General features: G+C 53.8%; 3 protein-coding genes across 14 annotated transcripts; all 3 read right to left on the bottom strand.

Moving 5' to 3' along the window:
* Positions 1-39297: 39297 nt before the first annotated feature.
* Positions 39298-121343, bottom strand: BCOR (BCL6 corepressor). 12 transcript variants are annotated; one of them, XM_038129036.1, is made up of 16 exons: positions 97917-97976; positions 97309-97389; positions 78485-78614; positions 76910-76988; positions 73174-76005; positions 72423-72476; positions 71768-71951; positions 63631-63912; positions 62880-63233; positions 56924-57252; positions 56324-56593; positions 50174-50340; positions 43197-43342; positions 41982-42059; positions 41620-41770; positions 39298-40443 (listed from the first exon to the last, which is right to left on the bottom strand). In XM_038129036.1, the coding sequence occupies exons 3-16, from the start codon at positions 78568-78570 to the stop codon at positions 40149-40151; spliced, it is 5307 nt and encodes a 1768-aa protein (XP_037984964.1). In that variant the 5' UTR covers positions 78571-78614; positions 97309-97389; positions 97917-97976; the 3' UTR covers positions 39298-40148. The 12 variants fall into 12 exon arrangements, with proteins under 12 accessions (XP_037984964.1, XP_037984971.1, XP_037985003.1 ...); XM_038129043.1 differs by lacking the exons at positions 97309-97389; positions 97917-97976 and adding an exon at positions 121089-121343; XM_038129075.1 differs by lacking the exons at positions 97309-97389; positions 97917-97976 and adding an exon at positions 111479-111630.
* On the bottom strand, positions 105798-111228 carry LOC119698017 (translation initiation factor IF-2-like). Its single transcript, XM_038129467.1, has 4 exons — positions 111198-111228; positions 109948-111047; positions 107118-108495; positions 105798-106854 (listed from the first exon to the last, which is right to left on the bottom strand). Exons 1-3 carry the CDS (start codon positions 111226-111228, stop codon positions 108460-108462), a joined length of 1167 nt encoding a protein of 388 aa, XP_037985395.1. The 3' UTR covers positions 105798-106854; positions 107118-108459.
* A 4308-nt stretch (positions 121344-125651) lies between the features above and the next one.
* LOC119697825 (sensor histidine kinase AruS-like) lies at positions 125652-137714 on the bottom strand. The gene is made up of 2 exons (XM_038129137.1): positions 136922-137714; positions 125652-126938 (listed from the first exon to the last, which is right to left on the bottom strand). Exons 1-2 carry the CDS (start codon positions 137457-137459, stop codon positions 126907-126909), a joined length of 570 nt encoding a protein of 189 aa, XP_037985065.1. The 5' UTR covers positions 137460-137714; the 3' UTR covers positions 125652-126906.
* Between the last annotated feature and the right edge of the window lie 3264 nt (positions 137715-140978).

Here is a 140978-nt window from a genome sequence, read left to right as displayed (position 1 = left end):
TTGTTGGGTCACTTCTGGGTTTTTATGGGTACTTCCATCAAATAAATGGATGGATTATATGCACCATGAAGGAATAATTCTGGACAGGTGATGTTTTTTCCATAAAAGGGACACTTTCAAAGGACATGCAAAGCCCTCTAAACTTCCCAAGATTAGCACTGAGTGACCCAATATCTCCTCCCACCACTGGTGCCTAACACTTTAGAGAAATTTATGCACAGAATGTGACAACTTGTCATGAAATGCTCAACTTCATCTATCCCATTTTCCTGTAGAGTTCTCTGCATAATATATAAACAGAGGGGGGTGGGGGAAATCTCTCTGAAAGCTCCTGCCAACTCACATCTATTTCATTCTTTTCTTTTGAAAAGAAACCTATTCCAGATGGTTTATCATTAGAACTTTTTTTAATCTCTGACGTTATGAAAAAACAGGAAAGAAAAGAAATCTGTGTGGTCAGTTCTAGCACAGCCTGAAAATCTTTCACGCTGAGCCTGGGGCTGTGGATGAGTGTGCACTGCAGGGACCAGTGGACTGCCCCAGGTCAGTAGAACCAGCCGCTGGATATTGCTGACAGGGCAGGGTTTGGGCCAGCCTGTGACTGGGCAATCTGTTTCCCTGTCCTCAAAGGTCTCCCTCTTCCCAGGGCTTGGGCACCCACCATACCACAGAAGCAAACATGCCAGTGAGGTCGTTCCTGCAGTGACCTGGGCAAGTTGTCCTGTGTTTATATGGAGGCTCCCGTGGCACCCTACAATCAGTGCAGGGCACAGGAGCTGCAGTAGCTCCCCCCGAGCTGCACACCCTCCTGGGTGTCAGGACTGCAGCTGGGCAGACAGCCAGCACGCTGAGGGATGTTTGAAGCAAGGCCTCTGAGACAAACCTCTGCTTTCAATAAAGTGCCACAGGATTTTTAATGCCCATGCAGAGCAGGCAGCTGTTACCCAAAGGACATTCTCCACCCTAAAATTACATGGAAATTATTTGCCTCTGAAGCTATGTTTAGCCTACAGAGATTCAAACATATAATTCTAGGATATCTAGTTATTTGATTAAAATGCTAATATAGCCACCTCACAGCTAATGCTGCCAGCCAGCCGGCCTCCCCAGGGCAGCGCTGTGTGTTTGCTTTTCGTGTCTCTCTCTAAGCCAGAGTCTCACCCTAAATCGGGGATGGTGATCGCTGCTCTAAGCCCAGGGGTTCAGCCTCCCCAGCACGGTGACTCAGAAAAACAGCCAGCTCAGAGCTGGAGAGCATGCACAGGGATTTGCCCACTGCCTCATTCCAAGCAGTTTCCCTCTCCTGCTGGGAGCTGCCAGGCAGCAGCGGTGGTGGAAGGTTCCTGAGGAAGGTGTGCAAGCTGAGGAGGGGCACCCCTTCTACTGAGAAACTGATTTTTTTTTTAATCAAGTGAATAAAGTAATATTTTTTTAAATAAGTGAATGGGAGCCACAAGCTTTTCCCCAGAACTTTTCTTAATTGCCTTTTGCTCACTGTCACTACAAGGACTGGGAATTGTGCCGTCAACATTTTCCCTGTGAAGAACAGCTCCCATTTTATCCAAAATTACCTCTGTCCAACTTGATTTAAAATTTCTAGTTTGTCAAAGTTAATTATTTCCACTGGAAATCCAGGTGCCAAGATGCTCAAAACCAATATCATGTGCAAAGGAACTCACTGCACATCATTTTAAGCTCCTGTTATGAACAAACACCCCTTCATCCTTTTCCCACCTCAGGGTCTCAGTGAAGCACTGTGCCACAGCAGTACTACATGATTGTATGAGAAATAGACCTAGGTCCTTCTCCTAACGATTCCTGGGGTTTGTCAGAGCTGCCATTCCTTTTGCTGAGAGGGCACAGAAAGGATGACCATCCTGATGGTGCCAGCCCTAATGATCCAGCCTGAGTGCAGGGACTGAGCACAAGGCCAGGGATGCTCTGCACTTCACTGTCCGTGTCACTGTAAGCTGCCTCATTGCTGGCTCCACAGGCATCAGGAGAGAGTCGGAGGGGGCTCTTTTTTCAGAGGAACAAGGAGGGGAAGGATGAGTGTACATGCCTGATTAGTTACGGGCAATTAAACACATCTAGCTTCCCCTTGCCTCTCATCCCAAACCTCCAGCCACTGGAACAGAAATCCAGAGCAGCCATCTCCTGATGCATGATCCCTAGATCTCTTTGCCTTTATAACATGGTGCCTGCACTCTTTCAGCCCCTGGGCATCAAAACATCTGCACACAGGCAAGTGAAATGGCTCGGGCTGTCAGGAAGGAGACCGCCCCTTCCATGCAGGGATCATAGGGCAACACCTTCTAACACAGTTCCTGGGGCTGCCATTGCCCATCTTGAACCAGAGCAGAGGCAGCTTTCAGGGACACCAGATTGCAAGAAACTTCTGTCACCCTCTGGTTTGCCAGCCCTTGGGTTTCCCTGGCTTCACACAGATTGACCCAGCGTGCTTCCCTTACAGAAACATTCTGGCTCCATTTAATTTTAAAACTGCTTTTGCTCCAGCACCTGTCCTCCCTGCCAATCTTCTTGACCAAGAGCAGCACAGTCTCAGGGTTTTCCTAGAAAATCACTGCTATCCTAGGTAGGGAAGGATCAGAGTATTTGTCCCCTTCCTCCTGTCCTCCCCCAGGGACTGCCATGACCCCCCCTAGGACCCTGTCACCCCTTCTCTCACAGGGTTTCTACTGTTGCAGCTGAGTTCTCCAACAGAAGTCTCACCAGGGCTGGGTATCATCCTCACCCACGCTCCCCATCCTGCTTCTTCTGCCACTTCTGCCTCCAGGGAACAGGCTCTAGACTGCTCCTGCCAGCAAGGAACACAGCCTCTTGCTGTTTAAGGAAAGAGGTGGGTGGGGAGAGAATCCCTTGAGCTAAGTGGGGAGGCACAATCTGCAGTCAGAACTCCAAAAGCTCTTCCTCCCCAGTATACTCATCCCTGTCAGGCCACAGCCAAGGCCTTCCTTTCAGAGGGAGCTGGTGAGGACAGTGCTTATTTCATGACAGCCTGTACCTCTTCCAAGTAGGGTACAGGTACATGGGTGGAAAATACAGAAAAAAGAAGTGCATAGGATGAGTCTCACTACAGCACGTAACTGTGTTTAAACATGATCACCACCAAGACATCACTATGACTGAACAAATCTTGACTTCAGGTGCAGGCAAGAGCAAATTAGGATCAATTTTCACCCCTGTGCTGCTGTCTCATCATTTTACTGAGGACCTCGTGATACCCAATACTCTTTAAAGCCTGCGTTCCAAGATTTGGGTGTACAAGAATGACACCTTGAGCTCTTTTCCAGATACACTTCTTTGTGTCTTCTTGTCTCTCTCATAGATTCCTGATTTTGTGAACCTTAATGTTCCAAAAAATACAGGGACACCTTCGTCCTCACCAGGATTTTTTATCTCATGACCCAGGGAGCAACTGGACTTCTGATTTTATACTGGTTGGACTCAGCAGTACTATAAGCATTATAGTGCTATAGCACTATAATTCAAATACAGACAACAGGTAAACTACCAAAATGTCTTTTGCTTTCTGTCTGACCCAAAATCTGTGTCTGATGTCAAAAAACACAGCAAACACACTTGTGTTCAGATGTGAGAAAGTACCAAACTGAAGGCAGACCTTAGCACACAGAAGAGTTAAGAAGCTGAAAGCATCCTTACCTTTTCCTAAGGTCTGTCTTCATTTGCCAGCGCCTCACACCTTGGCCCATGTGTACTTCATGCAGCCCAAACCTTCTGTCCTGCTCTCCCTGCATGAATTTTTAGTAATATTCTGTAAGTTACTTTTACTCTAAACAAAACTGAGTCAATCCAAAGAATCAGCTCACTCTCATTAACTGTGGGCATGGGGAATATTAGGAATTATTTCCATAAAAGGGTGCTAGGCTGGTATTTTATAGAGGGGTCAGAGCAGAGGACGTGGTCTAGACTTGACCAAGACAGAATTTAAAAGTGGTCTGGATAAATGGACTTTCACTGTAGAGTAGACAGGGTTAGAGGTCAGCCTTTGCAGAGAAAGAACAAAAGAGTACTGATCCAACTAGGTAATTTCTGCAAAAAGCAGACTTATTTATCAAAAACTGAATTGATCTAGCTTGCACAACATTAAAGCCAAAGAATAAATAATAAACAGAACCTCCATTTGTCACATAGTAAAAAGAACAAAAGTGCACAACTGGGAAAATGTAATTTGGAGAAAAGTCCAATATGGAAAAAAAATAAGGCAGAGTTGCAGTAGCAAAATAAAACCAACCTGTGATTTATTAGCAACCATTGTGTGCTCTGTGCCATATTTCTTTATTCAAATAAAACCCTGTTCAGATTCCTCTGAGGTGACTTTTCAGCAACATTTAGCACATTGCAGGGCAGGGCCTGAGGGCCACGAGTTCAAGAAAGGGCTTGTGTTCCTCCAGCCACCTGATCTGAGCTAGAGACATGACTTTGCTCAGCTGTGGTGATGCTGCTGGTGGGAAGGAATCGTCTGCGCTGTGCATGAACGTCTCCTGTAAATTATCTTAGGAACGAGACTGATCCAGCTGCAGGCTGATGCAGCATTTCAGCTGTCCTAGGCTGGGGAGAAGATACAGCTGACAAGAAATGGAAAGGAGGAAGGAAGAGAGAAAAATGTAATTTTGGAGGGCTCAGTATGAAAATTTTGACTGCATTATTTGCACAGGCCAGACAGCAATAAAGCACAAACTTGTTGGAATAGCTTACTGTCCTCCGGCTTCAAGCAAGGCAGGGAGGATCTGCTGTTAGGTCTCCCAGTGCCACTTTCCCCCTCCCCTGTTTTATTATTAACCTCCTACATTTTCTCTGCCTTTACCAGTAAATTGCTTTCCAATCAGCGTGGCCTGGCAAGGCTAACCAGAGGCAGCCAGAGCCCTGCAGTGCAGGGCCAGCCAGGCAGTGACCACTCCTGCTCACAGCACTGACACCTCCCTGTTATTTTCCCCACCGCCCCTGACCCCTCGAGTTCAGGGGGCCCTGACCATAATGCTCAAGCAGTGAAAAATCACAAATCCTGCTGGACTTGCAGCTGGGGGAGAAACAACCTCAGGAGCTGGGAAAGGAGCTGTCAGCCTTCATTATTAATATCCAGCTGTTAATATTTAATGTCATAAAACCGCGTCTCCCTCCGCAGCCTAGTCATCAGACATGCAGGGGTCACAGCAGCCAAAATCCTTTAGACAGACAATTCAATGTCCCTGTGCTTTAGCTGCATGCCAGGACTGCTAAAGGTGTTCTAGATGTATCCGAGATGAAATGCTAGAAGCTTTAATAAAGCCTGAGATTAAAAAAAAAAAGAAAAAATATAGGAAATGGAAAAAACAGTGGTCACGTTCCTCCTGCCTTCCCAGCCAGCCCTGCTCACAACATTGACCCCATCCACGAAGCCAAAGGGCACCTGCAGCTGGAAGAAGATAAACAGGGCTGGCCAAAGCATTAGCACAGCACGGACATCGCCCACTGCAGCTGCAGGGCCAAGCCAATGCTGCTCTGGGCTTGGTGTCCAGACACAGAGGGGAGGTTTGAACACAAGGTAGGGAGAGGGCCAAGATTTAAATCCTTCAGACTAATAAAGCCAGATGATCCTGCAGTGGGAAAAAGGCCGTGTAGTTCACCCCAGCCTGTGTTCCCCGGCGCTGTGGCACACACTGAGGAGCGCCAGGCAAAGCACACCAGGAAATGCTGTTGAGTGTTTGATCTCACATCAGATGAGACTGAGAGAGGGCCTCTATCATGGTGGGCAGGCAAGGGACATTTCAGGGGTTATTTTCAGAGCCTTCACCCTCACAGCTTCACAGAAGGGTCAAACACCAGCATTGCTTGCAGGCAGTTTTCCCCTCAGCGGGTGCGAGAGTGTGTCACCTCTGCTGGCACCGAGCCACGGGTCCTGCTCCCTGCTGCAGATCCCGGGCTCTCCCTGCTAGCGATTCTGCTTGTGCTGCCAACGTTGCCACTAAAGCTGCCTCGCAGTATTAATTTTTAAAGACTCCTTCCTCCTCCCGGGCATAGATTCCGAGACAGCTCCAGAAGCCCACACATATATACCAGCGCGGCGGAGCAGCCAAATGCGTCAAACGAGATTTTAAGGGAGAATGGGGGAATAAAAAGCACAGCCAGAATGTTTTGGCATGCAGCGCAAAGAAAAGCGTGGCACCACATGCAACATCTGCTACCCTTTGGCCTTCCCTGCCTCTCCTGTTTCCACCTGTAAGCTCAAGATTGATTTCTTTCTTTTCTTTACAGAGCAGTGTAGTCAGAGGGGCTGGAGCACCCCAGGCAATGAAGAAATATAAGTAATGAGACTCCTCCGAATATGTTAGTCTGCATGACATGAAGACAGCTCAGACGGTCCTCAAAGAATTGGTCAGATCCAGCAGAGCTCATTAGCTCTGGCTTGGGGCTACTTCTCCAGACCGGGGTTAGCAGGAGCTCCCAGGTGTCTGCGAGCTGCGCTCTGGGCTCCAGGCCACCACACCAGCCCAGCAGTGGCCTTTGCTGGCACTGTGGCTCAATACAGCACAGTCCCTCAGCGAGGTGAAGTGCTGCAGAGCTCTGCAGAGCACCATGCAGAGGGATCCAAGTGACTGTCCAGAAAACAGCCTGGGCGCAGCTGTGCCCGCGCTGAGATGAAGCTATTTAACCTATCTGGGTTTGAGCTGGCTTTATGCAGTGCCTCTGTCCTCCAGCCCCAATTTGTGGGTTTAGGAACACAACACAGAGACACCCCAATAGCCCTGCCTACAAAACCATCTTGGGCTGGCAGGGATCAGTAGTACAGACTGAGCACTCTGGGGACACAAGGGGCCTGTGTCCCTTTTGGTCTGGAAGCAGACAGCTGTGTCCTCACAGCACAGGGACAGAGTCCAGCTCAGGCTGTTATGCACAAAGGCAGTTCCTACTTCTTGTGGATAATCCACAAACCAATTAGACTGCCTACTGTGAGGTACTGGCAGCAAATGGATACTAAAAGAGGGTGGTTATGACTGTGGTCAAGTGTGACAAGCAGGACGAGTCAAATCTTCCCTTCTGCCACACTCTGACATGGTAAGGTAAAAGTGACTCTTTAAAGGCAGTATCTCTCTGCCTATGGGTGGGTAACAGTAACTTCAGACAACTCTTGCAAACTAGGAACTAGTGAACTCCAGCAGTTAATTATAGTAAATATTTACATAACAGCTGGGCCCTTCAAATTTAGAAGGAATAGTCAATGCAAGGACATGCCCTTTAACCATCCCATTTTATTACACAAATCACCAGGGAGCCCAGCACGGTAAGATTTGCAAATGAAGTGTTTGATATCGGCTGAGACATTAAACTACTTACCTCGTGCTATAAAATGCATAGGTACAGTACATCATTCTTTTTGCAGAAATTTCAACCCCATTTACTTTAGTTAACTCTTCCTCGGCACTTAATATTTTGTGTGCTACAAAGGAACACAGTACATAACCCTGAATAGACCTGGTGCCACCTCTCTAGCGGAGCCTGACTTAAAATAAAAGTGTTTTCCCCTTTGCTGTTACTAAAATTGGCATCGCTTATGTAGATTCTATTGATGTGTCTAATCTACTTAACATCCTCAGTGTTCTCCTATTAGCTGGTTGCTTGGGAATTTGCCTTAGATGAAAGATTCTGCTTCTGTCCCATCCCGTGCCTTCTCCACACACACACTGGGTAATTAAACCAGGTTCTGTAAGAGGAGCAATATGTTGTCGTCCAAAATGACTTGGTACTCAGAGGCATTGCAGCAAATCCTGTCATAGTCAAAAGCTGTGGGTGCTGGGAGCTGTGGGTGCATGGTTTCCAGACAGAGCACACTTTTAAAAGGATCATGGTCTGGGTTTGGAAATCTGAGTCAGCCCCAAGCACCCTCGACTGGCAGGACTCAGATGTGCCTTGGGTAGGGTGTAATCTATACCAGGAGCAAGATGAGATGCTGACAACTCTCAGGAGCCCCCAGCTGTGGCCAGTGGCTGGAGTAACTCCAGAAATACCTGGGGACAAAGCATGATGAGCTGATCATCTTCAGGAGCTCAGTGTGGAGGAAAGGGGAAAGCAATGAAACACAAAAATCCCAGAAGATATTTCCTTCTCACCACTACAAAAAATTGCATTCCCAGATGCACAAATCAAATATGGGAAGGGGTTGACCATGGTCACATTAGGCATAGTTTGAGGTGGTCCATAAAAGAGTTTTTCTTACGGAAATGTTATCCCAGATAGTATTTACTGCTGTATGACTTCCTTTCTAGAGGATTTTTGTGTTACCTTAGGGAGGAAAATGCTGAAAGGTATCATAAGTCAAGGTGCAAAAGTGTGCAGTGTAAAATTAGCTGAGAAGAGAAGATGAAGCAGCCCAAGAAACGGTCAGGTTTAGCCAAGGGACAGCTGCTGCAAAATCAGGAACCCAAAGAACTTAATGGATGGGGGTTTTGCATGCATCAGAAACCTTCTGCCAGGCTGGCTGATTTATGTGGCTGAGAAGGCTCAGATGAACCCTCCCTCCTGAGCTTGCTCATAACATTATAGGGTAGGCTAAGAGGGTTACTCAATGTTATTACTGCTGTTGCTGTTGTTTATTTATTAATGCATCTGTATCAGAGACCGTGGCTGATCCTGGGAGTCTCGCTGTGCTACGTGCACGGGATGCAGAGCAAGAAGGAGCAGCCCCTGCCCAAGAGAACTCCAAGTGCTCCCTTTCCCCAGAGCCAGGGCTATTTTCCCAAAGCTATCCCAGGGACGCAGACCCCCCTCTTCGCTGCCATGTTAGCCGCTTATTATTTCCCAGCATAAATATGCTTTATAGAGAAATAAAGTCTGCAGTTCTGAAAAGGGAGTGCTTTCACACACCCGCTTCTCATCTATAAAGCCCCATGATTTGGCATCTCAGGTTAAAGTATGAAATTATGACACCAGAATTGACTTTAGAGTTTCTGATGCTTCCTTGGATGATTGCTTCTATAACTTATGGAGACAGGGGAGCGTTTGTATTCTACTGAACATATAAATTAATATCCATACGTGAAAACGATGTGTAGACAGAACAACAGGGGCAGGGATGAGTTTGCTACAGTGAAGAACACTGAAGGAAGGGCTCATCAGCAGAAGTTTCTGTTGTATTTGGAGTGTTGTGGTGAGAGTCTGCAAGAGTAATTAAGTAAAATAAAAGGGGTTTGTACTTGACTTGTTAAAGCAGCTGAGAAATTCATGGTATTTGCCATCATCATACCATTTCGGGGGGAGTTCTACTGAAAATAAATATACATTTTCATTTTTGCTGGTGGATATAAACCAGAATTCCCTATTTTCATGTTCTCTGTATATTTTATGCCATGAGCAGGGCAGGTTGTTTTGTGGCCTAAAGAACATATGTAAAGGTATTGGGCTCTGGTCTTATAATGCATAAGAGATAAGGTTGTCTTGCTCATGCTTGCTAAAAGCTTTATTTTAGTCTGCCGTGGCAGAGACAACATTATTTGATTTTGCTTCTTCCCTATGTTTCTAACAGTAGCAATATTATATGTGTTGAAAAGAAATTGGAGCAAAATAAGAAACAGAATACCCCAATCCCTGCACATCCCATGGATTTCAAAGCCATGTGTTAAGTTCACAGCAAAGTTTTAAAAGCAAAGGGGATGAAAATCATAGCCCCACTGAAGTCAATGGAAAGCTCTCAGTGAGGGACAGGAAGCAGGAGCTGGATTTCACCACATCCCGTGACACTGTCTTACATTAGAAACACCAACCAGGATGTTTCTGTGTCTCTCACCTCTGACCCAAACCTTTTTAAAAATTAAAATAAAATGTTAGAGATGCAGCATCAAAGGGCTGGAGGCACAAAGGAAACGTGGGCCTGCTGCTAGCCCTACCCACTGGCAAAGCTGTGATGCTGATGAGCCCAGGCAGCAGGTAAGACATTGCTGTCGGTGCCATCAGGAGCAGCAGAGGGGCTGTGTGACACACACCGGTGGCTGGGCCAGATGGAGGCTTTGGACTGCACTGCAACGTTCAAGTTGTCCCCAGATCCGATGGCAAAGCCATGTGCCAGTTTGTTAGTCTGGAGAGCTCGAAGCGATCCTGGGAGAAACCCTTATCCCACATAAATCGTCTGGAGTTGATGGATGGCAGGAGCCTCAACTATAAAAATCTCAGCCAGAAACATGATAAATAGTTGCATCCTGTTAAAAATAGGCAGCAGAGCAGCAGGCACATGCATTGGCTGAGGAGGATTGCCAGTCAGTGACTGAACTGCCAAGGCATTTTGGCGTTCTGTTTCAGAACAGGCTTTCAGGCTATTCTTGCAAGTGAACAGCCCCAGTAGTAACCTGGTTTTCAGTACACATCGAATTTCCTCTGAGTACCTCAAGAGCTGGCAGAAGAAAGCCCAGAAGAATGTTTTGGTTGACTCTGTTTTTTGTATATAGCAGGTACTGGAGCCAGCTTCTTTTGGCCAAAATCGAGTTTTTCCCGGTGGGCATCATTTAAATGTGTTTGCTTTACCACCAAATCCTTGTTTTGTATAAAGTACTCAAGGGAAAAAGTTGCCTCCTCCAGCAGAGTTCCTGCATTTACTGTAACAGTAGCGTATTTGCGTGGCGCCTGCTGCATTGGAGGCTCAGACTCCCATAGTGCAGGTAATAAACAAATATTACTGTGAGCTTTCTGGGGCAACTCTCTCTCCCTCATAAGAACTTCTATAAAACAGTTGTTAGATTACAGACGGGAAAGCAAACCTTTCAAAATAATTCTCTCAACACTTAAAACTACAAGCTAAGTGCGTCAGTCACATGTGGTTTGCTCTTATGCAGAACCAATAAAACCTTGCAAATTTCAGTTGTAGACCTCAAAACATCCTGTCTGTGACACTTGAAACTTTCTCTCACCAAGAAATTTCCACAATAACGTCCCAAATCCTTCCCTAGCCCATAGTCCCTAGGCTGTTCTAGCTTCAGTCTCTTCTATTTAAAGTGACTTTAAACACCCAAACCCAGTCTTAAACACTCCTCCTTAAACTCAAACCCAGTCTTATTTTCATCTCTGCAGTGCCCTCCCCCTGCCCTGCTTCTACCATCCTTCCATGTGCCCTTACATCACTTTTCCAGCCTTTCAGCTTGGCAAGAGACAGCACATGCTGTGACTCAACCAGAAGTATGTAGATTTGGTTGGGGGAGTTGTCAGATGCCGGTGAACATGGGCAGCATCTTCTCTCCAGCTGTTCTTTGGTGGAAGCACTAACTGGTGTCTTTCTTCCCCAAGTTCTGCCCTTGCCCCGGCCCTCTGCCAGATTTGATTCCATGCTGACCAGTGGGGCTCAAAAGCTCATCGTTGGGGACTAGCAGATAAACAGTGTGTTTGTGTAACGTTTGTGTGCCTAGGAAACAAGGCTGAAAACAGAAATATGAACTATGTCCGTGTTTACAGATATCTTTCTTGCTTATATTTCTGTTGAACTTGCCCTCGGGACTCGGAGCAGCTCTATGATAAACACTGCGTAAACAGATAGGGATGGTCTCTACTCCAGTTAAAGAAGACAAAGTATGAAAATCCATACCATTCAGCTACTAAAAAAAATTGTAAAACTTGCTCTTGTAAATAAGCAGTGAGGAATAAATTGCACACAAACATGACACACAAACACAGGGATAGTTTCAGAGTGGGATCATCCGTATCTGATCCACTGAAAACAAAGATAGATACAAACTTGTCCTGTCTGAACCCGACTTTAAAAACACAGTATTGTGCATTCACAGTAGCTCAAATGTTAAATATAAAGCCTTATTTATCTCAAGATGGAATGCTAATGAAAGGGGTGAGACTTAAACCACATGTCTTGTAGGGCATCAACTTCCCAACTTCAGACTTGCAGCAGCAGCTTATCCTCTCTAGAGATTCACTACTCCACTGGCTTGCCATTAACCATCTGTCATATTTTCCTCAATATCCACGGGTTCAAGACACTCATTGGTAGGGGGGCGCTTGTCTTAAAAATCCACTTGGCCCAGACTTGAATCTCTGTGGGTGCAACATCTCCAGTTGCTGCTGTTTCATTTCGCTTTTCCCTGGAGCAGTGACTGACACCTTGCTCAGCCATAGCTCAGGGAGATGCCTCAGAATTAGCAATCACCTCAGCTCTGGTGTCAGTTATACAGTCCTGAGCTTGATGGTCAGGTCACTTTGCTAGGAGAAATACATAGTTCTGCCCAAATTAGGCAGGGTGAGGCTTTGGAAAGAAACAGGTTTTCCATCTGTTGAAAGATTGCTCTAACCTATGGATGGTGGGTGGATCTTGCCCACAAGCTCAGGAAGTAGCTAACTGGGGAACATGGGCCTTTCAGCTTACCTAACGAGAAGCCTGAATTGCCTCAGCTGATTTGGGCCTTACCATAAAAATTTGGTACATGCATGGGCTGAATCAGACCAGACTTGTTCTCCATCAAGGCTCTGCAGAACACTCAATCACCTTTCTTTTTCTTCCTGCATCAGGAAGGAGTTAAGCAATTTAAAACTGTGCAGATCAGAATGTACAAAACAGACTGAGCGTTTCCCACCAAGACCCCTTTTGCCATCCCAGGGAGCTCTAACATGTATGATTGGCTCAGTGTCAAGCTCCTAAAAGAGCCCCTTTTTGGTTACCAACATTGGCAGGGCATGACTTGAGAGCTAGGAATCCTGGTTTGCAAAATACTGCCATACAAGCAGCTAGAAATTAACTACACAGATTGCAATGAAAATGGACATGTAGAGGTCCCCCTCATTGTTTAGTATGGTTTGGGTTTGGGATTTGAGAATTTATTTTTTTTTTAAGGAAAGAGGTTTTGGGTGGGTGTAGAAGCCTTGGCAGTGAAGCACCAGGACAGCCAGCCAAATAGACAAGCAGGATTTCCATTTTTACCTCTCTTGTCTTTAATCCCAGGTTTCATGCAGCTAAATCTATGGGTAGGGATGCAGGGAGGGAAATCTACACTTATTTATTTCTGGAAATTAGGATGAAGTCATTATGGCCTGCACAGTATGTTTGCTATTATGAAGTTGCAAACTGAGCTACAGAAAGAGCATTTAGTGGGAAATATTGTCAGCTGGCAGTCTCGGGCACTCGAGTACCCTCCATAACACGCGTAACGGAATCAATTTAAACCCACTGAAAGGGACATTGTCTGATAAAGTAATTCCTCTTTGAACACAAGATGGCAGCCTTAAATAAATGCAACCCTGCACAGCTTTTAATCTTACACATCATTAAATTCCTAATTTACACATTATGTTTTCATGGGCCAACCCATAACTCATTAGTGTTGAACTCTTGAGTTGTAAAGACCAACACACTAGACAAATGTGGGCTTCTTTATCTGCTTTTCTTTGGGTGGCAGTTCTCTTTTAATTTACCACAGAGGCAGACTTCAAATTCAACATTAAGCAAGCTTTCTGATCTTGTGTGCTTTGTGCATGCTCTACCCCAAAGAAAAACGTCTCTCATTACTGTTCTGTACCCACAGGTTTTACTGATAAAGTGTGGACTATGGAATGGGGAATACCATCTTTTTTCTGCTTGTTCAAGATACTGGAGTTCCTTGAAAGATAGGTCTTTCTGCAGGAGGATTTCAAACAGGCCTTGAAGTCAAAACTAAAACAGATTGCAAACATAGGGTTTGGAGTTGGTCTTCCCACTTTTCCACCAAACTTAACACATCAAATCATGTTTTGACCTCTCGTCTTTCCATTCTCTTGTCTGGCTGTTGTCTGAAAGAAGTCATAAATGCCATCTGAGCAGGAGGGTCTCCGCAGGGCTCCGGTACCATGACACTGGAAATAATTCTACCAGAATGGATGGAAATGGCAAGACAAAGGCTATAATCACTTTCCCTGCCTTGGGAACTACAAGTCGAAAATGTCAAGCGTAGAAGCAGCCTTTACAAACCTGGTACCACTGCTTTGGCATTGCATGTAAGAACATAAATGGCTCTTGGAGCAGGTCAGACCAAGGGCCCTTCCAAGCCAGCCCCTGGTCTCACATTCCCCATGCAGGCAGGGGCAGTGGGAAATGTCACTCATTATGTGGGGTCGAGGAGAGCAGAGCAGCAAGGCAAGGCTTCAGGCTGAGTTTGCTCCTCCTGGCTGGGCTGCAGTTTATCATGGCCATAGGGCCACTGCTCTGCAAGAGCTGCTGCTTTGAGAGAGCCAAACTCCAGCAGCATAAGGCCCTGCATGCCCTGATGGAAACTGGAATGAGGTTCACAGATGGCTGGAAAGGCTGCTTATGCAAAGGGGACGATCATTCCTTTCCACCAGAGTTGAGCAAGCTTCTAGGGAAAGTCAGTGTTCTTCAGGGGAATGTTTTGCTACACTAATGTTCAAGAAAAGCCACAAACCTAAGGAGAGATGAGGAATATTCATACCTCAAGTGTAAACAATTGCACAGTCTCCTCCTCATCCTCCACTAAGCCAAATGGAGGCCATCCACAGCACCAGCAGAAGAAATCTTTGTGAAAGTCCTCATCTATTCTTTTGCAGCTCACAATGATTGCCCCACTGGGCACCTTACAGACCCTTCAACTATTTTAGAGAATGGCAGTGCTGACCCAAGTCATCTGCCTGACCCCCATGGAGCTAACTTCTTATAGGATGGATGTCTTCACCCCCACCAAGTCCCTTTTTCTAATTGTTTTATTATATAGGCATTTATTTTTCTCTAGTTTTCTTCATCCCTCCTTTCTCTTCCTTTTGGAGGACAAGAACATACAATCTTGTTCATGGTGAGTTGGTATCCACCTAAAGAGGAAAGGTCAGCAGAGAAAGAGGTAACAACCAGTCAAAGTGTCATTCTACTGACATCACCTTCTTCTGGAACCTTCCAGAGAGCTTGTGGATGGTGAGGGACAGTGTGTAGCAGCAGGGGATGTTTTTGTGTGGCAAATAAAGGGACTCTGGCTCCTTCCTGAGACTAAACTATCTGGGGAGGGAGGTGGGCTTGTGACACCAACTGAACATCAGCCTCAGTGGGTTTTGCTTCAATTTCTGGCACAGATTTACAGATATGATTTAAAGCCAAAATGGGCTTCCCTATGCCTTACTTTACTCCTAGAGGAAATGAGTCTAGCATTTGGAGCATTTACAGGATTCCACTCCATGCTCCTGCAAACGCATTGAGACTTGGAGATGCAAGTTGCATTCTATCCTTTTCCCACATCTTGCCTATCAGAGATTGCTCTAGAGGCCTAATGCGACCTCCAGCAACATCTGCACAACCTCGTAAGGACACATTTTTAAAACAATGCATTGCACAAGCACACCAGGAAAGGATGGATTCCTTTTGTGGTTAAAGCACAGCAGGAGGCCCTCAAAGATTTAGGTTCCATTCTCAATTCTGCCCAATAGTTTGAACAGATCATTCAATCTTTTGGAGCTCCCACTTCCCCTTTATGAGAGGGGAACAGCTCTTGACGGGAATGCCTACCAGGATTAACGCACACAACACCAAAGAGGTGAGGCTGTATTGCTGAGCTGCATGACAGCGAGTGCTCTCCTTGCCTTGCCAAGTCTCCTACACTCCTGCCAGAGATGGGGCACAGCCTCCAGAGGTGGCAATTAGAGCCCTGCCAAGTATTACAGTGATGCGTGGCACACGGCACGGCCACCCCTCCTTGGCAGGGCGCCTCTCCAAACAGGGCTGAGCCACAGGACAGCTCCCGGGCAGGGCAGTGTCCCTGCAGGCAGCCCGACCCAGCCCACGCAGCTCCGGGTGGCTGCGAGGCCGGGACAAGCGGCAGGCTCAGTGCCTGATGTCCTGCTGCCACCTCTGCTGCCTGAGCACAGCGCTGGGACCTGCCTGCACCCTGCCTCTGCTGCGCACACCCTGCTGGCCTGCCTGTGCCACGCTGCCCACTGCCCGCCCTGCCATGCTGCCCCACTGCCCACCCTGCCACACTGCCCACTCTGCCCACGCTGCCATGCTGCCCCACTGTCCACCCTGCCATGCTGCCCCACTGTCCACCCTGCCACACTGCCCACCCTGCCCACTCTGCCCCACTGCCCACCCTGCCCACCCTACCCACTCTGCCCCACTGCCCACCCTGCCCAGGCTGCCCACGCCCAGCCCCCACCACCCTACCCGCAGTGCCCTGCCTGTGGCACTGCTCAGCCCGGCTGCTCCTCTGAGGCTCACAGTGTCCCCCACACCCTTCTGTTCCCCACAGCCCCTGGTTCTGCACAGCCCCTCTCCAGCCAGCCCCCAGCACTTCCCCAGTGCCTGCCCTGCTGCTGACACCCACACACGGAGCCTGGCACAACCCACCTGGCCATATGGACCAGCAGCCAAACACAATTTTCCCCTCATCCGCAGCCCCTCTGGAGTCTCCCATCTGCCCTCTTTGCTTTCACACAGGGCTCAGACAACCCTTTACATGAGGGCCAGCCTCTGCAAGCCTCACCAGAATACAGACGAGACATACCCTTCAGCTACACTGCCAGAGACAGCCCCTCACTCCACGCACAGGGTTCCCTCTGCTCCCTCTCTTTTGGCCTCCTGTGCATACCAGACTAACTCCACACCCTTCAGAGGCAGAGCCCTTCACTCCCAAATGCAGCCACAGACACCTGGAGCGTGCTCACACCTGTACATCCAGAGCTACAGAGGCACGAAGCATTGCTCTTGTACAGGCAGGAGACTGAGTGGAAAGGCAGCGAGGAGGTGTGATCAGACCATTAGTGGAAGGAGACCTTAAGGGCCCGTCACAAGCCAGTGTGCTGCCTTTTAGGAAATGCTGTTACCAAGTTTGCAACTGCATCCACCTCAGTGAGACGCCAGCTCCATTACCCACAACGTCACAAGGTCGTCATCTGTACTCACCACTTGCCTGTGCCCCACTGACATTTATCTTCCAGGCATTTCTCCAACACTGCTGTAATGGACAAACCCAATGGCAGAAGCAAATGCTCAGAATCACAAATACCTCTCCACCAGTCTGGCTCTGCACATGCACACACACAAGTCCTGGCTCCAGGGCTGTGCTGCATCTCTCCTGAGCACTCCCAACTCGTTCAATACCTGTGCACTTTACAGACAGAGCATTCTTCTGCAAGCATCCCAAATGCAACCCTTACACTCCCACAGGAGCAGCTCCCAAACTCTCCATGCAACTCAGCAGCACAAATACACCTACACATTCCATACGGATTTTCATGTTATCCAAGTCAACAGTGGTCTGCTGGCAGGGCAAGTTACATTGTGGTTGCCAAACCAAGAAACAGATCCTTCAGTTCATCATTGGAGGTAGATGAAGTCTGCTGGGAATGGAGACTGGGACTGCTTAGGGCTTTATTCAGCTGATTCATCTGTCCAAATTGGGGTTTTTTTTAATGTAATATTTATGTTTATTTTTGCAGCATTGTGTCTGATGTTGTATGAATATAGATCTATTTTAAACAGATCTATCACAGGCTGACCCTTGTACCAAACAGAATATATTCTGAGTAAGAAAACACCACAGCCTGTAAATAATAGAGATGAGATGATGGCAACATGCAGAGTTGTTCTGTTTTCTCCTCTTGCTGGATATACCCCATGATTTTACTTTCAGAATCTCTTCTCATGTTTAACACTGCAGTGGACTGCTTTATGCCTTCCTGCACTTTGGACACAAGGGAAAGAAACCCCAAACAGCAGGTTTTTTTCTCTCTGTCATACTGGTGGTGCAATCAGCTCTGCCTTGCTTTCCCCTGGCCTCTATCACCAGTTTCTGGCCGTAGGAGTGCCTTTGGTGAGATGTCACCCCATTTTATGCCCTTCCCATTGTCACAAGGTCGGGTCACTTCCTTAAAGTAACCTGCTGTGGTCAAGGTTGTTTTCCTTGACCTGGTTTATTGCCTTTTAAATGTTTTAGCGTTTTGTCTGTTTCTCAGGTTGAGTGCAGGATGTTTGTTGCACTGGTAAGAGGTTAGTACTGCGAAGCCTAGGGAGTGATATATGGACGGTTCATGCTTTCTTTTGGATTTAATTTTTCATCCTCTAGTGCTCTGTGGTGAAAGGAATGTTTGCTGCTTGCCTAGGGAGACACCTGACATTTAGACTTTATCTTCTGTAAAGGCTTGGGCCAAAATTCTCTTCTCTGACTTTGGGAATGGCAGTAAAGGGCACAGAGTTGAAGTGAAGGGGGGGACAAAGAGGGATATGTGTCTTGTGATACCAGGCCACAGTAAGGAACTGTGCAGCCCTCTGATAAAAGTCAGTTCCTCCAATATAAATGGGGTTTTCATCCCCAGGCACCACGCAGAAATTCCTCAGTCCCAGAGTACTCGTGGGCCTGGGGGTGGAGGAGAAGAAAAGAAGAGCAGCTTGGACTACAGCATCCTGCTCTAATGTTCTAACCAGGGGAGTGCTCAGGTTCTGGCTTTGGAGCTTTCACAGCCCCTGCACACCCAGGTAAAATACAAAGGCTGAAGAAAAGGTAAAGAATCTTTCCCTGGAATAGTTTTTACTCAAGCTCAAAGGAATGAGGGTTTCCTCTTTTTTTCTTTTTTTTTTCTTTTTTTTTTTTTATGAGTCCTAATTTTACATTGTCCTAACCAGATTTTGCTGCCCCTGCCTCTGGGTTTATCTCATGTCTGGAGTCAGTAATGTTGATTTAACAGAGACAGATCTGACAGAAGCAGAAAGAATGAGAACAGGATACCTTTCTGGAGATAACCTTCCAGTGTAAGATAGGTGTGTGACTCTTCCCATCTCCAGGGCATCAGGAGCCATGATGTCTCTCTCCCTCCAGAGTATTCACTTTCCCAGAGCTAAACACACTGGCTTCCAGAAACTCTCCTCTTAGGTGCTTACATCTGGTTTGCTACCTGGGTGGGAAACACCAAGAGATGCTGTGCTGGTCTTCCCCTAGCTCTTCATTCCTGGCTTTCCCTACCCCAGCCAGCCACAGCACCAGAGGACAGTTTTGAAAAGGAGAGAAGTTCTGTGAGAATATGGATGGTAAATCATAGGTCAAAGACGCCAGGAGAGGTTTCTTCTGTGAGTGAAAGGTTGAAAGTTTGTGTTCTCCACCTGTGTGTGCCCACACCTGCCCCTCCCAGTCATTCAGATATCTGAGCTGCAGGGACTGATGGTCCATTAATAGCAAAAAAAGCCTCATTGGCACAATTGCTAAAAGAGGAATGAACTTTCTGTAAATGACACTGGTTTATAGTCGCTGGAATAAATGCTACTTAGATGGTTTCCCAATTTTAAATGAGAATTTTGTGTCTTCCTCCATGTACTCAGTGTGAGGAAGGATTGGTATGGTTGCAAGCTGCATTTTTGCTGGCCTTCCTGTGAATAAGCTGTATCTGCTTTGCAGAACTGCAGGTGAAGGTCTTCTGCATGATTCTTTTCTTTCACCAAGTATGAGATAGACCTGCAGCAAGAAGGACTCAGTTATGCTCTGCCCAGTTCTTTTTTCCTCAGAAATTTCACTTGCAGGTTGTGTCTGTCAGGTGGATTCTCCACAGTACAGAAAGGCTGGGGAGCTTTCCCTGCCATGCTTTGAAAGGAGGCCTGAACTTCCTCAGTCTGGCAGAATTTAGAGTGTGTTTAATTTCCACCTCGCTGAAATGAAATAGTATTTGTTTTAGAGATTTTGTGCAACACTGTTGTTGTTTCCCCGGCTGACCTTTGGAGGCTCCGCATCGCCGTGGCAGCAGGTTGCTATGGGGATCACCTCACATGGGTGGGAGCAGGAACCAGACCTACAGACACCCTGGGTGCTCCGTGCTGCACCTGCACCACTGGAACTGCTCACAGCAGTCTGGTAGGCTGGTTCACTAACACACAGGAGATCAAGATCCAACTTAGATCCTTTTCTTTTCCTGTATTGTTTGGCAAAAGTAACTTTTTTCTAAGTTAGTTACTTATTTTCAGTGGTACCATAGGTTTGGTTTTCAATTAGCAGATATAACTTGGAGCAAACTGAGAATCAATCCTGAAGAGCTCAGGTTAAGCCAAGGGTTTAAACTACATATATTTATGATGTAATTACTCTCTTGTTTTTTTTTCCCTTGTTTTTTGTGGTTTTGTATCACCTGTAAGGTAAAAGTATGTCAGTGGTTAATTCCTCCTGGAGAAATCCAATACAAATTCAGCAACACTTTGCTGTTGGACAGATGGCTGAAAGGAAGTGATTAATCTACTAACCTTGGATTTAGGAGATATGGATTTGAGTATCTGCTTGCTGCAGGTTTTCCATGTGACACTGATGCGTGAATGTCCTCGAATATGGCCACTAGCCCCTGTGCTCGAGTCCACAGGCTGCAAAACAGCATCACCCTGTCTCTCAGGGCAAGGTGAGAAGAAAGAAGGCACATGGCCTCAGCTGGGTAATCCCAGCTTCTTTACAAGGGCATCTGCTGGCCCACAGCAACAGGGTAAGCAGAAGGTGGCTGGGAATGAGTGTGGAAGAGAAAGTGATGGCAAAATATTTTGTTACAGTTTTGGGGTTATGCAGACATTTGCTACAAACTGAGGCTGTTTGCAGGGATGGGTTCTGCACAAGTGTCTGGCAAAGGCAAGGCTATTTTCAGAAAACTAGACCATAATTTGCAACTGCTCATGCTGACACAGATTTTTCTATAGTTCCATGTCTCAAGCACACTTCTGTTTTGTATGGGCATAATTAGTGCCAGTGACTGTCTCCCGAGGGAGTGTCTGAACTGGAACTCAGCCATCCTGAAGATACACTATCAGGAGAAGGTTGTCTAAGAAAACAGGTACATCCTCCTAATCCCCATACTCCTTCCTCATATCCCATATGCAACCTCTTTTACACGGTCCCAAGTATTTATAATTTCCTCAGCTATTCCGAAGGACAGACCCAATATTTGCCACCCTACGTGCAGCATGAGACGCACCATAGGTTGACTACAAGCACCACATCCAATCTTCCAACACTTGTTTACATGCACTCCCCTTCCAAAACAGATCTTCTCTGCCTTTCTGGTGAAAAATCCATAATCAAAAATATTTATTTGTTTTAAGTGAATCCAGAAACCAAGTATTCCAACTGCTGTCTTTTGCAATTTCCTGAGCCAACCCCACTTCTCTGCACAATTCTTCGCTGCTTTCTTTGTGCTCTGCCTGCTCTTCCCCCAAGAAACATTCAAAGACATTGAGTACAGCCTCGAAAGCACACGTGCCTGCACACGGCTCTCTCTACACATCCTGAGGCTGTATGGGCTGAATTCCCCAGGATTTGGAGCTTGGGGGAGGAATGTATCCAGGAGACACGTCACAGGCAGGGGCCTCGAGAAGCATTGCCAGAGTTAAGTGTAAAAGTTGATGTGTTGGAGAGAAAAATCACAAACATTCCCCAGCAACTGTCATCGTGGTCCATCTCCAAGAAGGGCTTCACATCTGGGAAGAAACTGCCTGCGGGTAATTGGGTTTGCTAGAGTTGCCTCTCTAATTAATAAGTGATTTGACTTGGAGATTGGAAATAGTAGTTGAAATGATGGCATAAGCACGGGGGCATTGGGGCTGCTCTTGCTGTACTGTTCAGAAAGGACTTTCCTGCACAATCTAATGACACTGTATGGCAGTTTGAGGAATGTGAAGTTGTTTGCCCAGGAGACCAACAATGTGATAATATTGGCATATAACCTTCTAGTATTTGAGTAATTAGTTGCTTAGCTACTTTGGATAGGTCATTATTTTGCAAACTGGAAACATTTGCAAGTGGTGATATTTTCCTCGGTATGGTGAAAGAGCTAAACCTATTCTGGCAGTGTACAACTCCTAGAAATATATATGCATAAATTGTTTCTAATGAGACCATCTGCCTTTTATAGCCCCTTTGGAACTAAATAGTACCCAAAGACCACTCTGTCTTTTAGATATCCATGGTCAGGAAGGCTGCTCCTAGCAGTAACAGCATGTAGTTTTTTGCAGCTAGAGAAGCTTTTTGATTCCTACATTTCAAGATGTGTTTGTGTGTGTGCGCGTGCATGATACTGCTTATATTTGTTAAAGTTGTTAGAAATCACTGTCCCAAATCTCTTAAGAGATAGCATCTGGTAACTCATCTGTTAAATTAGTATTTTTAAAGATAACAGAAAGTTCAATCTTTCATTTACAGGGCTGGGGGCAGCTTGGCAAGGATTCTTTGCCATGTCAGGATCCTCCTGTACATGCAAAGAAACAGCACTGTTTTAAAGGAATACCCTCAATTTAAAAATCACGGCTGAGTTGCTCAGACTCAACATCTCATTTTGAGGCGCTCACATTTTGACACTGGTGTAAAAACTGTGTGACTTCCTGGGTGTTGTGTGCGCAGCTCCCACTGACCTCAGCACGTTGAGGACACAAAGAGGCTCAGCACCCCTCAGTCTCCAAGCAGCTGCTGTCCTGGTGCCCAAATCAGGCCTAAGCAACGAGTTTCTTCTTTTACTCATGTTTACAACCTCACATCAAGTACTACAAAAATAACAGGATTACCTGCAATTCAGCACTTGCCTGCTCCTTGCCTTCGCTGGGCTGGAGCCGACTGACTGAGAATAGTGGAGTCAGGTGCTTTTCTTTACGTCAAGTTTTCAGTCATATCCCCTCTCAAGTCCTTCTGTAGCAACACAGACCTTTAAAAAGCCTCCAGTGACTGTTTGTTTGTTTGTTTGTTGCTTTACTCTGCAACCACGTGGACGCATGAGCTGTAGTCTGAGGATTTGTAAAGTCACGCTCCATGCGGTTTCTCTTTAAATACTCCCTGCAGTTTCTGTCGGAGCAGACCTCAGGCATGTGCTGGGGGACAGCCTGTCTGGGAGGGAGATGTGCACGGGCAGGGCAGTGCTCGGGGTCACGTCCCCTGGCAGCTGCTGAGGCCAGCTGGAGGCCTGACCTCTGCTCCAGGCTGGCTGTGGCTGGGCACGCTGGCTGTGCTGGGTGGGCACGCTGGCTGTGCTGGGCAGGCTGGGTATACTGGGAACTCTGGGTATACTGGGAACTCTGGGTGTGCTGGGTGGGCACACTGGGTATACTGGGCAGGCTGGGTGTACTGGGAACTCTGGGTGTGCTGGGCATAATGGGTGTGCTGGGCACAATGGGTCAATGGGTGTACTGGGTAGACACAATGGGTGTACTGGGCACTCTGGGTGTACTGGGCACAATGGGTGTGCGGGGCAGGCTGGGTGTACTGGGTGTGCTGGGCACGCTGGGCACGCTGGGTGTACTGGGCACACTGGGTGTGCTGGGCAGGCTGGGTGTGCTGGGCACACTGGGTGGGCACACTGGGTGTACTGGGAAGGCTGGGCACACTGGGTGTGCTGGGTGTGCTGGGCACGCTGGGCAGGCTGGGTGTACTGGGCACACTGGGTGTGCTGGGCAGGCTGGGTGTACTGGGCACACTGGGTGTGCTGGGCAGGCTGGGTGTACTGGGCACACTGGGTGGGCACACTGGGTGGGCACACTGGGTGTACTGGGAAGGCTGGGCACATTGGGTGTACTGGGTGGGCACATTGGGTGTACTGGGTGGGCACAGTGGGTGTACTGGGTGGGCACACCAGGGAGTGAGCAGGGTTAGTGAAACTCCTGTGAAGGGGGAGGAGAGCTGTGCTTGCACGGAGGGAGGGGAGGCCAGGCACACAGGTCATGGAGCAGGGACACAGCGCTCCCACTGCAGAGGTGCCTGGCTGCTGAATGGAAAGATCACCCAGGAATGGGTTGTCTTGAGGCAGTTGCACAAACCTCTCCTTCCTGAGGAACCTCTTCCTCCCAGCGTGTGGCTTCAGCCCCCCCAGAGCCCTCAGAAGCCTGGTGTCAGCACAGCCTTTCACCCTGTTCTGGATCAGCTCAGCTGAAAGCCGTGGGTGCCCGTGGGACAGTGCACAGCAGGGCCTTGCAGGGTGTACCTGGGAGGTGACCAGCCCTGAGGCAGTCAGATGTTTCCATGATACTCTGTCTTGAATTAAATATTCTATGCCAGGTCACGTTAATTAACATTCCATCTGTCATAACACAGCAGGGTAGTGAGCTGAGGTGGGGGGAGGATAAACACTTTCCTATTCACTACCTGCTGTTAATTAGAAGAGAAATTAAATAATTATTTTTTTTTAAAGGCTGCACTCTTTTTAAGGGTTGGTGAATCAGTGCTTTGTGATAACTTAGCTGCTTTGGGTGAATCAAAGGTCTCAACTACAGCCAAGATTATTCCAGAACTTTAGTCAATGAGCTTAGTGCATATTCTCATCTTAATTACAGCCTGACAGTAGCCATGCTTCATACAGCTCAGGACAAATGCACATTCAGGAGGCTCAGGGCTGGAGGTTTTTTCAGTCATCATCTCACATGTGTCCCTTTGAAATCTCACTTGCCCTATTTCCTCTCAGAGAAAAGTTTTGCTGGGAAGTTTGATAAAACTCCTTTGGTGTTTTTAGAGCTGTAGCACTTTGAAATGTATCTGAACTTTCCTTTAGAGAACTTTTTCCTTTTTTTCCCTTTTTCTTTCTCAGCTCAAACACACTCCACAATTGCTTGGCCTTGTTGTGTACCTGTCTGAGGTAGGTTAACTAGCATAATAAAAATATTGATGAGTTAGCATCTCGCCCTATTTTTCTTTAATGCAGCAAAATCCCATTTTCTCTTCTCACACCATGTGTGTGGGAGTCACCACAGTTTGTTATTTTATCTTACTTTATAAATAAGCATTTGTACACACCATGGCAAGGAACAATACAACACCTGAGAGCTCTGGTAGTGGAGGTGGCTGTGCACCAGGTGTGTCTGCCACCCCAGCCATGCCAGTGGGAGTGTCACTGCGACCCTGCCTCCTGCAGGATCCCCCATCAGGCTGCCCAGGCACACTCAGCTTGGGGGCTGCTGCAGCTGCTTGCTGCTCTTTTTGGCAGGGCTCTTTCTGTACTTTTATCCAGCCAGCTTTGCTGCTACATCTGTATTCCACGTAGAAGCCTTTGCCGGTACAGAGCAGTGGTATTCCCCCACCCACAAAACACCCTGATGCAGAGGCCATGTGACTTATCTCTGAGAGGACAGCTCTGACACAGAGCTGGGGCCCCAATGGTCTTTGTTGCTGAGATAATGGGATTTCCAAGATATGGGGCTTGGGGAGAGAGTTTGCTTCTCTTTTGAATATAATAGCTGGAGTTAGGTTTGGTATTGTTTGGTGTTGTTTCCAGTGAAACACACTTTAAAGCAGGAGTTTGTTTTTATCTTGACAGGTTTGTTTGTTCGCAAATAAGGAGCCTCTATCATCAGGCCAGGTCTTCTGCAAATAAGTGTCTTAGTGTGGTTAGAAAAGGCCATACATACATAAAAGTTACCATCTGGTTTGTAAACCACAGCCCAGGGATCAGAGGGGGACTTCCCTTGCACTTTTGTCAGAGTTCCAAGATGCTTTCCTCAGGACTGGGCCACAGCTCTGAGCTGTGATGTTCTGTGTTTGTTTCAATAGAAATGAGCAAGAGATCACATCTCAGCCAGCAAATGCAAGGAGCTCTATAAAGTAAAAATTTTGAAAAGTAAAATTTACTTTAATAAGTAAATCAACGTGAGCAAATTGCTCCTGTTGCCGGTGTGGCCAACATCACTGCTACATACACAAATTAAATGTTATGTGCATGAAAGGACGTTCAACCACAGGCAGGAAAAATAAAAGTTCAAAAGGAAATCCATGAGGAAGGCAGACCAAGGCCCACAGGAGTGGATGGCCAGAGAGGGACAGGAGGGCAGGAGCAGGGATGGACGTGTGGGAAGTCCAAGAACACGCTGGGTTTAGTCCCTTTCATTGTAATTGTGATTTGCTTGTGTGACAGAACCCCTGGAGAAGAAGGGAAGTGACGGGACAAATGGCTACACTCATTTTCATAGGTTTGGGCACTGAGGGATGGAATCCAAACTGGCAGAGAGTTGCTGTTCAGTAGTATTTCAGTGGGTAGGAGCACCAGGAGGAACTTCTACTCCTCACCAACTCAAACATGGGGTGTACTCACCAGAAAATACTTACCGGGGTGTGACTAAAATCAGAAGTGGACAAACAGGGTCTTCCTTCAGCTGTTCTGCCCCAAGTACCACCCTCTGGACATGAAGAACACAATTGGAAGCTGAAGTCACCAGAGAAAGTGTCTGCAGTGGAGACAACACTGGCGCATGGCTAGAAATAGCAAGGCCTCCAAAAAGCTCTGGTGTTAAAAAAATCTTAAATTTTGTGTTACAATGTTACAAAACGTTACAAAGGTGTTAAAATTTGACCACAAGGATTGACAGGAGCCTCTCTTGTGTTCCCCTCGTGCCTTTTCTTCCTGGTCTTCAGTTTCAGCTCTATCTCCGTGGTGCTGCTCCAGCCCTTTCTGATTTTATTTTATCCTCTCTGCACAAAGACTCTTTTCTTTCAGGACTTGTCCCTGTTCCCCGAACTATTTTTACGAGTTCCACCTCAGTCTCCTTCCCCTCTGACTCACTGCTGGGAATCCTCCCCTGGATCATTCCTCCTTTTCTCACCCCCACAGCGTCACTCCTCCTCTGCCAGAGGTCAGAGCAGGAATCACTTCCCGATTCCTAGCTATAAAAAAAGTGATATCTTGGAAATCCAGTGCCTGAGGGCAGACTGGTGGCTGCTCCTTTCAAAGGCAGGGCAAACAGGCTTCTGTGGCTCTTGCAGAGTTTAGCCAAGGTGCATTCACTTGCGAGGTTTGTACACTGAAAGGGAAGGTGTCCTTCCTGTTCCTGGTTGGTCCCCCTGCCTTGTCCTTGGCATGTTCAACATCTGCCAAAAAGGACTGGGCACTGGGTGGGACCTGGAGTGCTTTTGATCCCTTTTGACCCCTTTCTGATCCCCTGGTCAGAGGCCAGCCACCAGCTCCCCCCTGGAGATGGCCACCTTCAAAGGCAAAATTCCATTTCTTGCTTCTGCCTCCCAACATTGCTCCTGCAGAAAGTTGTTCTCCTTGTCCTGTTAATAAATTTTTAAAGGCAATAAATTTTCACTTCCTTTAATAATTCATTTTCATCTGACCAGGTTCCAGGTGGGTGTTTAGGCTCTCACTTTCTCCTGAGGCTTTGAGGATGGCAAGGAGCCTGTAAGCCCCACAGTCGGGGAACAGGGGCACTCACAGCCCTGCCCTGAGCCTCCCTGGCTGCCTGGGAGCTGCTCCTTCGGCTGCCTCGCTCCTGCTGCCCCCAGCAGAGGCGTGCAGGGAAGCTGTGTCTTTAAGAGCAGCATCCCCTCCCAATGCCATGCCTTTGGGGTTGTGCTTTCCCTCCCCCAGACCTTAGATTTGCTCTCCACAGGATGTCGACTGTCCTCCTTGTCTCCTCCCTTCAGTGGGATGGCTTCCTCTGCTCTTGCTGTGATAAGAGTTTGTTTTCTTCTCCAACATACCCTGGGCTAATACCACTCTCTGCATTTTTCTGCTTTGATACCTGCATTTACGTTCTGATTTCCTTCTCTCTCCTGGGGCCATACTGCTTTTCTTTTCTCACCCAAAGCAGCTCTGCGGTGGAGACAGGTATAACTAATAGCACTGGGCTTCATCAATGAAGCAGAGTTCAGTTTACCCTTTGCAGAGATCGTACAGGCAAGAAACATCAGGCTAAGATTTATGTGGAACTGTTCGTCTAAATGGGCTTCCTACTTCCTTATTTCCATGGAGCGAGGAAGCCGCCAACATCTGCTCGGTGCCTGATACCACTTCCCATTCCACAAGCAGAAACTTTTCCCGAGAGACAAGGAGCAAGTAGCTTCCCAGGCTGGTGGGGATTTTGGATCAGGGGCTCTGTCTCTAGCAGGGAGGTGGATAGGTGCAGGCTGTGGGTGTGCTCTGCATCTCCTGACTGCACACAGCCTGCAGGAGCACTGGGGATCCTCTGCTTCAGGCAGCTCCAGCTCCGCCTGCTCTCCGAAGGGAAGGGGAGACAACCAGCTTGAAGTCAGTCTTCTCAGAGGCCATGAGGGCAGAGGAGCTCTTGTTTTGCTCGGGCATTGCTCATTTCCCATCCTCTCCAGAGAGAAACCCCTCTGTGGCCTCCATTGTTGCTGTTGTGCAGGGCTGATGTGCAGGGTGATGCTTCTCCTGCCCAAACCGTGGCATCCTTGTCTCCTGAGGGACAAAGTGCAGCTACTGGAGAACAAGCAGCATGTCCAGAGCAAGCTCTCTGCTGCTGGCCACTCCAGAGGTTTGGTGCTGAAGGAAGAGTCCAGTGAACCTCAGACCCACAGAGACTCTTTTACACCCAGGCTTCAACTAGAGAGAAATCCTGTTTTCTGCCTGAAAGTTATGTGGTTTATGGCTTTTAGAATGTGTTCTAAAGCTCTTATGTGTCACATGTGACCCCCTGCATGGCTGTTCAAGATTCTCAGTGTTTTACTGTGCAGATACTCCTGCCTTCAGATGGAAGGAGATGTTGAAACTACTGAAAAATAGTCTGATTTTATACTAGACCTGTAACAGTATAATTTGAGGGGAATGTGTTAACTTTTGTTTTATTTAGCTTTGCCAACTTTCAAGTCAGCTCTCAAGCAACCCAGAAGGTTTTAGAAAATGTTTAATCTAACTCAGACAATTTCCTGAACTCCCTAACTGGACCACCCCATTTTCTGAAAGGCTGCCAAAAGGCCTCGGTTACTCACAGGCTCCGGCGTGCTGCTCTTTCACAACTCCTCGCTGTCCTCTCACCCCTCTCCAGCCGTTGTGTGTGCCTTAATATAGCCCAGAAAGAGGAACCTCCCAGACCTCACTGACAGTGCCTGATGGAGCAAACAGTGCCAGCAGGGCTGGGTGAGCCCTGCCTCAGTCACTTCCAGGCTGCGCATGGTGTGAGCAGGGACTCCCAGCCTGCTTGTGTTAATCTGCTGCTCCAGGCGTGCCCTGCCCACCCTCCCAGCCCCCCTGCCTGTGGCACGAGCCTCTGTCCCCAGAGAGCCAAGGGACACTCCCTGGTGGATGGTGGTGCAGCCTTTCCTCACCCCGGCTCACACCCTGGCTTTGCTGCCCTGGTGCCCCTGACCCTCCCTGCCTGTTGCTTGCCAAAAAGCAGCAGGGGCAGCTCCTCGTGGTCTCAGGACAGAGGTGATGGTGAGCATCAGCTCTCCTCTCACCTCCCTCACTGCTGAACTCTGAGTCTGTGCAGCTGTAGTCATAGGGGCACATACAGCACAAAGATCCATCCTTTAGACCTTAGGAATTATTTATTTTTCCAGCAGAGCCACAGCGTAGCACAGTTTTAACAAAGCTGCAGCAAACTGGGGGTTTAGTCACTCCCTCACCAAGAGATGCTTGCTGTTTGGGGACTTATCATCATGTGATAAAAGTGTCCTCCTCGAACTTAGTTTCCTGCTCTTCTCCTGTGCTTCCCTCTGTTGCCCACCCACACTGCTGGCTCCAAATAAGGACAGTGAGCTCCCTAGAGCTCTCCACCACCTACTCATCCTTTCCTCCTTCCTTGCTTTCCTTCCTCCCCTGCCTACTTGCCCTGTCCCTTCCTGGTCACAGAGGAAGTGGGATGACAAGAAAAAACTGGCTCAACTTTTCCAGGGATTTCTGGAGGAATTTGTTCCCTGAACCTGGACCTCGACCTCGAGCTGGGCCTGACTGACTCGTCTTTAGGATTTTTACTGCAAAAGGAGTTAGGCACCCACAAATCCAAATGAAATAAAAACCTGGGGGGAAGAGGATAAAGACAGCAGTAAGAAAAGTGATTAATGCAGCTTCTAGGGTCTGCAGTGTCTTGCTGGTTAAAACTGTCGCAGACCTCACCAGAAGCCATCCGAAGTTTTGGGGTCAGAGCTCGCCTCGCAGCACAGTCCTGCCATGGGATGATCAATCCCAGCATGTGCAGGAAGCTGGTGGTGTTCCCAACTCCCCAGGCAGGGCTGCAAGAAGTGATGAAACCCCCAGGGTGCAGGGCTTTCCTCCCCTTTCTCACAGGAACCAACTTTGCTGCAGGAGGGACACTGCCAGGAGGAAACGGTGATTTTCTGAAGGTAAAATATTGCCAAGGGCGGGGGCTTTCCTGGAGACAGAACCATCTGGGAATGGCAGAGCTGGCTTCCACAGAATCAGGATGGATGGTTTTCCTTGGGTCTTGCAGGTGAGATGCATTTCTTGGGAGGTTGAACCTCGTGCTTGCAATCGCTGGAAGTCTCTGCTCTGATCAGGATGGCACACAGGGTTCCACAGCTCCAGAGTCAAGGAGTTATTGCTCAGATATCATTTCCCTATCCTTCACAGAATTATTGCAGCAGGGAGAGGATTAACAGGTATGCAAATCACAGTGGAGGTGGGGGGAGAGCTGTGCTAAAAAATTAATAAATGCCACGGTGGTATTGCTGTTCAAGCTCTCCGGTGCCTTTTTAGGAAAACTAATGTGTTTGCAGGGTGACTGCAAGCCTGATGGGAAGAGGGAGCCAAGGGCCAACCTCCCCCCTCCTGGATCCTGCTCTGGGTCAGGTAATAGGATCTCCTGCACAGCTGGGGCTGGGAACGAGCAGCCAGCACCCCCTGCACACACACAGACAGACACAGACACACACAGACACACACACACACAGACACACACACAGACACACAGACACACACACAGATACAGACACACACAGGCAGACACACAGACACACACACAGACACACAGACACACACACACACACACACACACAGACACACAGACACACAGTCACAAAGACACACACAGACAGACACACAGACACACAGACACAGACAGACGCACAGACACAAAGACACACACAGACAGACACACAGACACACACAGATACACACAGACAGACACAGACAGACACAGACAGACACACAGACACACAGACACAGACACAGACAGACACACAGACACACACAGACACACAGACAGACACAGACAGACACACAGACACAGACACACAGACACACAGACACACAGACACAGACACACAGACAAAGACACACACAGACACAGACACACAGACACAGACACAGACACACACACACACACAGAGACACAGACAGACACACAGACACACAGACACAGACACACAGACACAGACACACAAGCACAGACAGACACACACACTCTCACACACAGCGTGCCCCTCCGCAGATGCTCAGGAGCGCTGCACGCTGAGGAGCGCCGGTGGCGGATGCTGGCAGGAGCACGGACGATGCCAAAGCTGCCTGCCGAGCCAGGCGGGCGATGGAAGGCACTCACCGGTGTCTGTCTCTGCTGGGCCTGCCTGTGCTCCCTGGCACGCTGGGCTGTGCTGGGAGCTCCTGTCACCCTGCAGCCGCTCGGCACAGGCTGCTGCTGCCGGCCTGTCCTCATCTCTGTGTGGCCAGCCGGGCCAGGCAGCGGCCGGGCTGAGCAGGCAGCTGAGTCCCTCCTCCATCCTGGGCACCTCCCCAGCTGCCCTGTCCCAGCTCCCCACCCAGGGGGTTCAAACGGGAGGCAGCACATCTGCACCCCCAGCTCACCCACCCAAAGAGAGCACAGAGAGTTGCAGGGGGTGGCTAATGGCAAGACAGAGTGATTTGAGTAAGTCCCTCAGTGCCCAATCTCAATTTCTAAATAAGTCTGCTTTAAATTACATTGATTTATGATTCACATATTTTTATTTGATCAGTCAGTGGTGCTGCAAACCTTCAGGCGCTTTAGGTGTTTCTAATCTCTCCATCCTGCTGGATGGAGGCACCGCTTGCAAAAGGCTTTTTTTTAACCCCTGAATCCACCAGCCACTCAGCCAGGATGGACCAGAAACCTGTCTCCTGTCCTCTTACTGGGACTCTTCTCCTGGTGTGATCGTAGTGTAGACTATCCAGCATCTCTGGGGTCTCCTGCTGTCACACTGGGACACTGAACAAGGAACCAGGCTGAGGGTGTTTTGGACACTGGTTGTGACAGGCCACGTCTCTAGGAGTTTACATTTTAACATTTGTACCAGGAAATCAGGTCTCTCAGTGTCACGGGGTTAGACAAATACCTGATAAAGAAATAAACCTGTCAAATAAACTTACTTTATAAAGGACCAAGCCCCTCAGAAGTCTCTGCTTTCTGTTTTAAAAACTGACTCACACCTTCACAAAGAGACTGCCTGGGATACTGCATTCCTGTGCTCTTGGGAGCCACTGGCAGCAGAAGAGGGACCATCCTTGGGGCTGTCTTGCTGTGATTCAGCACCAGCTGCTGAGCAGACCTGCTCTGCTAATCCTCCACATCCTCATCCTCCAGCACTGGCTGGGTGAGGGATGGGGCTGGCTCACCTTGTTCTGCCTCTAAAGAAAAGCTGAGGGCCCACGGGGCACCAAGAGTCACCACGGGTGACGTGAAAGCAAACACTGAGCAGGAAAGGCTTTAGTTGTCGGAAACTTGGTGGGGCGTTTGAAGCCCTGGCAAGTCCAACGTGGGCTGAGCGTGAGGCCGTGTTTTTGAGGTGATCTGCAGCTGCAGAAATAAGCCTGGGCAAGAGCTTTCTTGATTCCCCCAGCCTGCACTGCCTGTGCCACAACTGCTGCGCTCACAAGACAGCCTGGGAGTGCCTGGGCGGCCGCGGGTTCCTTCCCTCCCGACAGCTCTTGTTTACTCTTAAATAACCTTGAAGACAGAGACGCTGCTTTGTGTCCATCCACAGAGCTGTGTGCTGGTCAGAGCCGCTGCTTTCTGGGCAATAACACACCCTCCCTTCTGCAGAGCTTCCCAGCGCACAGAGCTGCTGCTTCCCACCAGCCAGGCCCCGGCTCCCAGCCTCACAAAGCACCTCTTTGCTGCAGCCTATTTGCATCTCTTTGTTGATTTTGCTAATCAAGCTCACTCCTGAGCCTTTGAAAACAGCAGTACTCAAAGGCACTCCATCTCTTTGGGCACGGCAGCCATTTCAGGAGAGCTAACCCCTTGGAGACCAGGCGGGTTTGGTCAGCAGGCTGTTAAGGGCTGTGTTGGGAGCACCAGCTGGTGGATGGGCACAGCATCCGGGTTTCAGAGGCACGGGCTGACCCAACTTTCTGAGCCAAGGTAATGCCACACTGCCACCAAAAGGGCAACACTTCCCTGGCTCTCCCTGACCCCCTGCCCCGCTCCCAGGCCCAGGCAGCACTGCCTCCCTCCCTTGCAGGGGCATGGGTTGTCTCCCACCCTGTACCATCCCACCCTGAGTGGCTCCTGGTTTGGTGAGTGCGTCCAGCCCCTGTGGGGACATTCCCAAGCACTGCCACGTGCTGAGCTGGCCCTGCAGGGAGGTGACTCAAATCCCCAGATGCTCACAGCAGCCTGTGGGTAGCACAGATAGGGTCCCTGGGCTCGGGAAGCTGAATGGTGCAGGGCAGCCAGGCAAATACAAAGCCACCCACCCTCATGACATGGAGCTAAGGGACAGAAGGATGAACTCACTCTGGAAACCAAACTCCATCCCTTGCTTGACTGCCCATGGGCTGGGCCAGCTGAGGAAGAAGAGCTACATTTGTGTAGACTGGAAAGTCTCAAAGACACTTAAAAGTGATATTTACCCAAAAATGTCATGAAATGGGGAGACAAGTACCCAGCTTCAAACTACTTGTTCCCCTCAGCGCTTTGTGCCATCAGTTCCAGCAGCTCAGCAAGGGAGCCCAAGCCCGGCCCCACTGAGTGGTCAGACACCAAATGCCCACTAAATTCCTGTGGTGGTGGAGGAACTTCTCCCCAACAAGCACCCACAGACCACGGACAGGACACGTGGCAGTGGCAGCCCAGGGCTCCTCACTCCCAGGGCTGGGCTCTGTGGTTTCCAGCAGCAGTCTGAGAGCAGCCAGGCCAGGCTGTCACGGGAGAGTCCCTTTGGCACATGTTGGCTCCAGCTCTGAATTTGCATACTGTATTTGCCAAGGGTTATTAGTGTTGATCAGCTGTTAAATAATCTGCCCTTTTCATTTCAGGAGGCCTGTCAGGACTTGCCTTGACGTAGGCTTTACTTTAACAGCAGCTTCATGGCGTATTTGAAAAGGGTTTTCATTAGGTAGCCTTTTCCTTGAAATTTCGACAGCTACAAATACTAAACACTGCCTCTGACATCATGAGCATCTGCCACATGTGTTGCCTAACCCTCTACATGCTCAGTGTGTGGAAAAGCCTGCAGCCACAGAGCAGTGGAAATCGGGCTGCAGTCCCACTGGCACTCCTCGTTGTGCCAAGGAAAGACCCGAGCCAGGAGATGAAGATAAAAGCAGATCCCACATCAGAAAATGAAATTATCCCCGGCTGGAGAAGGGCACTCTGAGCTTGCTGTACACAGGTTTTCAAAACAGCCTCACCCTGCTCTGCACCTGCAGGGATAGAGTCTCTGGGGTTGCATTTCAGCATCCTTGGTTTTACCTGTGTCTCCTCAGGGCCGTGCACCCTTTGCAATTAGCCAGAAACAGGAGCTCCAGAGCCTGGGGAGGCTGGGAGCGCAGGCCAGTGGTTCAAAGGGGGTGGCTTGTGACTCACAAGGAAACAGCAGGATGGGGTGAGAACCACATTTGGTGGTTAGGCAACACCGTCAAAGGACTCTGGAAAGTCAGGTCAGGGAAAAAACCTCACTTCAGGACTGAGGGGAACTGCAATAACCAGCTGGTTTCCTCACATGTAATTATGCCCACTACCCTACAAATTTTTAAAAGAGCCAGAAAGGAAGGAAAAAATGGGTGTGGTAGCAGGGGTCTGAAGAGGGGGTTGCTGTGCATACTGGATAGTCTTGAATAGCCCAGCAGAAAAAAAGTTGTGCTACCTTGAGGGCAAAGGACCTTCTCTGTTACCAGCAAATGAATTAGAACGCCTGCCTGCAGGACAGCCCCACATTCCACACCTCCCATTCCTCTCACCTGCAGGTTTTGAGTGCCTGTTGAATTCCTAGGGCTTTTCACCATGGTTCCTTCAGCACAGGAGAAGAAACCCACAGTGCCAGGGGAGTTTGCTGCCCACTGCCCCCCTGCCATGCTGGAGGCAGAGCTCTGTCCTCCTGCTCACCAGGGCTGGGCCAAAGCTGGTGTCTAGGTGGTACATCCAGGTGGTGGCTGCCTGCTGGCAGAGAAAAGGGGGAGCAGGAAGGTCCCTGCAGAGCCGAGATGGCTGCGTTTTCCTCAGCCATGCCCAGCAGGACAGGAGGGTGGCAGTGGGCACCACAGCAAGCTCAGTCGTCACTTTCTCTCCCACCACTCCTCTGGGGAGAAGAAACAAAAGCGACTGTGAAAACCAACCAATTTGACTGTAATGAACCATAAAACATGGGATCAGCTCTCCACCTCTGGGTCACCTCGCCAGCAGAGTGCTTGGCTGTGCCTTGCTGGTGCTGCCTGTGTTACGGTCATCAGGCAACAAAGCCAGCATTTAGAATTGACTAATTGATTTGTACATTAAATAGGTATTTGTGCTCAATTATTGCCAGGTTTGTTAGTAGATTACTATTTAAACAATTGTGATATTTTAAATTACACGTTATTTTATAGATGCATATTTACTTGAAGAAAGAGCGCCCCTTGCATCTATTAACATATTAAAAAGAAAATAAAACATTCAGGCTGTTATAATGCACAATGTGGCATTACTCTGGTACTTTCCCTAAGCTAGGGAAATCTTATTTGTTTAATAATAAGTTAACCATGAATATGCAAATCTGCATCCATGCAGTACCTCACTGCTGTCACTATTAATGAGTTGCAAATTAATGTGACAACAAAAGGAAAATCTATTTAGTGACAGATTTGTGGTTCCTACCTGGCTCAAGAGAGCAACCGTCTACAGTCACAGTCACGTCAGTCTGCTGGAGGAAAATGCGCACATGGTGTGGATGAGGTGTTCTTCAGGACTGGCAAACCAGAAACAAGCAGTGGGTCTCTTCACCCCAAGGGTAGGAGGCAGTGCTGCTCCTCAGGATCCAGCACACTGCACTGCGCCATCAGGGGAACCCAAGCAAACCACACTTAGGGGTGAAATGCAGAACTAGCAAGGCTGATGCAGGTAGACATCATGGTGGGATGCTTAAAACTTTGTCTTCTTCAGATCTTTGTGGAGATTTCTGTCCCTGACCACCACTCCAAGTGAAACTTGGGTTCCCGTCACCTTCTTCTGCTCCTCCTTCTAGCAGAAATGCAATGGTGAATGAGCACACTGAGAAAAGATCTGTTTCTTTATAATTATGGCATTCAACTCTTCTCCATTGTGTGGTGGTGCCAAGCCCTCTCCTTCCACCACTGGCCTCATACTGAAATAAAAATATGTTCTGCAAAAAAAAAATTTTAACAGATAAAATGCCATTTTTTCCAGTTACCTTGGATCTGTGCAAGTTTAAAGCAATAATGTGTTGCCTTTTCCCTGTGCAAACTGATGATGCTGAATGTTTACCAGAATCCCCACAGAGCCTGGGAATGGCAGCTGCCTGCACTTACCACTCCCTGATACATTAATGCTCAAATGATGGGTCTCGTCTATAGTTTCATTATTTAGCACAGAAATGAAGGGAGGAGTCAGCTCCAAGCTCTTTTGATTCATGGAGTGAGCTTGGCTCCTGGGAGTAGCTTTTAAAATAATTTCCATTCTGCTCCTGCTAACTAAAACCTTAGAATCATTAAGGTTGGGAAAGACCTCCAAGATCATCAGGACCAAATGTCCACCACTGAGCCGTGTGCCTAAGCACCACATCTGCCCTTCCTCCGACCCTTGCTTGCCACTCACTGCCTCAGTGCCTCTGGCACAAAGCTCCAGCTCAGCCACCACAGCAAAGCAGGAGAAATGAGAAGAGTGGTGGCTGGAGGGAGAAATGACCCAAACAGGGAACTCCCAGGGCTGACCTCGCTCTGCAGAACTCTTGGGCAAGGCAAGAAGGCGAAGGAGGGATTCAATATTTTGGTCCTCAGCAGCATCACTTATCTCAGGGGAGCCCTCCCGGCATTGCCTGTGCTGTGGCTCCTCCTTAGCCTTCCTGCCAGGCAGCCAGCCTGGAGCTGGGTATTCCCTGGGATTTCCCAGCCAGCCACAAGTAAAAGTTTGACAAAGGAGCCTCTTTGAAGCCAGGCTCATCTGCCTGCTCTGGCTGGAAATAGGGTTTTCCCTATTGCACCACTGGCTGTCCAACACCTCCACAGGGCAGCACAGACTCCCAGCTGGGCAAATCCAAGTGGTAAGCAGGGGAAATTCAAGGAAACACCTTGGCTCTGTCTCCAACAGCATCAACAATGCGCTTTCACCTTGCAGAAGGCAAGTAACAGGATCAGCAGGGTTTTACCATCCCCAAAGGCTGCGTTTCCATTTCCTTATTTTTTTATTAACCTGGAGCAAAGCCAGCAGTGTGAAGCAAGCATGTTTGGCCCAAGCAGGATGCACAGGAAAGCGCTTTAAAGGAGAACAGTGTGAGATCAGAAACTGAACTGCTGAAAACAGCCCCCACGCTGGCTGGAGCTCTCCCAGCCCCAGCTCTGTGCCCTGCGACAGTCCCAGTGTGGCCAGTGTTTCACTCCTTTATTGTCACACATTCACGCCCTGCTGGCACACTGCCATCTCTCCTCTCCCAAGGTAACTCTCCCCTGGGCTTGCCTCCTGCAGAATTCCACCTGCATCCAGCCTCTCCTGTGACAATCTCTCCCAAAGCGCCCAGCACAGGGGCAGCCGAGCCAGGCTCCCGCCCCTCCTGCCTCACTGACCCCTCTCTGCTCCCTCAAGCACCCTCACATAGCGAGGTCCCTTTAAAAAAGTACATCCCAGAGTATAAAAGGGTTGTGCTATGTCAAGGGACAGCGCTGGGATCAGGTGTCCCCTGCCATGGCTTTATTTTTAGAGCACAGGCGCCTGGGGCTGGCACACTCACACATTACAGCGGCGTGAGGCTGTTCCCGTATTGAGCACCAGGCAGGAGCCAGCAGGGAGAAGTCCCAACTGTACCCGGGGGAGGAGGGGAAAGCTGACTAAGCAGAGATGCTCGGGAGCAGGAGCTCAGGATTCCTTGAAGAGGAGCTGGCCAGAAGAGGAAGCTGTGACCATCTTTTGTTTGCCCGAGGGGCTCGGGGAGACATGAGGTGTGTGCCGCACACCCCGGGAAGTGGCACGGAGCTGATTTATACCCAGCTCAAGCCATCCAAGCATCTGGATCACTCAGCTGATCAGATAAAGGTGTCTGTCTAAACTGCTTTTAGAGTTCTCCCTTGCCTTACATTTTCTGGCCCCTTCTTTCTGGGAAAATCAGGGGGTGCAAGCAGATGGCCTGGAGAGGAGGGGTGACTGTGTTTCAGTTCCTTGCAAAGCTGGAGACTGTTTGAAAAGGAAATCCAGCGTGCACGTAAAAGCTGTGCAGGAGAGACCATCATCCTCCTTACCCCAAGTCTGGAAAGAGGAGGTCGGCAGACGTGTTAGGACTAAAAATTCCCTGTCCTGAGCAGAAATAAGACTTCAGCATCCAGCGGCAGACAGCGTTTGGACCCTTCTCTCACCTCTTGGCTCAGCTACAGAACCACCTAACCCACAGGAACAGCCCCACTGTACAGCCACACAGAACAAAGGTTTGGCAAAAGACTCACAGGCAGCACACCAGCAGCTCAGTCTTCTCCTCCAGGGCACCTTCAGAAATGAGGCACAGTTCTCCCTTACCTTCAGCCTTCAGGACAATGCAGAAACTTCTTCCCAGATGCTTTTCCCAGACTGACCAGGTGCTCTCTCAAGACCCTTTGGGGGGGGTGGTGGCCGCCATCAGAAGAGCAGTGCAGTTTAAACAAACACCTCAGTGGCAACTGGCTGTCGTGAGACATACTACTCTTGATAACAGCCCCTGATTCAAACTCAGGAGCTGGAGTTCACAGCTAGAATTTCTTTCCACAACGGAAAGGCAGAGAAGGTCTGCCCAAGCCCAGGGAGCCCAGCCTCTTAGACAGAAGTTCCAGAGCTGCACAAGTGACATTCTGGTCCTCCTCCCTTTAAATCCTCCCCAAAATGTGCTCACAGGTTTAATGCTCCACATTAAAACCAAAGCAGTGCCCCTGGTACTATTAACTTCCTTCTGCAGACTCAACTGAAAAGAGAATTCAGCCAATTGAAATAAAAAGGATGTCAAAGGAGGGAAAACGATGGAACCTATTCACAATTCTTTAAAAGATGGTGCAGAGAGTATTGTGAACACCACTTTTAAACCCTCGTCCCACCAAAAGCACAAACCTGATGTTTTCTTGCATCATGGAATTTAGACAGCCAATAGAGAGGGTACCCCAGATTTCATCAGCTGCTTGCCTGCACCTCTACCAGCCCTTGCCCCACTTTGGAAACTACATCCTCCTGTAATGAACATGAATGAGATGAAGCTCATGTCACAACCAGGCACAGAGTTAATGGGAGTCACTTTAGCCTCTTCATTTCTCAACAGTTTTATTGCCTTTAAGAAAATTTTTGTAAAATATAAATACAAAGGCAGAAGATTTACTTACAAAGTTAAAACACAGATCTCAAACATAAACACACAATTCAGAAAATTTAGTTTATGTACAGTTTCAAGCAACTTCAACATATGTTAGTTTTTCAATATTTTACAAGGTACAGAAAAAATAGTTCAAAGTCTTCTTTAAATAAAGAGCATAAAATGTTTAAACATATATAAACAATCCGGTTTGATGTGTGAAAACTAAATTTCACAGCTTTTAAATTAGGATATAAAAGTTCTTACAATTAGTTGATGCGTATGGATATGGTTTAATTTATATTACAAACTATTGAATTATATTCAATAGTGCTTACCTGGCCAAAGCAGGTAATTCTGTAAACAAAAAAACCGAAAATAATATCACCAAGTGCCTTACCGAATTCTATCTCCCAAACAAGCCACATGACTTTGATCACATCACCTAGAAAAAGTATGTTCTGTGTAATCAGTGCTTTGCATGAAACAAAGTCAATGTGTGTGGGTGTGTTCTTTAAAAAAAAAAATGTGTTCAGAGTAATAACAAACTTATCCCAAAGCCTGTGTGCATTTAAAGAAACATTATATAACAATTTTTGTAAAAACTGATTGAAGTTAAAAAAAAATTCTTCCAAAATCCATCCAACTGGAATTCAGATCTCTTATATAAAGGAAAGATATTTTCATATTTAATAGTGTCCTTTCTTTACAGAAACAATTTCATTTGAACACATATACATAAAGAAGTAACTGTATAGAGCGCTGTACATTAAATGGCCTGATGGTTCACCAGAGGATGTCGAAGGGAGGGTCCTCGTGCGGATGCAACCAGTGAAGCTCGGAGCCGAGCAGAGTCTTGAGCTCGCTTGTGAACTCTACCAAGTCCAAGAGCTCTTTGCTCTCTGGGTTAAAAGCTTCAAGGTCCGTAGCACAAGAGAACAGCTGGCTGAGGGAAGTCTGTTTGTAAAACTCTGCCTCCGTGATGGTGACAACCTCCAGGTTGGGGAAGTTGCAGCGGAAGATGCGAGATGACATTTTCAGCCTCTTCACCACGTCCGAGAGCAGAAGCCAGTTCCGTGGTCTGTGGAAGCACAGGAGAAAGGCTCCAATAAGTGACATTAAGTCACAGGATTCCTGACTCTTCCCCACATCGCTGTGTGACAAACCCTCCCCGATCCCACGCCCACAAACAATCCCTCTGAAAGCAAGGCTGTTGCCCAGGGGTCAAAAATAACAGATGAGCAGGTGTGTATGTATTTATTCAGAGTACTGCTACCTGCAGTACTGCTTTGGGAAGGGAAGATCCAGGGTGCAGGGGCACTGGGACCTATAAAACCTGGGCTCCTCGGTGCCCACGTGGGCCAGCAGCCATCCCAACTCAGACACCTAAAGGTTAGCCCACCTGAATCCAACTTTCATTTCACAAATAAGGAGATGGCTTATAGTTACAACTACAAAATTCAGCACCCCTGACTTCCAGAGAGGCCAGTATTAAATAGAAGTCAACAGTAAGTTGGTTTTTGGTAAGCTAAACAACACGGTTTTAAAATTCCATCTTTGTACTTGTCCACTTCAGGGAATTAAGTCAGATCCATCACCCATGTAACAAAAACGTACTAAAACCCACACTCCTGCATGATCAATATTTAAAACTAGCTGTCATCAAAATTGGTGCAAATGGTAAACAACAGTCACTAGCAAATCTGATTTATATCTCGAATATAATAGATAATACAACTTTCCAGGCCTTTGCTTATTAGTAAGTATCACAGGATCTTCCCTAAGATACTTGTTTGTTCCAGTTCAGAGCTCTAAACCAGTTTTGCTACGAAGTCTACAAAAGCAGTCATGGTGTCGTTTTGTCATCCACAAAAGCATGTCCACTCAGCAGCAGAACAGAAAAACCCACGGAATAAAATTAACACTGTACAAACATCATACCCAAATTTAAGTGCTAGAAGCACTTCTATTTTGGGACGTTATAAACAAGATGCCTGTCTGGGATGAGGACTTTTTTGTGTTCAAACGTCACTTGTCCCACTGCAGAATATGGTAGTAAAAACTCAGCCCTGACAAACCAGCCTTTCCCCCTCTCACCTCTTATTATTTTATTTCCAAAAAACCACCAGCAGTTACAGTATTGATCTCTCATTTATGTTACAGAAATACAAACACTTTTCCCCGCTGACACAAACTGCCACCAGCCCAAGCAGATCATCCCAGCTGTTTTTACCCCAAAATCTGTATTTGTTCTTACCCCTGAGAGAGACACACTTGGATGTTGTAACACGGTAAGGGAGGCTCATCCAAAAATTCAAATTCAAACACATCGCTGAAGCCATCTTCATCTTCATCACCTGGGCCAGGAGGATTTGCCAAGACATCAAATCCAGATTCATCTTTTGGATCTAAATAAAATTGAATAAAGGTGCTAAGTCAGCAATGAAAAGACTGTTGCAGGTCTTGCTTTTTTCCCCCCAATAACGTGATCTGTAAACAAAATCAGTTTGCTTCCTTCCCAGCTTCCTCCACCACAAGAACAAAACAGCCCCCACCCCCACGTGCCCCGTGTTTTTAAAGTCTCTGCATACAAAGAAATAAAGGGCAACATTTGCTCACCGCACACAGAGCTGCCATAGAAATCCCAGTACAAACCAGGGTCATCAACACTTCGACCTTGCAGGTCAGTTAAATACTCTGGAGAGGAAAAAACAACAACAAAAACATACTGATGAGAACAAAAAGCTGGCAAGTCGGGAGACAGCACGTCACAGAGCCTCAGCACCTTCCATCAAAAAATCCCACACCGTCCTCCAGGCACACATGCTACAAACAGCAGCAAACAGACACCATTCCCCCACAACAAATAATGACCCACCACATCAAATAATCACCTAAGGCCTAACAGGGACAGACCCAACAGTAAGCTTCAGATACCGAGGGCAATATCTTATTTTTGTGAAGATAGGGTGTACCACATTTTTTTGGCCTTCACAATTATTCTGGACACCAAATTGAGGGTGAAACTGTGGCCCCAAATAAAGAGATGAAAAAGATTTTTCTACACAGGTATGTTCAGAAGATGCAGTTCTTTTCTACAGATATAATTTGGGAGATTTACAAGCTCCCAATTGGTGAAAAGATACTGGGATCCAGGATGCTAGGAAGTCAAAGATACTGGACTTTACTGAAGTCCTGAAAGATCTGTGTGCCTTCTATACTGCATCATTTAAACAGTAAACAGATGAGTGCTTAAACTCATGGACTATAAGCACTCAAACATGCTCAGAAGTAAGTTATTAGGGAATGCAAGTGTCTTCATCCAAAACTAAGAGGAAAAAGAACCCTAAAACCATGTTGGAACAGGGATATGTTTAAAGACAAGAGCCTTTAATGTATTTTTACAGTATTTCAGATATAAAACAAGGCAGAACTGGCAAAACCAAAAATAGTCTAAGATGAAAAGCAAGACCATGGGAAAACACGAGTACGTTTAACAAACAGCTATTTGAATTGGCAAGTTTCTTGTTTTCATTTCAAGCAGAAAACTGAAGGCACCGAAACAGCCCGCTGACCTCCTACCCACCTATCAAATCCGACAGTGGAATAATCCTTATGACTTATTAAGAGTTTCAATTAGAAGGAGCCCCCAAGCATGGCTGTGCTTCCCACCTGCAACCTCTGGGTTTTTGCAGGCAAAGAGGGAGCTACTGCAGCCCAGCCCGGCCCAGCCCACAGCTCCTTGGCATGAAGCCACCCCTGCCAGGCAGGAGGGACTTTTGGGGACAGGGAACAAGCTCCATCAGCCAGGACCAGAAAGCCCCAGGCACAGACCTGTGAGGAAGGTCTCCATGAGCTCACTGTGGGTCATTTTCACGATGGTCCTCCCAGAGTAGGTTGCAAGTGTTGGATCAGCACCGTAGGACAGTAACAGGCGGACGATTTCCAGGTGGTCGTTTTCGACCGCGTCGTGGATTGGTCTGGTGTGAAATAAAATAAAAACCACGGCGTTACATTTTGACTCAACAGTATTATGCAAATATTTTTGTCAAGAAACTTCTGACTGTAGATCAAAGCTATTTATAGAAAGTAACACTATTAATACAGCTGCCAATCATCTTATTGTCGGTTTTACTTGCACATCATCCCCCTCCCCTCAAGTCTTCAGTCAGACTGCTCAGGGCACATATTTCTGTCTACTCCTTGCTGTACACATTTTCGAGGGACAGTAAAATAATTACACTGCTGTAACAGAAAGCAGGAGTTTGTGTGAAGCCTCACAAACATCATTTTGCTGCAAGTCACTCTACCGTTCCAAATCTCTGCCACATAACAGCGTGTTGTGGAGCAAGGCTCATTCAGCCTGCCTCTGGGCAAGCACAGAAATCAGTTACCCGAAGCTCCTAAATTATGTACACAGAAATAAGTTATGAAAATTTGCTAGGAATTAAACTTCCGTGCAGAACATCCTCTTTAAACAGTACTTGTAAATATATTTGCAGCACAATTCAACCCTTCTAATCAGAGAATAGAAAAACATGTTATTTTAAGTGTAGTCCACCCAGAAATTAAAGCATTTCATGCGGTGTGAGCAATCTATACAAGCTCGACATAGATTTTGTGAGCCTTCAGAAGGATTATTCATTAATACACAGGCCTGCAATTCCAGGTTTAGAATTCCTTATCGCTAATTATAAATCGCATTAACTTCTGCCTTTAAAATTGATTATACGTAACGGGGAGTTGTCTGGAAGTAGAACATATTACCCTTCAGACTAATGAAGATGTGCTAAAATCCCATCTTTTCCTTAGACAGCAAGAGCAGGGAACTAAAAGCAGAGTCCAATACATGGACAGTGATCATGGCAGTCCAACTCAGCACAACGCTCCTCCTTTGGGCTGTCAACACTGCTGCCCCCAACACGGCTGTCAAGGGAGCTTGTATGAAAAGGCAAGGAAGGATTTTCACCAGGATCATGCACTGCCTTCCTGGAAAGCTCACACAGTGATGTTACCAGGGGAAGTCATTTGGAAGCACAGCCAAGTGACCCTCTCCGCGCCCTCTCCCGATCTGCCAAGCAGCACTCGGCTGACAACCAGGGCTTCAACTCCCTCCTGCCAAGAGGCCACATCCCACCACTCCTGCCTCTCAGGGCAATGTCCCCTCAAAGTCACCACTGCTTTGGCATGACCTGGCATACACGAAAGCTCAGGACAGAGGAGGGGAGGATCAAATCAGCCAGAAGAGGATGGCACACCACCATTTTCCCATCTATCACACAGCACTGCTGGTGGGAGAGGGAGGAGATGACTCTGGCAAGTCTCAAAAAGGTGTTCCAGATGTATTTACTCCAAGTACTTTCCAGTAGGCTGTGATTTAGGGTGACTAACATCTGCTCCATGTGAAGGGTTCTTGCTTGCATCCGTCTTGCTGGAAAGCTGCGTGTCATATCAGTTTTGACATGTGCACAATATACTGACTTGAGGAGGTGCACTTGGGGACTTGGGGGTTTGTTCCCTATGGAAACAGGGTTTATCCCATGCTGCCTGCCTCCCATACACCCCATGTCACCAACAGAGTGAGGAAGTAGGTGATCCTCGAGCTGCTGAGCACAGTCCTCAGCCCAGCCTGTGCCAATCCTCAGACGCTTGGCAGCAGAGAGCACAACAGGTGGACACCTTCAAAGGCCAACATCCCGCTCTTTATAAAGCCACCTTCACACTTTAAGACCACTGAGGTCCATGAGGATCACTGGCAAAGCATCAGGATATCCCTTACCAGTTTCTGAGGGAATGCCTCTAAAATAACACTGGAACTGATGCCTTTGAGACAGACAGTGCTGGAGAAGTCAACATTCCCAGGATTCCCCTGCAAGTCTCACCCTCCCACCTCCACCTACTGACTCAGTGCTTCCCCACAGGGAAGCATCACGTCCAGCATCTGGTCAGTGCTACACCACAGTGTCACATCCCAGGTGACACCAGGCAGGAGGCAACAAATAACAGAGGTGCCGACACGGAGGCTGCAGAAGGATCGAGTGTTTCTTGCTGTCAGCAAGCGTCTGAGGCCTGAGCTGCTGGGTCACGGCACTCTGAGCATCTACAGCAGGAAAGGTCAGCCTTGCTGCAAGCCCTCCTGTCCCCCACCGGGCATGAAGCATCCCTGGCTGAAAGTCTGGCGGCAGGCACCAGGAGCAGATCAGAGCTACAGCTGTTGCCAAGTGCTGGCACTGCTCTTTCTCCCCCACTCCCTCGCTTCACTGGAGTCTTTAATTTGGAGCTCTTTTTAAATCTGATTTCGGAATTACGATTTTCTGGTTTGGGGAGGGGGTTGAGGAGTGTTGTGGGATTATTGGTTTGTGGGTTTTCTTGTTTGCGTTTGGGTTTTTTTTTTAACTGACCTACCTAAGTGGCTTTTGAAGCAGTAATGAATTCAAGATGATGCCTTAACTTATTAAAAACAGCATCTAAATCACCGCCCAGTGTTTCAATTGATTTAACGACACTCAGACGAGTTTATTAAAGGGTGCCTGGGCATTCCCCAGGAAGGAAAAATTGCAGCACAGGGGCTGTAAGCCTGTGATGGAAGCTCCTTCTGCCTTTTTACAGGTCACCAAGCCCAACGTGGGGCTGCAGACAGAGGCAGCAGGGCGGGTAGCGGGGCAGGCAGAACCAGATTCATCATCCAAGAGTACACAGGGAGGCTGCCTGGGCATGAGAGGGGAATTTATAGAGGCATGGGGAAGGAAAGGCGTAGTAAGGCAGTGCGGAAGAAGGAAGAACAATAAATAGAAGGAAGCAAAGAAAACACTGGCGGGGATGAGGGGGGCGGGCGGGGAAGGAGATTCCCCATAGATAAGTTAAGGGAGAAAAGGCCAAAACAGAGCACCGACAGACTCTTTTACTGGCTAGAACAGCTTCTTGGCAAGCTCACGAGCGAGACCATGCAAAGGCACAGCTATTTGTTTGCTTCTCCCAGCAGAGCCAGCAGAGGAGGGAGTATTCTTCGCTCTTGGCAGAGTTTAACCATCCTCTTTGTAGGATGCAAAAGCAACTACTGGAATAGGCAACTTTTTCAGATGTGAAAATAAAAGAAGATCCCTGGGAGTCCTCTCCTAGGAGGCTTTGCCATACAATCTCTTCCACCCTGAGCATCGTGGAAATAAACACTCTCTATCCCTAATGGTACAGTTAACATAGCACAGCTCGTTTCTAAAACAAACCCTTCAAAAGGCCCCAGAAGGAGCTGGGGACATTCGAGAGCTGCAATATCCTACAAAAGACACACAACTCAACCCTCTCTTGTGTACTGCCGAATTCTTCCTACTATTTTTACTTCCACTAGAGTTAGGAAAAACATTTCACTGGGGGTTTATCATTCCACCACCAAAATTATAAACTATTTAGACCAGTCAGGGTTTGCTCTCAGCCTTTCAGGCACCACCAGAACTCTCCCCACTGCAGTAAGAGGTCTCACAACTGGCCGAGCGATGCCATATTTTGGCGTTTTGTTTGAATTCCCACCCGCTCTGTTACGCAAGGCTGCCCCACGGAAGAGGCAAGGCAGGAGTTGCAGGAGGGCAGCTAGGCAGGCTGCCTCTTCTTGAACACAATTAGCTGCTGGAAGGTACGGCTCTGCCAAGACCAGCTGAAAGGACACAGGAAGAGAGCCATCTTGGCACGGTCCTCGCAGGGAAAAAAAATAAAAAAAAGGCTGAGCTCATCAGCTGCCAGCGGGAAGGATACAGCAAAACTGGCTGCGGAGAGAGGATCTAGCGAGAGAACTCCGAAGCAACGCGGAGCCCTCGCTAAACAGGCAGGGGATGTCTGTATTTTTGGCATGTGGCTTCGTTTCGATAATGGCAAGGGTTCAGCTAGGGCATGCTGCAGAGGCAAGAGGAGAAGAACAGCGAGATAAGGCCAAATACGGGCGGCAGACAGCCTCGCTAATGTCAGCTCAACACCCCTGGTCGAGCTACTGCACTTACCGGGGTCCTGTCGGGGAAGGGAAGCTCTCACCTCTTAAGCACGGTCTATTATTATTTATAGGTAAGACGATTAAGAGCCCTTAGTGACTGCAGCACCTCGGAGACAGGTCTTAAAGATCTCCGGGTTCTACAATAATCTTTGATTAGGCACTAATTGAGCAGCAGAGTGCCTGTGTATTCAGGGTCTGCAGGCACCGCATGTGGTCTATCAGCATAGAGTTTAAGGGGGAAAACATCCAAGACCTACCACATTTAGCCTGGCCAGATGTGCCGTGAATAGGGCAGAGAGGGACATCCTGTGCCGAGCCGCGGTGAAGGGAAGGACTGCACCATTCCTACACCCCCAAACATTGTCTCCTCACTGCCCCTGCGCCAGTCTGGCGCTTTGCTTGTCTCTGGCTTCCCGGGATTTCCGATACCATCAGGAAGCAGAGGCTGAACGCCTGCCTCATCCCAAAACACACACACGCAGAGCCAGCAGATGATCAGAGCACCCGCAGCATTCCAGAGATGCACGGACTTGGCAGAACTTTTCCTGCATCCTTCACGTTCACACCGACACCCCGTACAGACCAAAGCCGTATCCTCACCGGCCACAACTTTTTTCAGAGTGCCCTCCAAAAAGCTGGTGGCGGAGGCAGCGAGGAGCAGAGCCCGGAGCTGCAGGTGACCCCCGAGCCGCCTCACCAGCACAGCTGCGCTCGCACGGCACCCGCAGCTGCACCGCAGCTACACCGCTGCTCTGCGCTGCTTCACATCACTGCTTCACACCACCGCTGCTCTGCCTGCTTCACACCACCGGGCTGAACAGAACCACGCACACCCACTGCCGCTGCCTGCAGCCTGGAGAGCTCCCACAGCACCACCGAAAGCGCCTTTGGATAAGTGAGGTGGCAGAGGGGAATATAAAAAGCCAATTCAGAGTCAGTAAAAAAGCAGGGGAGAAGGACAAGTCTCTGATGGTGCGCTTTTTGGGTTTGTTTTTGGGGCGTTTTGTTGTTATTTTTAAAACTTTAAGGGTTGAATATGTTCTAGATTTTGATTTTAAAAGCAACACAGATGAGGAAGCCATCTTTCCTCCTAAAAGTTAAAGGAGAAAAACCTTTGAGATAAACAGGACTTGTCTTATGAATGTCCTGACTTGCTCTACAGAGACAGAGAAGTCTGATCCCTCCAAAAGGCAGTGCATTGCACAGATCCAAAGTTCCCTACAGAAACTTCTGCTCTCTGTCCTGCCCAACTCAGACCATCTTTTCTCTGTGTATTAGTTGTGTTTTGGATTCTTGCTGTCTGTTGGGCAGCTTTCCAAATGAAGAGTAAGTCTGCCCTCAGAAAAGAGAGGCAACAGCACGCCGAGTTCTGACACTGCCATCTATGATCAGATCATCATTATGTTCATTTCTAAAATCCATTTTCCCAAAAACAACTTTTCAGGGTACACTGGCCAAGTTTCTTTCTTGAAAATCAGCTCTGTCTGTGACTAGAAATCAAAGGTGGACTCTGAACTGGCGGGTGATTAAGACTGCTCAGACGCTTCCCAGGGATAATTTTCTATTTAGGTTATTCCAGCGAGTGAGACAAAAATAATTTAGTATTCTTTTTACGGTAACTCGCCGCTGCTGCACAGGTCACATATTAAAGCTGAAGGCAGCAGAAAATGCGAGGCTGTTTGTCAGCCTGGAGAGCTCAGAACTCTTTACAAAGACGTGGGCGACAGAGGAGGAATCTGACAATCCAGTCGGGGTTTTAATGTTTCTCCAAAAAGCTTTCCTTTGGGCTGTGATGGGCTGGTGATGGGCCGGGAACAATGGACCATCATGAACTTTTAATGGACCATCCTAACCAGACCTCTTTTTGTTTTCCTGACTCCTCCCTTCCCAAGTTAATAAATAAAGAGCTTAAAAACAAAAGAAGCAGGCTCTTAGTTACGCTAATTTTACCTCCCTGGCTATTTGGATGGTGATAGGGAAGGCGATAAACCATTTAAGATAACAAGCTGCAGGAGATTCGCAGAATACAAAGACCTGTCCCCAAAATGCACAGACTGAATAACAGCTCTGCATATGCTCAGGACAAGTTACCCCAAGGTCAGCCTCGCAGAGGTGGTCAAAGAGGTGCTTTAGGAGATACACAAGAAGCTTAAAAAAAGGTCCAGAGCAGCATTTTTTTCCTCCACAAAGCTAAAAAGAAAAGCTCGCTATCTATTCTGCCAGCACAGGAACTAAGCACCCCTACTATTCTGTGAAAGAAACTAAAAAAAAGGCTAATTCGGGATTAAAAAAAAAGAAAAAAGAAAACGTAAATCCGAAATATCAAATGAGCAGATAATTTAACAGTTCAGCAAACAACATTTTTATACAGCATATACAGGACTCGCGCACACAACGGCCACAAAAGCCTGAAGTGCTCTCCAAAGTAACCCTGCTAACAAGGCTAACTCCACTCTTTTGGCACAACTCAAAGGACCTGCAGGGCACATGAGCAGGGCTGCAAGCTCAAGTATCACTCCTTCCTGCCCTGCAGCTGGCAATTCCACTGGCTGACAAAAACCAACCGAAGCACAACTTATTAAAATTCCCAGAATCAAAAAGAAATTACCCTGAACTCGAGTCACAACAGGAGCGTGTCCCCACCGCTTTATTAAGCAGAGAGCAGAGGAGGTCACGGAGCCCCGCGCGCCCCTGCCCAAGGACCAGCAGCAAGGCTGTGTGACCCGCTTCGGGCGTTCCAGGGTGGGGAGGCAGCACCAGGGGAGCACGAAGGAGAGGCACAGAGGGAAGGGAGGCAGAGATGAGAGGGTGCTGGGCCAGCGGGGCTGCTCACCTGGTTCCATCCTGGGCGCTGCAGTTGACGTCGGCGCCGTACTCGAGGAGATGCCGCACGATGCTCAGCCAGCCCCTGGCACAGGCCTCGTGCAGGGCACAGTAACCCGCGTTGTCACGATGGTTCACATCACACGCCTTGTTCTCCAAACAATACAGAACCACTTCCTGGAAACGGGAAGGAAAACGGATGAACATCGAGTTGTTTCTTGCTGGGTAAACGCGCAGATTTCTCGGCTTGAAGGAAAAGAGGGGGGAAAGGGGGTAAAGACAAAATCCCTATGATATGCTAAGTTATCCTCTATGAGATGGGTCAGTCAAAAGGAAAATAAAAGGGGGAGCTGTTGACAGTCCTGTCTGTTCAGGAGACACAGCAGAGACTTCCCTGAGCAGACTAATTTGGGCAAAGTGACACTGAGAGCTCCACGCCTTGCAGGACCCTGTAACCCCCAACATCAGCAACCGTCACAGAGGGAGAACACAAAAATTTCACAGACAAAACTCACAGTGTTCCACTTCTGAGAACTTCTACATGTAAAGCCGGTGGGAAGGTTGCTACTCTTACGTCTGCATTTTTTTAACAGAAAATTCTGCGAGTGTTAACAGCAGCACAGCCAACGTCAGTTTGATTTTAAAAGAAAAAGTGCATGACCCGAAACAAAACACATTTAAGACACACAAAGGATGGTTTGCTATCAGCAAACAAAAACCAGCCTGGCTCTATCGAGATTGGGGAAATCCCATTTTCACCCACCCCGGTTTTCTGCATGCAGAAGTAAAGCCAGGCGCCAGGTTCCAATAACGAGCCCGGCGCCGCAGGAAGCCGTGTGAATTTAACACAATTCATCTTGCAGTCAAATACACCACGCTCCAGAGCCTGGGCCAGGCTCAGCTCTGCGCTGCCGAGCAGCCTTGGAACAATGACTGCTCCATCACTCAACCTAAAATTTAGGATGCTGCGAGTCTTCCTCGACTTGTGCCGGATGCAAAAGAAGGCAAAACAAAACAAAACACATTTCTAAGAGATGTTCAACGCATAAAATAGCCCCCACGTTCCCAGATTAGTGGCAAACCATTAATTTTGCATTTGAGTGACATCCCTGCTAAGCCAGATACGGCACGGAGGGGGCGAGTGCTTGTTTTGCCAAACCAAGAGAATAAAGCGACGTCGGGCGCAGCGCATTTATTCTCCCCGTTTCAAAATAAACCGGAAAGCCCGCAATAATCTGTGCTCTGGGTACACCTGACTCAAGAGCTGGTATCCAGGATACAGCATGAAGCTGCTCTTTTAGCAGGCCCTCACCAGCCAGGCTAGAGCTGAGAGCTAATGAGCTGCCTGTCCCAGGTTCCAGAGCATCCCCTCCAGTGCCACGGGGGATGCACCCACCCGCCCCAATGCAGCCACCAGTTTAACCCAGGACCCCCACAGTCCCACCTTGCACCAAACAGGGGCTCTGAACACTCCTGCTAATCACTCCAAGGGCAAAAAATCAGTCCAGGACGGATGCTCTTTACACTGCACATGCTCAAGCCCATAAGAAAGGGCTGTGCAAAATTATACTCTGGAGGTATGAATTTTCCTTCAAAGCAGACCACCCTGCCAGGCAAATTAGCAGATGGATATAGGTAGCAGAAGCAGCTGCTGTATTCAGCGCCACTTTTAGCATGCAGTTACCATTTAAAATAGACTTTGCAACTCAAAATAAAAGATGTTTCATCTATTTTTGTAAAAAGGAAAGACTCATCCTAGGGTGGAATACCTACTACTGGACAAAAAAGCTAATTTTGTCGGGCAATTCTGTGTTAAGAGGCTATAAGAAGAATGTCATTAACCACAAAATGTAACCATAAAGACCATAAAACTCTACATTGTTAATTAATTAAATGCCTCATTAACTTTTTTTAACATGATTTATTCAATTTACCAAAAAATTAGCCACCATTGCCAAATACAGAACATGTGGTGCCACAAACACACTTTTGGTTTCACAAGCATTTCTCGCTAAGGTTTGGGGAAGGCTGTGAGAGTGCCACAGGGCAATTTAATGTCTGTTCAGGTGCTCTATTTAAATCAGCATTCTGAAAATCACTCACAGTTAATCCAAAGAGTCAAACTAGAACATAACCAGACACCTCCACCTCTGCTTCTTGCAGTTTCTTAGCCAAACTGCAAACAGCCACGTCAAAGTATGCACATATGCATGGTCCATCCATATGCAATGAGCTGCCGTTCTTATGTACTCCTTCTCCAGGGGAAGAGCTCAGCATCCCCAGGACCCAAGAAGCACTCTTCCCCCACACCCAGCCTCGAAACACAGCCCTTGGGTCAGGCATTATATGCTGAGCCTTAAAACTTCCCCCCAGCATCATACCAAACCCCTGAAGTGGTGTCCATTCCTGAGCAGGATGCAGGAGCCCTGCAGGAGCTGTGCAGGGGCAGGATGGTGCTCCGGAGCTCCTGCTCCTGTGGCAGTGACACCGGGAACTCCCCATGCCTGGATAAACCCTGCCTTCACCTCTGTTTAAATGGCCTATCACACACCACACACTTTGCTAATTTCTCTGCCTTCCCAGGAAGGATTTAATAACAAACTGACAGGGAACTTCCCAAATCCACGGTCACGGTTCCACCCCAGCCAGCAGCCGAGCCCCAGGCAGCCTCACTCACTGCCCCACCAGCAGGACCAGGGTGAGAATCAGAGAAGCACAAGGGTCAAAGGCAGAAAACTCATGGATTGGGATAAGGACAGCTTGACAGGGAAAGCAAAAGCCATGCACACAAGCAAAGCAAAACAAGGAATTCATTCACTGCTTCCCATGGTTGGGCAGGTGTTCAGCCATCTCCAGGAGAGCAGGGCCCCATCCCACTATGAGTGATTTGGGGAGGCAAACAACAGCACTCCAAACATCCCCCCCCTTCTCCCCCAACTTTATACTCTGATCCATGATGTCACAAGGTCTGGAATATCCCTTTGGTCAGTTTGGGTCACCTGTCCTGGCTGTGTCTCCTCCCAGCCTCCCATGCACACCGGTCTCCTCACCAGTGTGGCAGCAGGAAAAGCAGAAAAGGCCTTGGTTCTGTGTAAACCCTGCTCAGCAGTAACAAAAACATCCCTATATTATCATCACTGTGCTCAGCACAAATCCAAAACACTGCCCCATACCAGCCACTGAGAAGAAAATTAACCCTACCCCAGCCAAAACCAGCAAATCAGACACACACCAAAAAGCGACATGAGGCAGAAAGACAGCCAGTGTTTCCTCTCACATCAAATTCATTACAGAAGCCTTTTGTAATTTTTTTCCCAAAAAGACTCTATGCTCCCTGTAATTCCCTCTTCACAAAAAGTAAATTACAGTTTTAAGACTACCATTATCTCAAGTCATTTGTTTCAAATGGGGAAAACAGAAGGGATTCGAGAGTGGCCATACACTGGGATGAGTTGGCAACATCCTGCTGAAGCACAGCCTGGAAGGGAAAGGCAAAGCTTCCCACCGAGAGTGGCCATACATTGGGATGAGTTGGTAACATCCTGCTGAAGCACAGCCTGGACGGGAAAGGCAAAGCTTTCCACCGGCTTTATCAGGGATTTCCAGGGCTGAAGACCATTTGCTGCTCTGTCTTTAAGCAGCCTTGCTGGCTGCAGCCCTGCAGTTTATCTGACCAGACACGAGCCACGCTTCTCCGTGGACATTTCACACTCGGGTCAGCTTTACGCACAAAATCGTATCCGCTGTGTCGCGCTCCCTGCGGCGACCCGGGGCACATCTGCACCGTGGCACTGACAGCAGGACACCGGCTCGTGGCCTCGCAGCATTCGGGCTCCCCACGGGTCCAGCAGCGACACGCGCAGCTTGCCAGCACCTCTGCGCGCTGAAGGGTTTGGAGTGGGATCTCTGCACAGCCTCAGGGCATCCCTGCTGCAAAGGCAGGCAGGCTGCCAAGGGCAGGCACGAGCTCATCCGGTCTCAGGGCAATACAGCATTCCTGCCAGGGCTCGTGGTGCCCTGCGGTGCCAGCCGCTTCCAGCTCCCAGTCCTGAATCAGCACTCAGCTCCCTCTGCAAGCTGTGCCCTGATGATGCAAACTCATCTGCCTCCCCTGCCACGGAGCTGGCAAAGGGCTGCCAGCACAGCAGCCAGGGAAGCTCCCACGTGCCCACCAGAGGTTGCTGCCTTGCTAACAGGGGTGGCAGAAAAGTGACCTGTGTACTTGCCACAGGTCACAGACCAGCATGTTACCTTGACTCACCCAGATTTTTCTTCTTCTTTTTTTTTTTTTTGTTTTTTTTTTTTTTTAACATAGAGGAATTTCTTACTTCTTGACCATTCTCATTCTTTGTGCAGACAGAGGAAGTTCAACTCAACTTTCTACTAACTGCAGTAGTCCCATCACTGCTAAGAAAAAGCCCTCAGCTGTGGAGCTTCCATGGATGATAAAAGTATCGCAGCTCACCATGTGCCAAACATAGCTCCAAAAGGGTGACACAGACACCCGCCACTGAGCCTCAAAAAACACTAACATCAGATTCTGGCAGCAGTTTGGGTGCATGGACTGGGCTCTCTCCCTGCCCCGCATTCCACCAGCAACAGAACCAACTGCTGCACGGTCAACACCACCCGAATAATCAAATCAAATGAGCTGAATATTTAGGCCTATTAAAAACACGGTGTTCACTTGAACTTTTGGTGAATTCAATCCGGAAATTTAAATCCCCAACAGCTGATAATGGGAAGGCACGGTGGCACACAATGTTACAATGATACCTTGGTGAGCCTGGGTATCCCCAGCTTTCTGCATCCAGCCAATCTGACAGCAGAGAGCCCCTGCTATCAAAGCAAATGGAGAGCCCTGGGCCCCTGCTTGAGCAGGACGTCAGCCCATCACTAAGTTTGGGAGCTGCTCCCATTGAGCTGTGCTCAGAAGAGGCGCTGGGCACAGAAAGCCAAGTGCTGAAGCATGCTCACCCTGACAGACCCCATGCAGGAAGAAAACACACACGGATAGCTTGGAACACATGCTACAGCACATTTTGATTTTGGACCCACAGAAAATGAAACCATTTAAATTACGGAGAATTCCATAGCAACGTTGTAACAACCACCTCTCCCAGCTAGGGCTGAAGTGCCCTAGGTTAGAAGAAGTCTTTGTCTAAGGTAAACAAACCTTTCCAATAAACCCTGCTTTCCTGAGCGGGACAAGGCCTTGCTCTACACAAAGCTCTCTCCAGCTATACAAAGGACATTTCAAGGTTTCAGCAAATCCCCAAGGCTGGGCAGGCCCCACCCGGACCTGGGCTGATGCCACCTTCCCACGTGGGGCTCAAGCCCAGCCCCAAGGTCCAAGCAGCCCTCTCAGCAGCACAGCAAGCCCTGCAGCCACGCCAAGGGCAGCAGTCAGTCTCTGCAATGAAACACCTCTGCACCAGATCTGAAACCGAGCAGCAACGACGCTCATACCTACATGCCCATATTTCCCCAATAAAAGCGTGCTTCAAAACGGCCGAGCTAAGGGATTCATCGGTTTCTGATTTTTGTAGCAACAGGGGGCCCCTTTCATTAGAAAACATTGTTCCAGCTACACCAAGCAGCTCCAGACGCCGAGTATAAAGCATGCAGAGTGCTCCTATGATGTGTCTGATCATGCAAGAGGACACTCTAAGCGCTACATCCTGTGTCACATACCAGATACTCCTTGGAGAGAAGAACAAAAATAAAACCCTTCTCCTAAACTACACGCTCTTCACAAACAACAAAAGCAGAAAACATACAGCTCATTAAAGATCACCATAAAGATTACTTGGGAGGAAAAAAGAAAAAAAAAAAAGACATTCGTTCTGTTTGCAGATGGTTTATATCTAAAGGGAAGCGAGGGTTACCAATAAAACTTTACCCGTTGCTCATTCCTGCGGGATGCTGCTCATCCTGCACCCCTGCCAGCTGACCCAGCAGTGCTGGGGACTCACTCCTTCAGCAACCTGCCTCCAAACCCCCCGCACCAGGAAAGGGAAAGCAGCAGGGGAATGGGGGCTACAACTTTCAGCAACCCAGCCGAGAGCTGCTAGCTCACAGAATCTCCACCGATAGAACCGCGAAGAGGATTTTCACTTTTGAAATCAAAAGGAAAAGCCCATCCCACAGGGAGCCTTACCTCATAGCCCAGGCGTGCCGCCCGCTGCAGCAGCGTCTCCCCCGCGTTCTTGTTGACGATCAGGCGCCGCGCCTCGGGCGGCATGGGCCGGCTCGGGGTGGTCTCCGCGGTGGGGCTGGCGAGGGGCAGCTGCGCCGGCTGCGGGACGGGGAGCAGCGAGGGCGGCTGCGGCAGCCGCTCGTACGGCTTCTGCTCGTACGGCTTGGCTGGCGAGGAGTCGCAGTCTGAAGTCGGCTCCGGTCGCTTCCTGACTTTCCTCGTTACCGTTACCTGTCGAAACCATGATGGTGGGGGGGGGTTTATCTTTGTTTGCACAGTACATTGATGGGACTGTATTTTGTCATCAAGGAATTACACTTTTCTACTCGTATTTAATTTTTAAAGGAAGCCCCACTACAGCTTTCAAACATAAAATGCTTCACCCCTGCAACAGTGCCTTCAACTAAGGTTAAGAAAAGCAAACACAAAATGCGCAAAGCATCCACGGACAGATCCGAACGCAATCCCCGCTACCCTGCATGCACGACAGTGCGTTAGTTTTAAGCAAGCTGGCTCTGCCTTCTCAGAGGCTGGTGGACAATTAAGTCTAAATAAAGATACCTTATCTTCAGCATTTTCGATATCTGTGGTGTCATCCCCTGTCAGAGATGACCTCCTTCTCCTCTCCTGCAGTGCCAAGTGTTTTGTTTTACACTGACGTTTCCCTGATGGCTTCTCACACTCGCTGTATTTCGGCATCAGAGATGCATGTTGGAAATCCTCCTCTTCGTCTGTGTACAGCCCATCTGTCTTCCGGCTTTCTTTAATTTTCTGCTGTTTGGCAGCCAACCTCGAGGCTGGAGTACAGCTTGGCTGAGCCTGCCTTTTGCTGTTTGCATTGGTGGATGAAAGGCTCTTCATGTGCGGAGACACCGGGAATACGGGCAAGCCTAAATGGGAAGGAAAGGCATTACACATCGCATGGTGCGTTAAAAGGAAAATGCATTGCTAGCACTTAACACAAGCTCCTCCACTGCTTAAGAGATCTACAATTACATTTTCAAATCGTTAATATTTTAAGCGTTCCACATCCAAACTGTAAAATAGCATCTCGCCCGTTGACGCTACGCTAATAAAAATCCCTGAATGAAATGCCCCACGCAGGTGCCAGGCAGCGCCAGGGCCCTGGGGACGCGTGCCAGGCCGGCCTGGCAGTGCCACAGCCCGGCCACCACGGGCAGAGTGGAACAGCTGGAGGGAAGAACTCGCCTCCTTACCTAGGACTGCCTGATCTGAAGGGGAACCAACTCCTCCAGCAGCCCGGGCCCAGCCTGGCTTGTCTCAGTGGGGTGTAAGTGCAGACACAGGGATGGCGAGGGAAGCGGGGACAGGAAGAAAGGTGGGAGCATGGATCAGATTTTAGTGGGACAGTGTGCTGGTTCTGCGTCGTGGAAGTGATGTTTTGGGAGAGGTGGGAATGTTGAGCTTAGTCCCAAGACGGGGAACACCTCCTCAGCAGCATTTTGACTTCAAAAACAAGGCAAGAGAAGGAAGAAAGACTACTCAAGGAGCTGTCCCTACAGAAGCTCTATCAGAAAGCACAGGGATTTTGCAGGAAAAGCAATCAGACATTTTTTCCCCCAAGAACTACATTCAGAAGTGAGTCTTTCTGGGACACTGGGACAGTAAGGCCAGTGCTCTGCTGCCTGTGGCAGGATACTGGCAGGGCTGGGTTTTCTCTGGGGGTTAGCTCCAACAAGCTGGATCCCACAATCTGGGCCACATGCAAAAAGCATGGTTAGTTTTGGGGTTTTTTTTCTGAGTGCTAGCAGGCTTATAACAAAACAAGGACAGGAAAGTTGACTTTTTATAGTCTGAATTTCCCTTGGGAAGAGAATTGAGGTGACCTCAGAACCAACTGCTCTGCAGAAAAATTAAAGGTTGCTAGAAAGGAAGGGACACTTCAGCCAAACAATACCACACCACCAAGGGAAGGTGTGGAAAAAACTTTGAGAACTTGAAAGAGGCTCCCTTGCTCTGAGAAGTCTCTGAAGTGATGCTACTTTCAGAATAGAAGAGATGGCAGGAGCAAATAAGCAGGTGCTCAGGGGAGAGGCACCCTTACTTAAAGAGATTCGGTCCAGAACCAGTTGGTGAAAAAGAAAATAAAATCTAGAATTCTCTTGGTGGGCAGTTTCACACTTCAGTCTTCCTTTAAATAGATCTGTGAAAGCAACTCACAGAAGGCTTTCTAGATTAAGGATGAAAACAGAAATCCCTCCGTTCTTTTGAGCCACTTTCTAGAAAAAGACACATACCACGGCTTGCCAAGCAGATGTCAGGGAATTTATGGGACACATGATGTGCAGATTGTTCAGCAAAAATCATGTACGTTTTTCAGGCTTTGCAATACTGAAGGAAGGCACCTAGTCGTAGGCTGAGCCTGTGGATGCAAGGCTGTCTTTCCAACTCTGTAGACAGCACAAAGTAAGGAGTGTTTAATTCTCATGTTCCCAACTAACCTAATTGAGTAGTGTGTGAAAAGCCCAATTCCAATACAGAAGTACCATCATTACCTACTTAATCACTTACTAAAGAAAAAAAAAAAGATGGAAAGGATGGAAAGCAGCAGCGAGAAGCACAAACAGCTGCATGCGGAAAAACTACAATAGAATGAAACACTCACAGGTCTGGAGAAGGACAGAAATACTGAAAGGATGGAGGAAAAAAAACACACAGGAAGCTTATCTCAAAGAACTGCAGGCTTTCCCATGCAGACATGCCGAGGCATTGAAAGCAGAAGTTTAATCACCACAAAAAATGTGTGCTCCTGCCTGCAAACTCCACATCAACTCTGTGCTTCACTTTGACCCTCCACAGTGGTGACAGCAGGCACCCGGCTAAATGTGCACCGGAGCTGAGAGAGGGAGAGCAGCTAGGCTGAGCGTCCAGGAGCTTCAAGATCAAAAACATTGCAAGATGCCAGCACTACACAGGAAAAGCCAAGCATGAGCCTGGGAAATGCAAGACAACAGGGGCAGAAATGCAGCGAGTGACTGATCCTGGAATCCCACCCCATCTTCCTGAGCACGTGAAGAGAGAAGAAAAACAAGAGTGAGCAGGAATATACCTAAATATCCACGGAAAAAAAAGAAAACCCAAAGCAAAAACCCTAAAAAACTCAGGCCTCTGACTGATGTGGGTTGTGGCAAGTCTGACTCAGAGGAGGACCTTTCCCGCAGGAGCGGCCGCGGAGGGGTCCGCGCGGAAAAGCAGCTGCCGCCGCGTCACCTGAATGCTCGCTTGTTCAGCTCCCCCCAGCAGCTGCCTCCTCCTGCCTGCCAAGCCCGTGGCTGCCACACTGCCTGCAGCCCGAGGCAGCTCCCAGGGGCTGGCACATGCTTCCCAGTGGGCGAGATCCTCCTGGCTCCTCTCCTCAGGGCTTTTGTTTCCGCGCTGTTCCGGCTCTCTCCTCGCACCGGGTGAGCGGCTGCGGCTCCCGGGGGAGCATCAGGAGATGCTCCAGCAGCGCAGGGTTATTGCTCAGCTGGGACCCCCGCAGAGGCTGTGGCTTCTGCCTTGGTCGTGGGGCTGGGCAAGCAGCGTGACGCCCTGAGGCAGCAGCATCCCCACTGCACCCCGGAGACCCAGCACGGCAACGTCACTTTGCAACAGATCACAGAATCACAGAATGGGTTGGAAGGGAGATCATCCCCTAAAGATCATCCAGTTCCAACCCTTCTGCCATTGGCAGGGACACATTCCACTAGACCAGGTTGCTGAGAGCCCCATCCAACCTGACCCTAAACACTTCCATGGATGTGGCAGCCACAATTTCTCTGTGCAGCCTGTTCCAGTGCCTCACCACTCTCACAGTCAAGAATTTCTCTCTAATAACCTAATCTAAGCCTACCCCCTCTTAAATCCGTTACCACTTGTCCTATCACTGTATGTCCTTGTCCAAAGTCCCTCTCCAGCTCTCTTAGAGCCCTCTTTTAGGTATTGGAAGGTGCTATAAGGTCTCCCCAGAGCTTTCTCTTCTCTGGGCTGAACAACCCCAACCCCCTCAGCCTGTCTTCACAGCAGAGGTGACCCAGCCCCCTGATTATCTTTATGGCCTCCTCTGGACCTGCTCCCGTGCTGGGGGCCCAACCACTGGACACAGCGCTGCAGGTGGGGTCTCACAGGAGCAGAGCAGAGACAGAATCACCTCCCCCAACCTGCTGCGCACACTGCTCTGCATAAACACAACTGGAGCAACAAGCCCAGAAGTCAGAAACCTCCACATTCCCAGAAAGTTGCAGGCAGGAGCGGCAAATCATCCTGCTTATGTTAGACTGAGGCTTCAGAGGCACAGAGGCAACCCTCATGTCCTGTTACAGCCTGCTCCCTGGGATACAACCAGCTGCCCAGCAGCAGAGACTGCCACAACTGCAGGCAGTGCTTGAGCACAGAGAACAGCTGCTCCCAGCCCCAAAATAAAACAAAAGCTGCGAGTGACAGTGTACATTCTCATATTGACAGTCTCCGCTTGTTTAAGAAAAGTTTGAGGACTAGTCCTGAGCAAGACAGACAAGCTGGAAGTCTCCATCCCCATGAGACTGTCATGCAGAGGATGCTCTGTCATGCAATGGGGAAAAATGTCCTCATCCCAGTCAAGTGAGAACGAGGAGATTCAAAAGTTTACACTTCAACAGGGCTGGAGAAGCACCAGCAAAATTATCTGAATGATAACCAATGTCTTTGTACAACAAACAGCAAGGCACAATTTAGTCAAGTTTATGGTTTTACAGCAGCTTCCAAACCCAAGAGCTTTTTCATAGCCATAGGGCAACCAACCCCGAATGCCTCTGGGAATGGTGCATAAATTGGGAGCCACCTCTTTTTCCTTCCCAAGGCCATGAGCCTGTCACTGCCACAGGAGGGATTCTAAGGGAAAGTGAGAGCATCCTTACACAATACAGCTTCTTGTTAGTGACCCTGGTTTAATCTCTAGAGGGTCTCTCTCTCTGAAAATATTAAGGTGAGGGGCAGGGGTGTTTGAGCAGATACCACACTCGCCAAGGCAGCACACAAAGCAAGGAAGGTAAGAGTCAAAGCTCCTTTTTGTCCTTGATTTGTTCAAGTAAGTTTTCTTCTCCTGATGCACGAATCTTTTTGGATGGATCCTTCCCCATCAGTAAGCATCAAAGTTTGGGGGCTTCTGCCCTCAGATAATCCTACCAAGGAGAAGGACAGATGAGGAGCTTTAGGGCCGAAGGGAAGCTGATACTTTTGCCTGTGACTGTTTCAGAGAAACTACCAAGGAAGATCTTCACTGGCACAGGATGATCTGGACTTGATCCGTTCCATGGCGTGGGACATGAGGATCCACTCTCCTCATGCTTCTCTCTTTCAAGGGGATCTCAGCTGAGCTATAGGTTAGGCCAGCTGGAATGTGAATGTCTTCCAGTCAATGAAGCTCCCAGGTTTGTGAAGGAGGAAGGAGCCCAAGTGCCATACACGCAGCTCCCACTCCCAGAAATAGCCTCTCCTCAAAAACAAGCAGAACACTTGGAGAGGTAAGAGCAGGAAAAGAGAAAGAAAAGAAAAGAGGATTTGCCCTGTGCACTGTGTGATTCCATTCCCCATCAGTTCTCCAGCCAAGCTACAGCAGCAAAATATTGCAGGGAAGGAGAAAAGCATCATAGCAGAAAATGTGCCCAGGGGCTGAGGACACTGAGGACACTGAGGACAGGAGAGTGACCTGTCCATCCCAGTGAAAATTTGGCAGATTGTATCCACAGGCTCTCCCTCAGGACAGGGAATTGAGAGAAACGGGAGGGAGGATGGAGAAAGGAGGAAGTGGAGTGAGAGTTAAAGAAAAAGCCAAAAACAAGTCAAGGAAAGCTGATACACTTTGAGGAAGCAACCCCTTAGGAGAGAGCTGCTGGAAGACCTCTGCCAAGGGGCCTGGAAGTGGGGTGGAAGGGGTTCACAGGATGCGCTCAGGACAAACCAGCAAAGCATCCTTGTCAGGAGGAGGATGAGCTTTGCTCTTGAGCGTATGGCCCGGGAAAGGCAGGGGAAGCCAGCAGTGCTGAGGATGCTGGAGGTGTTGGGTTCCCGAGATCAAGAGCTGCTACAGCTGTGCTGACGCTGTTTCAGAAGCTCACAGCCCCTCAAACCCTACGTGTGGTTAAACACCCTTACACCAACCAGCAGCCCATTTGCTCCCTCTCTCACCCAAAAGCATGCCCACGTTTTATGCACTCCCCAGCTCTCCTCTAGAGATAAACTTCATCTTCACATCATCTATGAAAATATTTAAAGCCAAAACACACATGCACACACACACAAACACAGAGTTACACACACATACACAAACACATCTCCTTGTCTGACAAATATCAGCTACAGTGCAATTTGCAAAAGAGGAGGTGTCAGTCCTCATAAAAATGGACATCTACAGAAATATATATAGTTTTAAAAAAAAAGAAAGAAGAAAAAAAACTCTCGACAATTCCTTCGCATCGGTGGTAGCATGCGTCACTGTAAATGCTAAAGCCAGCTGGTTTCCCTAGTAGTCTCTGCATACCTTGTTCATTGTCACTTGTTTTGAGGGACTCTTCAGACCAACTTCTATTGCTTTTGGCCTCTGACCTTTTCTTGGTGTGCCTTTCTTCTGTGAAGTCTTTGACCTTTGCAGTGGCCTCTGGCTGAACAGCCTCAGCTAAATCTTTCCTGCTTTGCCGGCCCAACTTGCCGGACGGGGATCTCTCTGGTGACACCTGCTGCTCCCATAGTTCCCTAAGATGCTGCAGGTGACGCTGCTTTTTGGGATGGAGCCCTGTTAATTCAATGCACACCTTCAGGTTGGTCACCTCATTACAATTGGGCTCTTCTAAGTGGTTAGAGGAATTGTTTGTCATTTCCCTCTCAGGCCAGTCATCTAATGGAAAAATAACTAAAAATTAATCAAAAAGCCCCCTCAACTTAAAACAAAAGCTACATTTCACTTTCGGGGCATATAGTCTCAGCTTTACCACCACACTATGCATTTTAAAGCTTTGCTCATTATGGGTTACATGCACTACAGTAACTTGCACTGCTGTGGCTACAGTGGCCAATGACTAGTGCTTTATCCTTACATACCAAGTTTCTTTATATATACATATATATATACACATATATATACATACATATATATACATATATATAATTTAAAGTGAAATGACAGTGCTCACATTAGTAACTAGCAAGTTCAAAAATGGAAACACATTAAGCCAAAGGGACGTTCCTTTCACAAGACATTCCTTGAGAGAAACCAAAGCAAAATGCTGTCTTACCTTTGGAGTTCTTCTTCTTTTTTGCTTTTGATATAACTTCATCCTGCAGTTCATCCACAAAGCTTTCATTTTGGCTGCCATCATTTTGCACTCTCTCACCAGAGTGTTTACGTTTCCTGTCCAGACGTGGACATGAATGTTGGCCAAAATCTTCCGTTGGCTGGTCTTCTGCCTTTTCATATACAGAATGTCTCTCTAAATAACATTTCTCATTTGAGAGATCTTTTTCCTCTGGAGTGTCAAGAAAGTGACCTCGGTTGTTTTCTGTACTAGTAAAGTTACCTAAAAATAAAAAACAAACAAACACCACAAGACCTAATAAATACGACACAATCCACTGTGAGAAGGCTTTGCTCTCTGATCTCTTCAATGTCATCTCCATCATGAATTACGGCCCATGAGGCATGCAAATAAACACAAATTGTACTTGGGAACAAGTCTCTGCCCAGCCTAAGGCAGCAGTTTTCTCAACAGTTAAGCACAAAACTCCCAAATGCACACTACTTTGTGTTGTTTTTACATTAATTTAAGAAGCAAAATATTCACTATACTTGTATCCATAGAAACATCACAATATGTTTTTTTAAATAAAGAAATATCTCTAGATACTGAAAGCACAAACCCTTTTCAGAAAGCAACCTCACACCCCTAAACTGTGGCAAGTAACAATCCAGTTCAAAAATACCTTCTCATGACAACCAAGTATTAGTCCTCCCTTAATTCCTAATCTTTCACTAACTTCTCCCATCAAATTGCAGAGTCTGACTTAAAAGCATTCATCCCTTCTTCTGGAGATATAAATGGGATACAGAACACGCACACACGGACACAGAAATACCACTAAGAATAGCTGTGATATTTTGCAAAAAAGCACTACTTGAATCCAAGGTTATAAAAAGGCTTCCTCACTTCAAGTAACCAACCAGTCACTGTACCTCACATGATCTCTGTCACCTCCTTTTAAAACAGACCTCGCTTTTTTCAAGGAGTATTTCCAGCAACAGCAAGAGGGTGAGCTCTGAAAAGCTTACTAGAAACTAGTCTGACAAATTAGCCACAAAAACACCCATGCTGCCTCGCCCTCACCAACTTCAGCTTCCCTCCAATACTGTTTGCCCATATTCAGAGACAGCCTATGCAATTTTAAATGGATGCTTGATTTAAAATTACACTTAATCACCATCTTGAATAACGTTATTTTTTCGGGCTTAACCAAACTAGCAAAGGCAAGGTTAGGCAGAGATGCAGCACAGACTTCAACACAGATGATCAGCTCCTATTTACAATTCCCACAAACAAGTTGGGGCTCTCACATGTTTTAGCCCTCCTGGCCGACCAAGACTCCACACCTCTGCCACTGTTTGGCACACTGTATGTTCCAATCTACTTCCCCGCGGCTCACTGTCCCTTTTCTTCTTCCTCCTTCTTGCCCTTCCTCCTTCTCCCACATCCCCTCCTGCAGATACATTTGCTAGTTTCCTACCTGGACTCCTGACAGCTCTGTTGCCCTTCCCTCCCACAGATCCTTTCTCCCTTTTACTCAGTTTTTTACAGGTTGCCCTGTCCAGCCTGGCCTTCAACTTATCCCTCCCCTTTATCAAGGCTGACACTGCACCCCTGTGACCTCTTCTCCCTTCCTGTGCCCTCCAAGACCCACCACTGGCAGCGTCTGGAGGCAGCCAAACTCTGTCCCACTTTATCTTGACAGCACCTTCCTACAGCTCTGCCAACCTCTCCTGGTTTCATGACCGTCCTCAAAATACCTGTTGTCAGCAATGGAAGGCTGGGGGGGTGGCAAGGGGAAACTTCCCTGATGAGTTTTCTCTTCACCACAATCTGGAAATGGCTCCAAGTAGCACCAAGGGCTCTGGAAATGTTTGTCGGCATCAGAAGACACCCCAGCATAATTTTTACACTGCTTGGGAAGCTGCCTGCAGGGCTGCTTGTAAAACAGCACAAGATATCGGCCAAGAAAAATCAAAACAAAAGCTGATTTTCTGCAGGCGAGCGGGAGGCTCGGGCTGTTCCGCTGCTCAGCGATGCTCCTCTCCACAAGGCCGTCTGGCCAACACATGCTCCTTCCAAGACTTTAAAATGCACTTTGTCACACTTCTTCCAGCCAACAACGCTGAGATGTTCCAGAGAACAGGTATCGCAGCTCACTACGGCCGTGCCTCTGAATCGCAGAGTCCCCCCGGATCAGAATGAATCTGGCAGCACCCTGTGCTTGCACATCTGGCACGAGGACGCCGCCCCACAGCTGTACCCTATAACCACACCAAAAGCACCAGCAGTCCCGTTTCACACAGCATAAAAGCAGCTGGCCCAGCCACGTTTTAAGTATCACAATAGAAATAAATGCGTCAATCAGATTTCATTTTACATTTTTAACGCAATCTGCTGTTTTCTTCCTTTCGTAAGGAAACGTTACACTTCAGTTCCCCTGAAGAGATCAGGTAAGGGCACTCTCAGCCACACCCCTGCCACCTTAGAGCCCCTCTCATCTCCAGGAGCACCAACAGCTACACGCCATGGTCACGCTGAGAGTCGCTACACTGGGATAGATTCCCTGCTCCTAACACTGTCTGGCCTGAGAAAAGGCAGGCACATCCTGACCAATTCCCAGAGAAGCTCTTGCAGGGTCAAAGGAAGTAGCAGGCTGTAGGGGGGGGCAGGGGGGTGATGGTCTTAATCTTTACGGCTTGCAGGAAACAGCAAGCTAATTCCAGCCTGCCACCACCGAAAGCAACCTGCTGCAGATTAATTCCTTCTCTATCTGCGAGAGGACTCGGCACGGGGATGTCGAGCGCCGCTCACTCAGATCGTGCTGAAAAATAAAGAGGGGAGAGAGCTCGCTAACAGCTTGTCACTGTCAGCCTTCCTCCGGGGCTCCACGTGCTGGGGAAGAACAGCACACACCTATTGCGGCTCGTCCGAAAAGCCCTGGCTGCCAGCAGCTCCGTGACGCCTTGGCCTCCGCTGCCCGCTGACATCCCAGAGGGACCCTCGGGGGACCAGAGCTACATCTCGGCAGCCGCCGAGGCAGGAATCCCTCTCAAGGAAGGACCGCCCGCTGCACACGGGCTGCGCAATCCGTCCCGCTCCCGCAGTAAGGCCATTAGGGAAGCGGCGTCTCCGCACACTAATCCCGGTTGTGTAATCGCCCCGCGCCGAGCGGGAGCGTGGCCCGGGAGCCGCGGGACGTGTCCTTGCCTGTGCGCTCCCCAGCCGGATTTTCAGTGCCAAAGAACAAAGGTCGCTCGCTGCTGGGGACACGGCGCGGCCCGGGGGCTGCCAGGCTCTCCTCGCAGCCCGCACGGACGCGTCGCAAGCCCAGAGGTTGTTCCCCCTGGCACAGCTGCGGCTGCCTCACGGCGAGCAGGCTCTATTAATGTTTTACCACCGGATTCCACTCCGTCCTCAAACTGTTTTGCAAGCAACCGGGATCAGACGCAATGTCTCCCCAAATTAAGATACAAATGTCAACAAGAAGCACAGCAACATAAGCATAACGTGCGTACCCAACAAGGATGAGGAGAATTTATCTGCTTTTGTTCCCACCACCTCCCCTCCCGTGCCATGTATCTACAACATCCTTTTCCCTGCCTAAGGAAGAAAACAACAACAAAATACTTGGGAGTTCTCGTATCATCATTATTCAAACAGCGGCGAGGTAGCCAGAAACACAGGATAAATGCTGAGTTCTCATAGCAACACACCTCTATGAGCAAGGAGATTAAACTCTTAAACGTGTTCCTTCCTCAAGCCACCAGTATTTGCCAGTCTCACACCAGCTGTGACAACCAGCACCAACAATTCAAACCATTTCTCACTGTCCTACCAATCTAGAAACAAGGAAGAATTGAGAAGATGCTTCTTCACAGCTGGTTTCTGTCTGAAGCAGTGTCTTCCTAGCGCACGGGTTACAATCTCACAAGGAGCAGTTACAGACACGCACAAACACGCTACCCAAAAAACTTTCTTTCATTTTTCCATCTTCCTGTTGCTGTCAACTGCTGTCAACAAGACCAGACCCTCCCATTCGATGCAAACAAGGAAACACATCTGAGTGTTCAAGCTGCAGATTCTTTTGTTCAAATAACATGGCAGCTAAAAACAGCCTTTCCTCTTCTCTGGAGCAACCTCTCATTGCGCTCACTTAGATGCAAGGCACCCTTTATTCATCCAGGAACAGTAATGACTATCCAAATGCTAAAACCCAGTATTCAGCAGGGAGATCACTACAACAGTAAGAAATTCCCTAAGATATCCTCAGAATTCAACTCTGAGTATCCCATGGGGCAGAGGGAACCCATTTTTCCCTCCAAGTACCTCTTCCTGGGAGCTTTCTGCATTTGTTGAGTTCTGCCCAAGCCTACCACACTGCACAAACAAGCAACCACCACTCTCAGTGAACAGACTTCTTTTTTTTTCCTTCCACCATGCCCTGTGGCAGGAAGGTAATAACTGACCAGGGCAAAGGACATGTTTACTGCCTCCATCTTTCATTTGTTCCAGTGTACACACAGCCCAGCAAGAAAAAAGAAAAGCAGGGCATCATCATGCAAAGGGACACTGGAACCTCACTACAATGCTAAGATCAATTGTGCAATGTGTTTTGGCACATTGCACCATTTACCATCACACATATCAACTGCTTTAACTTCTTCCTCATGACCTCATGCCTTAAGATCAGGCTTCTAATATATTGGAGTAATTTTGCCCAGCTAAGGCTTAAACAAGCAGTGTCTTCCATCCTAAAAAATTAACTAAACAGGTGAAGTCATGCTCCCCAATCAAGAAATTCAGTTTGTAGAATTCATTCAATCTTTCACACTCGGATACGATTTTCAGAACCTCTGGAAGAGCTTTGTTATGAACCGACATGCGATCATCACATGCCCGTATTGATGTGTGTGTCCATGCCAATAGCTTAAATCACTTGATCTCTGAACAATCCTATGACTCATGACATATGCATCCCATAATTTATCATGTTTGTGCTATGAAAATGCACTGGAGCAGCATTGCCTCAGCAACATTTACAAGTCACCTTGGCAACAAAGCAGCTTTGCGGCTGCTCTCAGATGCCCGGTCTCAGATGCCCAGCATAACCTAGACGAGATGGGAGAGAAGTGAAGCACTTCTAATTTACTGATTGGCTTTAATTGCTCATTAATTAGCTAACATGGCTACCTGCCTTAAAAAAAAAAAAAAAGGCAAAACAAAAAGCTAAACAAAGTAAAAGCCCACCTTCTTTTACCCTTTTCCAGGAGCCTCGATGCTCAAACTTAAGGAGACTCCCAGTACAGAAAACCACACACTGCCAAGTCAGAGGAAAAGTTTAAGGAATCGGATATTGTGCCTTCGTGTGCTTCCAAAAAAGTCTATGCATGTGCAATGCAGCTAGGAAAAGCAGCAAGTCCTACGACAAGCTAAAAAAAAAAGCAGTTTCCATCCCATCAAATGCCTCTGTAAGCATCACCTGCCTGTGTTATTCAGCCTTTTGTTGCACTGGTAGGTTCGGAGGAGCCAAGGGGGCAGGCAGCTGCCAGGGCCCGATCGGCTCTGGCGCTCCGTGCCAAGCACGGCCGCGGCGGCAGCGGGGGAGCCCTGGGAGCTGGCTCCGTGCCACAATCACAGTTCGGATGCCGTTTCCTTCTTCCCTGCCGACATCAGGCAGGTGAAGTGCTGGCAGTGGGCACAGAACAGCCCGCCAGCTTCGCTCCTGAATTCCCTCCTCGCACAGGTAAAGGCGTGGCTGCTTCACTTTCAAGCTAGCACCAGACAAACACGAAACACAGGGAAAACAACAACTTTTCAAGCGGCGAGATCGCTCGCAGGAGGCAGAAAGGAAACACGAGAGGCTGCAAACCACCAGCTCATTCCCGTTCAGGAGCTTTAAAGCCGAACACACCAATAGCATGGTCAGAAACTGAAGGCAAAGGGAAGGCAAAAGATCAGCAGCCCTGGCTCCCACCGAAGGGGAAGGGAAGGCAGAGCTCATCACCCCTTTGCTCAGTGAGAGATGCTTTAAGGCTGCTGGTGGCTCAAGCCCCAACAGAGAGCCCAAGCCACCACAGTAGAGGCATTCAAGAGGTGTGAAAGTCGGCTTCCTGATTTATCAGCTGCTATCCCCAGGGCCAGGAGGTGAACCACCATGATAAAAAACTTTTACTGAGACCTGAATCTGTACTGGTAAGTATTTGCTGCTGCCCAGGCGGGCGTACAAAAAAAAAGGAGCTCCCTCAGCAGAACAGATCCGTGCTTTTAGGAGTTTAGACATTTGGCCAAAGTCTGAAATAGCCTGTTAAGTCAGAGCTAATTAGCAGAGGAGAGGAATGAACTAACATAAGACTGAACATACTTTCCCTGCTTCCAACAGTTATTTAACAGTCTCAAACAAATTTTAGCCAGCAGATTCAAGTGCCAGAGATCTCACTAAATGGTGAATTTACAGACAAACCATACCATCAGCCTTTTGCAAGGATGGGGGAGGGGTTTCAGCATACAATTATGCTCTAACACTCATCCTCTCCACAGCCCCCCACAAGCAGACCCATGTCCCTGAGCAAGCCTGCCTTCCCTCCCTCTGCCAATCCCCTGCACCCCCCCTCAACTCCACAGCCCATCATCCCCCCTCTGCTGAACCCTCCCTGCAGCCAGAACCAGCCAGCAGGACTGCTGCTGCTCTTTTAGCTTTCCTGCACACCCAGGGTGGAATGTAACAGAGGACATCACCAGGGCATCCCTGAGGGGCAAGGAAGGCTGCAAAGGGGACAGCCAGGGCAGCAGCCTGCCCAGCTCTCAGCTTTAGCACAGGGACTGCAAAGGCAGCTGTGCCTTCCTCCCCACAGCTACCTCGACATAGCTTGGAGAAGGAAAAGGCTGCCCAGATTCCAGAGGCTCAGCCTGCCTCTCCCCACCCTGCTACCCTCTCCACTTCCACAATTAAAACTTTCCCCTGCTATTTTGCCATGCCAATTTTTGTGGAGGCTGTCATTTCAGTGATAGCAATGCCACAGTAGCTTGAATTTAGGTGAGTAACCAAGCAAGTACGATTGACCAGCACGCTCTCTGCCAAAAGCATTAACCAAAGACCAGAACAATAATTCAAAGTTATTAAATTGCCTGAATGAAATTTTCTACTAGCCCTACTCATGAATCTCCTCCTACCAAAGAGCACACTTAACCACTGAGTTACACAGCCACACTCACAGAGTGCAGTCTGCAGTACAATTCCCCTTGTTTTGCAATGCTTTCAGCACAGATCTTTTTTTCTGAGTTGTTCAAAACAAAGTAGCAACAGAAGGAACTGATTCACTCCTTAAATACCTAGGTAAAACAACAACAAAAAAAAAAAGGTGGAAACTGACAGAAGCCATATGCTTACTGAGAGCACAAACAAAAAAAAGAGATCTTTCTTGCATATAGTAAAAAATCCTTAATACCATTTTTTAATTTTTATCTTACTTTTAGGACATTGCATTTTCCATAGTCCCCGGACACCCTGTAACAGCCTAGAGGGAACAGACAGCCCCACAGGGAGTTTCACAGACTCTGCCTACAAGAACCTGTGCCTCACACACCTCCCAGCCACTGCAGCAGAAGTCATCAGGAAAAGTAACTTCTTATCATCTGGAGTTGTTACTGCCAGCTTTTATGGATAAGCCTGGCAGATCACACCCTTCCCCACTTCCCTTCACTCTTCTGTCCTCCATCCTTGCTTTGAAGACTGCAATACTGACATATCTCAGCGCCACTGCAACTTCAGGAAACTGAACTCCTTCTTGCTTCCCTGTCTTCCCCCAGATCCTTTCTGTATTTAAAATATAACCTGGGACCTTTGCTCTCACTGGCTGATGCAGCACCCCATCAGTTAAAAGGAGGATCTCTCTAAGGCAGTGACAAACAGTTAACCATCTCCTGAAAAGCAGGTGCAATGGCAACCAGAAACTTGCAAGCCGCAAAGCAAGCACAGAGGGTACCAGCCGTGGCAACTCAGCACCTGCAGAGGATGAGGTCAGTGACTTTCACCAGCAACACAGGGAGAACACGAAGATTTGCTTGCTTTGCTGCAAGCTGCCATGGCAAAGAGACACATACACGCTTCAGAAAGCCATCTAAATTCGCTTACATCTGTCATTGTCATTTTGGTCAGCAATGGCATCTTCCAGAGCAACAGACTTTGGCTTCTTTTCACTGTTTCCTTTCAAGTTTTCCCAATCTGCCTGGCTGAATCTGCAGACCTCTGAGTCTTTGGTAGCTGTTTGGCCTTCTCTCTCTTTCATCTCCAACTCTGAGAAGCGCATCATTGCACGCTAGAAAGAGAATTGATATAAAAAAAAAGTCTTGCAATAAAAACTACTTCATTTACCTTACCTTAAATGAAAGCATTTCCAAAGAAAAAATGACTCAAAACCAGGGTTTCAGATAAACAGCTAAGGGTAGGATATTAACACACCTGACTTGTAAAACAGTGTTCTAGCATCTTATAAGCAAATAGCCACACAATTCTTTCATATATAAGTATATATATATATATATAAAAGATTATATATAAATGTATATTATATATAAAACAAAAACATTCCATTTTGGAGGTAAAAAGAGACAAAAACAAAAAGAAATAAAATTAAATTAAATTAAAAAGAAAAAAAAAACAACAACACAAAACCGTACAATGAATAAAAGACGACCATGGCCCACAAACTTCCCTTTGTGTATTTGGAAATGAAATTTAACTCAAAGGTTTATGTAAGAGTCTAGTAATAAAAATTTGAAGAACTGACCTCACAGTAAGCAGCAGGTAGACATAAAATACTGTCCTCTTGTAATCCTTCCATCTATGTAATTAAAATGGGCACTCAATGGATCATTTAGATAATTTCATCCATTTTTATAAGCATAAACCAATTCTTTTCTTAACAATGCAAAACAATTTGGCTTAACTCATCCCTTCATTAAAAGTAAAACACCCTAAGAATATTCCTACACAATATCTGTCTATCATCCCTCAGCATCGACCTCAATACCACTCCTACTCTTCCCTAGGCGCTCACTTGGAACCAACGTTGCCTGAGACCCACTAATGCATGACTGCAACTGCTCACCATCCAATGGCACGTTTGGCATACTAATCAAAACTTCTGGGTACTGTGCTGTGCTGGCTGGCACTACAGGCCAGCTCAGAAATTACAGCCAGCGCCAAGGTAACATGCATGCCTGTCCGACTCCCCTCGAAACTGCACAAACATTGCATTAACGTGCATTAACATTTTTATCAGATCTTAGTAAAAGCCCTTTAAAGCTGGCTAGCCCATACATACCTATAAGCCACACATACTATTCTTTACATCGCCTCACTCTCACTAGTAAACTTACTCTGCTATTTAAAACCATTTATGGCGAGTACGCCCCAACAAAAAAATGTCCTGGTCTCCCCACCTGCGTCGCTTCTCTCAACTTTAAAAACTCAACTGTGACTCGCAACAGAGAAATAACGACAAAAAGCGCGGCGGCTGCTGGGCCGCGCGGACTCACCTGCAACGCCCGCTGCTCCCGGCTCAGCTGGCTGGAGTCGGCGTACAGCTCGGTCGTCACACACTTGAATCGGTCACCTACATAACCGGCAGAGTTCGCGATCCTCTTGGCCAGTTTAGACGGCTTGGGTTTCAGTATTTTGCCATCAGCAGACTCCGTGTCGTCGGCTCCGTCTTTGGTATAGGTCTGGCTGGCATCGATGCTTGGCGGCGCGGTCCCCATGCTGAATGGCTTCGCGTCCTCCTGCACCTTGCCAAAAGCCAGAGCTGGAGCATCGCTCTCGTGCACGCTTTCCAAGAAAACAGGAGAAGGCTGGACCGCCACTCTCTCTTTAGGCTGGCTCACAGATAAATCTTCTTTCCTTAAGCCGAACACTGATGAACTCTGGGCTTGCTTGAAATTATAGGTTTCGTGAACATCATTATTTCTTCCAAACTCCTCTCTCATTACAATAAAATCTCTGTGCTGAGACGCCTGCTCTACCTTGTGCTTTGTAGGGTCATTAGTCTGATTACTGCTTTCTGTAGCAAAGCTGGCTTTCGTTACGTTTGCTTCGCTCTTAGCTTCTTGCTCGTCTCGCAGAAGATCCGGGAAAAGGTGTTTGTCGCTTTTTGCAGAGTTTTTGCTATGGCCAGAGTTCTGGTGCAATTTCACGCTCTTGTCACCGGGCATTTCAAAATGCATCTTCCCACCGCTCTCCAGGAGCTCTGGCAATCGGCCCCGCAGAGCCGGGTCCTCGTAGCGGGCCCTCTCATGAGACCGTGACCTCCGTTCCGTCTTCTCCTCCTTACTGATCTCCAAAGCCGAATGCTGCAATAGCATGGGGTGCACCATCCCCACTCCCAGCGCATCCTGGTAGGCCATGAACTCCCCCCTCCCTGCTGGCAGGCTGTAAGGGAGGCCGGGTTTGGGAGCCAGGTGGGTGGGGTAGAGGCTGCCGTTGGGCAGCAAGACAGGGTGAGGGTAGACATGTCCTTTCCCGTGGAGGGTGAGAGGGCTGATGGCGATCCCCTCCGGCACTGGATATGGGAGGTAGCTCCTGGGGTAGGGCAGAGGCGGGGAGCGAAACGCCTCATTGGGCGGCAGGAAGATGGGGCTGGAGGCCAGGGCAGTCTCTGTCGCCTTGAAGTTGGCTTCCTGACCACAGGACTTGGCCACCTTACCGCTGTGTTTCGCAGCAGGGGTGGCGACGGGCTGCCCGACGTGCTGTATAACGGAGGCGGTGCTCTCTGCAGAGCTCCGGGCCGTCTTGGCGCAATCCACGTTGGCATTGGGAGCTGGCGACGCTGACGCTGGCCGCCCCCCTGCTGACACGGTCCCCGAAACACTGCCAACCACTGCTTCCGTGCCACCCATCCTGGGGCAGGAGGAACTCCGCGGCTGTGGCATAACCCAGTCCAGTGCCTTGTTTTTCAGTTGGACATTCTTCCCAGCCTCCTCACTGGGGCTGGGACCAGGAACGATCCAGGAGGACGGCGCCGTGCTGATAATTTCGGGCCTGTAGATGGGGCAGCTGTTCCCAGGAGAGATGGTTTCTTTCTGAACGATGTCACCGCCTGGCAAGTGTGTCCCACCTCCTGCCCTTCCATGCACCAGCACCGTTGGCATAATTTTCTTACCGTGGTCCGTCTTGCCAGCGGTTTCCGCATCGACCACTTTTGCCGACAAGTCCAGCGGTTTGTCGGTGACGTCTTTGGTCGGGGTCTGCTTTTCCAGGAGTGGGGGAGACCTGCTGTCCTTCCGGTCGTGACCAGCTTTCCGTGCATGGGGGGCAGATGGCAGGGGTGCTTCCCCAGCATCACTGCCTTTGGGAAGCTTCCCATTGGAGAGGCGAGCAGGTGGAAATTCACTGCCGATGTTCACGTAGGGCTTTGGGAGCGTAACAGCAGAGGAGGGAGAGGTGGTGATCCTGGGGAAATGTTTGTGGAAATCAGCATAGGCATCCCCGACCTGGGCAGGCAGGGGGAGGCGGGGAGATGGCCGGGGCGAGTGCGGCAGCAGGAGTGCGGGATCTCCTGGCAAGTTGGCAGGGGCCGGCTTGGCGGTGGGGACCCGGGGCTGCTTGCTGCTCTGGATGTGGGGGTAGGCGTGCGTGTCGACGGGGGTGCCTGGGCTCACACCCATCTTCCACGACAAGCTCTTATCCGGACAGTGCACCAAAGGTGGGATTGCTGGTGAAGCTGAAGCAGTCGAGAGCCTCATGGGCGACGCCAGCGACGAAGGGATGTGAGGGGCAACGTAGTGGGAGGGAGGCAGGTATAAAAAACGTTCACCGTTCGTACATACGGGCGAGTAAGCCAGGTGCTGCGGTAAGCTGTAGGTGGACTGCTGAGGTAGCAATGCCTTGTACATGTTCAACGAATACTTATTTGGTGAGTCAAGGAAAGGGTATATGGTGGGTGTTGCACCCTCCATGTAGGGGTTTACCCAGGGGAGCCTTAGGTAACTAGCACCATTGACACCGAGGGGACTCTGCCTGTCACCCGCAGCTCGGTCCAAACCCAGCGTCTCCCCTGTCGGGACAGAGTTTTTTTGTATTCCAGGTGGCGTTTTGTATATAGCACTGAAGCCGTTCGGGGCTTTTCCAGAGACAGCTGCGCTTTCCACCGCTTCGGGGGGATTAGACTTAAACTGTATCTCTGGATTTCTTTCAGGAGTAAATCCCAGGCTGGCTATCGAACCCGTAGCATCCCGCGATTTTTCCGAGCCAAGTCCACACAAGCTGGAATAGACAATGCTACTGGGCACTCTGAGTCCTTCTCGCATGAGCCCAGACCTGTCCATACTCAGAGCTGCAAGACTGTCGATGCGATGTGCTGTAGTTGCATCCACCTTTACAGAACAAGAAGCACGTTACTTTCACATCTCGCCAACACAACTACCATTCAAGCTACACATAGATCAGCATTTTGGACGAGAAACAGTAACAATGCAAACATGCTGTTTGTTGTGAAAACTTACAGAGGCTGATTACACTGGAAAATGGGAGAACAGGAACCTACAGAGTAATATGTATAACACCACAAACATCAACACCAATCTCTCCAAATCCAAAATTCAAACAGCCAGGAACAAAGGTGTGAGGACTCAAGCAGCCAGGAGTGGCCCAGAGACAATGCTCAGAGGCACTGCTCCTGTGCAACTGGCTCTTCAGTCCCAGCCCTCCCAGAGCAAGAGAACATGGCCTGGAGACCAGAAAGAGAAGGACTGAGTGCCTCTCTTCCTCATCCTCATCCTCCTCCTCCTCCAGGACCTCTCCCTCCACCACAGCTCTACTCCGGGGCTCACCGCTGCCACATGATTCATGGGGCAAGGCATCTGAGGATGCAGCATGAAGAAAGGTCTGCCCTCAAATTCCCTTCCCACCTGCTGCTCCCCATGTAGACTCAAAGAAAGGAAAACCCCACCAACTTTGCTGGAACATAAATGTTCTTAATGCTTACATGAACTATTTTTGTCACACATGCTGGTATTGTTCGTAACAGCAAAACTAAGAATCTGAAGTCATACAACACATATCACAAAGCATCAAGAGATTAACAAGATAAATAAACAAAGCCCCAACTTCACTGTTTCACAGAAACAACCTGAATGTGCCCAATCCCACTAGGGCTGCAACAGGAAGGTGTTTTAATCATTTCTCCAAATGGACCACGTAATAACAGCCAGGGGCAGGAGTCATGGTGGGGAGAACAGGCACAAATTCATCTGCAGCATGAAGCTTGTAACTTCTTACCACACTGTGATTCAGGTGATTTTCCTCCCTCAACTCCAGTCTGCTTTTCGGTGCATCACCATCATTAACGGGAATTTTCCTATTGAAAAACAGAAGCTTACTATTTGAAAACATCCTGTGCATCTCAGATCAGTGCAATACCCTATCACTTCCATATTCTGATTCCCCTCGAGAAGTCCCATGAGATTACGTATTTATCCTTCCCTGTACCCATACATGCTGACTACTTTCAAAAGCAAGGACCATTTGAAAATAAGCATAAAGGATTCTGACAAAAAGAACACACCAAGTACATCTCAGAGCAGCCTCTTCCAAAGCAAGCAGTTTTTGTCAAGGTCTTCTCTTTTGCTCCTTGCCCTTTCCTTTTTCCAGGGGGAGAATATCCCATTTTAAACATACTCTGCTCATATACCATCCATAAACACTACTGAGGATAAAATTAAAACGCACACACTAATATCATATGAACATCAGCTCTTCCATGCTTAAGAGGGAGCTGCACATCTGTGCCACACCAGTGTTGTAGCTCTGGGACTTGTTATCACAGAAATCACCAATAAAGAATATACCTTAGTGCCAAATTTCAAATCCCAGGGATAAAAATCACTGACATGCAGCAGAAGGAAAGTTTCAGCATTACCCAAAAGAACTCCTTTCAATCGAAGTGCTTAAAGGCATATCATCACCATAAAGCAGAAATGCAATTTTAATCCATTTATTTTTAAAAGATTCACCTTCCCTGCAAGTAGCACATACAGTTATTATCCCTGAACAACTGGGAGGAAAGTGGGGAGGGAGGGTGAGAAAGCAAAGTGAGATGCTTGGCTGTTTTCCTTCAGCTTATGTTTGCAAACAGTATTCCCTGCAAAGACCAAAAACTTCCACCAGCTTTTTGGAGGCTTTTCACACAACAGTGAGGACAGAGAATGAGAAGAGAGAAAAGCACTAAAACCACACAAAACTGGCACAGAGAACTGGAGGCACATCTGCAGCTTCTGTCCAGCACCATTTTTGCTTTTTAAAGAGCTGGGATTTAAGGGAAGGGGACACCTGCCAATGCCTATGTCGTCCCATCGAACACTGTAATTTTGATCATCAACTGAATTATATTCAGCAGGAAAAAAGGTGGGGAGAAGGAGATATTCACTAGTGGGAAACAGACACTACTGATCCTGTTTCACATGACAAGCTGTTGGTCCAAAGGCAGAGAACACCAAACTGCAGGCACGAGCCCCTCTGCTGCAGAGAATCACCACAAGAAAACGTGCACTATTTGGCTGAATTCCCCTTCACAAATGCAAAATAATTAATTAATTGTAAAAGCACATTCAAAGGTTGCTCTGGGTGCGTCCCCACTTCACTGACCCAGGTTCCCTGTTCCATAGTAAATCAGCATCTGCTCTACTGCTCTCAGGCATGTCTTGACTTCTCTCCCTTTGCCCTCCCTCCAAGCTGGGCTGATCTCCATTCAAGGTGGCAGCTTTCTGCTCCAGTATTAGGGAAGCGAGCAAACTCCGAGACCTCGCTCTGCAGAATTACAGTGTGGTTTAACTTGCCAGAAGCTTAAATATTTACCTGTCTTCATTAATTCCACACATGCGGACCCTTTCATTGCTCATCCAGCTATGAACGTTGCCATACAGGGGAGTTGCAGAAAGCATGACGTCTTCTTAAAAATCAACGCTTTTCTTCACGGTTTTATATTCTATTACGAAAAAGAAAAGAAGAAGGAAAGAAGGAAAAAAAAAAGTTGAGCAGATTTGTCTAGGAGGAAGTGCAAACATCACAGCGGAGCAGCCAGCCTCCCTCCGGGTAATTAATAATGAATGCAGGATTGGTGCGGGGAGTGAGCTGCCTACGTTAACCGCTAAGGGAGATACCCGGCAATAAAGGAGCAAATTGAGGGCATTTATAGGTCAGAGGAGATGGATCTTTTCCCCAGCGCACATCCAGAAAATTAAGAATCATTCCAGACTATCGACAAATAAAAGTTTCTCCACAGCATTTCATTTCCACAAGAAATGACTCAGCTGGGCCAAGTACACACCAGTCCCCAGATCTTCATCTCGTAGACTGAGCCAAGGAGGGAGACCCCGTGAGCCTGGGGGGACACTCAAAACAACCCACAGGAGCTCACAAAAGCCTTGCATTACGAACACACAGGAGCAGGAGAGCATGGCAAGAACAACCACATACCGCGTGTATTAGCTACGCTGATTGCTGATAAGGCTTTTACACGAGGACTTAAAACTAAAGAGACACTGCTACAGAAGGCATCTAAATAAAACCCCCCCTTTTAGCGTCTGCACATGACTAACTTGGAGAAAGGGGTTAAAAATAGTAAGTGGGTTGGCGAGCTCCCCACCCCTTGATTTGATTAAGTGAGGAGCCCTGGTGGCTTCTGCATTGGAGCTGCTGTGCTGCTGCTGCTACTGCTGCTGCTGCTGCTGCTGCTGCTGCTACTGCGAGTGCTTTCAGTAATTCAATGATGCCTGCTCACTCCAGGGAAAGAAATCATTAGCGGGCTCACTGGAGAAGTATTAGCAGTCCAAGAGGATCGGCGCCGTGTGCAGCCAGAGAGGCAGGTGAAAGGTAACCACACTTTCACGTCCAGTGGCAGAGAGGGAAAGGCTTTTCCTCCCCTCTACCTTGCCTAATGCCACCTCTGCTCGCATTAAATTCTAGTTTGCTGCATGAGCGAAGTGTCAGGACAAGCTGCGTTTTATTAACAGGATTATCGCGGCGCATGATTTATTCCAGTGCAAGATTTTAATTGCTCTTCGGAGGTTGAGTCGTTTCTTTTGACTGAGCTTCAGCCTGCATCCTGCTGCTAAATGCTGGGTTAATAAGTAGGGGGAGCCTTTAATGCACAGGATATCCCTCAGCTCTTCCTCTCTCACAAAAATAGAAGCCTTTAAGCAGGAGGCATGATACTCCTTTTACACACACACAAGCCAGTAACGGGCGATTGACCACTGGGAGTTTAATGCCTAACGTCTCCCAAAGCATCCATGCTTCCCCAGCAAACTCATTTCCTTTGTCAGGCTACAAAATATGCAAATGATCACTTTGGCATTTAATAGGGAAGAAGCCCAGATTGGGCCTTTAACACAATACTTCACACACGTTCAGAGAGGTTTAAGAACTGAAACGGCAGGAAAGCCTTGTTCCCCAACACTTTTTTCTCCCCTCAGAGAGGCCTTTTGTGCAAAACTCCACGTCTGGAACAAATGTATATTAATGAAACGGCGCAGTGACCCTCCTTTCTCCACAACGGTTAGCTTTTCCTAATGAAGTCCGCACAAATCGCCGCGAGGAAACAAAAATCCACGGAGGTTAGTTACCGCGCTATCATTCAAAAGGAGTTATTTCACTGGAAAGACGTTTTCTGGACAGATTTACTGGTTTCCAGATGCGCCGCTCGTAATGTTTTCAATAGAGGCAGCAGCAGCATGGAGAGAGTGATTTAGGGTTTTACGTAAGGTTAGTAGCCACCCCGTGCGCTGCCTCATCTCTAGGGGACAGACAGCGGCTCAGGGAAGGGCCTCGACGGCACGGTCCCGCTTTCCATGCCCTGCTTCCCTTTGGGGCCAGGCTCCTCAGAGGGGCTGCCTGCGCCCGCCCGCTTTCCTGGCTGGAAATGTATCATTAAGATAAGGCGAGGTGCCTGAACTAGAGCCCATCAATCCCCTGACACGTGCAGATAGCGAAATGCTGAAGCTGCATAGGGGGAGTGAGAGCTTCCCCAGCCAAAAGCGGGTAATCTGGAGGCCCCGTGTCCCACAGCCACCACCACCCGAGCAAGGGCAAAACCCACCCGGTCGCAGGGACGTGGTGGGATGTCCCGGGGCCACCGGGCAGGTCAGAGCCCGTGCCCCCGACGGCTGCCAGCCCCTTCCCCAAAGCCACCCCTTCTCGCTGCGCGCCCCGGGTGCGCGCGTGTGCGCAGTTATAATCATCGCCGCCCTGATGAACTTCTTGTGAACTGTTTAAAAGTGGAGGTCTGCTGAACGAGCAGCGGCGCCACTGCCAGCCATAATTTCATTGCAACAAGCAGCAGACTTTTAACTCTTCGCACACCCTGTCCCTCCCCCTCCTCTCCCTCCCCACAAGCAGCTGCCGGTCGGGGGATACCGGCTCACCGAGGCTCGGCCAAACGCCGGCAGCGCCACAAGCGCTCTGCGCTGCGGGGACGGGGGGGACAGTGCAGGGGGGCGAGGGGTGCACCGCACCTATTTATACACCCGGCTTCCGCGGGGGTGGGCGCAGCCGGTCCCGTTATGCAACCCCGACGGCGGGCTGAGCGCCCCAGCGCACGGAGGAAACCGAGGACACGTCTCTTCCTCCCTCCTCCTGTCACCCACCGGGCCACCGTCAGCGCGCCCCGGGGCGCCGCAGCCCCCCCCGGCCGCCCCCGCTGCGCTGCGCGGCGGGGCGCGGAGCGGGGCTCGGCAGCCGGAGCGCGCACGGCATTTCCTCCGGGAGGTGTCTGGCCGATAAAGCCATTTGCGGCTAAATATAGACGGTGATGCACGGAGGAGGGAGGGAGGGAGGGAGGAAGGGAGGAAGAGAGGGAGGGAGGCGCGGGGTGGTGGGGGGGGCGGGGGGGGTGGAAGAGAGTGAGACGCGCAACGCACACGCGGTTCCGCAGCGATGCCGCCGTGTGAAACCAGTTGTGAAAAGCGCCTGCAAGCACTAACCTGCCTCCCGGCGTGCTGCCGAGCGGGGCCCCGGCGTGCCGAGCCGAGCCGTGCCGTGCCGTGCCGAGCCGAGCCGGGAACACCCACCCACCTCCCGCGCTGCCCGCGCCCCGCGCCGCAGAGGCAGGCACAGGCACACAGCGCACCGCTCGGGCAGCTGATTAAAAAGGGAAACGTTTGGGTCTCCCTCGCAACGTCAACAGACTTTTGGCAGCCATTGACGCCAGCAGCAGCAAAGTTTTGTTAACACGCTGCTGGCGTGGAAACGAGAAAAACCCGATGCCCGCGGGGAGAGGGAGAAGGAGGAAGAGGAAGACTCCACTTCTCCGTGCCTCCGGGGGAAAGAGGAGGCGATGGCAGCGCCAGCCGGGACAGGGCAGCCCGCTCTTCCCCCTCCCTCTCCGCCCCCATGACCCCGGGGTGCCTGCCGGCGAGTTTCGAGGTGAAAGTCTCAGCGAGGGGCGTGGAGGGGCGGGGGGTGGGGGGCGCCCGGAGGAAGCCCGGCGGGGCCGGCGGCTGCAGCGAGCCAGGAAGCGGGTCGGGAGGAGAATTGCAGCGGCGCACGAGTTCCCTTTTGGCGCCTTTACTCTTTTCCACCTCCGAGCTCCGCCTGGCAGCCTGCCAGTTTCCACTGCACAAGCCACGGAGCCGGCAGCGGCAGCGCAGCGGCAGCCGGCGGGGAGGGCTACGCGGGGTTTGAAAAAAAATAAAACCTCTGCGAGAGCTGATGGCACCGACGGAGCGCCGGGAGCTTCGGCAAATAACCCAGCCTTTCGGATATTAAAAGCGATGCAATAAATTACCGGCCTCTGATCCCTCCCCCACATCACCCCCCCCCCCCCCTCCCCGGGCCCCCTTTCCCCCCACCCCGTCGCCGCCCGGTTCCAGGCCACTGGAAGGATCATTCCTAGATTTGTGAAAATCCCTGAGAAAGAAGTGAAAAGCAATCGGGGACTCGTAGTGATCTACTTCGATTAGCCCTCAGCCCCGTTCATCTGGAGCTTGATTTAAAGGGCAGCGCTCGCACGGTATTTATAAGCTTAAATACGGGCTGATGCTTATGAATGTGTTTAGGTACCTCGTTTATCTTGTACCTCCGACTTATATATTTACGACTTATAGGAACAACGACCTGTGCCACGGCTAGAAAGGAGACTTCAGAGACACCGTATTGCTGTGCCGTTTACAATGCGCCGTATAAAGCTTGGCAGCAGCCAGCGATCTAATATTAGACAAGTGTTAAAAGAATAGGCTTGGCTGCTCTTTTTATATATATATATGTATAAAAAAATAAAATATACTGTGGGGTTTTTTTATGCAATCTCCACACGACATCACTGCTAGTGACACGTTTTGTAAACCAGAGGAGGAAGCTGCAGACTAAGTAGCCGCCGCACGGATCCGCGGATTAGAGAAGAAGTTTGACCTTTACCCGGGACGTGTGGCATTTCATTTAACCATAAAGCTAAGCACAATGCGCCAGCGAGATCGCTAAACCGATTTAAAATACATATAGAGTCATGCACGACAGTAGTGCATCTCGGTTTAGGCACCGTGCAGGCAGCACGAGGGGGTCGGCGACTATTTTAAGGCTCCTGCCGCAGCCACCCCCCCATCGTCCCCGTGTCCCCCGTGTTCCCCCCTCCCGCGGCTCCCACACCGTCACGTGTCGAACAGCGACCGGGACTTTCTGCCGTGTAAACACGGCGCGGCGGAGCCGACCGGGGACACCCGGGGCTGCCCAGCCAGCGCCAGCGCCCGCACCAGCGCCAGCGGGGCATCCTCCCCGCCCCGGGCACCGCCGCCCCGGGCCGCCCGCCGCTCTGCGCCCGGCTCCGGCCCCGGGGAGACACCTCCAGGGCGGCGGGGCTCCGGCGGGGTCGGCCCCCCCGGCACAGGCGGCCCGAGGGAGCGGCGGCCCCGCGCCCCCCCGCGCCGCCTGTCACGCCTTGGACCCGGCACAGACAGCGCTGCGCCGGAGCGGCAGCGGCGCGTTCCCCTTTCCCATATGCTGCGAGGCGAATCATTGCATCGCTCTCAGCTGCCGGCGGCAGCCAAAAGGGGGGAGGAAAAAAAGTTTTCAATTAATGATAAGCCTAGGAACTGGGGAAGGGGGCGGGGGAGGAGGCCAATGAGGGAAAGTTAAAATGGCTGGCGATCCTTCAAATAACCCTGGCTGCTTTCCCCTGGAGCCCACACGGCACTGCCTGCCGCGGAGCCCCGGGGGAAGACCCGGACGCTCAGGCACACGCTCCTCGAGGCCAAAGCTGCCTCGGGCGGCCAAGGCTGCCTCCGCACACCGCGATGCCCGTACCTGAAGGTTACGGGACATTCGTACAGCGGGGGCACTCGCGTCATCCCCCCTCCCCCCGGTTAAACCACATCGTGGGGGTGCGATAGAGTGGCTGCAAAGGCTCCCACACACACACAGCGGGGGGAGGTGAGGCGGCTGGTACCCAACTTTGAGGCATCACGGCGTGAAGGATTTCCCAGAGATTCGCGGGAAACACCGGCCCCGTCCGCCGCACTGGCAGCCCCGCACCGCCGCTACGGCGCCCGCCCCCGGGGCCCCCGTCCCTCCCCCGGCGCGGGCGATGCCTCTGTCCCCCAGGCGCTCGCCGCGGTGGCCGGGCGGGACGTGCCCTCCGGGGGAGCCGGGGGATTCCTGCCGCCGCTCCGGCCGTGCCGGCAAACAAGGCTACTACTGGAGGCGGCGGCGGCGGCGGCGGAGGGAGCCACAAACCGGCTCAGCCGCAGGAACCCCCGGGCCCCCGCGCAGAGGGGGGCCCACGGAGAGAGCCCGGGCTCCCTTCCGTCGCCCACCCGCCGCGGCATCTCCCTACCCAGGCCGGCCGCGCCATTTTACTCACACACACACACACACAGATACACACACACAGATACACACACACAGACAGACAGACACACAGACACCGCGCGCGCGCACGGGAGCGAGGTTTCCGCTGCCGCTGCCAGAGACAACAGGCAGCAGCCGAGCCCGGGCTGCGCAGGCGGAGCAGCGGCAGCAGTGGGAGAGAGGGACACACACACACACGCAAGCACACACACCCACGCACCGCGAGCCAGGCAGAAATGTGCATTTCAGGTAATTTAAGGCCGCATTCCCGGCGCAGGGAAGGAAAAGCGCAGGCCTGCGCCCCACCAGCCCATTAACCCGCCGCGCAATCGGCATCCTGGGGACCCTTCATTGTTGCCTTTATTCCCTATGGTTTTTGCTTTCCAGGAGGGGGATAGAAGGGGGGGGGGGAGGGGGGGGGGGGGGAGAGGAAAGGGAAAAAAGGAAAAAAACACCGAGCCAGCCCCTTCCCCCCGCTCGTCCCCCATTGTTCGTCCGCGGGAGGCTGGGAGAGCGCAGCGCCACGGGCTCGCTATCAGCCGGGCTCCGGCGAGCACACCCCTGCCCCCAGTATCTCGGGAAACTTAGGAGGCAGGGTGGGGGGCAACCCCCCCACACTGAATACTGAAGTCCCAGCGCTCCTGCGAGAGTTGGGCGAAGGCCTGCGCTCACTTCCGCAACGTTATCCTTGCAGAAATACCGGAGCACGGCCCCCGTTTCCTTCCCCCAGCCCCCGCCGCACCCCCGGGGGGTGGAGTGATTAATGGGCCGTACGCCCTTGGTTTCCCTCCGGCCAGCCCGGCACACCGCTCCCCGGCGCGGAGCCGCCGCGGCACGCTGGGCGGGGGCGGCCCCCCCACACATCCGTCGGGGACGTTGGGAGATATTGATCACGGACGACTTCATTTTGCATAACTGCGGCTGACAGGGCCTGTGGTTCCCTCATTTACGGAGCAACAGCTTCGCGGGGCTGATGGATGGGGAGCGGCTCCCTCCGCTCCCCCAGCCCCCCACGCCGATCCCCAGCCCCGCGGCCCCGCGCCTCATGCAGCAAATGGCCGCGCACAACAACAGGCAAATATTAAACTTAGGTGCCTCCGTCTCTCGTTTTACCTAGCGCGGCCAGCATGGAAGCCTCTCGCTTCCCGCAGGGCTTTGTCTGCGCAGCCACGCCAGGGCCAGGGCCGGGGCACGGGGACCTTCGGCGACAACATCCAAGAGAAAGTGCTTGGGAAGTTGGGGGGTTTTCCTTTTTAATTCCCTCCTCCTCCTCCCAGCAACAAACAAATAAACAGCCTGGTTTCTGCTAAACAATGCATAAAAATTAGCCTCGCCCCAAAGTTTATGTCGGGTTTATGGCGCTAACGTTTCTCCTTAATGGGAAACGCTTTCCCGGGCACTTCTGGAAAGCGCTGGCGAGCCCTGAGTTACGAAAGCTGCATTACGAGCACCTCGACTAAACATCTCTGCAACGTGTCCCGACCTCACATCCACCACCTTCTCCACACCTTTAGTCCAGGGTGGGCACAGCCAGCGCCAAACACCGCCCCGCTCGGCGTGCGGAAGGCACCGGGGGCAAAAAAAAAAAAAAAAAAGGAAACCAAGCCACGTGAAAAAATACAAAAATTACAAAGAAAAAAAAAAAGAAAAAGGAAATAAAAAGGACATAAAGTTGCCGGTAGCGGCGGTGCCCCGGTGTAGAGGAGGCAGCGTGCAGGCCGCCACCGGCCCTGCCTTCCCATCCCGGCGCTCCGCACCGAAACAAAGCAGCGAATCAACTGCGATGCAGATGGGCGGCTATGAATTTTTTGCTGCTGCTTAGAGCTTTAATTACTCGTTCTTGATCCGTGGGACTACGACACGACACCGCCAAGGTTAAAATGCCCTGAACAGCTCTGAGCAGATGTGAACGAGTTGGCAGACGCGCAAATGAGGTCTGCCTCTAAGCATGATAACAAGTGACTAATACATTGCATATCGCTGAAAGAAAATTATTTTTCTCTAATTTGCATTAGCTTCTTTTTTTTTTTTTTTTTACGCCGCCGACATTCCCTCCTCAGAGGCAGCAGCATAATCCTTAAAATATTGCTCCGTGACTTTAAAAGATTTGGAAGGAGGCAGCAATTGCCAGTGTTTTGGCTATGCAAGTGTTTTGGCTATGCAGGCTTGTTTATCTTTCCGCCTTTGCTCCAAGGCGAAACTAGTTTCGCAAGCAGTATTCTTGCAGAAAAATGGCACATGTCATATAAAACACCAGTTTATAGGAATTGATGCTAAAATTGTTGAATGACTACTGGTGTACTTTTGCCACTAATAGCACAGTGTAATCCATAAAGGACCAAGGGGACAGTCAAGGCCAAAAGAGAAAAAAAAACATAACAGATTGACTGGAGAGAAATAGATAAAGACAACCCATCGACCAAGGGGGGTGAGGGAGGAAATAAGCATCTCCCCTTCTTACCTGCCTTCCACCCCAGAGACGCCTCGTCAAAAAGACAATAATACGTGGAGGTCACTTACTATATAAAACACAGCGGTTCTCGTAGGTAGCGAAATTATGTCAGGTACAAATATAGGCTGGAACCCAGTTCTCTAAGTTTCCTCGACTTTCCAGAGGCTCTTCTGAAAGGGCCAGGAGATCACCCGGGGTACTGGAGCAAACTTCAAGAACAGACAGCATTTTATATCCTACGCTCAGAAGACAAACCGAGGGCCTTAGATGCAGAGGCTTTGAGCAGAAAATAGCCACTCGGGAAATTTATGCACAAGGAGTTTTTCACTGAAGACCTACTCCAGGGATCCCTGCACATCCAGGTTATCAGGGGTCGTACGCTGCCATCTCAAGCGGCAACTTCTCTGCCAACACGTGTTTGTGAGGGAAACGTGCTGCCAGCCACCGCACCGCGCCGTGCCCCGGGCCGGCCGAGCTCGCAGCCCTCTCCTGCCGCGGGGTGCCGGGACACCGCGCCCGCCTCTCCCGCAAAGTCACCGGGGCCGGCGCAAACCTGCCGCCGGGAGGGATTTCCCAGCGCCGGGGCCGGGCACGGAGCCGGCCGCTCCTCCAGCTGCCTCCCTGCGCTTGTAAATCAAGCGGAGGCGGAAAGAGGGGCCGGGGGGAGGGGGCGGAACGCTTCTCCCCGGCCAGCGGCGTTTGCTTCAGCGTCGCGGCGGGCGGCAGGGCAGCGCGGCTGGGCGCCCCGCCGCCGCCGCCGCCCGGGATGCCGCCGGGCCCCGGGGCGCCCCGCCGAGCCCCGCAGCGCCGGGCGGTGCCTCCGGGAGCGGCCCCGGGGCCACTCCGGCCGCAGCGAGAGCTTTTGTGTGCGAGTGCCAGCGAGGCGCGGGCTTTTCGCGCTCCAACAGCTGTCACATTATTTGCACTGGCTGTAAACAGCCTTCGCCTTCCCCCCACCCCAAACCCCCGCCCCCCTTGCCAGAGTTAAATCCAGACTAACAATCCCCAGTTAGAGATCAAACCAACAACAGCAGCATTGTGTCTGCCTTCATTGCTTTACCATCAACTACTGCAGCTGGTTTACTCGAAACAAGGAACACCCTCTACCCACCTCCCCCGCCCCGGGGCCAGAAACGTGCTCGTTCCCGGAGGTTGGCCAGGCGGAGCCGCGCTGCCCGGGGGCTCTGCGGGCCGGGCCGGGAATGCGGGGTGCTGCTCCGCCAACCCGATGTCGGTGGGTGCCAAGCGCCGCGGGGCTCTCCCCCACGGCACAGAGAGGTTTCCAGTCAGCCCGACGAAACGCCTGCACAATCACAAGTTGAGCTCCGCTCTCGGTCTGGCTTTTGGGAAAGGCGAGGGGGAACCCCGCTGCAGCGGGGAAAGCCGCGCCTGCAGCTGCGCAGCGCCCCGCGGCACACGGCGAGCTCGCCCCCGCGGCGCGCCTCCGAGCAGCCCTTCCCCGGGAAAGCCGGGCTTCCCCCGATCCCTGCCCGGCCGCCTCGCACCGGGCCGCCGCCGGCAGGCAGCGTCCGACCTGCTGTCGCAGCGAACCTCCCGCCGAGGGGCCCCTCCGCCAGCCCTGCCCGGGGCGGTGACCCCGCAACCCGCGGCGGCCCCGGCCCCTCCGCTCAGCCGGGTGGCAGAGACACGCTTCCACCTTCTGCTTTCCACCGCAAGGAGGAAAAAAAATAACAAGAAAAGAAAAATGCCAATAACCTAAAGCACGACTCCAGCTTCGCTCATGGTACAACCACCTGGAAGCAAAGGAGTGCGCTGCACACTCTCAGAGGGCCTTTTGCTGGGCACAGCTGGAATGTGAGTGTAAATCCTCATAGCTCCTTCCCTGCCCTTACTAATTTTTACATCAGCAGCAAAGTTGGAGGAGACGTGGAATTTACTTTACAGAATCATGGGGAAAATAAATCTGTTCGAGGAAACCTTTCCTTGCCCATTCTGACTCCCGGCATTACCCAAATTGCGCATCTCTTAAGGGAAAACCGAGACACGGCAACTTTCTCTGAAATTTGTGTCCCGCACAAACTCTTTACGAGGCCACAGGAGCTGAAATAACATTTTCCATGTACCTATATGCAGCGTGGGAGACAGCACCAGTAAGGAAAAACAGCTGACTTTATTGGAAGCATATCTCCATCTTGGCCTAACTCCTGCCAAAGGGCAGTACTACCCCGGCAGGTATGGTGCTTCACACTAATGTGGTAAGTCTCCAATCGACTTCTGAATCAGATTCACCACCCAAAGACACCGGTACATATTCACAGGTCAGTATCATCGACTATTCATTGCCTATACGTAGCTAGAAATCTGCTGGCCTGGTAAAAACCACTGCTAACAGAACAATGTCAGCAAAGGCTGCAACACAGTCTTGTGAGAGACAGGCGATTCGTGCCTACTGAGGCTCTTTCAGCACAAAGGCTTTTAGAGGAAGAAGAGAGAGAAGGGGGGAAAAAAGGAGGGAGGGCTCTCGTGTTTCAGGGCTGCTGTCCCCTGGGAACCAAGAACCAAGTGTAGCTTCAATCAAATGCTGACTTCTCCTCTGGGAGCTCAGTAGGAAACCTGATCTCACTAGCTCATGCCTGCCTCCATGCATATAGGCTGGGTTTTCTTTCATACCAGCAATTTGTATAAAGAGGGGAGCCAATATAGTTTATTGCAAACGAGATCTCACAGTAATGGATCTAGAGAGATACTTCTGTAGCTAAAATAAGACAACCTTCAGCCACCTGCTCAGGGCAGGCCGCGCCACAGCCGCCTCCAGCTCGGCACACAGGGCTCGCTGTGGGCGCCCCTGGCACAGCACGGCACGGCACAGCCTCCCACGCATCTCCTCCAGCCCTGCATCCTGCCCAGCTGGCAGCAGCCGCCCTGGGTTGGAGTTTTGTGCAATGCCAGGTTACACTTCCATTAAAACGTTTACCCTGGGAGATCACTTCCTGCTTGCAAAAGTACTGCTCCAGCTTCCCCTGCTGCTCCCAACTTTAGCCAGAGGTATTTGTCTCCTCGCCCAGCAAAGCCTGGAAACCCTGCAAAGCATCCACCCCTGCCCACTGCTCCTGGGCTGCCCTGGCACGGCAAAGCATGGCACAGCACAGGAGACCTGCAGGGGAAGGCAGGCCAGACCTCAGAGCTCCGCATAACTTCACACCGGGCTGCTTAATTCTGCACGGGGCTTTGCTAATCCACTTTGTGCTTGACTACTGAAACAGGAGGAAAGGAAAACACTACACGGGGGAGCACGACCAGGCCAGAGCAAGGTGAGCCTGGGGGACTGCAGCCTGTGGGAAGGGCTTTCCTCAACACCCAGCTCAGCCTCCCACTGTTGTGGGCAAGTCGGAGAAGCTTATAAAGCACAACCCAGCACACCAGAGCGTGGGAGCAAAGGGGATTGCCCGAGGATCAGAGATCCCTGTAGGATCTCTCCATAGCCAGGAGCTTTCACATGGAGAAAGTTTGGCTCAGGGAGGGAATTTACACTTAGAAAGAGGAGCTCAGCCCATCCCTTCTTGTGCCATTAACAAGTTCTCTGTGAATTTCAAGGAGAGCTGAGAATACGCCCCTCCAGCTTTGATTTCACTTCTCTGTCCCTACCTGTCACCATACACAACCGCCATACTCAAACCATGACTAAAGCAGCCGCACAAAGCTCTCTCACCCCTCCAGGAGACTCCCAGAGCAATGCCACCCCACCCCAGGGGAACACAGAGGAGACACAGCAGTGGGTGAGGGACAGACAGCCCCACAGCACCTGTTCACACGGGGACAAGGACACCCATCAGGCTGCCCCAAGCACGCAGTCTGCTCTCTGTGCAAGTACAGGTGTACTCTTCTCTGCTATCAACTGTGCCAAGTGCCAGCTACTCCAATACTGCCGTGAATGTGGAATTCTCACTTTTATAACTGAGGATACAGGCCCAAATGTTTTGTAATATGCAAATACTGAAGGGCACACAAGGCCCCTGGGTGAGGTACTGGGGTAAGACCAAGAGCTGCTCCAGCTGAAAACGAAAAGCAAACCACACGCTGAGAAAGAATGAGCTGGCAGACTGCAACCCACCGTGGGCTGTCTAGAGGTGCACGGGGAAGGAGCCCACCACAGCACCAAGCCACTGCAGCTCCTGGAGGTGGGAGATTACTCCAAGGGCAGCAGGAGCCACGGAAAGGAGAGCACCAAGGCTGGGAGCGCTCTCGGCCCTCCTGGCTGAGGAGCAGGCAGAGGAAGCACAATGACAGGCTTTCCTGATGCAGCTCCGCCACAGAGCACAGCCCCGAGCCTCCCCTTTCCCCTGTGCTCTACTGAACACACTCAGCTCTTTATACGAGCTGTTCCCAGTGTGGCTGGTGGATTCTGCGCTTTCCACTTTAATTGTCTTATCCAAATAAAGCTTTGTTTTCCTTAGCACGACAATCCCAACATTCAGACCGAGATTTTCATTGGACAGAGGAGATATTTTATTCTCTGATTGTTTAGGGAGTCAGGGCTTACACGGAACAGCCCCGGCTTGTGTGCCTCCACTCACAATGGGTGCTTTGCAGCCCCTTGTCCCATCGTGTAGATTCATTTTTCAGAGTTATCAGGGTGAGAATCATGTTTCTCTCAATTTCATAGCTTTCCAAGTCTATCCTAGACTTTAACAAGTCTTTTAGTTTGCACCTAGACAATAAATTTAGTTTAATTTAGCTTCCGGTCTTTAATTTTAGCAGGTCTTCTTTTTGCATGCAAATCAATATGGCAATTACCATCTAAAAGCTCACCCAGCCCTAGGTCAATGTAAATTGATCATTGTCCGCCTTCTACAAAATAACACCGGGAGTCTGTGGTGCATAATGAGATTATACTGGAAACTGTCTTTCAGATCACAAATTATATTTCATGCTGTCAGGATCTTCTCCAAGCGAACTTCCTTGCATGTCTAATCACATGGCACCGATTCTATCAGCTCATGAGGTAGTTTTGGGGTGCTAACAGTGAAGGAAGAGTCCCAAATAATTCAGACAACAATTTTGGAAAACAGGCAGGCAGGTACAGAGGGATGCTCTCACTCGCTAACTTTTCCAGCAGTGGAAGAGAGGAGGGGAAAAAAATCTCCCCTCAGCCAAGAACTGCTGTCCAGCAAACAAGGAAAAATGAATTCCCTGCTGGAAAGCAGCAGAACTTTCCTAAAGCCACATTTGCAAGGAGTTCTTGGCCTCCTCCTTTCCGTCCCCACCTCATTCGGCCGGAGCGCTGGCATCCTGCTCCGGAGAAACCCGAGGAAGGATGCGCTCTCCTGGCACAGACCGCCCTGCCCGCCGCACCCGGGGACCTGAACGGGTCAGGTCGGAGGGAAAGGTCGCTCCGGAGCAGCGACTGCTGTAAGCCGGTTCCCTGAAAGGCCAGAGGATTAACGGGATCTGCTCACAGCCAGGGGAACTCCCCCTGCCTGCAGCCCGGGCCTCCGCGTTCCCTCCGGCACGCACACGCGATGCAGCCAGCGAGCGCTGCTCGGCGTATTCCAAAGGGTAAGCCCGGCTCTCCGTGCCACTCTTCAGGTTATTACAAACCAAGAAAGAGGGGAGCGGGCCCGTTCTAGCCATCAATTACTTCTAAAGCAACACCAGCCTAAGGAGGAAGTATTAAACTTGGCTTCATGCTGCTTTAAGTCCACACTAAAATGTGATGTATTGCAGTGTTCGGGGGGAAGACAGCGCATCGCACATCACCTGCGCAACCCAACTATGCTGCAGGGTCCCAGCAAGAGCACAGACCTCTGTCGAGACATGCAGAAATCGGAGATCACTTGCCCTCCACACTAAGCACCGATTTACTCCAAGCCATATTTAATCTGAGGGCAACGTGGCTGCTTAGCTACGACCTGAACTGCAGCAGGCCCTCTCCCTGTCTTTGCAGGGGCCACTCATTGGTCAAAGTTGAGAGACCTCGAAAATGACAGCCACACATTGCCGAAACTACTTTGGTATGTACAGCACTCATTATTTTGGGCCGTGGTGACCTGGGTCCATTTTCTCCACAAATGGAGACGCGAAAATGTATCAACAACTTTGTGCACTCTCGCAGCTGCACACATCCAGAAAGTTTGCTTGCATGAACTGTACAGGCACCCCTGCAGCTCAGTCACTGTTAGGGGACCTCGGCTTCCTCATCAGTCTTCAAAAAAGTGTATTATGATGGGGTGAAGGAAGAGGAGGAATGAGGGATGACAATTTTTGAACTGCCTGAGAAGCTGCAGCTCTTGGCACATTCTGGTAAAGGCAAATACAGTGTGTGACACGGAGTCTGGATTGTCCACCAGCACAGGAATAAAGCCAAGGCACCAGTATTGTTTCAAGACCCAGTCCATATTTGGGCATTCAGCTCACACATCCCAAGTATTGCTTTAAATATTAGAGACATTCGCCAATGTGGTTCATAATGCACTCAAATGGGAGAAGTCATTTCTGTTCGCTCTCAGATTACTGCCTTGGTCTGGATGGTGGGGTTTTTTTTTTGTGGGGGGAGAAGAGAGGGAAACCCTGCTGAGTCTGTTTGCACTGGTCTCTATTAGATATGCAACAAATCTGCCATTTCCGGCGCTGCTTCTATCTAATTAGAGATGTATTTAGATGTGACGTGTAAATAAGCGCTGAGCTGCCTGCTGCCCTGGCTGCGTGGACTGCTCGGGAGCATTTCCAATAAGGCTGTAGCGCCCGGAACCAGGGCTCAGACAAAGAGGGATGGGAATGGTCTGCGCTGCAGGCGAATCCAACAAAACCAGCTTTTATCTATCGCTCTAAAGCCTTAACTGCTTTTAATCTGTACCGCCCAGGCTTGCACGCCAGGATCGCATCTCATCCACCGAGGACGTCTCAAGCACAAAAGGAAGCACACACGCACGGAGGAGCTGCAAACAACCCCCGACCCACCCGAGCTGCCACGCAGACCCCGCTCTCCACCTGCCCGTGCGTTCCACGAGGTGCGCTCGCTCCCGCGGGCTTCCGAACAGCCCGAGGCAGGTACGGCCGGCTCCTGCCTGCACAGACACGAGCCGAGGGCTGCCCCACGCTGTGAGCACAGATGTGCGGCCCCGCGGGGCGAAGGGCGCCGAGCCGCCGGGGGGGAAGCTGACGGAACCTGAAGGCGGCCACGGGAACTCGTCGCCCCGCGGGCCGGGAAGCTCCATCTCGGGATTTCCAGCGCGGCCCGCGGGAAGAGGAGGGGCACGGCAGGGCCGCGAGGGGCGGAGAGCCCCGGGGACACCCCGACACCCCCGAGCCCGAGGGGCTGCGGCGGCCCTGCGGCTGCCTGACTCCGGCTCCAAGCGCTCCTCGGAGTTTCCAGAGAGGAAACTCCTGGGAACGGAATCATCTGGCACTCGCCTCGTGAACTCTTTTCCTGTTGTGGGAAACATCTCGTATAAAGCCATTAGATGGACGGGGCAGCGCCGGGGCCCGGAGGCGCGCTACCCTGTCCCCCCCCTGCTCCGACATCATCCCTGCGATCGCTGCTGCGCTGCCGCATCTCTCCAGGCCGGGATAGCCAGCCCCGATCCCCTCTGGCGTGAAGGGTTAACAACCACCACCACCACCACAAAAAAAAAAAAAAAAAAAAAAAAAAAAAAAGGAAGGAAGAAAAGAGGGAGGAAAAAAAAGAAAAAATATCGCGGTGACCTTTTCCGTCTCCCCCACTCTCCCTTTCAGGCTCCGGTTCCTGAGCTCGCAGGGAGCCTGAGCGGCTGTCTAGACCGATCTATCACAGACGGACAAACAATACCAGGAGAAGCCCCTGCCCGGTCCCTCAGCCTCCGCCACTCACCTTAGAAATGGCGAAGAACAGAAAAGTGACCGCGATACAATCCTCCCCGGTATATTTATAGCCTTCCACACAGCCCACCTTCATGCCTGACAAATGAGATTTTGTCTGCTCTCTCAACGTACGCTCCAATAAACACACACTTTTTTTTCCTTTTTTTTTTTTTTTTTTTTTTTTTTGTGTGTGTGTCTGTTTGTTTTTGGTAACATTCCGGGCTCGTCCCTCCGATCTCGGGGCGGGCGAGGGCCCACCACGCCCGTGCGTGACGGCAGGTTTGATACCGGGGGCAGGAGGGACTGGGGGGAGCAGTAGGGGTCCCGGTCACTCGTCCACATGCAACCTCCCATCCTGGAAGCTTCAATATCCGTATTCATCACGCCCCTTCGCACCGGCCCCCCTCACCCGAAGTACTCCCTGGGCCCTGCCAGCCTTCCAGGTTGCGTATTAAAGAGGTATACGGGGCGAGGAGCCGGAGGTCCAACGCTGCAAAAGGCTGGGGAATAACTAATGAGCTGTGCAGCCCATTGATCCGGTGCATACTTCCTAATTAACTCTGAGTCACCTATTTGTGACAGCAATTCAAAGAACTGCACCAGGGATAAACTGCAACCCCGGCGCGCGAAGGCAACCCGGCGGGGGGGGGAGGGGAGGGAAGAGGCGGCGGGAGGGGGGAGCGCTGGGGGAGGAGGAATTTGCTCCTAATCCTCCTAAAAGCAATTAGGGTGAGCGCTGCGCTGGCTACCTCTCGGGGAATGGAAAAAGAAAAAAAAAAAAAAAAAAAACACCCAGCGGCTCCAATAGCAGAACCGAAAGGAAATGAATCGGTGTGTCGCAAGGGCGACAGCACCGGGCTCCAGACAGACAGGCAAGCCTCAGCACCTCGGGGACGAAACTCGGCGAGAGCGGCGGCCGGAGGAAGCGGAACGCCGGTGTCGGCGGGCAGCGGCGCGCACGGGGCTGCGGGAGGAGCGCGGGCGGCGGTGACCCGGGAGCGGCGGAGTCACCGGCGGGGGCTGCGGGCGCTGCCCGGGGCACCCAGACCCCGCACCGCCCGCCCGCTCTCGCCCCCAGCTTTGTTCCCAAGTGGCTCTGGCGGGGCATTGCTCTTCCCGGCCGCCCCCCGCGGTAGGGCCACGGGGAGGGGGCGGGGAAAAAAAAAAAAAGTTAATAGAAACCTTTGGAAAATCCGGGCTTGTCTACGTGGTGCGGGTTGGGCTCCCCCCCGCCCCCCCCCCCCCCCCCCCCCCTTTTAAATGCAAACACGAATACAAAAGCTGCGGGCTCTAAAGAGCAGATGAAAGCAATGAACGGAGTTTCTGGAAAAGATTCATTAGTGGGAATTAATGCTGCGAGGAGCTCCGAGGCGATACCATTAAAGTCAGTCCCCACACTTTGTCAGTTTTACACCGCTCGCTATGGTCGGGCCTTTTTTTTTTTTCTTGTCGGGGTAAATGGGGGAGGTGCTCTTTGCCTTCCCCTCGCCCCCTCTGCGATCGCCAAACCCGGGATCCGACAGACATCGCGGAAATGAGAGGGAGGGAGGAAGGAGGAAGGGGAAAGGAAAAAAAAGAAAAACCAACAAACAAACCACCCAACATACACACATCGAGAAAGAAAGAGGAACGTGAACGCTCCGCAGCCCTCGCCCCCGGACTCGCTCCGCAAACATCAAATGCATGCCTCATATGCTGCGCAGAGCCGCCCCACTTGGCCCTGCCTTCACAAAGCAGCCTCCGCTGCCTCCCCGCCCGGCCGTCCCCTCCGGCCGCCCCATTGATGGCAAGCCCCGAGCCTCCCTCTGGCTCGCTCTCCCAACTCCAAACTACATTTTCGGGCTGACTAAACTTCCGTGTCACGCCGGACCTCACGCCAACACAGCTCCGCGCACGGGAAAGCCCCGGGCCGCCCTGTCCCACGTGCGCCGCGGCGCCCGCCCCACCGGGGCGGAGGGACAGGGGGGAGCAGCGCCTCGGGCTCTCCCGGCGGGGAGAGGGCGGCCGGCAGCGGGCTCTCCCGGCGGAGAGAAGGCGGCCGGCAGCGGGCTCTCCCTGCCGCTCACCTGCCCGCCGCCGCCGGACCGCGCTTTGCTGTGGGCGGGGAGCGCGGAGCCCGGCCCGCCCGGCGCGGGAGCTCTCCCCGCTCCGCGAGCCGGCAGCGCCGCTCCTTGCTCGCCCCGTCCCACGGGAGCCCCCGTAACGCCGCTGCTCCGGCGCCTTCCCAGTCACAAAGTGCGAGACGACGGGAACACCGCCACCACTCCCCACACGGGCGCACCGGAGCCGACGACGCGATCGGGTGCTTCCCCCCGCCTCCGCTGCCCCGAACAGGCATCTTCACAAGCAACTGCCTCCAAACTTCCCCTCCGACACCGCAGCCCCGGCGCCGCTCCGCTAGACCCTCCTGCCCCCGCCGCCGCCTGCCCGCCACTCCCGCCCGAGCCCCGCTGCCCCGCGCCGTAACTTTCTGCCACGCCGCCGCTCTGCCTTCCCCGCGGCCGGCCGAGGAGAGCCCCGCAACCGCCCCGTCACGGCGGGACTCGGCGGCGGCGCTTCCGCACGGGAGCTGTTCGCGGAGCGGAACACTGACCTTCCTGCCGCGCCGCGGGGCTGCGGCGTGCGCGGTCCGAGACGCGGGTCCCCACACCGTCGCCTTGCCCTGCTGCTCTCCCTGAAGGGCAGCCCCGTCGGGGGTGGGAAGAAGAGGCGAGAAAAGTTTCACGATGCGACTCCCCCTCTCCGTGGGTGCGTGTGTCGCGGCTTGCCCCAGCGCGGGCGGGTCGGGGAAGGGGCGCGGAAAGACCAGGGAGCTGCGGGGCGCGGGGAGCGGGAGCGTGGCCGCCCTCTGCGCCGACGGGGCAGGTGCCCGCGGGAAGGGCTTTGCTCCTCGGCTCGACTGGGCTCAGCAGCGGGAGTGGGAGCGGCAGCCCGCGATGCTCATTCCGGCTGCCGGCTCTGGTTTGGCAGCGCCATGTTGCTGGCTTGCTCCGGGCGAAGTTCCTGCGCTGGCGAGCGCGGCGCTCCCCACATCTCGCCCGCGCCGCCGTCTCCCGTGCCCTGGCCGCCGCGGCTTTGTGTGTGTGTGGCTGGGGATTTAATTCTCCTCCTCCTCCTCTTCTCCTCCTCTCTCTCTCTCTTTTTCTTCCTCTCCCCCCCCCCTCCCCTCTTTAGTCCGCCGGGAAAGCCGCTCTTCCTCACCTTGCCGCTGGGAGACCGGGCTCCGTCTGCTGCACGCTGCGCTCCCCTCGCATCCCCCCTCCCTCTCTCCCTCCTCCTCCTCCTCCTCCTCCTCCTCCAGCCGTCGCCTCCCCTCCCTTCCCCTCCCCCCGGGCAGGCGCTGCACCGAGGGAGCCGCCGCCAGCAGCAGCAGCGGCAGCAGCGCCGCCACCGCTTTTTCCCTCAGCAAGTTTCCCCCTCCCCTGGCTGCGTTTCCCTGCTCAGGCAGGGCTCGCCCGGCCGCTCGCCCGCTCCCCCCCCCTTGCCCTGACTAATTGATTTGCCCCCCCTCGCCGCGCCGCCAGCCCCTCGCCTCGCTCGCTCCCCCCGGCTGGCACAGGTCGCTGCCAAGCTGCGGCGCCCCGGGGGGGGACTCCGCGCTCCCGCGCTCCCCGGCAGGCGGGAGGGGAAAGCCGCCCCCCCCCCGCCCCGCCGATACTCCCCTCTCTCGCTACCCAGAAGGCCAGTGGAGAACCGCAATTACCATAAAGCTCCGTTCACTCCGCTCCGCCAAGCTGTCAAAACCCCGGCGGCGGCGGCGCTGCCAGACATCGCTGCGAGCCTCCGCGGCGGGTCGCGCCGCGCTGCCACCCCCCGCCACCCCGCTCGCCCCTGGCCCCTCCGCCGGGCGCCCCCGGCCCCCCCACCCCGCTTCCCCCGTAATCCCAGAGGCGCCTGGAATACCCCACGGCGATGCAACCCGCGCCCACAGTCACACCCGCCGGCTCCGGGTTTCCCCCGTCGCGCAAAGGCATCCCCGCTCCCCCAGGACCTGCCGAGGGCTCGCAGCCGTCGTAACCCCCCGCAGGGGTCACACCGCGAGCGGACCCTTTCGGCCGCAGCCTCTCACGCTCGCCGAGGGGAGTGTGTCGCCCCCCGACGCCGGGGCCCCTCTCTGGGTCCCACCCGCCGCCCCCAACTTCGCGTGGTGCGCGGCTCGGCCGCGCTGATTTCCGCGCTTCCCCCCGGTCCGCTTCTCCGAGCTCTGAATCGGGATGGGAAAAAAAGCCACTCGTTTGTCAACGTCTGCATTGCGGGGGGCGGGGGGGCCGAGGGGGACCTTATTAAAGCGCGTTTTCGCCTGATCCGGCTTTGGCAGCCCTTAACGCGCTTTTTACCCGGTGCGAGCAGTGTAGCAACCCGGGGTGGGGTCACGACTGAAGCGCCGTTTCCCTCGCTGGCATTTCTAGGGGCTGCTTTAAGATTTCTGCCCGGATCGTGGAGCCCTTTAATCTCCGGGTTGGTAGTTATTGGCTGCATCTATTTACTTTGGCAAGGCAACTTTTGGCTCAGCGAGCTCGACTAGTAAATTTCACGTTCATAACGCCCATCCCCGCTGCTACTCCCGGGTTTGCTCCCGCAGAGCCCGCGGCGTGGAAGCTCCCGGGGCGGCCCCGGCCGCAGGGCCAGGCGGGCTCTCGGCCCCACTGCTCCCCCGCACCTCCCGGCGCCTTCCCGGGGAAGCGGGAGTTCTGCCACCTCAGCGCCGCCGGCGCCGCATCGAGCCCTTCTCGCCGCCGCTCCGTGTGGGAGCGACTGCCAGCCAAACGCCAGGCGATTAACGCGGACAGTTTGCCCCAGGGGGGATTTTTAATCGCTTCGTTCAGGACCCCGCGCGAAAAGGCTGAAGAGACGCTATGAGCTGCAAAAGCTTCCCTCACCGAGGGCGCCGGAGCAGCAAGCAGGGCGATGGGAATTCAGCGCCGGAGCAGGACGGCCGGGGCTGCCTGCCTGCTCTGCGCCGCTGCTTATCTCTGAAGGTGGAAAAATGAGAGTTCTCCGAAGTTGTTCCTACTAAAGCTCCCCCCACTCCCAAATCCAGAAGCGTTTAATAGAGAAGATACACTACGTCTGGGAATAAAGGAAGAAAAAAAAAATAAAATGTGGGGGTCACCCAAAGCACGGGAAAAGGACACAGAGTCCAGAGAAAAGCACACACGCCCCACACATACACACACGCAGCCGGGTCATGGCCAGAGGGTTGGCATTTCATGAAACTGCCATCACGGGCTTTGGAGTTTCACTGCGTCTCTTAAAAAAAAACTCGCCCGTCTCAAAGCAGAAGTGAAATATCCACCATCCGAAACCCGAAACGGCAGCCGTACCGCTCAGCTTCCTCGCAGGGGAGCCCTGGAAGCCGCCGAGCGTGGGGAACGGGCAGCGGTCCCACCGTGCTGGCCGACGGGGAGCACTGCCCCGAGTAGCAGCCGGGTTTGATCCTGGTGCGGCGGGCCACGCATCTGAAAAGGCTCCAACACGTTTTTTTAATCTCCAATAACAAGCAGAAGGACACCTGGCCTATTACGCTGTAAAGCTATTTTTTATAAAGATGTTTTAGGGCTAGACATTAAAAGTTATTAGATTGAACACACGTGAGTTACAGACACACAGCTGGAGGGGAGGCCTCTGTTGGATTTTTTTTTTTCCCTTTCCTAGGAAAACCTCATTAAAATTGCTCCTTTCTATATGAAAGCAGAACTAGCGCGTTTCCTGGCGAGGTGGCCGCAGCTTCCCGGCTTCATTGATCTGGGCTTTGTCTCTCCCCATAGGTCTGGATCTGCGGTACCAGCGGCCCGCACTTGCATCACAAAAGTCGCCCGCTTCCCTTCCCCCTGGCCGCGAAGTCAGGATCACAACTGTGTTCCTACAGCGTAGGGCTGGATGCTTGGGGCAGGGGTGGTTGGGTTTTTTTGTTTTTCACTAATGACTTAAAAGTTATCTCGGGGTAAACTTGCCCCGCTTTTATTTTTAACCGTAAACTTTCTTTGTGAACGCAGCTTCCTTCGTGGCGGGGAGGAACAGACCCGCGCTTGTTCGCCTCTGTGCCTTTTTTGTTCCCTGGGTCCCCGAGCTTTGCAGCGGGAGGCTGGCGGCTCCCGGCGAACACATTGGGGCTTCAGTTCGCTCCTCCCGCGGCCTGCCCCGGCCGGCTGCGCGCCCCGCCGCCTTCCCCGGCGCGGCTCCGCCGGGCACCGCCGAGCTAACCCCGGAAAATTCAAAGCATGCTCTTGCCTTGCGGATTACCGGGCGGCCTCCCCCCCTCCCACACGCCCCGGAGGGAGCTGACCCCCGGGTCAGGCCGCTGCACACTGCTCTCTCCCCGGGAGGGGAGGGGGGCTCCGCTCTGTCGCTGCTGTTGCGGGGCGAGGATGCGCTCGCAAAAACGGCTGCTCCGATAATGCTAAGTACTTAACCTCCTCGTAAAGACAAATCCATTGTTAATGGCAGAATAGGCTTCTCGCAGGAGGCTTCCAAGTGGGATGGCTTAATGCCGGCTCTCATTTACCTCCAGCGCCGCCTCTAATTGGAAGCTTCCCCGCGCCCCCGGCCCGCACACCTCAGAAAGTTGAGGGTTAAACCGCAGGAGTGGCGAGGCCGGGCCCCGGCCCCTCCACGGCCCGCTCCCCTGCTCACCAAACTGCAACCGGAGCACGCGAGTCCTTCGGGCACGGGAAATGAGACAGAGGGGAGATGGGCGCTGCGAAGGTAAAATGAATTAATGCGAGCGAGGTGCTCAGACAGCCTGGTGATGAGTGCTAGGAAAAGCCTATAAAATAACAGATCACTGTCCTAAGCTCTGAATTGCCCTGGTTGAGTATGTCTTAAATCAGACCTTTATCATTGGTTATTGTAAGGCTGTTTTTAATGGAAGTGTAGAAATCTGAATAACAAAACAAGACAAGCCTCAATTGGCGTTATACAGGGTCTGCAGCGCTTTCAGACCTGACACGGCGTCAGCATATTATAACACCGCCATGCAAACTCCCCGTGCAATCCAAAGGGTTTTGCATAGCAGAAGTACTATAATTTTACTTCGTAGGTCAGGGCTACTCCGTTGACAGGAGATCCATAATTTTCTTTCCGTCTCCCCAGAGGAGCCCGAAACGCGCTCGGTTCACGGACTAAGCGCCGCTACCTTTCTTACAAAGGCGAATGACAAATCGCTCCGGTTGCGTTTGCTTCGCTCCGCACCCCTTCCCCGCTCCACGAAACAGCGGAGATGCCCGCGGTTCCTGCGGTCCCCTCTCGGCGCCCCGAGGGGACAGCCCGGCAGGGACAGGCAGAAGAACACTCGCACTCTCGGCCTGCCCCCAGCCGGGGAGCTCGGCCTGCCGCGCCGCGGCCGGGGAAGCTCTCGCCGGGCCCGGGCAGAGCTCGGAGCTCGCAGCGCCGAGCCCACCGGGGTTCGATGCGCGGCCCGGGCCCCGGTCCGGGGAAGGGGGGCGGCAGCCCAGCTGCAAGAGGAGGGCAGGCTGGCTGCGAGCTGCCCCCTCCACCTCTCCCACTTGCATACCACGGCCATTTTGTCTGCTCGCGGCGCGCCCGTGTGCGTGTCCCCCGCCCCCGCGCTGTCCCCTCGGGCTGCCGCGGGCGCTGCCCCGGGCGCAGGGGCCGGGCCGGGCCGGGCCGGCGGCGGGGCAGGCGGAGGTGAAAGGCGGGCGGCCCCGGCCGCTCCTGAGAGCGGAGAGATGCAGCCGCTAGGCAAGGCCCTGCAGGGGAGGGGGCGTGCGCCGCACAAGTCTGGAGAGGAGTAAAAATAGCGCCGGCGAGGTTGTCGCTCTCCTCGCCTCCCCCCATCCCGGCGGGGGGCAGCGGTGGGGCTCGGCGGGAGGGCGGCGTGCCGGGCCCAGGGGGCGAACAGGAACGGGAGCCAGACAAAACCCCGGCCCGGCGGAAAGCGACGCGGACGAGGTTGAGCCTTCGCCTTTGAAGGCGATGCGCGGGAGCTGGAGGCTACAACCCCTTTTCGCGGTGGGGGTCCCTGAGCGCCGGGAGGCGCGGGCTGCGGCCCGTCCCCGTCTCTCGGCTGCCTGGGGAGGAGCGGTAGCGAGCGGTGACTTGGCGGAGGAACAGAAGCCACCATGCTCCCGAGTTTAAACATAATACGGCGGCCGGGGGAACCGCCATGGTTTGAAGGTGTGTTTGTGCAGACTACAGCTTGTATGTTAATAATTGGATACAGTCGATGAATCACCTCCGTCCTCCTTCTGGTTTTGTTTTTGTGTTGTGTTTTGTTTCGAAGGGGGTGGGGAGAGAAAGCGAGGAGACGGTGGCTCGGCGCTGAATACCAATTCCGAGCCCGGGTTCATAAACACTGGGGTTATTCACTCCGCCCCAGAGGTGACAGCGGAGGCCTCCGCCGCCCTCCGCGCCCGCGCCCCGCGGCGCGGCCCCCGGGCTCGCCAGCGTGCCGAGCGGGATTTGCGCCCCGGCTGGAAGCCCGGCAGCGGCGGGTAGCTCGTTGGGGTGCATACATATGAAATGAGAGCCTGCAACATCAAAGCAGCAGCAGAGCGAAGGCAGGGAGGGGCTCACGGTGCGTACATGTGTGTACCTTTCCAGAGAAAAGCCCCTAATTTTTAAAATCGGACATCCCCCCCCCCCCGCCCCTTCACTCGCATGGCAGACACGCGGAGAGATTCTTTAGTCCTGTACTTAACACTTCACAGTGTTTTTAGCAATTAAGGCGAGAGGGGGGTGGGTATAAAGATAAGCCACTTTTTCGCCCTGCAAGTGTGAAAGATAAGATAACAGTAAGCTGGGGCAAAACGTCTGCTTACAACCTCCCCCCAGCGATTCTGATCGGTCACCTCTTATCTTAGAAAATGTTCATTTCGAAAACAGCTTCAAAAATCCAAGGAAAAATAAAAGTATTTTCCGTTCAGAAGTGCCATTTAAAAGCTCGTCCTCACTTCATCTCTCTACATCGTCGCTCCCCCGCGCCCCCCCCCCCCCCCGCCATCACGGTCCCCAAACAAGGGCAGCAGCCGCTTCACAGAGCGCCTCTCGGAAGCCAAATCACGCAGGTAATCAGAGGACCGAAACCTGTCAGGCGCCGAGATTAGTGGCTCCCCGCCGCTCCCCGGCCGTGCCCGCTCGCCGTCCCCGTCGCAGGCGGGGGACCCGGCCCCTGGCTGCCCGTAGAGGGGGCAGAGACCTGCGCTAGGCAAAGCCCCGCGCCGGCCCCACGGGCTGAGGCAGAGCGAGAGCCGGGCTGCCTTGCCCAGTTCGTGTCGCCGCAGCACCCCCGACGGCGACACTCCCCCAGCCCGCCTGTCCCCGGCCGAGCTGCAGGACCCGCTGTGGGCGGGCCGTGCTCGGCGTCGAGTCGCTTCTGACTCCGAGCCTCTCGGCCGCCCCCGCGCCCCGCTGCCCGGCGGGCACGGGCGGAGGCCGTGTGCGGGCAGGGTGCCCGGTGCGCACGGCGGTGGCTCTGCCCTCTGCGGCACCGGGCAAGGCCCCGCCGCGCCCGCCCCGAGGCCCGCGGGCAGGATGCGGGCGCTGCTCCGCCCCGGCCCGGCGCGCCTGCCACGGCCACGGCCGGGCTTACGCGCTGCTTCCCAGCCCCCGGGGGCCTCCCCCTGGGCTCACAGTTTCCCCCTCCCGTCCTTGAGCCGTCGCCACCTGCGATAAATCGAGATGCCGAGTAGAAAAGGCTTCCTGACCCCTTCCCGAGGGCAAGGAGCGGCAGCGCCGCGTCCTCGCTGCCCTGGGATACCTCCGCGCGGGCCTCCACGCGAGGCAGCGGAGGGTGCGTGCTGTGGGCGTCCCCTTGTCCCCCGGCAAAGACACATCGAGGGCACCGCACGGGAAACGCGATAGCAGCGACCCCGCGCTGCCCCAGCGTGCTCAGGGTTGGAGCGGAGCAGGGGTGGCTCGGCGCAGAGCCAAGACGGTGGGGGGGCTTCCCCAGGCTCGCCACACCCCCGATCTCCTCCTGCCGCCGTTCTCAGAAACCCGTCGGTGCCTGCTCTCGAAGTGAGTGGGTCAGCAGCTGATGACAAGGGGAAAAAAGAGAGCGAGAGAGCGAGCGAGCGAAAAAAAAAAAACTCCCTCCCAAACCCTAGCCTGGCGCGATTACTCATCCCCAGAGTTCCCCTAAGTCAGAGAAACTTGGCGAACTCCCAAGGCCGAGCCGTTAACACGGTCTGAGGCTCCCCGGGCACCTTCCGCCGCCGGGCCGGGGCCGAGGGGCCGGGGCTGAGGGGGCCGGGAGGCCAAGGCCATCGGGGAATGCGCGTCCCCATCCTCGGCGCTGTTCGCGCTCGAGTTATTGTGGAGCGTTTTATCTTCACAGTCACATCGGCAGCTAACGAAGCTCGGCGGCTGCAGCCCACACGACTTTGGTTCTCTGCATTTATCCTTCAATAAAAGCCGATTCCTTTATTAGAAACAGGAGACGTGTCTCCTACCGCCCCTATCAAATCCCAACTGGCAAGGCGCAGCCGACACCTCCCCCTCAGCCCCCCCTGCCCGAGAGGGGCAGGCGGCACCACCCCATGGCCCACGTCCCCTTCCCGCCGGACCCCCCACCGCGAGCATCCCGCACTCCCCCGCCTCAGCTTCCCCCTACGAACAGGGGCAGCGGCACTCGTCCCCTTCCACCGGGGCGGCCAACGCCCCCTCCCCGCGATCCCTCCCGGGCAGGAGCAGCCGAGGCCATCCGGCCCCTCCCGCCCCAAACAGCCCGCGCCGGCACGGGCAGCCGCCACCCCTCCCCTGCCAAATCAATCGCCCCCACCAGGCGCACCCACACGACTTTCGTTCCCCTGCATTTATCGTTCAATAAAAGTCGTTTCCTTTATTAGAAACAGAGGAGACGCTTCTCCCTCCCACCGCCCTCACCTCATGCCCCCTCCGCGGGCGCAGCCGGCGGCCCCCCTACCACGTCGCCCCCCGCCGAGCGCGGACCGCCCCACCCCCCCCCCGCTCCCACCACCACCGCCCCCTAAAAATAACAATAACAGTAATAACAATAATAACAGCCGCCGTCCCCAGCAGTCGCGGCAGTCAGCACCCCCTCCACCGAGCTCGGCCCCCCTCCCCTTTCCTCTCAAATCCCCCATCGCTAGGCGCAGCCAACCGCCCCCCCCGCCCGCCCGCCTTTCCCCAGGCGCAGCCAACGACCCATCAAATCCCCTGGCCAGGCACGGCTCGGCCCCCGCCCGCCTCGCAGCCCCCCCGGGCACCGAGCAGGTCTGCGCGGCGGATGCTTGTGTGCGACTCCGATTGGAGCTGACGCTCCACCGCTACCGGGCGGGGAATGTTTCCCCGGGCGCCGCCGGGAGAGCCGGTGCTCGGAGGATGCCAGCCCGCTCTGCCGTGCCGTGCCCCGCCGTGCTGCGCCGTGCCCCTCCTCCGCGGCGCGGAGCGCCCAGCGGAGATCTCCCCGCTGAGGAGGGGCCGGGAGGGAGCGCACTCTGTATCGCATTAAATTAATCGCTCGGCTCCGGAGGAGGCAGGTGATTCTGCCGAACACAATGAGGGGTTTGAGCGCTGCGGAATAAAGCGCTGTTCATGGGGCCGTGGGCGGCGGTGCCCGGCTCCACCGCGGGATCGCCGGCTCCCGGGCGATCTCGGCGCTGCTCCCCGCCGCCGGCCCCAGTGCGGGGAGCTCCGGCTCGGCGCACCCCACCCTCGCCCTCGGGATGGATAAAGAGAGGGCGTGGGGGGGAAACGAGCAGCCGCCCTGGCAGCGGGGGAGCAGCAGCCCCTGGGGACGGGAAACGGGGGGTAGAGGGGACGGTAGCCAGCTTTCCCCACAACCCCCCCCCCCCCCCAGCCCCCGCTGTGCGTCCCATCGGGGGCGGCCCTTTGCGATGGGGGGGCGAGAATCAGCCTCCCGAGAGGAAGCAGGGGCCGAGTGCCGGGGACCGTGCAGGGCGCCGGGGAGCGCGGGGCCCCTGGGCGGCCTCCGGGCGGACGGTGCGGGGCGGGCGGCGCTGCCAGGGTTCAGGCGGTGGCAGGCGTTGTTTTCCTCGGAGAGCGGAGGAGGAGGAGGAAATCTCCGGGTTTTTAATGAGGGGGTGCAGAAGGGCTGAGCGCTGGGATTACACGGCGCGGAGACAGAGCTGCGGGCTGTGTGTGCGCGTAGGGCTGCTAGTCTCCGCCCGTCTGCCTGCTAATCGCACGTTTTCCGCTGTTAAAAAGAAACCGAGACACTGTGGCCGAGCCCAGCGCTGTCTCTGTGACTGTGACATGAAAAGATGGCGCTCTCTCCCCTCCCCCAGCCTCCCTCTCGGTTTACACTTCCTCCCCAACAGCTTTTGCCTTCCAGTTTTTTAAAGCCCTCTTTGCTCCTTCCTTCCCCCCCTCTCCCCCGGCCGGATACCACCAGCTTCCCAGCCGGTCGGTGGGTCCCTCTGTTGCGACGATTTTTTTTTTTTTCCTTTTTTTCTTTACCTCGCTATTTTCGCCTCTCCCTTTTCTCGGAAACCTCGATCTCTTTATGTCTCGCTCTTTTGTGAACTTCAGCGGCAGTTTGCAGGAGGCGGGGGGGAGGGGGGGAAGGACAAGCGGGGAGAGGGTTATCCCGTCGCTTCTGCCCCCCATCCATGTCGTCCCTCTCCCCAGGGGCAGCGGGGGCAGGAAAGTGAGCCGGATCTCGGTGCGTGGGTGTCGGGGCGGGCAGCAGGGAGGCTCTGGGAGGTGCCTGCCCGCGCCGGCGACCTGGTCGCGCTGCGGTTGACCTGGTCGCCACGGGAGCGCTGGCCGTGGGGGCGAGCCGCGCTGGAGCGATGCAGCGGCAGGCAGCTCCGTCGGGGGAGTTTACCTGTCCAGAAACCCTGCGCGCACCAAGGTGGTCCCGGCTCCCGGAGAGAGCCCACGGAACTGGCCGCGGCCCCGCTCCGAGGCAGGAGGGCTACTCTGCCGCCTTCCACATCAGTTCTTGCGTTCATCACCAGACCGCTCTAAGTGCTAAGTTTTTTTTCCCCTTTTTTTTCTTTTATTTTTTTTCCCTTAAGCCTGCAAATTAAATTCAGCGCCGCTCTCCTATTTTAGTGTCTGTTATGTTAATTGCACTTAGCGCTGGGGCGCTGCTCGCCAGGGATGTATGAAGGCCTCGGAGATTAACCGCAGACTCTTTCTCGGACTTTTCTGAGGCAGCAGCAAGTTCCGAGGGACTAACAGGGAGTCTTCAAGATCCCATGTGCTTTCGGGGCGTGCCGCTGCTGGCCGGCACCTCTAAACTCGGGGCCAGCGACTCTCGGCCGGCAGGTCAGGCTGCCAGCAGCTCCCTGTGCGCCCGCAGATCTATTTGCGTAAGGATTTGCATTGCGGGACGACAGGTATTTTTCCTCCCTGTGGATGGTAAAAATGCAAAATTAGCGTGACTGTTTCCAGGCAGAGAAGCCACGACTACGTGATCTCGCTGAACCTGTCGGTTGTGCTCGCTGGAGCAGCAGGGAAACCGGACACCTTTATCAGTGACCCCCGAAGCCGTTCTCCCGGGCGTTCGCTGCACTTATCGCCATCGAACCCTAGGCAGCCCGCGAGGGCCGTGTCACGGCCCTGTCCTGCCCGGGGATGTCCGTGCGGCTGGCTGTGCCCCGCGGCGTTACCCAGCCACTCCGGGAAGGAGCAGGCATGTGCAGTCTCCCCCGGCATGTCCCTTCTCCGGCGTCTACTTCATCTATTCGTTATCAGGGGACGGCGTGTGGAGTGACTGAGCCTAATAAGTTGTCCACTTGTTCATTTCAGGAGCATTGATTTCTGGTTCCAAGGCACTCTGTTCTAGCTCTGGCTACAGCTGCGGGGCAATTCGCAGCTGGTCCTTCGCCTAGACAAATATCAGCGAGAATGTGAGCGTTATTAGCCACATAAATAAATCATTAACGTGCACACAAATGTTATTTTAGCATAACTTCCAGGGAGAAAATATCCCGACGGAGCAAGGCGGCCAGGCGAGCTGCGTTGGCCCGGCCTCGTCGCGGGCTGCCCGGCAGCGGCGGGCGGGGGTCGGCGCCCCCCCGGCACGGAGAGGCACCGCTCTCCGGCTCCCGATTGAACATTAACAGGGCCGGCCGGCGTGGCACGGCCGCGGGGCCTCGCTTCGCAGACCTTTGTCTGCTCTCCCGAGGCCGGGCGGGGACGCCGGGCGCTTTCCTCCCCAAACGCGACGGCACTAATGAGATTACCGGCCGGCTGGCCGCGGCTGGGGCCGGGGAGCGCCGAGGCGGCGGGCAGAGCCCGGCCCGGCCCGGCCGCTGCGCCTCGTTAGCGCGGAGCCCGGGGCACGAACCACGTTCGCTTCTGGCCTCCCGCGAAGCGCCGCCGGCTCCCCCCGTGCCCCGGCGGCGGCGAGCGGGGAGCGGCAGCCGCCGCCGCCCGGGCCGCGCTCGCCCTGCCCCGCGGAATCCCGCGGGTGCCAGTAAAGCCCTGCCTGGGAGCCCTGCCAAGGCGGTCTCGCTTTGATATTCCGCGCCACGGCCGCTCCTCCGCTTGCTCCTAATCACGCAAATGCGAGCTTGCCCCGGCACTCTCCGTAATAAACACTGAGCGCGTTTCGCTGGGCGCCCAAAGTAAATACTGTATCGGAGAAGCGGGGCTGCGCTGGGAAGCCGAGATCTTCCACTTTTTCGCACTTAGCAACAGACTGAGGCGGCGTGCGCGCCCTCCCCGAGCCAGGCTCGGTGTGATTTACTTTCTGGTTGCAATGCAGATACACACTTGTCAGTTCAAGGGCAGGACAGAAACTGTGCAAGCGGAGTCTTGTGAACGGAAATCTCCCATTTACGAGGTTCTGCTCCAGCACCAAAAGCCACCCTCCAGCACCTTTGTTCTGCATGCAGCTGCTTTTGCACAGACACACGCCCTCCACCCAGCCACATCACCATCCAACCCTTCTTCCCGCGTCTCACTCCTCAGATGGATTCTCAGTATTTTCCCGACTGACCCTGGGGGAGGCGGTGGGGGGGGAGCAAGGGGGAGGGAGCCCGGGAGAGGTTGATGATGAATGACAAGGCAAATGATAAGAGCCGAAGCGACAGCAAAAGCAAACAGAAGTGGTCTCTCGCAGGGCCCAGAACCGTCCGCGGCCACGGGAGTTGTGCCTGTGCCATGAAGGCAGGGTTGGCCTCCGCAGGCAGCCCGGCTTCTCCGGGGCGAGATAAACACATTTCGGTCACATGGCGAGCCTATACGGTGCCATGCTCCTATTTGCCTTCCCCGCTCGCTTTTCGCTTCTCACAATAACATGCCATTCGCCAGCCAGCTCCGAGGCTAACCTCACCTCCCTGGCGCCCGGCCAGCCCGCCCCGGCCCGGCCGTGCAGGGAGAAGCCGCGACTCCCGTGGGGAGGTTGCAGCCCGTCCTGGGGCTGGCAGCAGCCCAAGCCAGAGCTGGAGAAGCGTCCGGCTGCATCCCGGTTTGGGGCTGGAACGGGAGTTGGCTGCACGGGGGCGGGAGCAGGGGCCAGGACTGGCCACATCCCAGGACAGGGCTCAGGAAGAGCGCGGTGTCCCCGCAGGGTGGAGTTTCGCCCGGGGCCCGCAGGTGCGGGGCGTATGCGGGTGGTGCTGACTTCAGGGCGGGGGGAACCCCCGCATCTCCTTCGGGATCGTCCGGGCGTAGAACGGGCTCCCAAGAGAGGCGGGGGGAACGGGGCACCCGCGCGACACGCCAGCTTTGCTGTTTTAAAATGGCTGAAAAGGGTGTCCCCGGGCATCCCCTTCCCGGTAGCAGCAGCGGCGAACCCCGTCGCCCCGAGCACCGCGGGCGCCGGCGGCGGCCCCGCTTGGTTACGGGAACAATGAGCCACCGCGGGCGCGCCCGGTGCCTCCCCGCTGCCGGGGCCGGCCGGGGGCAGCGCCGGGGGCCGGGGGCGCAGGCGGCGGGGGAGGCGTTCGGGGGGAACGGGATGCTGGAGCCGGCCAAGCCCCCCCCCTCCCCGCCCGGAGGAACGAGCGTGCCGTTTAATCCCTTTATCCCCGCTCGCTGGTGGCGGTGCGAGCCGCCGGGCCGGGAGCCACCCGCCAGCCACCGGGGAGGCAGCGTGCTGGCTCGGCGCCGCAGATGTCGCCGGGTGGGAGCAGGGAGCCGATCCCCAGCGGCACCAGCTCCCCAGCGGCAGCAGCCCCCGGGGACCCGGGCACCGCTTGGCCGCGCAGCGGAGGGCTCGCACCCTCCGGAGCCCCCGAGGGTTGCCTGCCGTCGGGCACCGCAGCCGGGCCCCGGCACCCCGCTCGGGGCCCGGCCGCCTCCGTGTCTCGTTCCCGGGGCAGGCCTCTCTTCTGTCCCCGCGGCAGTACGGTCTGCAACCTCCCCTCTGTCCGGAGCTCCCGGGCGAGCGAGGAGCACCCCCGGTGAGGTGCCCAGGTTGCAGCCCCCGTGCTCCGAAATCCGGCAATTATGCAAATGCCCCGGACGCTCTCCCCTTTGATCTGAACTTCCTAGGAATGATCCCTTCTCATTACGGGGCATGAAAATGCCTCTCGGACGTGTAAAGTGAGCTACAGAGCTCCTTTCATTCCCTTTTGTTACCCGCACCGGGCTCGTCTCTCCAGCCCCGCATTCCCCAAGCGCCGGGAAAGAGGACGGAAAGGGGCTCCCGGGGGAGGCGGCGGGACGTGGGAGCAGCCCGGGCCGCCGGTTGTCATGGCGAGGCCAAGCGTCTTCCCAAGTTATGTGCGACTAATGGGTCTGTGCCCCGCTCGGCTCCGGGTTCACCTTTCCCCCCGCTGCTCGGCTCCCCGCCGACCTCCCCGCCCGCGCCCCGGGAGGCAGCGGCGGCCGAGCCGCGGAGCCCCGTCCCTCTGACTCACTGCCTGCATATCAAACGCCGCGGGGTTCGGGGAGCGGGCCGAGGGAGGCGGCTGAGGACTCCCGCCGACGGGAGTGCAGTCCTCGAGCGAGTCTAAACTCCATGTTCTGCTGCGCTCCTTACCACCTCTTGTTTCAGTTTTGATAACTGAGGCTAACGAGGCACTGAATGTATCAGAGGTTTAGAATGTCTACGCAACTGTGGATATGATTTTCAAGACTCCCAGGAGCCACGGCTGGGATTTTCTGTTATCTTATTTTCTCTCGTCTTTCTTTTTTTTTTTCTTTTTTTTTTCCTTTGAAAGGATATTAAGAAAGTTTATGCTGTCTTGAAAACTACTCCTCTGTAAGAAAAACATTCTGACCATTTGCTGGAGGCCATTTTATGAAACCTCAAGGAGGTTAATAGCTTGCATAATTTCAGGAATACCAGGTCTCTCCTTAATACCTTCTTCTCATTCTCTGCCGTTTACTCAGACAAACCGGGAGCTCTGGAGGCCAAGCGCTCCCGTGACAGACAATGGATTCCTACCTGAATCCTCCTATCTGAGGGGCCTGCGCCAGAAAACGGATGGACTTCTTCCCTGCTCTGCTCATACACGGTGCTGAGAGAAAAACTGCAATGTATCTGTGAGACTAAGGGACGCACATGAAAGAGGGCACGGCGTAAGGAGCCCACTCTAAGTATGGAGGCTGCGTTTTTCATTTTGCTGGAATTTGCTGTTTCATCTAGAGAAGCACATCTAGATGTGGCACGAGTGAAATTGTGCTGCTGCAAAACCAAGCTAAGCAAATGGGAGAAGGAGAATTACTTGAACTGTTTCTAAAATGATGTCATGTTTGTTAACAGCTGCTTAACTCCAGTGTTTTCAAGCTCTTGGAAAATAAGTTTATTAATAAAAAAAAAGAAAAAGGCAATGCCCCTGCTTGCTTACAATTAAATGCTGACAGCTTATAATGTGTTCCTTTGAGACCTCCAGTAATATCAGGACTCAGGGGACTGGAAATACCTAATTCATAGATTTTTTAAACCAAGAACGGACTGTTATGATCAGCTGGTCTGACCTGCCACATATCATGGGCCAGTGAATTTCAGCCAGACGTTCTTGTATCAGACCCATAAATTCTGCCTGAGCTTTTAACTTGGCATCCAATCTTGCTCTGAAGACTTTTAAGTAACAGGAAAAACCACTGCTTGCCTCAGTTGTTCCAGTGGTTATGTCCCCTCACTGTTTTGTTTTTTTTTTTTAAAAAAAGTACCTGCTTTCTGCTCAGAATTCATAGAGCTTCATTTTCCAACGTAGGACCTCATTATGCCTTTGTCTGCCACATTAAAGAGATCTTGACTATCAGAAATCTCCCCATAGAGACACTTAGGACACTTAAAGACTATGATCAAACCAAGTCATAGCCTCCTCTTGGATAAATTAATAGATGGGATTTCTTTAGTCTTTTGCAATAAGATGCGATTCCCAGGCCTTGAATCACTCTTCCAGCTCTCTTCTGATCCCATATTAATTTGCCAATGCACTTTTAACATGCAAACACCACAACAGAGCCGGACACAGTATTGCAGCAACAGCCCCATTCATGTCGGAAGCACTAATGGCATAATTAAGTTTACTTGTTTAAAACCCTATGCAGATTACTTTTATAGATAGCTTTAGCAATACTGACTTTATTAAAACCCCATTTAAAAAGTCACCTGTCTTCATGCAGACTAGTGCTGTTCATCAAAATCACAGTGCTGAGCATCGCTTGACCAAAGCGCAGGGTTTTTCTGGCTGGGGCTTTTTCAGTGCTCCATCAGCCCTAGCCTTCAGTAGGGCTTCATATTTTTTTCTTTTGTCTGTAAGAAGCAACTGCTGCATATTCTCACAATGGCACTAGCCCTGGATGTACAGCAATAGGGAAGCATGGGCAGAGCTTCACGACACCATTCCCTCTTTTCCCTGTTCCTCTCTTGAGGTACCAAAGCCCTCATTAAGTTGCTCCAAGACTCGGGGTAGTTCAATCCTTTCAGTGCCCCAGTGATGTGGCTCAGTTTTGACACACTCTGGTAGCTCACAGAGATGTTCCGTGAAGGCTTTTTCAACCATGTCCAAGGGTCTGCTTTCACGCCTCAGCCCATTGCCCATCCACCTTCTCATGAACACCTGCTCCAAAAGATGGACATTGAGCATGGGAAGACTGTGAGTGACATTGCATCGGGCGCTGCAAGCCCAGACTCTGTTCTGCATGAGAGGTGAAGCCAAAATGCCCTGGATTATTTGGGTGAGACAGGCTCCCAAAAGCCTCAGCGTAGTTGGGGTTGCATTGTGCTGGGCTTGCTACAGCAAGGATGGAATATTCTGACCCAACAATCTCTTTTCATATTATTTGTACCCTCAAAAGCAGAAAATCACATAGGATAGACAAATTATAGGAAATGGCTGAGCCTCAGCTTCACACACTATCTCTGTGCTTCCTAGCAGGAGTCACACCTGAGCAACACTCCTTTATTTATTTTCCTCCCAAATTATAGGTCTTTTTTCATGGTTCCGGTTGGAGATTCAGGTTGGTCATGGTCACACATCTGACCAAAGGTGCTTTTCCTACCAAGGGCAATCAGACTGGCATCTTCTAGCTCACCAGGCTGTCCTTACTGACATCTGTGCCCTAGCAGAGGTCATGGCACATGCTGGAGACTGGGTGAGCTTAGGGGGCCTGCACCACGGTCACCTCCCAGTGGGAAAGCAGCTGTGACCTGCCTAGGAAAGCTGGTCCCCATGTAGGAATGATTCTCCATTTGCACAGAGCTGCTCAAGGGACTTGCATGCCACTTCTTCTGCCACTACCTCCAGGAATGTGGTGGTAGAGCATAAAGCCAGTGTAACTACAGTTTTTATGCTAAGGTGATCTGTGATGGAGTTCACCTTACATTAGAGAACCTAGAGGCTGCTACTGCAATTCCTGTCAAGGTCCAGCCTGCATAAACCAACACCAAGACAGGGACAGCACAGGATCCAGGGTTAAGTTTTTTTAATGCTTATGCCCCATCTCACATTTTGCAGCATGCAGTTGCACCACATCTGCCCCTTTAATCACAAATTATCCATGAGCTTAAATTATTTTTCCCATGACACACAGCACAGCCCTCAAATCCTACTAGTAGCAGCCCTCCCTTCGTTTATAATTTCCACGTGCCCTCGTTTTACTATGAGTCAGACACACTTGCCCTCTCTTCCTCTGACTTACACTTTCCTACCTCAGAGGACACATATATCAGAAGACACACTGATGGCCCAGTTTATGGATATCCTCTCATACAATGGGCATTACTCCTTTCCAGAACCACTGCTAGATAGCCATCGGGTTCAAATCAAACTCTCCATTAGACCCAACGGTGAAAAAGGGAGCACAGAGAAGTCACCTTTGTTATAACAAAACACCCTTGAGTTGCACTTAATTCTAGTAAGCAGCACATTATCCTCGCTCGCTGTGCAAAAATGTAATTTATAATTTTAAAAAGCAATAATCATTCAAACCATCGGACCTGCAGCTTTGAGGCACTGCATACTGCAGGATGGGATGGCTTCTCTTCTGTCTAATTTACCTGCAAGCACACATCGCCCAGCCACTCAGGACAACCTGCATTTGCTTCTTGCCAGGCTGCTGCAGCCAACAGGATTTGGGTCTGAGTGACTCTTTTGGGGTCTGCTCCCCTCCAGCTCTCTTAGGGCTTTGCCAGTGGTTTTCATGGAGAGCAGAACGAGGCTGTCTGTGTAAAAACCAATGTTGACATTTTCTTGTTTAAATATCATACATCAGAGGGGGGTCACGGCAGCCAAGGCCACCAGAAAGGGTTCCCCCACAAGCTATTATTTCCTTTTAAAAGCACCAGGGACCCAGCAGTCTCAGCTGGGCCTCACACCCGTTTGTCTGCCCTTCCCCGTGAGCTGGCTGACTGCTGCCCATGCCACTTAGCAAATACAGATGTTCAGGTCTTTTTCTTTCACCACGGGCCTCACTTATCCCTGTGCAGAGGTCTGCTACTGAATGAATGCATCGTTTGAGCCCTGTTTTCAAGGCCATGCAAAATACACACCCCATCCACGCTCACCTCACTCTTTGCTTGCAGAAATCTACAGTGCTTTCCTATCAAATTTGAAACAAATGGCATTCAAACTTATTTTAAAAATTAATTGAACCAATACATCAACAACTTTCATGTTTTCAGAGCCTGTATGGCCCTCGCCTGGGAAATTAGAACTGCAGGAGGGTAATTTTGCATTTAAATCAGTGGAGCTCTCTTTTCTGACAAGGTTGTCTTCAGACTAAGCCAAGCAGCTCTACCAAGGTTCCAAAGAAGGGAGAGCATTAGGTGTCCTGCACCCATGGCACACCTGATATCCCTGCCAGGAGAGTTTCCTGGGAAGCTGTGGAAATGTCACCCTCCCACCAGCACCACATGGGGCAATGCTGCTGGGGGATCCTCCTACACCCAGTACCCTTGTTCCTCTCTCTTCCCGTTCATCCAAGCAACGCCTCACCTGCTGTGCCTTATTCCATGCCTTTTCCCCCATTCCTGATGTGGGAGTGTCATGCTGAGAGTGAGCAGGCTGCCAGGGTGATGTCAGATGCTGAGCTAGGAAAAAGTGTGTTTGGGGATCGCTCAGAAGAAGGAGCAGAGAGAAAGTGATGGAAGACATGCCCTTTCCCAGGGAGGGAACGGCTGCAGGATTTATCTTTTTATCTAAACCCCTGAACAGATTTGCTGCCAAAAGAAAGATAATCCACATTATGTGGAAACACAATTACATTCACATGAACACACACACACAAACACACACTGTTCCCTCCTAACCACAGGACACAGACTTTGGGAGTGGTGGCCTTGGTGAGACATGGCAAAGGAGCCCCTGACTAAGTCCAGGAGCTCACTTGCCTCTCTGTACCACCAGCATAGCACTTGTGGTCATCTGCCTCTATAGATTTTACAGTTTTTCTTCTATTTTTAGGGCAGGCAGGAGCAATCTGTCTTCTGTGTCTACAGAGTGTGCAGCTCCCTAAAGTTCCTGGCACACAACACAACATTTGTGAACCTGGAAATATAAAATACTACTCAAATTTAGCATATGTCAATCCCCCTATTTATCTCTGTGTGTCCTGAGCCTTACCCTAGTCCGAAACCTCTCCTTACTGTGTTGCATTTTGATAATAGGAACAGTATATTAGATGATGCAAGGCAGAGTCTACCCCAAAGAAACAAGACAGGCAGCATAAACAGAGTTTCCATGGACATGAAGGCATCATTTAGGTGGCCATGTAGTGGTCTTTAAGAACTTTTAACGACAGGACTTTTGAAATCGCTTTTCCCCTTCTCACAAGTGTTCTGAGGGTGGTGAGATGTCAAAACAGTGAAAAAGAGAGACAAGACCTGACAAACTGTAGCTGGGAGAACATCAAAGGTGTAAGCCTGGCTGCAAGAAGGCCTGCAGGCTGGTGGGGACTGGGTGCCTGCAGCCTGCTGCTTGCAGAATTAAGACAGGCAGCAAAGGGCTGAGGTTGGAAGAGGCGCCTGGGGTACACCTGTGTTCCAAACTGAAGAAGCTTTCATACATTTTGGTGTACCAGCCAACTGCTCCAAGCCACTGGGGTTTGCCCATTCTGCTTTAGTAATCTTCTCCACTGCTTTGCTTCTGAGGCTCAGCCATCACGTGTAACAGCACTTCCAAGGGGATTTGAAATTGCCTTTGGAGCTGCAACGGGACAGCAGTGGGAAAACTGTCGGAACCACCTTGGTCTGAGATGCTGGGACTTAGAAGCATCCAGGCATTAGTTCAGTGAAAGCCAGACAGGATCAGGCTGAAAGTGGCATAATGTGCTGCTGGAAGCAAATCCACATAGTTTCAAGTACACACAAACCATTTTCTGTGGGACCTTGGAGTGCTTCACAAGAGCGCTCAAGGGACCAGGTGACTTTCAGCATGGTGAATTTCAGCTGCATAACCAAGGCTTAACACTGTGGCCACAGCCCTCCCTGAGGTAGGGATGACTGCAAAGGCCAAGCCAACAAGTTGGAAAGGATTGTTTTCCTTTTTCATTGCTGCTGTCTGGTTTTCTAGCTTATTGATTCAAGCATACTGCTTGAAAAGGGATGTATGTAACCATCTCAACACAAACCTGCGTTTTCTCTCCCTTCTAAAATGCTGTACCTGGTCAGAGAGCATCTCCATGCAGAACCTCCAGGGAGATGTAGAGACCCTGGGACCATTTTTGCCTACTGCTCCTCAGGTTGCTCAAAAGTTTCAGTCCTGCCTTCAGACAGTGAACAGCAAGGCTCAGGGCTAGAAAGAGTGGTGGTGTGGAATACCTGTGCAAAATCTCTCCCCTCACAAGGCAGGGACCAATCAACTACACCCAAACCCCATCAGGCCCCTGGGAAATGAGTTTTAGTGTTGGTTTGCCACAAACCTTGTCCCAAACACAGAAGAAGGACCTTGTCTCAAGCCAGCCTGAAAGAGTTGTATTAACACACACATATCTGCTGCTGTCTCATTCTTGCACTCTTCTTCCAGGTGCTTCTTTGCCATGAGAGAGGGTATCCCCAAGCCTCATTCCCGTGTACCTGCAGGACTGCTTCCCAACCACGGTTTAAATTCAGTTTTCCCCAGACAAGGGTTACTCTGACATCTCCCCACACACACAGAGGGCTCTCTCTGAATGCCATATGCATCATCTTTTGCTCTCCTGCTCCCAGGCGGACCAGGGCTCAGCCTGCCCAGGCATGTGCCACACCACACCTCTTCCCCGTGGTCTGCCCAGAGTCTGTCCCCATTTCCTGCACCTTCCACGGTGCCAACACCAGCCACTTCTGGAGGACCAGCACATGAATCATTTACCTCCTAGCCAGTCTCTGTGCTGTGCTCCAGCAGGAGTGGCACTGTGCTCCCTCTCCTGCTCCTTAAGCGGCGCTCAGAGGTACAGGGCAGGTTATAGATTTTTCTCTGTCTCTGACTTTTGGGCTCAGCAGCAGTACCTCTGCTTGTGGGGCTGCGCAGGCAGCTGGCTTGCTGCTGTGCCCCTTCACTTCCTCTGCCGTCCCTGATGCGTTAAAACTTCCTCCAAAGGCCAGGGGGTGGAGGGGAGCAGAGGGAGAAGGCAGAGGTCCGTGGGATGGGGATCGCTCCGGGGTGCTGGTGACGAGCATGAAGGCAGCTGGTCAGCTCTGCAAGCACAAGGCGGGCGGGAGCAGGGGGCGCGGGCTGGGAGGTGTCACTTGCATGACCTGGGGCCGGGGGACAAACCACCCTGGCCGGCTCCCGTCGGGCTCCCGGAGACAGGGGCACAGCTCTGACACCGCTCCCAGCCCCACGCCGCGCTGCACATCCTCCTCGGGGACCCGGGCACGTCTCACCGGGACCTCTCTCGGCCCCGCAGTCCTCCCGGCTAGCTTAGCCCGGGGGGGACACCCGGAGGAGCCCTGTCCCGCTGCTGCCGTCCCCTGCCCCAGCCCCGACGGCGCGGCCCGTTCCTGCCCTGCCTGCCTCGCCCAGGACTACGAGGGGCTGCTGGCCCCGGGCAGTTTTCTGGGAACGGCGAGCTGAGGAACGTGGCCTGCACCAGACCGAGCCAAAACCCCGCCGTGCGAGTCACCCTGTCCTGGGAAGAGCCTTCCATATCCTGGCTGCCTAGGGGTAGCAGGGAGCTCCAGAAAATACCAAGTGCGTGCTTGGACTGCATCAAAGGTATTTATTTTGATTGTCCCTTGGCTATAACTTTCATCGTTCGCCTTTGTTTTATAGCTGCTCAAGTTTACTCGCAGAATTAAGACAGATTTGGGGGGGAGGGGGAGGAAGGGGGTAGGAAGCCTTTGTTCTCCGGAGTGTGCTTGTCTTACTTTTGCATCATGTGGCCCGAGCGGCACACACACACATCCCCCCCGCCCCGACCGTATTTACTCTATCTCGAGTGAGTCCTTTGAAGGAGAGGGCAGAGTCGTCGTTAACCCCCTGCGTGCCTGCTGGGCCCTCCGCCGGCAGAGCCCGCCTGTGGTGGGGACGCAGCCGCTCCAGAATCCCGGAGCCACGGGTTTCTCTTTGACGGACGGCATCAGTCGTATGTTCGTCCCCCCCCAAAAAAAAGCCCAGAGCGGGCATCCCGTGGCGGTCTCCGCTCCAGCAGCATGCACGGGGAGCCAGCGGCGGTGGGCCTCTCGGAGAGAGCCCGGGGATACCCCCTTGATCACTAGCAGACCGGGCTGCTTACACGAGGCTGGAGATGCCTACAAACTCGAAACAGCTGCCGGGCTTTGCTCTGGCCTGACTGCTAAAATACGCCGATCTCCTTTTAATCTGTTTCATATTCACAAATTAAGCACTTAGCCTAGGTAATAAATCATGAGGCAGTTTACGAGGCTAGCAGGAGACAAACAAGTGGAAAGGGAAAACAATCGCCTAAAAGTAGATTCCGTATAACTGAAAATATAACTCGGAAATGTAACAAATGTAACTCGGAAAACCTAGTCCGCTCTCCCCGGGGCGGCGGCAGCGCCCCGCGGTCCCGGCAGAGCCCCGCCGCTGGCGGGGGGCCGCACCGGCACCGGCACCGGCCGGGCCCGCACTTGTCGGCGCAGCAGGGCTCCGGTCGCACCGGGAGCTCCGGCCTTTGTCTCCCCGGGTACCGGCCGCCCACACCGGCTCCACCTGGGAGAGACTCCCGCGGCAGTCGGCCTGGAAATAATGACTCGAGCTGGCGATAACCTCGTCTTGCACACACGCACACCGGCTCGTCTCTGGCTGGGGCGCGGGGGGAGGAAAGTGATGATGCAAAATAATAAAGTGCGGGCTCGCCTCACGCCGAGCCACTCGCAGACGCCCGCGTATGATGTGGCACTGCCCGGTGTCCCCGGGGAAGGCAGCCCCAGAGGTGCCCGGGGCTCCGCAGCGCACGCTCCCGGCCGCCGGGCGCCGGGGAGGGCAGCAGCTGGAAAGTAGCGCCCTGGCTACCGGAGTTGTCCCCTGCTCCTCTCTCCGGGATGGCCGGTGGAAGGGGGCACCGCGGCTGGCGAGGGACACACGCCCCCCCCCCCCCCCCAAGCCCCCGCGTGGGGACACTGTCACGGTCACCACCCGCGGGCATCGCGGGGCGGGGGACGGGGCTCCGGAGGGCAGGTCCCAGCCCCTCGGTTCCTGCGGCGGGAAAGGGGAAGCGGGAGGCGGGCGAGCCTGCAGAAGTGCCGGCCGGGCGCTGGCAGCGGGGGGCCGGGGCACAGCTGCCCGCGGCAGCCCGGGACTCCCCGGCGCTTTGCCCAGAGTCTCTTCCCGGGAGAGCCGCCAGCCACTCCGGGGCACGAAGCCCAAGTCCCCAAGACAAAAGATCCGACGCCAAGACCCCTCCTGGCAAAGTCGCAGCGTGCCGAAAGTATTTCACCGGGGAGTTTTCCCCCTCCCCCGGCGGAGCTCCGCGCCGGGCCGAGCCGGGGCCGCCGCCGCTTGCGGGAGGGGGAGCGAGCAGGGGAGGGCGGCAGGGCTGCTGTGTGGGGGACGGTCGGGAACATCCCCCGGGAGAGGTGAGGGGGGAGTGGAGCCGTGATTTAAAGGAACTCCCGCGAAAGGGAGCGACACAGACCTGCGGCCGTCCACCGGATCCAATCTGCCGAGCTGCGGGTGCGAAGAGGCGCTGTCAGGGGCTATTTATCTCTCGCCGGAGCGGCGGCTCCGGTCCCCGCATCGCCCGCCGGTAACAATGGCAGCGGCCGGCGGCTTTCCACGCGCCTGGGCGGCGGAATGGATGGCGGAAGATGCCGCCGCGCTCCGCTCACACGGGCTCGTTCATGCATCCCTCTCGGCCAGAGCCTCTCTCTACTGCCGCTCCGCCGAGAGCTCTGGCCCGCTCCCCCACCCCCCCCTGCTCCTCCACCCACCCCTCACAGCCCGCCCTTCCCCAATTTTCCATTTTCAGGACTTTGGCACGGAGCCAGACATGTCAGGAGGGGATGAAACTTGACACAGAGATCTCAACCCAGAGCGATTTCCTCCTCCCCCCCCCCCCCTTCCCACCTCCCCCACCCCCGTCCCGAGCCCCTAAGTTAACTTGAAGATAGTTTGGCCATATTTCAGTTTGAAAAGAAGGGGAAATTGCAGGTCACTGGTGCATGGTCGGGCCGGGTGCATTTTTTTAATTTAAAACGGTAGACATCGAGGCCTGAAAAGCATCTGCGAGCCCGTGCTCTTTAACTGCTCCTCCCGGCCTGCGGCGCGGTTAACCCCTGTGTGCCTCGGCCGCCTGCCCAGCTCCGCCGGCGTCCCCTGCCCGGAGGGACTTCGGACCCGTTCGGGCAGCGAGCCCGGCGCGGAGCTGCGGAGGGCGGCCGGGGCGGCGGAGCGGAGCGCTTCGCCAGCCTTCCCCCCCCGCCCCCTCCGCCACCAAACGTCGGGGCTGGGTCGTACCCGCCGGCAGGATGAGGCCCCCGGCGCGGAAGAGCGGCCAAGCGACAAGGAGCTCGCTCAAGGGGTCCCCCCGCCGCTCCCCGCTCCCTCCGCCCCCGTCTCCGCCCTCGGGCGGGCGAGGCAGCGCTCCCCGCGGGGCAGCGCCGGGGCCCCGGGCGGCAGCAGCGATGCTCGGCTGCTCCTTTCGCCCTCAGCCGCCCCCCTCGGCCCGGGACACACCGGAGGGCTTCCCTCGGCCCTGGCCAGCTGGGCATGCTGATAAGGGCGAGGGATAAGGGGGGACTGGAGGGTGGGGAGGGGGACGGACCGGGAATGAGGGAGGGAAAACTCCCGAAACGAGGAGAGCAGGGAGCGGAGCCCGAGCTAACTCCGGGGAGGATGCCTCAGCACTTTCTCTATTATGCATTTCCAGCACAAGGAAAGCTAATTCCTCCGCTGAGGGCCTCAATCAGGCATTTATTTGACACTCATGATGCATGAACGGCTAAACACTAGTCTAAGCGGAGGATCAGCCGCTAGTTTATAGCTCGCGAGGTTTTTTTTGATGCAGGTGAATTATGTTGATCTCTGAATGCCTCGTATTCCTGGTGGCGGCCGGGGGGGTGGGGGTGAGGGGGGGGAGAAGGGGAGGAGAGAAAAAGAAAACGAGAAGGGGAGTGTGGGGGAGATGAACTTCTTCAAGCTCCTCTACCGCACACCCGGGAAACATTTTGGCCGGGAGTTTTGGCTGCCACCCCTGCTCACGGCCCTCTCCTGACCCCCAGTCTTCCCCTGCTGTTCCCGCTCGCCCCTCCACGCTGCACGCTGGCCCGGCTGAGCCCCTCAGACACTGCGGCCGGGCCGGGCCGCTCTGCGGGGCCTCTCCACGCCGCGCCGGGGAAACGCTCCCCCGGGAAACGGAGAAGTAGCGTGGAGTGGGGACCGTCACGGAGACAGCATGGAGGGGGGAGAAGAGGAGGAGGAGGAGGAGGAGGGGAGAAACCATATGGAGCAGGAGGGAGGGAGGCGACACGGAACGAGCGAGCTGGGAGAGCAGGGGAAGCAGTGGGAAGCCGGGTGGCCGCTACGGCCCAGGGCGCTGGGACGGGAGAGGGCGACCCCCGAGGGGCCTTGGGGGGCTGGGGGGCTCGGCGGAGCTTTGGCCAGGCCCTGCTGTCCTCCCTCCCTCCCTCCCTCTCTCCCTCCCTCAGGGCTGCACTTTCTCTCCAGCTCCCCCACACTCTCCCGGGCACTGCCCTTTATAATTTATTTTTATTTTTTTCCCTCCTGCTGGCCTCTTTCCAACTGTTGTTCCAGGACCGAAAAAAAAATAACAATTAAGTAGGAGTCATGTCTTGTGACGTGCACAATCTCTTCTAACGCCTGAGTTCAATTTTACACAACATTTAATACAAATATTAAAAATCAATAAATCAGGGAGGTTGTTAATGAAATGTTACAGTGAGTGTGTGTCACCAGATAGGATTTTGGTGGGAAACATGTCTGATTTAGCAAATGCTGAATGCAGTTGTATTATTTATCCTTCTGCTAAAAACAAAAGATAAAGGTGTTCATTAAATCATATCAAATCGAATTAAACTCTATTGGCGGGTCCCTCCAGCAGAACAGAAGTATGAAAAACAGGGGATGGAAAATGAATCTCAATGCATCTCTTGACAACGGAACAGGAATCGGAACGCATTAAAAATAAATCAGAGCGCTGCTGTAGGTCACAACAGAAGGATTCGACTGTAGTGGAATAATGGGACGAGAGACAGAAAGGCAGAGACTACCCTGCAGGTACACCCTGGCACTAGAACGGGAAGCCAGATTTTTTAAACGATAGGTCACACCAGGTCTGTAAGAAACAGTCTTTCCCCCATTCACGCTGCTTCTTCATGTCCCCTTCCCCTGGCTGTCGGGGCTGCAGTGCTCCCCAGCTTCTCGGCACGCTGCCAGCTCAGCATTTTGCAGGCTGGTGCCTTTGCCTGTCGCCCTCCCCACGTCGGGCCTTTGCGCCTCTCCCTTTCCTCCGCCCTGGCCGGTCCCCGCTCTCCCTGGCTGGAATCTGCCGTGCTTTAGCCCGGCCTGTCGCACTGTTCAGCTCTTCCCCGTGACCCATCTCAGCCCTTGCAGGAGTCCTTGGGAGCCGTCTGCGGAGCGATCTGCCAAAAAGCTGGCAGCTGCCCGGGCGTGAGGAGCGGGAGCGCCGCTGGCAGCGGCCGCCGCCCTGCCCGGCGCCCGTCCCGGTGGCAGCCCCCGTTGTCTCCAGCTGCGAGGAGTGCCGTGGGGTGGCGGGACCGGGGGGATTCTCCCTGTGCCGTCATGGGCCTGAGAGATGATGGTGGCCTCGTAGCACCCCTGGGAGCTCAGGCCGAGGCTCCCTGGGAACTCGAGGGGCGCGGCTCGCTCCCGTTCTTCCTCCGGCGTACCGAGGCCCCAGCTGGGGCCGTGCTACGCTGGGAGCCGTGGCAGCGGCAAGAGGTCGTCTCCTGCCACCGCCAAGCCGGGGAAGAAAGGTCTGTGACCGCCGGGGCGAGTGTTGCCGGCCTCTTCTCGAGCTCTCGTCCAGCTTCCCCAGGCTTGGACTTCGCTCCCGGCTCTCCTGACACAGCTCCTTTCGTCCTCCTCTGCTGAGGGCAGGCAGAGTCCCTTCCTCACCCCGAGAGCGTTGAGGCTTCTCTGGCCCTGTTAGCAACTGGATGCAAAAGTGATGTCCCCTCCGAGCCCTCCGCGAGCAGAGGGGCTGCGCACCCCCTGCTCAGGCGGGGACCGCCTCTCCCCCCGCGTGGGCCTGCGGTGGCCGACGCTGCAGAAAGGCTTGGGAAGAGCGATCGGAGGAGCGGCCCCCCCACCCCGCGCTCCCTGCCCGGGCTGGTTCCTCGGGGAAGACGTGAGAAGGCCAGCCGGGGGCCAGTGCCACTGGAGAAGCTGCGGAATCAGCTCTGCCCTGCCGCCTGCAGAGCCGGGAGGGAGCGAAGCGGCGGCGGGAGGCAGCGGGGAGGCTGATGCGCGGCAGCCGAGAGTGCTCGGCACCGAGCCCGGAACGCGCCGCGAGAGCGGGAGCGCGGCGCCCCCGCGGTGCGGCCAGCGGGGCCGACACGGCCGAGCCCCGGCGGCGGAGGGAGCGGGAACCCCCGGGCACGCCCGCAAACCCTCCGGCAGACGCCGTCTTGCCGCTTCACGATCGGAAGGCTCCGCTCCCGCTCCCTCCACCTCTCCCTTCCTGCCTCCCCGGGGCCGGCGGTGCCGCGCGGCAGCGATTAGGCGTGCGGCACCGCCGGAACGCGATAAACAAGGGTGGCCATCTGCCCTCCGCCCGCTGCCAGCCCGCCGGCACCGCGCCGGGCAGCGCACGGGGGTCGCTTGCCCCGGCCCCGCTGCTGTCCCGGGGCCGCGGGAGGCCGGCGCGCCGCGGGGGCGAGGTGAGGGGTCGGGGGGCCGGAGATGCTCTCCGCGGCCGCTCCGTACGCGGCTGCTCGCTCGCCCCGCGGGCCGTGCCGCGGGCTCATCTCGCCGGGAGCGCAACTTCTGCTCCGACCTGAAGTTGCAGCTCCTCTGTTTGTTTATTTCCCCGGCCGCGGTGGCCGGCTGCCAAGCACGCCGACCTTGCCTATTAAAAACCCATTTCTCTTGCCCTGCGCGGAGCAGCAGTTTGCTCGCCGCGCTCTGTTTTTTCGTTAAAATAAAGCGCTGCAAATTCTGCTCGGGGGTGCCGGGGGAGGCTGGTAATGATGGGGGGGGGGGGGGGGGGGTTGGCGGTGGAGCTCTGCCCGCTTCACGCGTCCCTCCCGGGGCCACCGCGGTCTCCGGGGCGTCTCCCGGGATCGCGGCGGGGCGGGGTGACCGCCCCGGCTCCCCGGCCAAGCCATTTCCTGCCCTCCGGAGCCGCGGCCCCTCGCCGGCGGCCAAGCAGTAGCTGGGTCTGGCTAGGGGACGGCGGGCATCGGGGCTGGGCGGAGAGGTTGGAAAAATCAACACGCGGCAGCGGTGGCGGAGGGCAGCGGCTGATCCCATTAGGCTCGTCAAGCCGGAGCGGCTGAGCCGGAACAGCGGGGTCACCGCTGCCAGGGGCGCCCCGGGGCGCCGAACGGAGGGGCGGGAAGGCGATGCTGGGTTCCTCCCCTCCTTCCCCCCGTGTCCCTCGGGGTCCCCACGCCCTTATCGGCCGAGACAGCCGAGGAGGGCCGCGGAGGGGTCGCTGCTGCGTACCCACCTCCGGGGGCAGGAGCCCGAGCGCTTTGTGCCGCTGGGCTCAGGGGGCCTTTTCTCCTCGCCGCTTTGTTCGGCGGCAGCACTGCCCGGCGGGACGCGCTCCGGCCAGCCCGACCCGGCCGGGCCCCGGCTCACAGCTCCCTCACCCTTGGCACTACCCCTGTGCTCAGAGCCTCCTCCAATACCCGAGGGCGGCCCCTCTTCTCCTCTAGGACGATCTAGAAGTCGTCCAAAGCAAGTCGCTTTTAGAGCAGATACAACAATAAAGTATATTGAAATAAGTCTGCGGTTGGTGAGTTTCCAGCGATACTTAATGGCACTCGCGGTAAACAGTCCCTCTCTGTGCGAGCGGGGAAAATCATCCAGACACAAGCACATTCCACCCTCTTTAGGGCTCCCTGGCTGTTATTATAGTTATTGCATTACTCTGGTGTAAGCCTTTTGTAACTAAGCTTCTATAAAGCCCCGCTTACAAGCACCCTGATTAGAATTTTCCTTGCCAGTAACCAAAGGCCACCCGCTTTCCAGTGCTATACAGAGGGAGCCGTCAACAGCCACCCCTCTGAATGTACGCTTTGTTCCTGGCAACAAGGAAACGAGTGGGCTTCTATTGGGGAGAATGCAACCCTTCTTTTAAATATCACATAGCGAGAGCTGATGGGGTACTGGGCTTCGGAGAGGCTGCGATGGAGGGAGAGAGACACGGCGGGGTCACGGGAGCGCGGAGTGGCCGAGCCCTAATGCTACCCACGAAGCGGCTGCCACTCAGCCGACGGCCGGAGGATCATCTGGCTGATCCCGGCTCAGGGGCGGCGGGCGGGGACGGAGCCAGGGCCTAGAGGGAGAAGAAAAGGAGAACGCGGGATAATGGTTTCCCAGCAGCACACTCCGCTCTGGCACCCTGTCTTCCAGCTAGCTCCCCAGGCAAGGCGAGAGCAGCGCCTCGCAGGCCCGGGGTGGAGCCCAGGGCAGGGAGCGTGGTGACCTTCCTAGGAACTCACCCGGCATCCCCATCCCGAACCCATCCACCCGTCCCACCGCCCCTCCAGGGATGCTTGATGCCCTGGGAAAGTAAACGCCGAGCGAGTGTAGGACGCTGCCATTTCTGCACGCACGGCTTAGCTGCCGGGCACCCCCATTTCCAGGGAAGAAGAATCCCCCGGTGGCGAGGAAGGAGCCCGGCTCACCCGGGGCGCTCCCTGCGTGCAGCTGCGACTCTGCAGCCGCGCCGGCAAGCGAGCAGGAGGTGAGCGGGCAGCCGGCCTCCTCCGGAGGGCTCCGCAGCCAGCCCAGCTATTGTGAGCGCCCCAGAGCCCGTCTGGCCGGGTGTGAGCGATTAACCGTGCTGTGTCCAACACGTATGCTAGTGACATTACTGAGGAGGTGAGAGCTTGGCGCTCACAGGGCCGAAACGCTGGGCTTTCGCTTTCGTTCAGGATGTGTGTAACGCAGAGTCTTTTCTCAGCTCGTCTGATTTTTAACTTCCTCTAAAGCTCTCTCCCTCTCTTTTATTTCCTTTGCTCGGAGAGCAGCAATGAGAGACCGAGAGGAAACACGCTGCTGCTGTGCAAAATGTGGACCATGTGTGGGAACTATTTACTCAGAGTGCAACTGCAGGCACCAGGCGAGGGGCTGGCAGAACCGGGGGGCGGTGGAGAGCGAGCCTACGTTTCTCTCGAGCTTCCTCCCCCTCCCTTGTCTTCCCCACAGCCAAACCACGTCGCTGTGCGTGTAACGGTGCGTTTTACTGACTTCTCGCTGAGCTTGTGTTGGGGTGCGTTTCTTTGGTTGTTTTTTTTTTTTTCTTTTTTTTTTTCAGTCCAAGGCTTTCACGGTCTGCTTTTGTGCCTCACCCACCTCAAGCCTCAAGCAAAGGGTTAAATCATCGGAGCCCTGCAAGGAATCAGAGTTAAAAAAAGGGGGGGAAAAGAGAAAGAAAAAGGCGGGGGGTGAAAGGAGTGAGAGCATGAAGACGTGGGCAGAGAGGGCTGCACGGTCCCCTGATCGTCCTTTTGATGGCTGAAGAATAATAAAAATAATTAATAATAATCCCTAGCCTTTTTTTTTTCTATTTGGCTGTACCAGGAAGTGCCTCTGGCCTTGAAACTCCCTATTACTTCTCTTCCCCCAGCCCCCGTCCTTTCTTTGGGAAGTGAGAAGAAAAAGGTCTGCAGCTGACAAATATTATCCATCCTTTTCATCGATCGGAGCATATACAGATGTGATAGCTTGATGTACGCTGCAAACCGGCTGATCCATCGCTTTCTCCCTCTCTGGCTGGCTCTGGTTCGGCCTCCTCCTCCTCCCCCTTTGTTCTTCCCCCCCCCCCCCCCCCCCCCCCGCCTTTCCCTCTCTTTAAATAGATTTCAAGGCGCTGCCTGTTGGAGAGCAGCTCTCCAGAGAGAGCGAGCTATTGCTTTCCTGCCGATAGCCTCCCCCCTTCTCCAGTTTCCAAACAGAAAACAATCCCCGGCCCGAGGAACCTGTGCTGGGCCTGGCGGAAGGAGTTAAACTAGCAGCGAGGAGCGAGATAAGGAGGCAGCTTGCTGCACCATCGCTGTCGAGTCCCGTGTTTAAAAAAAAAAAAAAAAGGAAAATAAAGAAAAAATAGTGAAAGAAATAAACTAAATAAAAAATGAAATTAAAATAAATAATAAACAAATAAAAATACATTTCGTGGTTCCTCGTCCTGCACCATCATGAGGAGAATGTTTATCCCGGGGCATTGCCCGACCTGGTCCTGGCGGAGGTGCCCCGAGCCCCGGGCTGACCGGCACAGCACGGCACAGCACGGCTCGGCTCGGAGCGGGCGGGCGGCTGGGACGCGGCTGGCGGCGCGAAGCGAAAGGGTTAAGCCTCCCCTCCACCGCCCTCCTCTCTCGCCAGAGAATAAGCGTTCGCACGAAGCGTTTCTGAGGAGGCAGGCTGCGAGCAGGCCTTTCGCAGGGGATCCATGGCTACCTCGGTGCTTGTCACCGAAACGCTGACCCTCTCCTGGTGCCTTGCGCTGCCAGCGCCGGCCGCTACCAGGCACTTGCAATCAGTTTTTCCAAAGGTTAGCCAAGGTCCCCGCTCCTCGCAGACGGGAGGCATTACGAAACTGCCTTTGTATCTGCAGGAACTTACATAAAAAACAGGCGAGAAGGAGGAGAGGGAGACAGAGCAGCTCTCTGCAGGAGGGGAGCGAGCCCGGGCGGCGGGCTGGGGGCTCTCCCCGGGCGGGTGTGGGGACCCCCAGGTACATCTCTCTCTGCAGGGCACTGCGCCGCCCGGCAGGCAGCTCGCCCGCGGAGGAGCCGGGGTAGCCCTCCTCGGCAGCCCCCCCGACCTGCCCGGTGCTCGTCCGGTGCCGGGGAGAACCAGGCGGCGGCGGGGCTGCCGCGGCGAAAATGGAGTGGGAAGAGGGAAAAGTGCTATCCGGAGAGCTGTTGTGACAGATGCTAAGCTTTGCCCTACGCGTGCTGGTGAGAGAAGGAGTTAAAAGCAAGCTGCTTTTTCGATCGAGCTGCTTCCCCGAGCGTCGGAAGGAGCGGCTTGCTAGAAAGCCGTCCATCAGCAACCAGTCCAACCTGCCCGTGATAATATGCGATCAACACCAAATCACCCCCGCTAGGCACGATCCATCATCGCTACGATGCAATGGGCCCTTGTATGGATGTGTCTACACGGGGGGCGGGCGGGGAGAGAAGGGGAGGGAGCGGAAAAGAGAGAGGGGAGAGCGTGTGTGGATGTGTGTGCGAGGGGGGGACCGCATCATTCACCGGAATGGGAATCGCCGCCTCCCCCGGTTATCGGCGAGCGGAGCTGCCCGAGCCAGCGGAGCCGAAACTTGCTGGGCCGGGGCTGAGCGCGGAGCCTGGCACACGGCCCCGCCGCCGCCTCCGACTGACATCAGCCTCCCCTCCCCCTCCTCGCTCCTCCTGGGCAAGCTTGACTGGCGTAAAATTAATAATTAATAGGGTGAAATTGATTAAAGGGCTGGGCGCGAGATGGGGGCGCTCGGAGAGCCCTTCCCCTACCCGGTCGCTCCGCATCCGCCTCCCCGCCGGCAGCGGCCCGGGAGCGGGGACTGGCCGCCGCCGGCGAGCCGGAGGAGCTCCGGGGCAGCTCAGCCCGAGCAGGAAGGAAAAGGGCGGCGGGGACCGGGGAGGAGGAGGAAGGCGGCGGCTGCAGCAGCCAACCCCGCTGGGTGGCTGGCTGTAACCGAGATCGGCCGCACGGGCAGCGGCGGCGGCAGGCGGGGGCTGGCCCGGGGCTGGCTGAGCTCAGCGCAGCTGGGTGTGTGCGTGTGTGTGTGTGCGTGTGTGTGTGTACAAAGCCGGGTCCCGGGAGCTGCCCGAGGGCGGTGCTCGGCAGCACAAGGCCAAACCCCCCGGGCCCCCCCGCTTCTCCCCCACCGCGATCAGTCTCTGCCACGGAGGGAGTGGGGAACCGCAGGGGACGCGGCCGGGCCAGCGCACGCCTCAGCCTCCAGCCCCGCGGAGGTGGGAAAGGGTTAAACGTTGGAGGGAGACGGGGAGGAGGACGGGGGATGGGGAGCGAGGGAAGGGGGGCCGCCGAGCACAGCGCTGAGCGCAGGGAAACCACAGCGCACCTGGGCTCGGCTCGGGAGCCGGAACGAGCCGCCGCCTCCTCCCTCTTTCCCTCCCTCCCGCCCTTCCTCCAGCTCGGTGCCTGCTTGGCCCATATCGCGGCTCTATCTCTGCAGCAGCGGGAGCTCAGCTCCTCTGTTTCTATCAGCTGCTCCCTCTAACCCCAGTGACCCAGATAAGAGCGGCGGCCTCCCCCCACACCCCCGCCCACAAGCGCGCCGGGGGCCCCGGTCCCGCTCCTCACCGGCCCCCCCGCCCCCCGCGCCGCCTCCCGCTGCCTCCCTGCGGGGCCGTCCCCGGCCGGCCGCCTCAGCCCCAGCGGGCTCCTCCCGGCCCCGTGGCTCGGCCCCGACCTCCGCGGGAGGCAGCAAACCTGGCCCCGCGCCCGCCCCCTCGCTGGGCTCCTTCCCTCCCGGCTGGGGCGGCGCTGCTCCCCGGTGCCCCTCTCGGACAGCTTGGGGTTATTGTTTGCCTGCGCTGCGTCAGCCCGCCGTCAAAATAATAATTAAAAGCAAAACAAACACCCCGATCCGGTCTTTCCTGGACACGCGGGTCGGAGCCACCGCAGCCCAAGTGTTGTTATTCCCGGGCTGGAAATAGCCCTGGCTCCGCCCTGGACAATCGCCTGTCAGAGGCCTCTTCTCTCCCCTCCCTGGAGGCCCTTCCCTGCCCTGCTTTATTTACTTTTGAAGTGTCTGGATTGATGGAGAACTGCGAACGGCACTTTCTTCCCCCGGCTCCCTCCTGCACCAGGGCTCCGCCGGAGCCTCTTACCGCACCCGGCGCTCCGCGCCAGCATGACCCAAGATAACCCGGCCCCGGAGAGGCCAGGGCGATCGGGGGAGGGCGCCTAACCAAACCAAACCAAACCAAACAGATCGATCCGTCCCCAGCCGAGGCCACGCATCCCAGGGCGGTAGTGGGGGGTATCGGGGCACCCCTCGCAGCAATTCCCGGACGGGCGGGGGGAGCCGCCGTCCCAGAGCAGCCTGTACGCCCAGCCCGCCCGCCGGGGAGGGAGGGCGGAAGGGAGATCGCGGCAGGGCCCGTAACGACACAAGGGATAAACACCAAAGTTATCACCAGCCGTGACCAAAATAAATGCCTGTGATAAAAAAGCACTGACAGGATGATCCATTACGCGGGTGTCACTGCCTACAACGAGGTTCAATCAGATACGCCGGTTGCCGTGGACAACGGGGGAAGCGGCGGTACCGGGCTGACGACTTTTCTGGAGAGGCGGGTGGTGGTTGCCATCAGGGAGGTGACACGGCGCGATCTGCATGAGGGTGGCCCGGCATCGCGGGAAGGGACAGACCGCATCTTCCGCGGCCGCCGCTCGCCTTGCGGCCCCTCCGCTCGTCCGGGAGGCAGCCCCGAACCAGCGGCACATCCTTCGGGGGAGGAACGTCTTCCCTCACGGGCGGCCCCGCGGATGTGCACACACCCTCCCATCTGGGATGCGGTGGGCTCCCTGCCCGGTTCGTGCCCCCCTCGCCCCCGCTGTTGCGGGGCCGGCAGCGCGGCACGGCGCCCCGCGTCCCTCCCGCAGCCCCGCGGGGGAAATCAGTGAGCGTTTGTTCCGTGCGGCGCGACCGTCTTGCGAGCGGTGCCCTGTTACTAGTGGGGAAAGGGGGAGAGAAGAAAGGCTCTCTGCGGACTCCCGCGCACGTCCTCGCCTCCGGCGGAGCTGCTCGCAGGTGCCGGAGCGGGGGTAACGGGGGCCGGGCTGGCTGTCAGCGCCGCCGGGAAGAGCCGTACCCCGGGGCGTCGGGCTAATCTCGTGGCAGGCCAGCTCGGCGGTACGCCGCGGCCCCGGGCGGTGCGATTAATGAAGGCTCAGAGGCAGTGGGGATGGGCTAAGGGCCAGTCTCCCTTATGCCACATTCCTCTGGATCGGGCCGGGCCGGAACTTGCCCCACACAGGGGAGGGGACGGCGGGAATAAGGTCCTCCGGGCTTGGGGGCGAACAGCCCTCCCCCCTCAGCCCTTCTTCCCCCGGCCCTCCGCATGAGCGAGCAGCCTTTTGGAACGGCCGTGCCCCAGGTGGGGCATGCCAGGGAACAAGAGACGATGCCTCTCCACGCCCGCGGGAGGAGCGATGCCAGGGCCCTCCCCGCCAGTGCCACGGTGCGTGACACGCCAGCCCCGTGTCTCTCCGGGGTGAGAAACTTCCTGGCTGCTAGCGACGGGTGGCTGCGCCGCTGCCAAGCATCTTTCGGTCCCGAGATTCCCCCCCCACCCACCGTAAATGCATCCCCCCCGCCCCCGCCGCCCCCTTCCCGTCACGATTTAATGCTTTTCATGTTCTTCGGCAACTGCGTTTCCGCAGAGAAACCCCGGCGCGCTCGCAGCTCGGCTGCTCAGCTGTATTGTGGCGAGCTCAGGCACAGCCGGAGTGAATCCATTACGCCTCGATCCTACAATACAGGTTTATGCGGATACCCTCTGATTTACATTTAAAACAGTGCACGGGCATTGTCTGCTAGCCTGAAAAAGAAAAAAACCAAAAAACCCAAAAACACAGCCCCGTAACTTCAAATGACCTTCAAAGCAATGCAATTAACTCTCGTAATTATCAGTACACGCCTTTTAGAAAAAGACACAGGTGCTCGCCTCGGTACTGTTCCACCTGGTTAAGCAGCCTCGTCCTACCAGGGAATGCCCCCGTCTCCCCCTCCCCCGCTTTGGAGTCCCCAAATCTGGGACTCGCTTCGCCGTTCCTACATGTCGAAACCTCCCTTCACCCTCCCTTCCCCCGCCCGCCGCCTGGGCTGAGGGACAGCTTGCTCAGCGCGGCGAGGCTTTGTCACACCGCCACACACACACACACCACCACCACCACCACGTCGCTGGCTGGTGCCGGCGGCGGGCGGCGTGGTCGCTTTCCCGGCTCCCACAAAGCGCTCCCCTCCCGCCGGCCCCCGGACCGCAGGCCACGCAGAGCCGAAATTTAGGTTAATAGGATGGGCTTTGATCCGTGGTCCCCTTCGCCCGCCCCTCACCCCGAACGACATCGATCCGCTGCATTTACTCCCGCGCCGATCGGCCCCCGGCGCTCCCGCAGTCACTCTCTGCGCGACCGGGGAGAATAAATAAATATTCCCGAAACACCCAGCCGGTGCTGGCCCCGGTCCTGCCTGCCACGGCCCCGAGCACGAGTGGCAGAGCCCCGGCGGCTGAATGTGCAGTGTCATGATGGCTCCTGCGGCCCGCGGGCAGTCCCGGGGGCGACACCGGGAGCGGCGGGGACAGGGGCAGCTCCGGGGGGGGCTGCCGGTCCCGCAGGAACCGCCACCCCCCCTCCCCTTCGCCCCTCTTTTGCACACACGCACACACAAAATAAATAAATAACGAGGCGGCTGGAGCCATCTGGGGTTGGATGGCTTCTCATCTCATTACAGAGCATTAGGAGAAACAGGCAAATATACAGCTATTAAAATTAATCGCCTCGCGCTGTCAGCTGAACATAATGGAAATTATTTATAGGCTGCCTACGATGCCTTTCTCGTCACGGAGGCTTGGTGCGGAGAGACGCACTCGCGGCTCCCGGCACAGAGAGGCGTACGGGCCCCGCGGGGGTCGCCGGGCTCGGCTCGGCCCCGACCAGCGAAGTTTGGGAGGTCAGGGCGGGGAGGAAGAAGGAAAGGGAAAGGGAAAAGGAAAGGAAAAGCAAGCGGCAGAGGCGCTGCGCGAGTTCGAGTGGCTTGTTTTCAGGTGGTTGCAGGGGAACGGTGGAGACGCCAAAGGGCAAAGCGCGGTGCTGGGGGGCTCCCCGGGCTGCTCCAGCGGAGCGTGCCCGGGGCGGTGGCGTGCCCGGGGCGGTGCGGGGCAAGGTCCGGGGCAGCGGGCGGGCTCTTCCAGAAGGAAATCTCCTCTGCAAACAGCGCATAGTGCTTAGCAGGCACCGTGCGATGCGGCGAGGGCACGCCGCGGGAGGGGGCGATGCGCTTCCCGAGCGATCTGCCTGCAGATCTCTGCTACCGGAGGAAATGTTAATTGTCAGCCCTTCCGCTTCAGCCTCGGGAGCGGGCTCTCGGAGCTGTTGGCTTATGCTCCCGGGGAGATGGGGGTCTCTTCCGCTCCGGGAAAAAAATAAACCCTAAACCCAATCGACTGCGCTGAGGAGAGCTGGCCTGTTTTTCCGACCGAGCAAGAGAATGTATTTGGGAAGCAAGGGGAAACGCTGCCCCTGCATTTCCCCGCTCCCGCTCCGTCCGGGGTCGTTTTGGCCAAGACAGCCGGGGCGAACCGCTTCCTCCCCCCGCAGCTGTGGGGCTCATCGCGGTGCTGTGCCCATGGGAGGACCGAGAGCCTCTGCAGAGGCCGGAGGAGGCAAAGTACGGCTGCCACGGGCAGCCGAAGCCGCCGGGGCAGCCCGGGTGGCACCTGCAGGGTCGGAGGGAAGGTGCGAGAAAGGCCGAGTGAGAGGCTGGAAGCGCATCTTCGCCAGGCTTGAGAGGTTAATAAATACACCCGTCCCCTCTTCCCAGCCCGCCTGAGGCTAAGACTCACAGCTCAGCGGGTAATTGACAGTCTCAATCCAAAATTGAAACATGTGTTAACAACAACGCCACGCATCCTAGGAGCTACCCGGGAGATCGCCACCTCACGGTCTTTATATATTATTTGAATCCACCGGAGGAAAGTGTCACGAGATTTTCAGAGCACGTTTCACCCCTACCTGTAAATCAGCTCTTATCACTGCTGGCTGCTCAGACAGAGCCAGCCTCTGCTCTATAGCGCAGGAGGAGAAGAGTCATTGCTCCCTCGCAGCGCTGCTTCCGTGCCGCCTCCATGCGGAGCCCGCCGGCACCCCCTGCCCCTCCGGGGTGAGCCCAGCGGCGGGGAGCGCCCGGCAGCCCGCGGGAGCGGCGGGGACCAGCGGATCCGAGAGCCGGACACGGCCGGGGCTATGCGGCTACTCGGCGTTCGCTCTCCCCTCCCTGCCAGAGCAAGCAGGACCGGTGTCCGAGCCCCGCTCTCCCCCCAGCCCTTTCGGGCGAGAGTCACACCGCCGCAAGTGGGAACAGGCGCCCGTACTGGCGCAGCATCTTTCCCAGGCAGTTGCCCGTGTTTCTGGGATCCAGCGGAGCAGGAGCAGATTTCCGCGCCGAGCTGAGGGCCTTGCTATCGTCAGCGCTTCAACAGCCGCAGCGGGGTTGCCTACTCCCTGTGGTGTAGATAAGCTGGGGATTCCCTCCCCCCAAACCCCTCTAAGGGCCTATGTTGTCCCTGGCAAGAGGGATCGGGCCGGGGCGGGAAAACGCAAACTTGTGCCGAAGTGGTTGGACGTGCAGAGGCAGGACAGGACTGGCAGGGCTCCCCGGGAAGGGCAGATCTCCAGGGCCTCCCACCGCCGCTTCCATCCCTTCCCCCCGCCGTTGCCATCGTCTCCTTTTCACACCGGGAGCCCGTGTGAGGATGAGCGTCCGGGGAGGCGGCAGCAGCTCCCGCTGCCCCCGCGGCCCGGGCCCGCTCACGAAAGCCGGTGCCTGCGAGCTCTGCGCGGAGGTCACGACCAGCGGAGCAGGCAGATGGAAAATCCCAGTTCCTGCCGCACATAAACAAGGTGGGGACGGGCAGAACGGCCCTCGGCGCTGAGCGGGAGGGGAGGGGCGTGGGGTCCCTCCTCCATGGCCCGCTGCCCGCCCAGCCACGGCTCTTGCCCCGGGAGCTCCCTCCTCCGGCGGGCGCCGGCCGCGCTGCGCTGCGCGGAGGCGGATGGGCCCGCGGGTTCCGTCCGGCGAGGGGACGGGACCGCCGGTGGCAAATAGACTCCGCGGGCGCTCCCGGCAGTGGGCGCCGCCCGGGCAGGGCGCCAGCGCGGCAGCGGAGCAGTTTCTGCCCGGTTTCCTCGGCCCCGCAGCGCGTCCGCCCCCCGAGCGGCTCGGCAGCTCTCGCCCACGCGTGCACTCACACGGTCGCACGCTGAGTCACACGGGCACGCCGCCTCTCGTACACCGTGTCACGCACACGCTCCGTGTGGCACACACAGTGCCTCTTCCCGATGGTGCCGTGTCACGCACACGTTCCGTGTCACGCACACGTTCCGTGTCACACGCGCAATTATTCCCACGCACACTCGATGGCCCTCCCGCACGGGCACCGGGGGAAGCACTGCAGCTCTCACACATTCGCTGCGTCTCTCAGCTGGGACATACGCCGGGGACCTCTCACGTTCCCTTTCTCACACCCGGGCTGTCACACAGCCACTCACACTCACGCTGGCCCGCACACGCGGTCGCACAAGCGCAGGGTGTCCCACGCAGGCACACGCGCGCCGCCTCCCCCGCAGCGCTCCCGCTCCCCACGCACATCGTCTCGCAGGCACTCGCCGCCTCGGAATTCCACACACACGGAGCCGCCCGCCGTCCCCGGCTGCTCTCCGGGCACGTCACCACCCGCACACGCCCGACCCCCCCCCCCCGCGCCCCCCGGGGCACACACGCACGGGGCCCCCGCCGCTCAGGGCGGCTGGGAGCGGTCCCGGCGCCGCGCCCGGGCGGCCGCGTGTGTGCGCTTGCGGGAAACCCGAGGACCTTCCCTGCGGCCTCTTTGGCAGCGCTCCGCCGCCACCGCCGGGCCAGCTGCGCGGCCCCGGTCCGGAACAGCTTGTGTTTGTTCCCACCAGACGGCCGGCGGGCGGGGGGAGGAAGGGTCAGCAGGTCCCGCACCGCGCAGCCCGGGGCTCCGCTCCCCGCGGTGTCCCCCGCCCCGGGCCGCGCGGGGCGGCGGCGCAGCCTCCACCTGCCGCCGGGCATCACCAGACCGGGGAAACCCCCACTCCTCCCCAAACTTCGCCGCCACGCTTTGAACGCCCGTCCCCCATTCTCCGTCCCGCGCTGATGCCGGGGCTGCGGCCCGGCCCCCGGGCGGGTGGCTCCGGCCGAGGCAGCGCCGTGCGCTCGGCGGCTGCGATGTGCGTGCTGCCAGAGCCAGCCGGGGAAAGGCCAACGGCGCCCGAGGCGCGGGCAGAGGTAGCGGCTGATCTCTTGGCAGATCCGAGAGCGATTTGGCCGCCACAGCCGGGAGGCCGGCCCGGATTATTCATCATGGGCGGACGAACACAATCCCTCCCCCCTCCCCCCATCCCCGTCAGCCCTGGATATTTTGTCCCGGCCGCACAAACAATATTCAACTTGTATCCTCTTCCTCGGAGGCACCGGCAAGCCGGCGGCTGCCAGCAGCAGGCTCCCGTGCAGCGCACGGCAGCGGGATCCTGTTTCCCTCGCAGCCGGCGGAGAGCGGCGGTCCCGCGGGAAGCGGGCGCTTTCCGCCCCCGCCCGGCGCACGGCCGCGGCCCCCGGGCCCTGCCAGGCGTCCCTGCGGGGCTTGGCCACCGCCCGGCTCCCGCCCGCGGGCGGGGGCCCCCGGCGTGCGGCCGCCGCTTCGCGAAGCGCACGATCGCAGCCCGAGGAGCGCAGGGCGGCGCTGGCACCGGCGCTGCCTGCCCGTGCCAAGCCGCGGGCACAGCGAGCGCTCCGCTCGCCAGCCAAAGCCGAAATGAAAGCCAGCTCCGCGAACGCCCCCGGGGTTTGCCTGGCGCCGGTTTCCCCTTTTCTTCCCCGCAGCCTCTCTCCAGTGGGAGCCAGCGGCGTGGGGGGGTCCCGGGCAGCCGAGCTATCCCTGGGCCCCCCTGTCGATCCCGGTCCCCGCGCGGACTCGGAGCCCAGCCGAGCTTCCCTCGCCCTCTGTTGGAAACCTCCACGCGGTGCGGGGCCGTGGCGCCCACACCCCCCTGAATCCGACCGAGGGGACGCAGGAAACGTCGCCTCCGCGCTCAGCGGCTAGCAGCGGGGGCGTCACAGCCCGAGCGGGGCCCGGAGGCCTCCTTTCCCTTCCATTCCTCATTCTTCCTCTTTTCCTTCCCTTCCCTCACAGTTCCCTTTCCCCTTCCTTTCCTTGGCCTCCTCCCGGGGGGCCACCTCGAGAGCGCACTCAGCCAAGTGCATCGCGCTCTTAAATCAAGCCTGGATATTTAAAGCTTAACTCCCAGTTTATTTTCGTCCAAGACCAAAGGCGCTCGCTACTTATTCGGGAAGCTATTTAAATACCTCCCCCGACCTCCCCTCGGGGTTATGAACGTTCGCTGCTGGAGAATTTCACAAAGGTATTTGGTACCGTCGCCCCGGCTCACCAGGACGCACGGCGGGAGCCGGGGAGCAGTGCCGAGGGCGAGGGGGGATGTGTTTTGAAGGGAGAAGACCTCCTTTCAGCCAGGGAATCGCGGTACTTCACACTCACTTCGTGGTTTATTACTACGGGAGGAATCTGTTTATAGTCAAACCGTATTACCTTGGGCCGTATCGATTTTCCAGCCGTACTCCCCACCGATTTAATTGTTTTTAGGAATGTCAATTGCAGCTCTCGTGTTCCCTGAATTCATCAGTGTTCAAATGATAAACCTCATCATCGCTCTAAATCATACGGCAATCTGCTCGTTACCGCTGCCTGCCCACCCCCCGCGCCCCCAGCCCTGCACACCGACCCTCAGCGTCCCCAACTTCACCAGAGCCACGGCACCGTGTTCCCGCCTCTCCCTCCCTTTCACAGCCCCTCCACTCCATCTTTTAAGTTTTACTGTCTTAAAATGAATGCGCTGAAGAAATACACCCCTAAATTAGTCACGGTTCCCGGTTTTGGGTTCTACAGCTAAAAATCCCCCTTGCAGCGCAGAGCAGACAAAACCAGAGGGAAAAAACCCCCAGCAACCAACCAAGGAAAAAAAAAAATCACCCAACAAAAAAAGGCACAACCCACACAGAGAAGTCATCGAGTCTTTAAAAAATAATTAGGAAGAAAACCAAGCTGAAACTGCGGACAAGGCGCTGGAAACTCCACGCTGGTGCTGCTCGTGGCTGCGCTAATCCCAGAAGGCGGGAGCAGATGGAACCCCTGCCCACTGCTCTGCCCTCTGCGTCCGCGCCCGGCCGCCCGCACACGCGGGGGCAGCTGCGGGGGACCCCGCTGGGCTCCGAGCGGCTCCGCGGCTGCCCAGGGGACAGCGGAGGGTGTGCAGGGGCAGGCGCAGTGACTCTCCTGCGGCAGGGACGGGGACCCGAGGGTCAGTTCCCGGGGATTTTCCCGGGAGGGCGAGCGCAGCCCGCGGGAGACGAGGGTCGCGGGCAGTCCCCTCGGGAGGGCACGGCGGAGGCTGAGCGCCGCTCAGCGCAGCTATTTCGGCAGCTTTTCCTTCTGCTGCTGCTGCGGCTGCTCGGGAACCACTTTTCCTCGTCACAAACATGCCCTGCGGGCAAGCTCAGCCCCCACGGCGGTTTCCCGCCGTGGCAACCTTTACGCGGGCTCTCGGCCCGCTGCTTCCCAGAATTGTACCGAAGTGCCTTTACGGAAAGCAGATTAATTTGCTCTGCGAAGCCAGTCACTATCGCTTGGGGCGGCTGCGGGGGGGTTTTTTGCACGGGTGGGAGGTGAGATGGGAGATGCCCGGCCGGCGGCGAACCCCTGCGCTGCTCGCGGTTAGAGGGATGGCTTAGCGAGGCGACCCGCGCCTAGGAGGCGGCTTCTCCCCGCGGTGAGCTTGGGACTTCTAAGGCGCCGGAGGCAACAGTTACCCTACAAAGCCAGGTCGGACATCCACCCCCAGACCGACCAGACGTGAGCGCCGTTTGCCCCCTCGAAGGTTCGGCGCAGCGAGGGGATCCAAGCACAATAAAACATCACCCGCGCTGGCGCCGGGAGAAAGCCCAGGCGCTGACCCTTCGCTCCGCTCAGAAGCCCCCAGGGCAGGACTTGATGCCGCGCCTGCCATCCCCTTTGCACGGCACTCCCCCGCTCCTCCTTTGGGGGCGATAACGGTGGGGAAAGCCTCGCCGCCGTGGCCGCCGGGAGGGCTGCGAACCCCGCGGAGCCGGGAGCGAGCTGAGCCCCGCGGAGCGCCGGGCGCGGGGCGCAGGGACCGCTCCTCCCGCTCCCGCCGGGCCCCGGAGCGGCGGCCGGGAAAGCCGTGCGGCGGGCATCCATCACCTTCCTGCGCCGCCTCCCGCGGGCAGCCCTCGGCTGCTGTTTATTTTGTTATCAAATCAATTAAGCTGCCGCTCTCGTATAGAACGGGGGCGGGAGGGGAAGGAGGAGGAGGGGGTTTGGAGTAAAACTGTGGCCACTCCTTTGACATCGTCTCACCAAAGCAAAGAGCTCCTCCTGTTGGAGAAATGATTTCCTGCCGGATGGGAAACCCGCACAGCACGCGAGGGATTTCATTACTTTACTTTGAGTAACGTGGCTTTGTGCTATACTATGTCATTGTTATATATTTTATTTTA

Source organism: Motacilla alba, chromosome 1, assembly GCF_015832195.1.
Source record: "Motacilla alba alba isolate MOTALB_02 chromosome 1, Motacilla_alba_V1.0_pri, whole genome shotgun sequence".
Classification (NCBI taxonomy): Eukaryota; Metazoa; Chordata; class Aves; order Passeriformes; family Motacillidae; genus Motacilla; species Motacilla alba.
This window is presented reverse-complemented; position numbering and strand designations above follow the sequence as displayed.

Excerpts from the sequence above, each read along its gene's own strand:
- BCOR (XM_038129043.1), bottom strand. The coding sequence starts at position 78,570 with ATGCTTTCTGCAACTCCCCTGTATGGCAACGTTCATAGCTGGATGAGC. Across the intron at positions 63,913-71,767 it reads CCAAAATGACAATGACAGAT|GTAACTTTACTAGTACAGAA; the intron begins GTAAGCGAATTT and ends TTTTATTTTTAG. Across the intron at positions 50,341-56,323 it reads CGGCACGCCTGGGCTATGAG|GAAGTGGTTCTGTATTGTTT; the intron begins GTAAGGCTCCCT and ends TCCCGTTTCCAG.
- LOC119698017 (XM_038129467.1), bottom strand. The coding sequence starts at position 111,228 with ATGCGGGGCTGGAGAGACGAGCCCGGTGCGG. Across the intron at positions 111,048-111,197 it reads GAGAGACGAGCCCGGTGCGG|CACGGGGGCTGCAACCTGGG; the intron begins GTAACAAAAGGG and ends CGGATTTCGGAG. Across the intron at positions 108,496-109,947 it reads GCTGGCCGGGCGCCAGGGAG|GCGAAGGACCAGCTGCGAAT; the intron begins GTGAGGTTAGCC and ends ATATTTGTCTAG.
- LOC119697825 (XM_038129137.1), bottom strand. The coding sequence starts at position 137,459 with ATGCCCGGCGGCAGGTGGAGGCTGCGCCGCCGCCCCGCGCGGCCCGGG. Across the intron at positions 126,939-136,921 it reads GACCGCGTGTGCGGGCCAGC|GCCCTGGCTCCGTCCCCGCC; the intron begins GTGAGTGTGAGT and ends TTCTCCCTCTAG.